At 41.6% G+C, this 144,179-nt stretch overlaps 2 protein-coding genes across 40 annotated transcripts; one reads left to right on the forward strand and one right to left on the reverse strand.

Moving 5' to 3' along the window:
- The first annotated feature begins 15,585 nt into the window (after positions 1 to 15,585).
- LOC109677863 (uncharacterized) lies at positions 15,586 to 110,158 on the forward strand. 39 transcript variants are annotated; one of them, XR_012445362.1, is made up of 7 exons: positions 15,591 to 18,319; positions 18,493 to 18,532; positions 54,409 to 54,528; positions 55,580 to 55,979; positions 59,385 to 59,546; positions 60,304 to 60,382; positions 61,636 to 63,290. XR_012445362.1 is itself a non-coding variant. In XM_074065558.1 (4 exons), the coding sequence occupies exon 4, from the start codon at positions 32,901 to 32,903 to the stop codon at positions 33,849 to 33,851; it is 951 nt and encodes a 316-aa protein (XP_073921659.1). In that variant the 5' UTR covers positions 15,588 to 17,547; positions 18,241 to 18,319; positions 18,409 to 18,532; positions 32,329 to 32,900; the 3' UTR covers positions 33,852 to 35,902. The 39 variants fall into 39 exon arrangements, 9 of the variants coding, with proteins under 9 accessions (XP_073921659.1, XP_073921660.1, XP_073921662.1 ...); XR_012445363.1 differs by lacking the exons at positions 54,409 to 54,528; positions 55,580 to 55,979 and adding an exon at positions 39,945 to 43,608 and having other exon boundaries at positions 15,588 to 18,319; XR_012445346.1 differs by having other exon boundaries at positions 15,591 to 18,532.
- A 5,237-nt stretch (positions 110,159 to 115,395) lies between these two features.
- LOC141418174 (uncharacterized) lies at positions 115,396 to 118,960 on the reverse strand. The gene is made up of 2 exons (XM_074058609.1): positions 117,491 to 118,960; positions 115,396 to 116,741 (listed from the first exon to the last, which is right to left on the reverse strand). The coding sequence occupies exons 1-2, from the start codon at positions 118,506 to 118,508 to the stop codon at positions 115,396 to 115,398; spliced, it is 2,364 nt and encodes a 787-aa protein (XP_073914710.1). The 5' UTR covers positions 118,509 to 118,960.
- Between the last annotated feature and the right edge of the window lie 25,219 nt (positions 118,961 to 144,179).

Here is a 144,179-nt window from a genome sequence, read left to right on the forward strand (position 1 = left end):
TTAGTAATTTTAGAATTTTTTTGTTCATATTTAACAGTTTTTCTGAGTTAGAAGTCCTGACTGGCAATGGTTGTGTTTTTAGTGACAGCATCCAGAGTCACTACTGCATATCTGACAAAATGTGTGTCTTTTTGGACAAAGCTGTTGCCATCTGTGAATCACTCAATGTCTGGATGACTAATGGGCTGGTTGGCAAAGCCTAGCTGGCTGGAGAATACTTCATCCATAATTTCTACACAGTCATGCTTCAGTGAACCTGAATTAATGTGTAATAGGGTGACTGGGTTTAGAGTCTTAACAACCTCTAGCTGGACAAGCAGGTTTTTACATTACATGCTTCGATATTTGACCACTCAGGAATTTGTTAAATAATAATTTTCTTTATATTTCATGAGAGTCAATACAGAATAGAGAACACACACTGTGAGTTTTTGTCTCAAAGTAAGTTTGTCTGCTTTAGCTTCCAAGATGGCAGTAGCTGCCAGGGTGCATAGACAGGGTAGTGACCTGGGGAAATTTCATCAAGTTGCTTTTATAAATAGGCCACCAGGAAGTGCCAGAAACCTAGCAGCTGGGTCAAGACTTCTACAGCTCCCAGACTCTCATATACATATAAGAAGATGAGCTTTATTATTCCTGGCAGGCCCAGAACAGGGGCATTTGTGAGTGACCTCTTAATTCTTTAAAGGCCTTTTTTTTTTTTTTTGCTTTTCTCCCCATACCATGGGTTTTCATCCTCCCTTCTTTGTGGCTTCATAAAGGATTTTTGCCAAGAGAGAGCAATTGGGGACCTAGATCCAGCAGAAAACTGCAGCTCCTAGAAATTCTCTAATCTGTACAGTGCCACATAAGGGATGTGGGGACTCCTTGGTGTCCCCCACTAATATGAGTTTTTCTGGATTTTTACATTTTTCCCTGTACTTGGAAGCTGCTACCCCACTGGCTACCATAAACTTACATGCTTTCTCTAGATGGGGCTTTAGCCATATGGGCTGACTGAGGACTGCATCCTGCCAGCAGTCAATATAAGGAACCATGTGGGTATGTTAGGCTCCCCTACAACCATTTAAAAAAAACTCTGTTGACTAAGACCTTATTTAATGACTCCTCCAAAGGCCATCCTACACCAAATGCAGGCAAGTTTATTCCACAGAATGTCCTAAGCTTGTCAGGAGTCAGTTTGACCCCATAATCTCCATTAAATCCCCTCTTAAAGTTCTAGGAGGTGTTCTCACTCTGACCTCCTCCCATTCCTCTCTGTTTGTCAGACATATAGACAGAGAAAAAGACAGAAGGGATGAGGACTGTGGAGAGGAGATAAGGGGTCCTCAACAAAAACACCAGTTGCTTTGTCCATCTCCAGCCACAACCCTTGCAAGGATTTAGTCATCTCTTGGTCATAGTGAGTCTGTATAATTTCCAGGCCAGAGGCCCTGTCAGGGCTCACCCTAGACCATATGAGTTCACCATGGACCTGGATTGTGAGTATCTAGTTTACTAGGCACTCCACACTCACTTTGTAACCAGACTATGTCTCAGGCTCACATTTTCACAGACTCTCACACAGCAAAGTACTTCCACACCACTCCCTGAACCTGAAAAACATGGTTTAACCCCCCAAAAGATTACTTGGGTGCCTTTTGAGAGTTGATCAGACTCCCCTTCTGCCTCCTTTGGTAGGCCTGAATTTGAACCTGGGTTCTTACCAGTTTGATGAGTAGGGCTCCCAGGTTGGTACCTGAGCCTTTCCAGGTTCCTTTGTGAAACTGGAACTCTCCTCCTCAGCTCTCCAGAAGAGAGGCTCCCTCCCCCAGATCAATATGGTCCAATGGTGCCTGGCAGGGGCAGCCCTCCTGCTGGGCCAGGAAAGTTGAGCTGGTGACAGGGAGGTGAAAACACTACCTTCCAGATCCCTGATGAGGCCCCTAGAAATGTTGCAGGAGGGCTGAGACAGAGACTGAGAGGGCACCAAAGCTTTCAGGAAACAAATTTATTAAGCCAGCCAGAAGAAACTCAGTGCACTCATATCCAAAAGCTGAGCACCAAGAACAAAGGGGGATTTCCTTGTATACCATTTAGAGGTTACAGAAATGGGGGGTGTACAACTTGTCCCATACATAATTACATGTTATTTCATTGGCTGTTTTAACCTCCGGGGTGAGGTGACCCTCCTCTGGTCTCCAGATAACATTCTCCAATTACAGTTTTCCTTTGTTTTATGTAGCACTAATTAATCTCTCTTTCGCCTCCTTGCCTTCCTGCCACAAGATGATTTAGGTCAAATGAGGTCACAGTACAGGGGTGTAGGCCCATAACACTGCTGTCTTTATAAAAGAAAGAGACACCAGAGATTTCTGTCTCATCAGTAGAACAGTGGAAAGGCCACATGAAGGCACAGGAAAAAGAAAGGTGGCTGCCTGGGTGAAAGACTTCTCATGAAATAAACCTGTCAGTCTGTGGATCTTTCACTTTTGGCAGATGAACTATGAGAACACAGACATCATTTGGGTTGAGGGGATGTAGTTAATGTTAAAACCCTTGCCTGGCACATAGGATGCCCTGGGGTTGATCTATACCTACATTTTAAATTGTCCAGGTTGTGCGCTACTGGGTTCTCAATTGCTCATCACACACACACTGTCAGAAGACTGGATAAACTATAAAGAAGAGATTTATCTTGGCCCAAACTTGGGTTTGTGCAAGATGGAGGTATACATGTGGCAGTGGCCTTCTTGCCATCAGTCTGAGGCAAGGGAACGTGTGACAAGTGACAGGGAGCCTGGATGTTTATTTGTATCTCCTCTGGTATTTCTCCTCACTATAAATCCATGGGGATTCAGTCATGGTGCCTCTTCATCAATCACTTTGTCTAATCCCCAGTCACTTTCTGAAGGTCCCACTTTTAAGAACCATAGTTGGGCTAAGTTTCTATTTTCTTAGTAACTCACAATGATGATTAAATTTCAGCACAGAAAATCTTGGGTGACCATAGAACTGTGATATTTTGTTACTGAAGTCTGAGCAGAAAATCAAAATGGATGAGGAGTAAATTGGACCCTAAAATGTAGTATAAGGAAGTAAGATTGGAAGTAAAGCTAGGTACTCACCTCACACCAAATCTTGACAAGTAACAACAGACAGAGGAATCAGTGGACATTCAATTTCAACAATATCTACTTGAAGCAGTTTAACACTTGATATCTATGTTCCAAGAAAAATGTTCTCTGAATATAAAATATATCAATATGCAAATTCATTTAGGGTTGGAGTCTGGCTCAGGTGGTACAGCACCTGCCTGGCAAGCATGAGGTTCTGAGGTTTAACCTCAGTACCTACAATAACAAAAAGAATCAGTATACAAATAGTATGCAAACACATTTCTTTCAAACAATGGAATAACAATCTGGTGCTTGATGTGATCCTGTATAAAATAATAGCCATCCTTGTACATATTATGAAAAGTAGCATTTCTGCTCTAAAAGTGCACTCTGAATATTTCCAAAGTGAATAAAAGTTATAAAATTAACCTGACATGAAAATTTTAAGAAATGGAAACCCACAACTTCACTATTCTAAAGACAAGGAACAATTCTCCACATGCACTAATGTGAAATCTAATGAGTCACACCCTTGAATAAATGCTCTGTTCCAGAGTGTGGAAGAGACCAGATATATGGCTCTCACAAACAATATGGGAAAGATGCAGCAGTGTGACTCACACAATTACATTTAAGGTGCTCCGACTAGAAAATGTACTGGCTTACACAGAAATTATCATTAGAGTTCACAATTTTGAGGGTCAGAGAACCAGACAGGGCAGTATGGCTTGTGTTGCGTATGTCATGGTGCTTCATTGTGCCTCTGGTCTGCTTCAGGGCAGTGTGGTCAGCTACACAATGTCTCTTGTCCCAGCTGGAAGGTCAGTAGTAACACAGTTTGCATCTGTCCACATATGTCTCACATTTTGCCAAAGTTCAAAATATACATGACCTCTCTCAGTTCCTCCACAGGCCTTCTCCTCTTTTGACACTGGTGAGAAACTCAATTAAATGAGGTCCTGGTTGTTTTCAGGAGTCTGGGGATCACATCAGGCAATTGTCTGAGGTCACAAATAATTGACCTGAGAGACAAGGAGCTCCTGGCAAAATTTATTGAAAGTGGAAAGTGAAAGTGACACAACCAAGGGAGAAACCAGGGATACAACCATGCAGCTCAAAAGTAAAGGTGCTTGGGGTCGCTTTGGCTTTATGTGGTTTGAGCCAGGGTGGTGGGAAAAACCTGCATGTTTCTGCAGGTGGGGTTAATGTGATTAGCAGATTTGATTGGCATCTAGATGATCACTGAGTTCTGATTGTGCATATTTCTTCCCATAATTCATTCAGTTACAACTATATGCATGAGATGCCAGCAACATTCATGAAGTCTTACATAGGAAAAAACATCTAAAAGATTACTATAGGTGTCAGGTAGGCTATACTGCACATACTTTCAAAACTGGTTGGAACTCGTTATTGCTCCTCCCCACTTTGCAAGATGCAGGAGACCACAAGAACTGAAGTACTAAGCTTGAAATGGATATATTGATAGGTCAGAGAGAGGTTGTGGATTTTGTCTCTCCTGCCAGTCTTCACATTAACCCTGTAGGCCCAGAACCCCTATACCAACTCCCCACTGAGAGACAAGATTCCCCAAATCTTTTGGGGATTGGTAAGGGAAAAAGGTCTCTTTTTTTTTTTTGGCACTTATCCCTGTTTATCAGGAGCACTCAACCCTTCCTAAAGGGGATCCTTGTCCTGAATCTATCTAAACTTGGGACCAGGACATACAAATAGCAGAAACATTCTCCAGTCATGTCAAGTTCTTTGGGTCCCAGAGCCTGGGGTAGCATCTCACCAGCTTGCCACCTGGGTGAGATGATCCTTGAAAGGCAGTTCACAAGATAAGGGCTGATGAGAAAAATCAGTGTATTACAAGCAAGAGTCCATGAAGAGAGGAAAATCAAGTTCCTTCCCAAGAGAGCCATCCTTTTGCAGGTCTTTCCCTTAGATACTGGTCTTTTCCAGTATCTGTTTTATGTTGTTTTGTATCTCACCCAAATTTGTTAGCATAAAAACATTCTTCTCCTAACATGACACTAGACATACACTGGGAGGCAATGATTATATGTAAGGCATGTCTATTCTGCAGTACCATGGCAGCTAGGCAATCAACCTGTATTTTGGGGTCTAAGAGAATGGGGGCTATCTTATTTAGGCTTTCAGGTATTTCCCCAAATAGGTTTTTGTATAATCAAGTTGCAGGGGCAATCCCCCCAATACCTGCTGAGATTCCTGATGTGACCTGCCTAGTCCCAGCAGCAAAAGGACCAGTAGTATGGCCCATGTTCACAATCTCATCTGGACCTTGGCTTGGGGTTGAAGAGCCTCTCTGGAAACCTGAAGAAGAGCAGAATAAGCCAAGGTGCATCCCTGTCCAATTGGTAGGCAGGTATAGATATGCCTGTCTCCCACATAGGAATTTCACCCCTCCTGAGTATGTCACTGAGTTAGAAGGGATAGAAGTTGGAATGTGCCAAGCCTCCACTGCTTCCCTGGCTCCTGTTGGTGCACAGTGCTCTATTGTACAGTGAACAGTCAGGGCCATGGCAGTCAGGTGACCCAGGCATGGTGAGTAGCACACTGAGTCTTATTTTCTCAAAAGATTGAATGTCTTTTGAGGTCAGTAATTCTCTGGGCCTTGGGTCCCAGTTTCTTTGTACCCCAGAGTCAAGTTATTTATTTATTTATTTGCAGTATGGGGATCACATCAGGTAATTGTCTTAGGTCACAATCAAATAATTGATCTGAGAGACAAGAAGCTCCTGGCAAAGCTTTTTGAAAGTGGAAAGTGAAAGTGACACCATCAAGGGAGAAACGAGGGCTAAAGCAATGCAGCTCAAGAGTACAGTTACTAGGGGTCTCTCTGGTTTTACATGGATTGAGCCAGGCTTGTGGGAAAAACCTGGGTGTTTCTGCAGGTAGGGTTAGGGAAATTAGCAGATTTGATTGACAGCTAGATGATAACTGATTTGTGATTGTGCATGTTTCTTCTAATAATTCACTCATTTATAGCTGTATGCATGAGTTGCCAGCAATATTCATGAAGCCTTACAAAGGAAAACAGCATAAAAGGTTACTACAGGTGACAGGTGGACTAAACTGCACATACCATCAGAACTGGTTGGAACTGCTCATTGCTCCTCCATACTTTGCAGGATGCAGACCACAGAACTGAAGTACTAAGTCTCACAGGGGTATATCTGTAGGTCAGGGGGAAGTGTGGATTTAATCTCTCCTGCTAGTCTTCACATTAACCCTGCAGACCCAGGATCCCTACATCAACTCCCCACTGACAGACAAGAGTCCCCAAATCTTTTGGGGATTCATGAGGGAAAGAAGGTCTCACTCTCTCTTTTCTTGTATCTTCTTCCATGTTAATGAGGAGCAGAAAACCCTACCCTTAGGGGATCCTTGACCTAAATCTGTCTGAACTTAGAACTGGTTATATGGGTAGTGGAATCATTCTCCATTCATGTCAAGTTCACTGGGCCTCAGAGCCTGGGATAGCATCTGAAAGCACACAGCTTGCCACCTGCATGAGATGAACCTGGAAAGGCAGTTCACAAGATAAGGGCTGATGAGCAAAATCAGAATATTACAAGCAAGGGTCCAGAGAAGGGAGACAACCAAGTTTTTTCCCAAGAGACCATCCTTTTGCAGCTCTTTCCCTTAGGTCTTTGGTCTTTTCCATATCTGTTTTATGTTGTTTTGTATTTTAGCCAAATTTGTTAACATAAAAGCAACATTCTTTCCCTAACATGGCACAAGTCCCACCCTGGGAGGCAGTGATCATATCCAAGGCAGTTCTGTTCTGCAGTACCATGGCTGCTGGACAATCAACCTGTATTTTGAGGTCTAAGAGAGTGGTGGCTATCTTATATAGGCTTTCAGGTATTTCCCAGAATAGGTTTTTGTATAGCCAAGTTGTAGGGGCAATCTCTACAATACCTGCTGAGATTCCTGATGTGACCTGCCCAGTCCCAGCAGCAAAGGGACCAGTGGTATGGCCCATGTTCACAATTTCATCAGGACTTTGGCCTGGAGTTTGAATAGAAGGGAACAGGTAAGCCAAGATTCATCCCTGTCCAAATGGTAGGTAGGTATAGACATGCCCGTCTCCTACATAGGAAGTACATAATGTGGAGGATGTCACTGAGTTAAAAGGACACAAGTCAGAATGTGGTCCTCTGCTGCCATGGCCCCTCTTGGTGCACAGTATTGTATTGTATAGTGGCCAGTCAGTGCCATGTCAGTTATGGGGCCCAGGCATGGTGAATAACACCCTGAGTCTTATTTTCTCAAAAGATTGAATGTCTTTTGAGGTCAATACATCTCTGAGCCTTGAGTCCCAGCTTACTGGCACCCTGGAGTCAACTTTTGATTTATTTATTTATTTGCAGTATGGGGTGCTTGAACTCTGGCCCTGAACCTTGTGCCACTTCACCATCCCTTTTTTTGTGAAGGGGTTTTTCTAGATAGGTTTTTGTGACAGGCAGGGGTGGCTCTGAACCTCAGTCCTCCTGATCTCTGCCCCCTGAGTAGCTAGGATAACAGGCATGAGTCACCAGCACCCAGCATGAGAGTTGACTTATTAGTCATAGGGATCAATGGGGTTTAAACCAGTGACTCCCTGGCCATTTCTTCTTTGGGTATTGAGAACAAAATTGAGCTTCCATGGTGTCTACAGTCTTGTCAGGGAAAGTAGTGTTTGGCATTTTAGTGCTCTTGGCTCCCATACAGTACTTGTAATTTTCTCTCCCCTTCTCCCTGTATTCATCCCTTGATGAAGGTTCCTAAACTTGTCTGTAACTGAATGGTCATATGGCATTTCTTGGTGTCTCATCACCTTTTGCCCACTTGACCACACAAATAGAAGCCAGACCCTGGATATATACATTTTCAAAGATTTGCCCATTGACAGGAGGACCTTTCTTTTTGTAATGTTCAAGACCAACAGGAATGGAGTTGCCCATGGATCTCAAAGTTTGGCCTCATTTGTCACCCATTCCTTAAACCTAATTGGATAAACTGTTCCCATTTCACTTGTGGAGGAGTCCACACATACCCAAATGTGTCTTGTAGGTGGAATTGTTTTTTTTTTTCTTTAGAAGGCCAAGGTTGAATGCAATCAACTTTCTGTAAGGATGTCATATGGGGACTATCGGCTATGATTATGGGGCCAACATAGGAGGACACAGGGTAGTGCTCTGAGGAGACATTTGAACACTATACAGTATAATTCCACCCTTGTGGCAAAACACAGTTCCTACCACAACAGTATAAAATCACAAGAGCCATGCTCTGAGAAGTGCCCAGAAAAGGTGGTGTTTTAAAGCCAAGGAGTCAGAGGAGTTTAGCATTACTTATCTGTTTGCTGAAGCTCTGGCCTTTTTCTTTTGAAGAGGAATCTCAGATCATCCAGGGGCTCACAGGAATAGTCAGGCTCAGATTCCTGTGCATCAGGGAAGCTTTCCTCTGGTTTGCACTTCATGTAGAGAGGTGAGTACAGTTATCTATTCCTTGGACCTTTACAGCTCTAACAATGGCCAAGATCACTGGACATGGCCCCATCCACTCAGGCAGCAATTGATCTTGGGGTGCTCTCTCTTGCCAGGTGCTAATAAGTACCTGATCCCCAGGCCTCATGTGAAGTGCTCCCCCTGGTTGAGGACCAGATATGATCTTTTTCCCTAGTTCCATTATGGCCTCCTGGAATTGTCCTGAATGGGTTACATACCTTGTCAATTCCCTGACCTCTAAATCCACTAGCAGATATTGGAAAGAAAATGGCCTTCCATACAAGATTTCATATGACTTAAATGATCTTAGGTTTGGGGGTATTTTTAGTTTAATGAGGGCTATTGGTAGAAGGGCAAGCAAGTTCTCTAGGGTTTCCTAATAGAGTCTGGCCAGAGTCTATTTTAGAGACTGATTAGCCCTTTCCACCTTTCCTGAGGCCTGAGGCCTCCAAGAGGTGAATAAATGGTAAGTGATACCTAGGGCTCTGGTTATTGCCTGAGTTATCTGGGAGATGAATGCAGGTCCATCATCACTTTGAAGAGACCTTGGAAGTCCAATCCCAGGAATGATCTCCTTGTGGAAATACTTAAGTTACTTTCAGAGATCTTTCCTTTCAGGATGGAAAGACCTGAGCCCTCTTGTTGAAGGTATACACTAGGACCAACAAAAGTTTGTAGCCCCTTCAAGGAGGAATAGGAACAAAGTCTATCTGCCATTCTTCCCTGAGGTAAGTTCCAATCTTTAGGATGGGTTCCACCAGCAAGGGGAGTATAGGTGCAGGATTATGGTAAAAACATAAGTACAAACCTACAGTGCAGTGTTGTTTATTCCTGTTTCAATAAGAGTTGGATGATTACTCCTAGAGTACCATCCCTTCCAAAGTAGAATGAATCTTGCAGAGATTTTATTATCTTTTACTGCATCACTGTGGGAGGTACAATTTGTTTCCTGCCTTTCAAGGATCATCTTGCTTTGTTACTCCTCTTTGTGCTGCATCCTTTTCTTCCTCAGAGCTTTAGTTAACTGGTAAAGATGGAGGAGATGTGAACAGTGGCAGTACTGAAGGATAGGGCCTAAGGGCATCCTGCTTTTTTTCCTTATCAGCCAGGCCAATTTGGTGCCCATAAGTGAATTACTGCTACTTTCTTGGGCAGCTCTATGACCTCTAGGAGTTGGAGACTTTCTTTCTGATGTGTGATGGGGTCTTTTTCCCAGTTAGAAGCACTCTCTCTGTCCAGATGGTTGCATGTGCATAAAGCTGAGGAAGACATACTTTGAGTCTGTTTAGATATTAAGTCCTTTGTCCTTTCCCAACAACAAGACTCAGGACAAAGACACTTCCTGTGCTTTTTGGGCTGAGGTTGAGGGAGGATAAAGGGTGGGGAAGGAAAAAGCATGGGGGAGTGATCAATACTGATCACTGTATACCCTGCTCTCCATCACCCATTCAGCCCATACTACTTCTGTCAGCAAACCACTCATGGTCCACCTTCAGCAGGGGATATCAAGTTGGTCCAGTCTGCTAGAGGCTGTGTAGGAAATTGTCTCCTCTCTGAAATGATTATCTCCCAGAAGTTCAGTGGGTAGCAATGAACCTGGGTTTAGGGTGCTATAGGTGTCCACAGTCACCTCAATGCTTTCTAACTGTTTAGCCTTGTAACTGGTCAGTCTTTCCCAGGTCTTCCATACATGACATTTTAATTCTAAAACTGACTTTATGTGGTGTGGGGTCAAAACCATTATAGGCTGACCCAAAGTGATCTCGAAGTCTTCCTTGGTGTAAAGGTTGGTTAGAGCTAGGGCGGGTAGGCAGACATTGTGTACTTTCTAGTCTTTTAAACCTGTTCAGGTGTTTATTATCGCTGAGAAGGTGGCCTTTGTTGGTGACTGTCCATGTCACTTGGGAAGAATGTGCAATATGTTGCTGGAAGCAGTGATCTATTGATGACAATTACATGCACTGGAACCCAACTGATGTTGAGTTGAGCTGTGTCATTACTGATTATATGCCTTGTGGGTCTGTCCACTTTGGAGAATGGATTGTTGAAGTCTCTAGCTGTGCTTGTGGGTTCATCTTTATTTTGCATTTCTAATAATGTTGCTTTCACATAGTTCCAGAATCTGTTGTTAGATGCACATATGTTCAGAGTTGTCACATGTTGCAGAACTGTGTAATTACCTAATGCCCCCTCTCTTGGTCACTTTCCAGGCTCTTGCTCTATGACTCAGCTATGTTTCTAGCCCCTGATTTCCTTTGATTGGTGATAGATGACATATTTTCTCCATTAAATTTTTTAATTAAAATTTTATTCTTGTGTATTTATTGCACTAAAGTGTTTCATTCTGGTATTTCTACACATATATGTGCCTATAATGTCCTTTGATCATATTTACCCCTTCTGTATCCATTTACTTTTAATTCATAAGTGTATTTATGTATTTTTGTATTTTTTGGTTCTACTGAGGTTTGAATTCAGGGCTTCAACATTGTTAGGCAGGTGCTCTGCTACTTAAGCCACTCTGCCAGCCTAGTTTTTTGTTTAGTATTTTCAAGATAGGGTCTTCAGAACTATTTTCCTCAGCTGGCCTTCAAGCTTGATCCTCCTGATATTTGCCTCCTGAGTTGCTAGGATTACAGGAGTGAGCCCAGCATATGTGTTTGTGCTTAAATGAACTTCTTGTAGCCAGTATACAGTTGGAGTTCACTTTTCCCACCTGTCCTGGCATGCTGTCTATAGTCTATCCATTATCTTCCTTAGTGCCTTAAACAGAGTTTTAAAAAAAGTTTGCTTTGCAATAGTGCCATGTCTGGTTCTGATATATTCTCTGCCACTTCAAATTGTGTTTTTCCTTTTTTATATTCCTTGAAATGTTTTCTTTATACCATAACATATCAGGTCAAGTGAAAGGAACTGCTGGAAATAAAACATTTAGTATGATGGTAAGGTATAGGGAAAGGGAACTGTTTTATTCTATTAAGGCTACTTTCAGGCTGTAGTGTTCTCTGACTCCTCCACTCCCTTTTGGATGCAGGAAGAGTTGTTGTATTTTGAGTTTCTTCAACTCTGTGTTTGATTTTGGGATGGAGTGATAGTTTACTTTATCAGCTTTCTATCATTATGACAAAATATCTGAGAAAATCAGCTTAAAAGGATGAAAGATTTATATTGTCTATTGTCTTTGGAGTTTTCAGTGTGTCATCACTTGGCCCCATTACTTTTGGGTCTGTGAAAGGCCCAAAAGTACATCATGGCAAGAGCTTGTAGCAGAGGAAGCTGCTACCCCATAGCCAGGAAGGGAAAGAGAGACAAGAATTGGTTAGGTCTCAATATCTTCTCCAGGGCACACCTTCCATGACTTCTTAAAGGTTTCACCATCTGCCTGTCACAACATGGGCTGGGTCCTAGTCATTCACACTTGGTCCTGTAGGGCATTTCATATACCAACTAAAGCAGAACTGATACAGAGATGGTACTTACATTTTCATTTATGTATTTGTTTTCAAGACAAGATCCCTCTTTACCTCATACTGGCCTTATGTGCTCTATGTACCTCAGACTGTACTCAAACTCTTGACCCTCCAGCCCTCACAGTTTGGATTACAGGTGTATTCCACCATGCCTTGTCCAGAGTCAAATTTTAAAAGGAACCATCTCAATGTCTATGTGAACCATTGAGAGATTTTGTCTCCGTAGAATTTGAATATACTTAATTATATTAGTGGTTCTTCTTCTTCCTTTTTCTTTCTGAGCAGGTTGTCACTATGTAACCCAAGTTGGCCTTGAACTCATGATCCTCCTGCCTCAGCCTCCTGAGTCTTGGGATTACAGGCATGAGCTTTTCTTTATTTTGGGACAAACTCAGAAAATTCTTTCCTTGGCTTTGTAGTATGTTTCTTTTCCTCTATCAGGAAATACTAGTTTCCTTATATTATTTTCTTGCTACTTTCCTTCTTTGAAGACCATCCATTTCATTGGCTGTGATAAATTTAGGCAGCTCTAAAATTTTGTTACTTTCAAAAAATTTTTTTCTTCAGCTTATTCTCTCTCCTGAACTCAGGAGTCATGTATGTAGTTGGTAGTTGGCCATCCCATCAATGTGGTCTTAGATGGTCCAAATGCCATATGTTCAAGTCTGTATCACTTCTGCTATTGGATTTTTTTTTTTTTTGCTGTGCTAGGGTTTGAACTCAGGGAGTTGTGCTTACTAGGAGGTGCTCTATCAATGAGCCATTCCACCAGCTCTTCTTTTAAATGTTGGTGTTATCTTTATTTTTCTTTCTTAAATTTTTGTTGTTTCTTGTGCATGTGTGTGTGTGTGTGTGTGCGTGTTTATGCTCAGCAATTTCGAGATAGGGTCTCATGAAGTATTTGCCCAGCCTGGCTTTGAACCAGGATCATCCTGATTTCTGCCTGCAGAGTAACTAGGATTACAGCTGAGAGTTGAAGGTATCCAGCCTGCTGTTGTATTGTTCTTCAATTTTCCACATTTCACATCACAGTACCAGTACCTAAGTAGCAGCAGTTATGCAGATCATCTGGAAGAAAAATATCTTTTTATCTTCATTTGGCAAGTTCTTAATCAAATTCTGTCCCTGTACTTCTCTTGTTTTTTTCTACTTTTTAAGGTTATTTCCCTGTTCTGCAGTCTTACTTCTTCTCTGTGATCTGATGCCTCACACTGGTTTCTTACCCTTTATAACTCTCCCATTAGCCTTTCCAATTCTCCTCCTAGGGATGATTGTTGGAACATAGATCTGCTTAGTTTGTTCACCTGTTCTCCTCTGACCTCATGTTTAACCTGTGCTGTTTGGGAAATGACAGAGATGCCTGGAGTGAACACAAGCAATCTTTTGGATCTAAGAAGGAAATATTGTGATGCCTATGTGCATACTTTTAGTTTATAAGTCATTAGAAAACAACAAACACATAAAATTTCTTGTTAGGGATTGTTTATACATCTAAAATGCATAATCAGTGCCTTCAGTATTGTCTTTATCTCTCATCATGGTCCATTTTCATTCATCTCAACAAGGTAGTATGTGCAGTTCCATTAATGTGGCAGATGTTGTTTGGACTTCTGTTGTTGCCTTGTCACTATGAGAACATGTTTTTAGCAAATGGAAGGTTAAACATCCTAGACTTCTCAGTGAAATGCAGTCTCATAGTGCAAAATAGAAGTATATGTTCTCCCTCCTTGCTTCATTTATACTGAAGCTATAAATCAATTCCTCTAACAGATTGTGGCTTTTTGTTTATATTAGATGAATTCTCCATATCAGATCATATATTCCTTCAAAGAACAAATGTTATTCATAGTTATTTTTTCTTAAATAGAGTGGGACTTGCTATTTATCCCAGGTTTACCAGTACTCCTGTCTCATCTTCTCTAGTACTTGGATTACTGCCATGTACCACCAGGGTTATTTTCACTCCTACTTCAATCCTTAGCAAGAATTTTTTTTGTGGTACTGGGGTTTGAACTCAGGACATGCACCTTGAACCACACCACTACCCCTTTCTTCTGAAGGGTTTTTTTTTTCCCAAGGTGTGGTCTTGTGAACTATGTTGTACAGGCTGGCTTCTCAAAATGATCTTCTTATCTCTGCCTTCTGAGTAGCTAGGATTACAGCAGTGAGCCACTGGTGCCTGGCTAACAAGAATGTTTTTAGATGTACAAGGTAAACATTGTTATAGTATTTTAAACTCAATAAATTATTACAATCACAGTACATTTCCTGTGACTTTCCTTTACCTTATACAGTACAAAACAGCTGCAATTTTAAAAAATGCATATGAGAATCCACTGCAACTCCCACCCACACATACAGAAACCAGAACTTCCATATTTCAAGGGCTGGAGAGTTGAGAAGAAGTATGGCATTCCAGGAGGTAGTGTCATTTGGGGACATGGTTGTGGATTTTACCTGGGAGGAATGGCGGGACCTGGATGATGTTCAGAGGACCCTGTAAGAGAGGTTATGCTGGAGACCTACATCAGCCTGGTGTCCCTGGGTGAGTGAAACTGCCCTGCAGCCCTCAGGAGAAAGTGCTGACTTCTTAGTAAATATGTGAAAACTATGTAGGTGCACAGTTATAGCCCATAAAGAACTCAGTTGTTCACCCTGTCTCATGAAAAAGTCACATGTGCCCCTTCATTGCACAGCTCCAATGGTGGGATTTGTTTCCTTCAAAAAAACTGATTTATAATGCAGGGGAAGAACTAATTCAGGATATAAATAATACATAGATAGATATATACATGTATGTATATGGAAATGCCACAATGAATTTCCCTATATAACCATCATAAACAAAAAAATAGTTTTATAAAAACATTAGGACAGGAGGGTAAAACAAGTCCAGGAGTTGGTATGGTAAGGAAAGGGTGAAGGAGGATGAAATGGTGGAAGTACTATGGATTTATGTATGAAAATAGAAAAATTAGAACTATTAAAATTGTTCTAAGAATAGGGGAGAGGGAGGATAAAGGACAATGATGGAGGGGGCGAATCTACCTAAAACGGACTTAATCATTTGACAAAATCCTGTGTTGTTTTGCAGGAATAGGGCAATGCATCACCAAACCTGAACTGACTTTCAAGCTGGAGCAAGCTGCAAAGCCATGGATGGGAGAACCCCCAAACCAGAGACTAACAGGTCAGTCAATGCACACTGGGCAGGGAGGCCATGAGAGAGGAGCCCAGCAGATGTTGGCCATGTAACACTGATTTCACCAGGTTATGTTCCAGACTGCAGCCCTGAGGACAGTGGGCTTGCACACATCAAACCTGTGCATTACAGTGTCCAGGGATTCTAAGGTAGGTGCTATGGTCTAAAGTAACATTTAAAGTGTTCCAACTAGAAATCTTACTGGCTTACATAGAACTTCTCATTACCTGTCAAAATTTTGAAGGTCAGGGAACTAGACACATCAGTTTGGTTTGTGTTGTATAAGTCATGGTGTTTCATTCTACTTCTGGTCTGCTTCAGGGCAGTGTGGTCAGCTACAACATGTCTCTGATCCTAGCTGGAAGGTCAGTAGTGGCATGAAGTTTGCCATCTGGCCACAAATGACTTACATTTTTCTAAAGTTCAAAACATATTTGGCCTCTCTCAGTTCCTCCAGAGATCTTTTCCTTCCTGTTTTGTCACTGGTATGAAGGTCAATTAAGTCAGGTTCTGGTTGTTATCTGGGGCCCAGCAACTGCATCAGTCTCTTGTCTGGGGTTAAAATCAAAGAATTGATCTGAGAGACAAGGAGTGTGTAGCAGAGCTTATTGAAAGTGGAAAGTGAAAGAAACGCAATCAAGGGATAAACCAGGGCTGCAGCCTTGCAGCTCAAGAGAGTACAGTTGCCTGGTGTCTCTCTGGTTTTATGTGGATTGAGCCATGCAGGTAGGAAGAACCTGGGTTTTTCTGCAAGTGGCCTTATGTAAATTTGAAGACAACCAGATGTTATATAACTGATTTCTGATTGTGCACGTTCCTTCCCATAATTCACTCTGTTAAAGTTGTATGCATTACATGCACGTAATATTCAGGAATCCTTAAGGAGGCAAAAACACCTAAAGGGTTACTACAGGTGACAGGTGAGCTAATTGCACATGCCTTCAGAAGTGGTTGGCATTGGTTCTCACCCCACTTTGCAGGATGCGGGGCCCATTAGCACTCCAGTGTTAACTGTGAAAGGGCCCTTTTGGGGACCAGGGAGGTTTGGATCTCATCTCCCCTGCAGGTCTTCATATTAACCCTGTATGCCCTGGACCCCTACATCAAGGTGGCTTGTTATCTCCCTGTCCACACACACCCAGCACACAGTGAGGCGAGAGACATGAACATGGGGGCCTTGGAGATGTGGGAGGCACTTGGCACACACTAATCTGAGTGTTTGGTCCCATCAAGCACCTGTGCCAATTTTTTTATTGCAGCCTAGTCCTCCCTGGGAAAGAACTCATGCCTCTTCACTCTAATCTGTTCTCTTGTTGTTCTCTGAGTTGATGTTATTTTTCTTAAGTAATGCCTCAGTTTACAGTGGATGAGCTTTCTCCACCTATGGCTTCATTTCATAAGCTGAGTATCCAATGATCCCCTTTTTATTTGATGTGTGTGTGTGTGTGTGTGTGTGTGTGTGTGTTGATCTCATACACACATCCTTATCTCACTCTTTGGAGTAGGTAGGATTATAGGGTTGAGCCAGCAAGCTGGCACAATGCATTTAAGCTGAAAGTTTTAAACTTATTTATCCCAGAATGCGCTAGATAAATGATAGCAGGATTTAATAAAAAAGCCGGCTTACTCATGCCTATCACTTGGGTATGGCCCATTCTTAAAGCATGTCTTCCTGGTCTATTTGCATTCAGACCACCTGCAAATGAAGTTTACCTTGTTTTGTCAGAGTTGCGCAGAGACTTGCGGGAAATGTAGTCTCACTCAGTCCACTCCTCAGCATCAGAGTGCAGCCCTTCTGGGTTTCTTCTGCGCAGGCGTTGCCCCGCCCCTCCCTTTCCGCCCGGAAGTTGTTGGAACTACATGGTTCTGTGAAAGCTGTAGCACCTACTTTGAATTCCTTCACTGAATCCCTGAAGGACCATGCGAGAGTGAGAGAGAAAGCTGCCACAGGGACCCTGCGGTGCAGGAGCAGATGGTCGTCCGGTGGTCCGTGAAACAGGTGGGGGGCCGATCCGAGCTTGGCTGGGAGGGAAAGTCGCAGCGGCCATGTGGTGTGACGGTTAGGCTGAGTGTCTGAAGAATGACTGCGGCCAGGAAGGCGCTCCTTGGAGCAAATCCTTTCCTCACTTGGTCGTGTCACATCTAGTGTCATCCTCGTGGCCAGAGCACATCAGTGGCACAGCGCGGATCATTGTCTTGCGGGTACTGTGGAGGCGCCTCCTTGGAACCATCATGGGGGCAGTCTCCCCAAGTTCCAGGTACATGTGTTATGCAGGAGCATAAGCAAAAATGCTGAGTTGCAGCATGCATGTCTTCATGAAAAGAGGAATTACAGCGGGAATCGCTTCTGGAATACCCTGGGGAAGTAATTAGTTCGTCCTATAGCCCAAGTGATTTTCTTTTTCTTTTTTTTGGCAGTACTGGGGTTTGAACACAGGGCCTCGCAAGCACTGCACCCTTAAGCTTCATCCCCAACCCTTTTTTCATTTAGCTGATTTTTCAGATTGGGTCTTTTTACCATAACCTTTTGTTTAGTCTTAGTGGGATTTGAATCAAGGGCCTGGAAGCAAGAAGCTTTACCAATTCAGCCACGCCCAAGCCCTCAAATAGTGCTTACTTTTGCTTGGGGAGAGCATCAGACCCTGATCTTCCTCCCACCTCATCTTTCTGTGTGGCTGGGATTGAAGACATGTGTCACCATATCCAGCCCCCAGTGGTATTTCTTTCTTTTTCTTTTTTTTTGAATAGTACGCTTTTTTTTTTTTTTGGTGGTACTGGAGTTTGAACTCAGGGCCTTGCACTTGCCAGGCAGGCACAACGCTTTTTAAATTTTTATTTTTTTATTGTTGTGCTGGGAGCCCCAGGTGCATTTTTACCGAAGACATGATGTTTCTTTAAAGTATTTTTTCTCTCTTTTTTTTTTTTTAATGGGACTGGAATTTGAACTCAAGGCTCCATACTTGTAGAAAATCATCTTCAAGAAGAAGGGGATCCATATCTTACCTGGCTTCCTTTTGTTCACAATAACAGGTACATCTTCATTGGGGTCTTTATTGCCTTTTCTTGTATGAGGGACTAATCGCCTATAGAGAGGTTTTCTTTTTGGTCATTATTTGTAGTTAATGTGTAGAGTTTTGAGCAGAATCTGGACCAAGAATGCCTGTTGACTCATGAGTCTGCTCTTCTCCCCATGACACCTCCAGAATGTGCTTCTGAGAGAAATAAAAAATGAACCAATTTCTGGTAAGTTGTTTGTTTACTTTGTTTTACATAGTATTTTGTGAGCTTCATGTAGTCTGTAAATACAAATGGAATTGTAGAAATGAGTAAAAACAGCTTCAGGGTAATGCACATAAATAAGATAGAGTTGACATGTAGACATAGGCAGGTTTTTCTTTTTTTTTTTTTTTTTTGGAGTACTGGGGTTTGAACTCAGGGCAGCATACTCTACCACTTGCTAGGCAGACAGTTGAGCCACTTCATCCAGCCATACACAGGTGTTAAAATGCTAAAAACATCTGTTGAGTAAAATTTTCTCTGGACTATGTTTGGTAGTGTGTATAGTGTTGCTGCTTGAACACCTTGTGCTTATTAGACAGACATGCCCTTTGCCACTTTAGTCATGCCTCCAGCCCTTTTTCCTTTAGTGTGTTTTCAGGAAAAGGGTCATGTGTTTTTGCCTGAGGCACCATAACCCTCCTACCTCCATCTCCTTTGCTGCTGGGATTATAGATATACTGTACCACACCCAGCTTGGTTTTTGAGATGAGGTCTTGCTAACTTTTTGCTCCTGCTTGCCTTGAACCATAATCTTCTTGTCTCTGACTCCAGAGTATCTAGGGTTACAAGTGTGTGCCTTCATGCCTGGCCTGATCGCTGGTCTTTCTGATGCCCTCACAAGGGGAAGTCACAATTGTTACATGATTTGATTGTTACCTGAGAAGAGAGCATGCTAACTTCTCACGACTCGTAGAAACTTAACTAACGGCTGAAACATTACCTGCTTTCACAGATGCTGTAACTTTTTCACAACCAACCTGGAAATAGAACTTCTACTGTTCTGCAGTGGAAATGGTTATATGGTGCTAATGCAATACTCTTTTAATAAATTTTTCTGTAGTTCCTAAAATAGTGTGGTTCCAGGCAGCATTTGGAAGGCCATAATTGATTCATGGATAAATCCTGGAATATCTGGAGATTAAAGTTGACCACAGGTTGTTCAGTGACTCTGTACCTATCTATCAGCCCACATGTACATGTGCAGACTGTTCAGAGTTAAATTTCCTACTAGATCTTCTCACTGCTCATTTGTCCTTTAACCCACTCAGCATTGCCTTAGTTCAGCTCTTCAGAAGCCCATTAAGAACTTAAATGTATCCCATTTACCATATTTGAGGCTACTTCTTGTGACGTGCTCGACATTCTTCTTTGTTAGTCCCTGTCACAGCCTTTCTCACAATGTCTTCTCTGTTGCCCTAAATTCTGCTTTTTCTGCTCCTTAACATAACTCAACCAAGTACTCCAACCTTGGCCCCATTCTTCTCACTTATTGGATCTCATGCATGGATCCAGCTGTCTGTGGTTGACACTTCCTTACATACAGTACCATACCCATCCAACCCATGATCCAACCCTCAAAAATGGAATTTTTTCCTGGACTGCTCCCTCTTTGTCAGGTCTAATCTCATCTGGTGTCCACATGTACAACTTTTATTTATTCTTTCCTATTGTTTGCACACAGTGCATGTAGGGAGAGGATCTGATCATGTTCATGAATAAATATGGTAACTGGAGATGTCATTCCTGGAAAAACCTCAAGAGTATGTTTGCACAGAACAGTGCCTCTGAACAGAATATGTGGTGACATCCTCAGGAGTGACCTAGAAGATAGCATTCAGGAGTTAGTAGGACACATCTGAGAAATGGTCAGTGAAAAAATATGCAAAGAATAAAAATCAGAAGCAGAAATTATCACTATTTCTAACTTGTTTATATAAACTTGTCAGTAACTGTATTGTACTATTTATTAAGAAACAATTGTATGTAATTCTAAAGACTGTCATGTCTACAAACTCCTTTAAAAACTGCATTTAGTTTCTCTGTTACTTTATCTAACTGTTTACGAATAAATTAAAAAAATGGATGTTTGCGCCAGCTATGGTTATGTTTTTGGACTATAACTGTAGTTTATAGTTGGTTAAGTATAAAAAGTGATAACTTCATAAGCTGAATGTTTTAAATTCACAACTGTATTTTGAAACAGAACATAATTGTGAAATGTGCTTTACCATTCACTTATTTTGAGCATAACTTAAAGCTAAGCCTCTGAACTGTATGTTTCAATCTATGGTACTTGCTGTGGTCTCTAGTGACATGTGAAGTGTTCCAACTACAAATCTTACTGACTTAAATAGAACTCATTACCCATCACAATTTTGAGGGTCAGAGAACTAGACACAGCAGTATGGTTTGTGTTGTGTATGTCATGGTGTTTCATTCTACCTCTGGTCTGCTTCAGGGCAGTGTGGTCAGCTACAACATGTCTCTGATCCCAGCTGGAAGGTCAGTAGTGGCATGAAGTTTGCCATCTGGCCACAAATGACTTACATTTTTCCAAAGTTCAAAACATATTTGGCCTCTCTCAGTTCCTCCAGAGATCTTTTCCTTCCTGTTTTGTCACTGGTATGAAGGTCAATTAAGTCAGGTTCTGGTTGTTATCTGGGGCCCAGCAACTGCATCAGTCTCTTGTCTGGGGTTAAAATCAAAGAATTGATCTGAGAGACAAGGAGTGTGTAGCAGAGCTTATTGAAAGTGGAAAGTGAAAGAAACGCAATCAAGGGATAAACCAGGGCTGCAGCCTTGCAGCTCAAGAGAGTACAGTTGCCTGGTGTCTCTCTGGTTTTATGTGGATTGAGCCATGCAGGTAGGAAGAACCTGGGTTTTTCTGCAAGTGGCCTTATGTAAATTTGAAGACAACCAGATGTTATATAACTGATTTCTGATTGTGCACGTTCCTTCCCATAATTCACTCTGTTAAAGTTGTATGCATTACATGCACGTAATATTCAGGAATCCTTAAGGAGGCAAAAACACCTAAAGGGTTACTACAGGTGACAGGTGAGCTAATTGCACATGCCTTCAGAAGTGGTTGGCATTGGTTCTCACCCCACTTTGCAGGATGCTGGGCCCATTAGCACTCCAGTGTTAACTGTGAAAGGGCCCTTTTGGGGACCAGGGAGGTTTGGATCTCATCTCCCCTGCAGGTCTTCATATTAACCCTGTATGCCCTGGACCCCTACATCAAGGTTGCCTGTTATCTCCCTGTCCACACACACCTAGCACACAGTGAGGAGAGTGGCATGAACATGGTGGGCTTCGGGATGTGGGAGTCACCCTGCATACACTGATCTGAGTGTTTGGTCCCATCAAGCACCTGCGCCATTTTTTTTATTGCAGCCTAGTCCTCCCTGGGAAAGAACTCATGCCTCTTCACTGTACTCTGTTCTCTTGTTCTCTGAGTTGATGTTATTTTTCTTAAGTAATGCCTCAGTTTGCAGTGGATGAGCTTTCTCCACCTATGGCTTCATTACATAAGCTGAGTATCCAATGATCCCCTTTTTATTTGATGTGTGTGTGTGTGTATGTATCTCAGGGCCTCATGAATGCTAAGCATACACTCTACCACTGAGGAGCTATACTCCTAGTTGTCTGTACTTTTCATTTTTTCTGTCTTTCTTTTTCTTGGACACAGGCAATGACATAGTGGAATCACTTTTTTTTTAGGGGTATGCTTCCTGTGTATCAAAATCTGTTAAACAGGTGCTATCCTCTCTCCTCCCATACACAATCTTTGTGTGAGGGAGACAGAAGAGGCCTGGTAGTCCTTTTGACCTTCTTCCCAGAAGTTTCCTTAGGTAGACCCAGAGATGGTGAGCCTGCCTCTCAGATTTCCATGCTGTGAGAGTTAGTAGTCTTGCTGACTATTCTCCAGTCTGTGATCCACAAGATGTTCTCCAGGTATTTGCAACACATTTATCCTCACCAAGAGTCCTGAGTCACTTCTAGCCTGCATTACGAGTGCTGTAGGCTGCACCTCTGCTTTTTTTCCCAGTAGGGCTGCACATTGCAGTGTTTTATTCCCACAGCACTCCTGGTTTGCAGATTTTAGTTATCCCATCTGTGTAAAACCTCTGCTCAGCTGGATGCCCGTGCAAACTGCCTGTAATCCTGGCTACTCAGGAGGCAAAGATCAGGAGGATCAAGATTCAAAATCAGTCCCTGGCAAATTGTTCCTGAGACCCTTCCTTGGAAACAATCAATTAGCAAAAAAACACAGGTGGAGTTGCTCAAGGTGATAGTAAGAGTGTCTGCCTAGCAAGCGTTCAAACCCTAGTGCCGCCAATAATAATAATAAGAAGAAAAAGAATTGAGGGGGGGGAAGAGGGAGGGGGCGGAGTGGGTGGTAAGGGAGGGGGTGGGGGCAGTGGGGAGAAATGAACCAATCCTTGTATGCACATGTGAATAATAAAAGAAAAATGAAAAAAAAATAATAAGAAAAGAATCAGCTCAAATTGTGGTGACTATGTATTCACTCCATGATTTAGGGAGACTCTGGTTCCTAGGTCATCTTAGGCACAGATGAAGTGAATTGAGAACTGGGAGGATCATCCAAAAACCCAATGGGTGCTGGTGTTTCAGGAGACTCAAGCTGTCTGGCATTGGCACTCTTGGGGCTTGTTGGGGCTGTCTACAAGTACACCTACTTCCATGTGGTTTTGCACCAAGGAGGTCACAGGGTAATTGGAGACTGACTTACCCCGAAATTAATGTTCCAAGAGACAGGAGTATAGCTGCATGACTTCTTGCAGCTTTACCTCTGATGTCCCCAAATGCCACCTTTGCCATGTTCCATTGGCAAACTAAGCCACTGAGACTGGGCAAGGTTCAAGGCTCACATTTCCAACACAGAAGAATTGGAGAGGACTTGTGGTCCATATAATCTCACAGAAAGCCATTGGTAACAGTGTGTACATTTGTCACAAATACATTGTCATTTCCCTGTGAATACTTCTTTGAATCACATTATTTCAAAGTATAGTATTTGATTTGCAAATATTGAGGCTTTCTGGATATTGTTTTTTCGGCAGCTCTTGCATTGGAGATCAAGGCCTCATGCTTGCCAGGGACGTGCTCTACCACTTGATCTACTCCACCAGCTTTGTTTGGTTTTGGTGTTAGGGTAATGTTGTCATTAGGAAATAAATTAGGAAGTACTGATTATTCTTCTGTTCTTTAGAAGAGATTTTAGGGAATTGAGAGAATTTGTTCAATAATGCATAGTTGAATTTATCATTGAACTGTGGACCTCATACTTTCTGTTCTTGAAAGATTATTCATTGTTTTTTGAATACCTTTTTTTTTTTTGTGTGCTGGTAGAGTTTGATCTCAGAGCCTTGTTCTTGCCAGGCAGCCGTTCTACACCTTGAGCCACCTCCTTCCCCTCAATTCCTTTAATAGAAATGTGTTCACATTCTGTGTTTTTAACTTGTGAATTTGGATAAATTGTGTGGTTTATGAAATTGTTCCATTTTACATTGAATGTGTGGACATAGAGTTCTTCACAGTATTCCCATGTTATTCTTTCACTGTTCATGGAATATGTAATGACATCCCTTTTTCCTTTCTGTTATTAGTACTTTGTGCCCTTTTTTATTTTCTCATAACCTGACTATATGCTTAAGGATTTTATTGATTTTTTTTGGTGGTATTTCTGTTTGATCTCTGAGTCTCCTTTGTGAACAGCAGGTTCTTAGCCACTTGAACCATACCCCAAAGCCATTTTTGCTCTAGTATTTTTCAGATGGGATCTCATGGTTCTTGCTGGGCTGGCCTGAGACTGCGATCCTCCTTCCTATAGCCTTGCAAGTAGCTGGGATCATGCCACAACCCCCAGCTTGACTTCAAACTTTGGTTCTGTCTATCTGTATCTCCTGAGTAGCTGGATATGAGGAACAATAACTTGGAATTTTATTGATGGTTTTCTTTTTTCAGGGAGTAGGTTTTTCTTCTTTTTTTAATTGTTGTTCTGGGTGGGGGTACATTGTGGTATTTACAAAATTTTGTACAATATTCAAATATATCATACTTGAATTCACTAGCCTTCACTATTCTTCCTTTACCGCTCTTCCCCCATTCCCCGAACAGCTTCAACAGGTCTCATTTTTCCATTTACATACATATGTACTCAGAATTTGCACTATATTCACCCTCACACGTCCTTTCCACATCTCCTTCCCTCCCACTGGTACCAATACCCTCAGGGAGGACCTGTTCTGTCCTCTAGTTCTCTGACTTTGTAAATGGAAAAAAAAAAGTGATTTTGTTTTAGATATGTATACGGGGAGTATCATTGTGACATTTCCATGTATATATTTATTATAACCCAAATTGATCCATGTTCTTTATTTTCTTCCTTAGTTCCTTTGTTCCTTCATTCCTTCCTTCCTTCCTTCCTTTTGCGATACTGGTACTTGAACTCAGGGCCTTCACCTTGAGCCACTCCAGCAGCCCTATTTTTGTGAAGGGTTTTTCAATATAAGGTCTTGGGAGCTATTTGCCTTGATTGGCTTTAAACTGCAATCCACCTGATATCTGCCTCCTAAGTAGCTAGGATTACAGGAGTGAGCCACTGGTGCCTAGCCTTTATTTTTTTATTAATGTTTTTAAGGAACCCTTGTTTTCCATTGCTGATTTTCTTTGAGTTTCTATTAAAATATCACTGATTCCAGTTGCAGTTCTTCTTACTGTTTTTCCTCTTTTGCTGGTTTTAATTTTTACTTTCCCCTCATACTTTCCTAAGGTAGGGATTTGGATTATAGATTCTAAATGCTTATTTTTGTCTATTATACACATTGCTGCCACCAGTTGTCCTCTAAGCACTGTTTTTGCTGCGTCCTACAGATTTTCATAAAATGTGCTTTCATGTTCATTTAGTTCAAAAAATTTAAAATTTCTCTTGAGAGTTCGTTTTTTTTACTATTTGTAACTATGTTGTTTAATCTCCATATATTTGGAGTTTTTCAGTTTTCTTTTTGTTATTTGTTCCACTCTGGTCTGAAAAGACATTGTGTGCTTTCTAGTCTGTTGAATCTCTTCAGGTGTGTTTTATGGCTGAGAAAGTGGTCCGTGCTGGTGGTTGTCTATGTGCACTTGGGAAGAATGTGTAATCTGTTGCTGGAAGCAGTGATCTATTGATGCCAATTACATGCACTGGAACAAACCTGTTGCTGAGTTGAGCTGTGTCATTACTGATCATATGATGGTGGTTCTGTCCATTTTTAAGAGTTAATTGTTGAAGTCTCCAGTTGTGCTTTTGGGTTCATCTTTCTCTTGCCCTTCTAATAATTTTGTATTCCTATAGGTTCAGAATGTGTTGTTAAATGTATACAAGTTCAGAATTGTTACATGTTGCAGAACTGATCACTGTGTTATTACCTAATGCCCTTTTCTTGATAACTTTACAGGCTCCTGCTCTAGAACTCAGCTACATTGCTAACCCCTGATTTCTTTTGATTGCTGTTAGCATGATATATTTTCTCTATTTATTTTTCAAATTAACTTTAATTAGTGTATATTAATCTCACAAAGTTGTTTCATTGTGACATTTCCATACACATATGTGCATGTAGTGTACCCTGTTCACTTTCACCCTGTCTCCATCCATTTACATTTAATTCATATGTGTTTATATTTATTTATCTATTTTTTGGTGTACTGTGGTTTGAACTCAGGGCCTCATGCTTGCTAAGCAGGTGCTCTACCACTTGAGCCACTCTGCCAGCCTTGTTTTTTGTTGAGTATTTTTAAGACAGTGTCTGTAGAACTATTTGGTCATTTGGCCTTGAAACTTGATCCTGCTGATCTCTGCCTTGAGTTGCTAGTATTACAAGTGTGAGGCAGGTTTCTGGGTTTGTATTTATATGAAGTTCTTATACCCAATACACAGTTGGAGTTGGTTTTGCCCACTTATCCTGCCATGCTGTCTATAGTCTATCCATTAACTTCCTTAGTGCTTTAATCTGAGTTTTAAAGGAGGTTTGCTTTGTGATAATACCATGTCTGGTTCCGATGCATCCTTTGCCACTTCACATTGTGTTCTTTTGTTTTTTAGTATGCCTTGAAATATTTTCTTCATAGCCTAACATGACACAGCAAGTAAAAGGAACTGTTAGAAATAACACATTTAGTAATATGGTAAGGTATAGGGGAGGTCCAGCTGTTTTATTCTATTAAGGCTACTGCAATAGAATGACATAGAATGGCTGCAGTGTGCTCTGTCTCCTGCGCTTCTTTTTGAATTCAGGAAGAGTTGTTGTGTTTTCAGTTCCTTCAGCTCTGTATTTGATTTGGAATGGAGTGAAAATTTCCTTTCTATCATTATGACAAAATATGTGAAAAAATCAACTTAAAAAGAGGAAAGATTTATATTGTCTGTTGACTTTGGAGATTTCAGTGCAAAATTACTTGGCTGCATTGCCGATGGGCCTGTGCGAGGCCCAAAAGTACACATAGAAGGAGCTCATGGCAGAAGAAGCTGCTTACTCCATAGCCAGGAAGTGAAAGAGTGACAAGAATTGGCCAGGTCTCAAATATCTGCTCCAGGGCACACCTTCCATGATCTCTTAAAGATTGTACCACCTGCCTGTTGTACAATGGGCTGGGGCCTAGCCTTTCATACCTCTTCCTGTAGGGCATTACATACCCTAACTAAAGCTCAACAGATACCAGGATGGTACTTGTATTTTCATTTATTTGTGTGTGTTTTTAGCAAGATCCCTCTTTACCTCATACTGGCCTTATGTGCTCTGGGTAGCTCAGACTGGCCTCAAACTCTTGATCCTCCGGCCTTCACTCCCTCAGTGCTTGGATTACTGGTGTATAACACAATGCCTTGTCTAGGGTCAAATTTTAAAAGGAACTTTCTCAGTGTCTATGTGAATCATTGAAAGAGTTTGTATCCATAGACTATGAATATTCTTAATTGTTAGTGTAGCTCCTTTTTCCTTTTTTGTTTCTGAGACATGCTCTCACATATAGCCCAGACTGACCTTGAACTTATGATCCTCCTGTCTCAGCCCCCTGAGTCTTGGGATTACAGGAACGTACCACCATGAAAGCCTCAGAGTTCTTAACATTGAGCTTTTCTTTATTTTGGTGACAAACTCAGAAAATTCTTTCTTGGTCTTTGTAATCTATTTCTTGTCATATACCAGGAAATATTAGTTTCCTTATATTTGTTTCTTGATACTTTCCTTCTCTGAAGACAGTCTATTTCATTCACTGTGATAACTTTAAACAGCACTAAAATTCTGTTACTTTCCATAATTTTTCATCTTCAGCTTTACGTCTCTCTCCTGAACTCTGGAATCATGTATGTAATTGGTGGTTTGCTGTCCTTAAATGTGGTATCAGATATTCCAAATGGGATATGTTCAAGTCTGTGTCACTTTGTTGGATCCTTGGATCCTTTTTTTTTTTTTTTTTTTTTTTTTTTGTGGTGGTGGTGCTGGGATTTGAGCTCAGGGCCTAGTGCTTCCTAGGTGGGAGCACTACCATTTTGGTACTCAGCCAGTCCTTTTTTTATATTGAGAACTTTTGTTGTTGTTCTCCTTTTCTTGTGTGTCTGTTGGGTATTTTTGAGATAGTGTTTTCTGATCTCTTTGCCTGGGATGTCATCAAACCCCAGAGTAATTAGTACTCTGCTTGCAGAATAACTAGGATTACAGGCATGCGTCAGCAGCACCAGGCCTGCTATAATATTTTTCTTCCATTTTCCACATTTCACGTCATGGCACCAGCATTTAATTTTGGCAATCATGCAGATCATCTGGAAGTAAAATATCTTTTATGTTCGTGCAACAAATCTGTACCAAATTTTTTCCTGCCCTTTTCTTTTTTTTTCTTTTTGAGGTTATTTTTCTGTCTACAGTCATACTTGTCTTTGATCTGATGTTTTACTCTGGTTTCTTACCCTTTAACTCTCCCTTATGCCTTTCCAATTCTCCTCCCAGGGATGACTGTTGGAATGTAGATCTGCTGAGTTTGCTCACCTGACATCTTGTACACTTGTAGATTGGGAAGTGGCAGAGATGCCTGGAGTAAATTCCAGCAATCTTTTGAGTGTAGGAAGGAAATATTGTGATGCCTGTGTGCATAATTTTAGTTTATTAGTTATTTGAAAGGAATCCTAGGCTTTTCAGTGAAGTGCAGACTAATCATGCCAAATAGAAATACATGTTCTCCTTCGTTGCTTCATTTACATTGAAGCTGTAAATCAATTCCTCTAATAGATTGTGGGTTTTGATTCATACTTAATGACTTTTTCATGCCAGATCTTAAGCTCCTTGAAGGAGAAAATTTTATTTTATTTTGTACATAGAATAGAACTTGTAGCCCAGGTTGGCCTTGAACTAACAATACTACTATATCATCCTCTTCCATGCTGGAATTACAGCCATTTACCACCAGGCCTTTTTTTACTCATACATTATTCCCTTGGTATAAATATGTTTCTAGGTTTGTGAGGTAAACTTCATTACAGTATTTTTAATACTATGTAGTACCTAATAAGCTATTACAATGGTGGTACATTTCTGTGACTTTCCTTCACCTTATACAGTACAAAACAGCTGCATTTTAAAAAAATGCGTATGAGAATCCACTGCCACTCCCACCCACACATGCAGAAACCAGAACTTCCATATTCCAAGGGCTGGGGAGTTAAGAAGAAATATGGCATTCCAGGAAGTGGTGTCATTTGGGGATGTGGCTGGGGACTTTACCTGGGAGGAATGGCAGGACCTGGATGATGCTCAGAGGACCCTGTACAGGGAGGTGATGCTGGAGACCTACAGCAGCCTGGTGTCATTGGCTGAGTGAAACTGCCCTGTAGCCCTCAGGAATAAGCACTGTCTTCTTAGTAAATATATGAAAACTATTTAGGTGCACAGTTCTAGCCCATGAAGGACTCAGTTGTTCACCCTCTCTCATGAAAAGTTCATGTGTCCCCTTGTATTGCATAGTTCCAAAGCTATAGTTTTTCTTGCTTCAAAGAACCTGATTTAAAATGGAGGTGATAAACCAATTCAGGGTATGATACATATATGTATATAAGGAAATGTCACAGTGAAACTCCCTATATAACTATCATATGCAGAAAAGAATGAAGGAAAGAAAGGTAAAAGAAGTCCAGGGTTTGGTATGGCATAAGAAAGGGTGAAAGGGAGTGAATATTGTGGAAGTATTATGTATTCATGTAAGAAAATGGGACAGTGAGACCTATTGAAACTGTTCTAAAAATGGGAGGAGGGAGAGTTTGTTATAACTACTTTATAAATGTTACAATATACCCCTGGTACAAGTATAATATGCAAATACATCAATAAAAGAAAAAAGAAAGAAATCAAAATTTAAATGTAGCTCCTCAATGAGACTCGTCCTATTTCAAGTGTTTGAAAATGGTTGCTGTGTCTATTAGCTCCCTTGCTGGTTATGTCCATCATCGCAGAAATGGATAGTGGGGGAAAATACCCGACTTAATTTTTTGACAAAATCCTACCTTGTTTGGCATGAACAGGGCAATGCATCACCAAACCTGAGCTGATCTTCATGCTGGAGCAAGGAGCAGAGCCATGGATGAGAAAAGAACCCCTAAGCCAGAACCCACCAGGTGCATCAGTGCATCCTGATTGAGGAGGGCATTAGAGGGGAGTCCAGCAGATGTGGGGCATATTGCACTGATGTCACCAGGTTATCTTCCAGATTACAGACCCTAGTATGTTGTGCTTGCACACATCAAACCTGTGAATTACCTTCCCCAAGGAGTGTTCTTTGACATATATTTTTCACCTTTATGCCAAATCTAAACCCTGTTCTTAGATATTTTTCTTTAGTATTTACTTTCTCAGTCCTCTGAGTTGGCTCACCCTCCATTTTCATAGATTTTTTCCAATCGATTTCATTTTTATTAATAAATTTTGTAGGACTGTGGTTGAATTCAGGGTTTTGAGCTTCCAAAGAAGGCAGGCCCTTGCAAACCAAGTGCTCTATCACTTGAGCCACAACTCCAGTCCATTTGGCTGTGGTTATTTTTGAGGTGGGGTACTGTGAACTACTTGCCTGGGGCTTGCTTTTAACCAAGATTTCTGATCTCAGCCTCCTGATGATCTAGGATTAGAGTTGTGAGCCTTTGGCACCTGGTTTAAAAATTTTTTTGAGACAGACTCCTGATACAGAACCTGGCTTTTTTGTAGTCAGATTTTCCTGCTTCTGCCTCCTTAGGGATTGGATTACAGGAGCCTGCCCTCATGCCTGGTGTCTCATGGACTAATGTTGTCTGACAATTATTCATAAGTTATTTATGCTTCATCACATTGTACTGATGCTGGTTTTAACACTGGCAGTTTTATAGTTTTAATGATGTAAGAAATTATGAAAATAATGCCTTTCCTCAAATTTATAGTGTGCTGAAAAACAAAAAGGTAATTTATTTTAAGTAGTCAAATAAGAACCATGAGCAATATTTCATCAATGTAAGAAAAGAAATCTTGATATGTCACAATTTAAAAAGGATAGTCAAAGAGAACAGTCTTAGGAGGAGTTTGTTTGTTTGAATTTGCTGTGTTGGGGATTAACCCAGGGCCTCGAGGTTGCTGGTCAAGTATTGTACTAGTAGGCTACATTTGTAGTGGGATTATGAAGTGTTCATCTTGACATAACTTGAGATTTAGTTTTTGTTTTCAAAATTTTACATAATAGGTAAATATGAAGACCTACTTTTGAGAGTCTGTATCACTCTTGGAACCACAAATTTGGAAACTGGTAGTTTGAAGCTGTTATTTAAACTTACAGAGCAGTGTACATAAGGAGTGGATAAGAAAATGAGAAAAGTTCAGACTTACCCTTGTGAACCATGATGTCAGACACCATGAAATGGAAGGTCCAGCATATGGGTCTGCATTTGTGGAAAAGCCAGGACATTCTTGGTCCTGAGCTCAAGTGAACCAAGGATTTCATGTTGAGCTCACATCTCTGTTTGGGAGTGCAGTTTGTCATTAGAATTTCCATCTTTTCTTAGTGGATATCAGTATAAACAAGAAAGAGGAGGAGAAATGCTGAGAAGACTCCATTTTATATGAGAATAGGAGAAAGCTTACAGTCCAGTGCACAAGATAACATCATTCAGGAGAAGTTGATTATCAAGCATGTGTGTCTGTACCAGGAATAGGGGGAGATACTGTGACTTTTGGTCTTAGAAACTGCCTGAGAAGCACTGTATAAAGATGATGGGCTTCATAGGTGGGTGTACAGGGCACTGGGATGAAGAAAAAACTTACAATTCTGAGAAACAGAGTTAGTGAGGTTAAATTAGAATTTTGTGTAGGAAGCTCTTTTCATCTAGAATGGGAAAGAAGATATTTTGTGTTTGAAAAACTCCCTAGATACATATAGTTATTCCCCATGTAAGAATGAAAGCTAAATAAATACAGATGCAAATGCTGTACCAATGTCATGTTCCTGTTCTGGTGGCATTCAGTCAGACTTCACTTGTATCATGCAAGTTGCTGGTCCTAAAAATTCTTGTGCCCATCAGAGTATAATAATGAGAAGAACAGCTGGAGACTGCAGCATGTCAAAACAATAGAGAAAAACAATGGGGGACAGAAATGGCAAGGCAGAAACATTCCATGGAAAATGATGCCTAGGTTGTAGGTGAATATTTTAATCAATACTACCATGTGCAAATTAGATGAAAGAAGCAAGGAAAAACAGTTCAACAATATAAAATCTATCGCTGTCATTTATTACTTGAAGTCAGTAGGAAGACAATTATTTACTTACAAGCCAATACCTTTTGAGGTTTTTATGAAATCTTATGCCAGTAGGACAGGAAGAACCTCCTTCATATACACATACAATTTCCATAGAAATGCTTAGATGTGTTTCATGTATATGGTTATTTTCCTTTTTTCTCACTTCAGATGTCCAGCAAGTGAATGTCATAATTGAGAACAGTGAGGAAAGACAAGACAGACATTTGTGGTAAGCTGGAATCACTATGAACAACACACCACCTAAGGAGAGAGTTATATTAGGCCATGCCATTCATTTGAGTTCCAGCCATATTTCAAATCCGATTGTAAATTCTGAAGGCTCTTTAGGAGTGAAGGCCAAGGAGTTGAATGTATGTCAAAACAGACATTGCCCTAGTAAGCCTGGTGGGATGTATGCTGATGAGAATCCCTATAAGTGTAATCAGTATGGAAAATACTATGTAAAGAAGTCACACCTCACCCAGCATCAGATAATTCACACTGTGAAGAAGCCCTATCAGTGTAATCAGTGTGGAATAGCCTTTCACAATGAGTCACATCTCACGAAGCATGAGATACTTCACACTGGGGAGAAGCCCTACAAATGTAGTCAGTGTGGTAAAACATTGCCAGGAAGTCATACCTTACCACGCATGAGATGATTCACACTGAGGAGAAGCTGTGTAAGTGTAGTCAGTGTCATAAAACCTTTGGCTATAAGTCAACTCACTAGGCATGAGATGAGTCACACTGGGGAGAAGCCCTACCAGTGTTGTCAGTGCGGGAAAGTCTTTCACTTGAAGTATGTCCTCGATGTACGTGAGATAATTCACACTGGGGAAAGGCCCTATCAATGTAATGAGTGTGGAAAAACCTTTGGCCGGAAATCACACCTCACCAAGCATGAGATAATTCACACTGGGGAGAAGCCCTATCAGTGTAGTCAGTGTGGAAAGTCCTTTCACTGGAAGTCAATCCTCACTAATCATGAGATAATTCATACTGGGGAGAAGCCCTATCAGTGTAGTCAGTGTGGAAAGTCCTTTCACCAGAAGTCAGATCTCATTGGACATAAGATGATTCACATTGGGGAAAGGCTCTATCAATGTAATGAGTGTGGAAAAACCTTTGGCTGGAAATCAAACCTCACTAAGCATGAGATAATTCACACTGGTGAGAAGCCCTATCAGTGTAATCAATGTGGAAAAACCTTTTGCCAAAAGTCAAGACTCACCAGTCATGAGATGAGTCACAGTGGGGAGAACCCATACAAGTGCACTCAGTGTGGTAAAACCTTTTCAGGGAAGTCAGGCCTCACCATGCATGAGAGAATTCACATTGGGGAGAAGCCCTATGACTGTAGTCAGTGTCATAAAATCTTTGTCTCAAAGTTAAAACTCACTAGCCATAAGATGGTTCACAATGGGGAGAAGCCCTATCAGCGTAGTCATTGTGGAAAATCCTTTCACCTGAAGTCAATCCTCATTGGGCATGAGATAATTCACACTGGGGAGAAGCCCTATCAATGTCATGAGTGTGGAAAAACCTTTTGCCAGAAATCAAACCTCACTGTGCACAAGAGAATTCACACTGGGGAGAAGCCCTATCAGTGCAATCAGTGTGGAAAAACCTTTAGCCAGAAGCCACACCTCAGCAAGCATCAGACCACTCACAAGAGAAGAGACTTTTGAAGGTGGAAGAGCTTTCTCAGAAATAGAGAATTCTCACAGTGGGACAATCTTGAATCGCAGAGACTAGATATGTATCCTCCAAAAGCTATTTTCTTTTTTCTACGGTAGCACAAGCTCTTCTCTGCTTCCTCTTTCTGTGGCCAACAGTCCACAGCTCTCTGTGGAGATAAAGACAGAAATGATGAACCTTCCTTCCAGGCCTAAATTTAACAGTGACCTTCCAGTCCTACCAGACTTGCGGTTGAGCACTACATGTCTTCAGTCATTGTGATTTCAGACAGAAATGTAGAGAACATTGGACTTTCCATCACTGGCCCAGCACCCTCCATCTGTTACATGAGAGAAATAAACCCTACAGTGCTCAGCTGTTTTATGTGTGGTCTGTGCATTTCAGCATCCAAAGCACTGTTGCTTACTCACTTTAAAAATATGGGAGGTGTTCCTGAGAGACTCACCCAGTTCATGTTTATCAGCAAATTCATACAGACTGGAAACCTGTATTGTCCTCTTTCATCTCCAAGTCAGATTTTTGGAGAATGAAAGAAATGGGAACAGTGCCTCATGACTCTAATCCCAGTTATTTGGGAGGTGGAGGATGGAGGATTGTGGTTCAAGGCTATCCTGGGCAGAGAATGAGCAAGACCCTATCTCAACTAATAAGCCAGGTGAGTAGTTAAGAGTCACCAGTGCCCAGCCTCTAACAAGTATTTTAGAAATAAAATAAAGGATTAGGGGATATATTTGTGGGTTTCAACCATTATAATTTCCAGAATGTTTGGCAGCCAGGGAGCAGTTTTTCAACACCCCAAAGAAACACCACTGACTGTTTCATCACCCAAATAGAAACTCTGCATGAAATTCTAACTCTCCATTTCCCTTTCCATCAGCTCCTAGTAACAGCTACTATGTGTCTATGGATTCTGTTTCTTATAAGTAGGATCATAATCCACAAGGCTTGTCCAAATTCTCACTCCTACCAGTGCCCACTCCTGCTTATGGTTGAATAGTACTCAGTTGTGTGGTGCTGGCATGCAGTGATGTATAGTACTCAATCCTTTTTATTCTGCAACATTGACAGTATTGTTCCAACTTCAGTTTCAAATTTACCTGACTCCTTTACTTTTCTTCTTTGCTAGTCTAGCTAAAGGTTTGTCAAGTTTGTTAGTTTTTGTCAAAGAACCAATCTTTGGTGTTACTGATTTTTCTTTTGCTTTTCTCTTCTACTTGATTTATCTCTGCCATAATCTTTATTGTTTCCATCCTTGTGCTAGTTTTTGGTTTAGATCTCATTTTTGGTGAGAGGAGAACTTTTTGCTTTTCTCACACAGGTGTGGAGAGGTATAAATTTTCCTCTGTGTAGTGTATTTGACTTCACTGTGTGAGTAAATTTTGATTTATTGTGTTTTTGTTTTCATTGTCCTTAGGTATCTTCTTTCATTTGTGACCTTTTTTGACCCTCTGGTTGTTTAAGAGTTTATTATTTATTTGCACATGTTATTATTATAATTAATAATTGTATTATTATTTATTTGCACATGTATATAAATTTTCAGTTTTCCTTCTGCTATTGATTTCTGGTTTTATTCCACTAGAGTGGACAAAATACCCTATGATTACAGTCTTTTTACATGTATTAAGACTTGTTGCCTAACAAATGATCTGTCCTGGAGACTGTTCCATGAGCACTGGAAAAAAATGTGTATTTTGCTGGGGTTGATTTCAGGGTTCTGTATAACCTGCTAGGCCTGACTAGTTTTTAGTGTTGGTGAAGTTCTCTCTTTCACCGTGGATCTATGATGTGATGTGTTAAAGTCTTTTTTACATCTAGTTTTGTTACCTACATTTTGGGAGTATTCATGTATTTGGGGATATTATGATAAAGTTGTTGTATCTTGGTGAATTGCAACTTCTATCAATATATACTGACCTTTTTGATGTAAAGTGTACATTGCTTGATAATATTCTCATTACTGAAATACACTCATTTAAAGCAGGTGCTCTGCTGATAGAGCCACACCTATAGTCCTGAAATATACTGATTTAAAGAACAACATTTTTCTGTCTTTCTATCTTTTTGTATCTTGGTAGTCAAAGTGAAACTCTCTGAATGTAGCTTATATAGCTCAAGGTTTTCACATCCACTCTGCTAGTCTCTGCCTTTTAACTGGACAGTTTATCCCATTTATATTTATAGAAATTCCTGAGAGGGAAAGTCTAGCTCCTGCCATTTAACTATTCACCATATGTCTTTTTTTTTTTCTTCTGAGAATGGGCTTTGAACTCAGGGCTCTGTGTTTGCAAAGCAGGCACTGTACCTCTTAAGCCTCCTCTCCCCACTCCCCCATTTGGCTCTGGTAATTTTGGAGTATTTGGAATATTTGAAGTATTTGCCTTGTCTGGCCCCAAACTAGAATCCTCCCTATCTCAGCCTCCTAATTGCTAGGATGACAGGTAGGAGCCAGCAGTGTCTGGCTTCTGTTTGTCTTATATGCTTGTTTCTTTCCATTCCTGAAGCACCATTTTCAGGGACTCTGCCACTGAGCTACATCACAGCCCTTTCAGTTGAGTTTTTGTACTGTGCCATTTTGATTCCCTTTTTCTTCCTTTCTGTATTCCTTTTAGTTTTTTTTTTTTTTTTACTGGTTGTGTTTGTAATTACGATGAATATCTTAAACTCATAGAAATTTAGTTGGAATAATATCCATTTAGTTTCAGTGGTATGAAAATACTCTGCTCTTAAACAACTCAATTCCTTCCCTTTATATTGTCATTATCACATATTATTAAGGGGGATGGACCAGAGCCCAGTGCTCCTGGTAGCAGGTGAATCACTGGAGGTCAAGGGAGGAACAGGTGTGGAGCACCAAGCTGGACCATGCCAAGGCCTGGACCAGGGGATGGAGACCACGCTGAAAATTTAGTTAGATGCCTCTTCCCTAAACTTTAACTCCCTCCCCTCTCCTTTCCTTTGCTTATAATAGTCTCACTGTGGGAGATCATACAACAAGGTCTCTAACCCACCATGGCCTGGTGAATTAGAAATGCAATGGGCATTTGGGCAGGGATTCTCTGCCACACCCCCTTCTTTCTCTTCCCCTCATCCCACCAGCAGTTTTAGAGAATAAATGGGAAGCACAAAGGCTTTTTATTTAACAAAATAAATGAAAAAACTGCTCTGGACAGACTGATGACTTCTGCCTGCCCTGGGAAAACAGGAGCCTCCTCATGGCTGCTTGGGAAAGTGGGGAAGGAAACAGCACAAACAGGAAGCAAATGCATAGCTACCTGCAGGTTTGGGGAATTGCTTGCCATGACACTGGCCCCTGGGGGCGGGGGCAGAGATCCTCCTGAAAATTAACTTTACTATGAAATGCATTATGTCCCCTTCCATACTTCCAAGTAGAGAAAATCTTCTGTGGTCGAATCAGGCTAAGGTGGGCTACTTGGACCTAGAGTTGTCTTGTGTTCACTGCAGTGTCATCTTGATCTCATTATACTCTGAAATTTTCTCCCCTGTAGGTTTCTCATAGCCATGTGTCAAGTGATTCTTGAGACATGTCCTAATTGTTTCTCAACTTTCATGTTAATCACTTCTGTGAGCTGGGTCCTGCAGAGGGTCTTGACACCCCAGGCCTCTTAAATTTCAATAAAAACCTGCTCAGGAGCCAAGTTCCAGGGCTTACCCCTGCAATCCCAGATTTTGGGAGGCTGAGATTGGATCTTGGTTCTAGACAAGCTTAAGCAAATAGTCCACATGACTCCATCTCCAAATTAACCAGAGGAAAATAGAAAATGGCCTGGAGGTGTGGCTCTTGCAGTAGAGTGCCTGCTTTGCAAGCACAAAGTCCTGAGTTCAAACACCAGCCCACAAAAAAAAAAGAAAAGGACAGTGCATAAAGTGGGGTTTTTGCCTCAAGCCACTTCCCACTTAGGCACAAGGAGCCTCCCAGCATCTCCAAACTGACCTAGAACTTTCCAACCATCACTTCTTCCATTTCAGTAGCAACATTCCCATGATCCAAATACCCTTTACCTTCCCTTTGTTTACACCATGCCTTGTTACAAAAAGGGTTTCAGCTGAATACTTGATGTGGAATGGGGGTCAGATGAATGTGTTTGCATGAGTGAAATACTCAAAATGATAGTTTTTATACATTAGTAGGAACTGTTACATTGATTTAAGCCATTGAAGGGAACTTTTTTTTTTTTGCTACTGTGGTTCAATTCAGGGCTTACACATTGAGCCACTACAAAAACCCTTTTCTGTAATGGTTTTTAAAAAATTTTTTTGAGATACGATCTCATGAATTATGCCAGGGCTGGCTGTGAACTGTGGTGCTCCTGATCTCTGCCTCCTGGGTACATAGGATTATAGGCATAAGCCACAGGTGCCTGGCACCAATGGGAATTTTTAATGTGTGTATATTTTTTCCCTATAGCTTCTGCTTCTTGGTGTTTTGATGCATTCTGCTTCTCCACTTGTCTTGCTAAGGAGACGGTATTCCCAGAGTTTACAGATAGACGATGGATGGCTCCAGACTCTGTTTGGTTATAGAACTAGCAACAGGCAGCAGGCCTTCTTGTTGCAGAGGAAGGATTTTTACTATAACTGGGATTCTGCTGCACCACTTTGTGTTGGGGGTTTTGAACCATGTTAGGGTAGGGGAACAGCCTAGGCTCTGTGGCTTGGTGCCGACTCCCAACTAGCTCTCAGCAACTGCATGAGTATGGAACAGCCACACCCAGCAGTGAGTGACTGGACACAAATGGCCCATTGCACCCCTACCAGGCCCTGTGCAGAACTGGGCACAGCTGACCCCCATGATCTCCAAATGAATAACAGAAGCCAGAAGTTTCTTTGTGCTCCCAGAGCAGGATTCTAGACGCTGTCAGAGCCCAAGGGCCCCACCTCTGTGGTGAGGAGTCAGGCACCCATGTTATAAGAATTCCCCCCTTAGTTGGTTCCAGTTTGCAGCACAGTTGAGAACTAGTGTCTTGGAGGCATGGCTCAAATGGTAGCATGCCTGCCTAGCAAGCTCAAAGTCCTGAGTTCAAACCTTTGTACCTCCAACAACAAAAACCAGGAAACTAGTGTCTTAAATTCAATTTATTTGTGGGGCTCCAAAATCCATATCTGCAGAGACCCCTTTGCATAAGAATGTAGCTGTAGCCCAGGTCCACTATTCTTGGACCACCAGGCCAAGGAGGGGATTGGTGGTGGTCATGACACAGAGATGGTCTGATCCAGTGCAGCCATCACAGTCTCACCAGAGCTCACAGGCTGGGGAAGCAATTACTGTGGCTTTTTGTATGTGTGTGTGGCTGTGATTATTGTGTGGGGAGTAGTGGTTTTTGTTTTTGTTTTTGTGGGGGTTTTTGGCAGTACTAGGGTTTGACTTCAGGGTCTAGTGCTTTCTAAGCAAGTGCTTAATCACTTGAGCCACAGCAACAGCCTTGAAGAGTGACTCTATTTGAGGGACCCTCAGCTGGGCTCAGTGGCTCAAGCATGTAATCCTGGATACTCAGGATGTAGAGATCTGGAGGATAACAGCTAAAGACCAGCTTGGGCAAACAGTTCCCAATATGTCATCCTAACCAATAAAAGCTGGGTTTGGTGATGCACACCTGTCATCCAAGAACCAAGAGAATTGTAAATAGGAGGATTGTAGTCCAGACTGGCCTGGACATAAAGTGAGATGCTGTCTCAAAAATAACTAGCAAAAAGTGTGGGGGCATGGCTCAATACATAGAGAATCTTTCCAAAAAGTGTGAGGCCCTAGATCTGGAGGGAAAAAAAACTGGTGGCTAAGGTAGGGAATCAGATCACCTAAGATCCATGACTTCAGAAACATTCTTGAGATGCTGGAGCCCACTTGGGTAATTCTGTTTGGTCCTAGCCAAAATAACAACCATCACCACATTAGACGCAGCTAAAATTCAAAGGCTGAGCCTTAAATCAACCTCTAATTGCACCTAACAGCTGTGAAAATCCTGCCTGGCACAGCCAGCATGTTGTTTTTTCCCTGGGAAAAAAGCCCCTGGCCTCTTCTCTTTTCCTTCTTTTTCTTTTCTTTCCATTCTCCCAACAAACAGATGACAGAGCTTCAACTGGAATCAAAGCCTGGGACATCCTGGATCCCTTGCCAGTGGAAAGCCTCCCTATACTGCCCCAAATAATTCCATTTCTCCCCAACAGCTGACTTGAAATCTGAAACTGCATGAAGATACAGGTGAGCATCATGCATCATGAATGTCTCCTCAACCCACCCCAGCAAAACTGAAAGTCATAAACAGTGAACTGTAATCTAACACTGACATTGCGTGGGGTAGGGTATGTGTGTGTGGAAAGCTAAACCTGTTCTGCAGAACAGGGGTGGGACAAAGAGCCAATCTCTCACTGCTGACTTGTCAGGGGCATGACAAGGAATTGAGCTCTCAGTGCTGAACTCTCAGTGACACGCCATAAAGCAGCACAGGCTGAGAGAGGATTTGGGCTGACAAGCCAGTGGCTTAGAAGAGCTGCCGGCACTTAGTGGAGATTGGGAGGAACAAAAAGGCTAAGAGAGGGAAACTAACCTCCTAAAGCAGGAAAGGAGGTGGATCCCAGAGCTGATATCCAGGACAGAGGGCAACACTCAAAACTGAATTGCCCTACCTTGCTGGGGGAGGAGCTGACCAATCAAATCTGCAGCTAAAGAACACTCAACTGCCATCTGCTGAAAACAGCTCTGACTACCCTGTATGAAGTGTCAATCCTATCTCACCTCACAACTCCAACTAATCTTTGCACAGAAGGTCCAAATACCACTCACAAGCCAGTCATCTGGTGAGACCACATCAGAACTTCCACTTAAACACCAATACCAGGATTGGGACACTTAAGGAATACTCCAGAACTTTTATTAGTAGGTGGCACTGAACCAGTATCCAGAACCTGTTTTTTTGTTTGTTTGTTTTTTATTGTGTATCTTTTTTCTTTTTCTTTTTTATTCCTTTATTATTAGCTTCATCATCACTATTCTCTGTTATCATTCTCATCCTCTTACTCTCCCTCCTTCTCCTGTATTGTTCATTAATCTATTGCTAACTACTCTTTCTGCCCCTTCTAATCCACTCCTTTTCCTGTTTTCACCTTCCCCTTCCATCCTCCCCAAACCTGTCATTACAATACCCTTCCTTCCTACACAATCATCACCTGCTGATTAGCCTACTCTTCCAACTGCATACAACCCCAGTCCCCTGCAATCCCTGACACAAGCACCCTCCACTACAACACCGGAAATACACCCAGACACACACAAGGGCCACAAAACCCAGAATCCCCCATAAATCTAAACCCACCCACCCACTCCTTTTCCCACCCCCCCTTCTTTTTTTTTAGTGCCATCTTTATCAATTCCCCATAATGCATAACTAGCCTAATAACAATTACCCTCTTGTCAACTCTAACTGCTTATAGATACAGTTATCAAGGGATTTTTCTATAGAATATATTAACTGGTCTGGCATTGAACCTGTGAATTTGTTAATGCTAAATTATACCCCCAGACCAGGGTCACATAGAGAACATCAACCTAGCTAACAACTAAGTCAGCCACAACACAAAAATTAAAACAGGGAAAGAAATCAGGCAATCAAATCCACCACTAGCATAACAAAAATATAGTAGCACAGTACCAAGTGGAAGGAGCAATGGGAAGAAGATGAAGGGATGGAAACCACTCTCCTCAAAAAAATAATTCAATACACAATTCACTGGGAAATGAAGAAAATGGATACCCAGTCCCTGACCTTAACAAAACAATGAGAAATGTAACAAAGGATATCAGTGATGCCAACAAAAGCTCCTCAAAGAAGATATCTGGGAAGAAATCGCTGAGAAATTCATGAAGAAGATAACAGACATGGTCAACCAGAATGTACAAGATAGGCTCAAGAAATTTCAAGACACCAAAAAGAAAGAACACATGATGACACAGAAAAAAATAAGAGAACTAAGAGGACCCCAACAAACACCAAAGTGAAACAAAGCACACTATAAAAAGAGACATACATGAATTAAAGAGGACCACACAAAATATAAAAGAGTTGATCACAGATTTGAAAATCCTCAGAAGAAAGAATCAAACAGAAATCCTGGAAATCAACCACCAGATCAATCAAAACAAACAAACAAACATACAAAAAAACCAAGGAACAGTCCTGCTCACCTGGATTTTAGAGTATCATGGTCATACCTGGATCTCTGTTTATCTCCTGGAACTCACCAAATACAGTGGGGATGGTACCAAAGTCAACTCCACTCCTAATGGCTGCCACCCTCCACAATTTTTTTTAAAAACAAGTTTTGGAGTTTTGGGTTTTTTTTTCATTTACTCTTAATAACAAACTTATTCACCAAGAGGAATACCAGAGGCTATCCATTCTGAAAAGTCAACTGTTTGAGTGAACAAAAGGAAGCCATATTAAAACTGGATTCCCTCCCCCTCAAAGGTGACTTATTGAAAACTCTCCACCCAGCCCTAAAGAAAAATAGACATCTACCTTAAGCCATTTACTAGAAACTCATGACCTGGCCTAGAAGGAATGACCCATCCTTAAGCCATTAGCTTGGGAGGGTCAGAGGACCATTGAGGATTATTCAACCCAGTGCCCTTTCTGGGGCTTCTCCAACTACCTCATGAATACTCACAGTCTGCAAGAAGCTGTGGGTTCTAGCTCTCTTGCTAGGTACCTCTTTCTCAGGATCACTTCTCAATGAACCCTGTGCTGGCATTTCAGCCATCTACCCACCTATGCATTCCACAGCTCTTTCATTGGTACTGAAACTCATGATGGTCATGTAATTTTGGCTCTCAGCTCTCCAGTTTTATTACCTGGGAAGCAATGGACAAGTGGTGGCTCTTCCTTGGCTCACTCCCAGATCCTGAGCAGAGGCTAGAAGAGTCCTCCCCCATCCCCTGGAAAGATTTTATCAAAATAATTACTTGTGTTTTCTGGTGATCTTCTCAAGCTTTGAAATAATTAAAATAAACCTTCACTAAATTAGAATTCATTTAAGTATTTGCTCATGTAAAGTTCTTTCAAATTGAAGAGGAAGATAGCCTTGAAACAGGGTTGTAAAACATGGTAAACTGTTAGTTAAAAGCTATAACCCCGGACAGAGCTGTGAGGAATTGCCCATTAGAGCCATGCAAATGTTTGGGACCAAGATGAAAGGCACCATGCAGAGATAAGCACCCATTCCTGCCTTCCTTTGTCTACACTTGTAAATAAACTTTCCAAAGCAGGCCTCCCCTGCTGCTCTTATCTAAACCTTAGGTCTCTAACCCACTACTAGCCCTACTTTATGGGAGAGCACATTCCTTGTAACCTGATACCCTGCACTGCCTTTTAAATATCCTGTGAATCCTTTGTTCGGGGCTCAGACACTGGTACACGTCTGGGCCCGCTAGCGTAAAAATTAAAATCTGAGTTCTCCACTCCTCCAAGTGTTGCTTGGTTTCTCCTCTGACTATATTGCCACAACAAATGGAGGCCCCAGCGAGATTCCAACCGACTGGCCCCTTGTGCCACCAGCCGGCGGCTAGGCTGCATCGGAGTAGGGAGGGACACAGGACAAAATGAGGTGGCGTGCCGCCCGATGGTATTCCGGGTTCTCCTTCACCCTGGTGCCCCAACTCTCTGAGCAGTCTTGACCCGGCTTGGACTCCAAGGAGAAGTGGACCAACTCATCTGGCAGTCTTGTCCGGACTTGGTAAGCACCACCCCCGGGAAATCAGTCCTAAGTCAGGTCCCATCCCACTGGACGGAAGGGGAGCTTGATCCACTCCCAGGAACCTCCAAGAGGAGTTCCACAGGTCTGCAGTCAGGTCCAGTCCTACTGGATGAAAGGGGAGCTTAATCCACTCCCAGGAACCTCCAAGAGGAGTTCCACAGGTCAGGCACTTCTCCCAGAGGGGGGGGAAGGAAGGTGTTATAACTTTGGTGTGAATGTGTGTGTGTGTGTGTGTGAATTTGTTTAAAGCATGGGCAAAATTTAATTTGCTCCTGGAATTCCAGCTCATTTTATGCGCGCTTAAATTGACAGTTTTTCTGGCATGCTTAATTTATAAAACTTTTTGTGTGTGCATGTAAACATCTTAAAAATGGTCCTTAAATTGATACTATAAGTTTAATATGATATTCAAGGAAAAAAACCAGGATATTTGTTTTAAAGATCTTTGTTATAAACTGCTTAGACTTTTACATTTAAATATGTAACACCTTAAAGACGATTCTTATTGTAGAGTAAATGTAAAAGTTATTACTCTGTTCTACTGCTACCTTAAACAACAACAACAACAACAAAAAAAACAAGCTTTCAAACTTATTTCAGTCAGGCCTCACTAGGATGCAGACACTCAGGGGTTAACACTCTGGCTTAGCTAGGAAGGAAAAAAAAAAAGAGGCTACAGTCTGCAACAAAGTCTTGGAATTTAGGTAGTTAAAATAACCCTAGCCTGTTTCATTCTGTCATAAATAAAATCTGGGATTTAATTCTCTCTTATAATATATGGGTCTATTAACAAATGAGTTTTCTATAAATTGCTTTTATACAAAAAAATAATTTCAGAGTTGCTTTCTTTCTTGTTTTTTTTTTTCATGCAAATATAAGGCTCTAAGTTAAAAGATTTTATGAGTTATTTTCAATAAGTAACAAAATATATAAAAGGTATTAAGGATATGTTTTTTTTTCAAAATAAATAAAGGGTTAAAAAATACTTTTAGATAAAAAAGAGGATAAAGACCAGCTCCCCAGAGGATACAAAATAAATTGTCACAAAGATACAGAGTAAATTGTCATAAAATGATACAGCTTATAGATGGTATATAACTAGTTAAAGTTAACTAAAATCCAGTTACATTAAAGGTTTTATAGCTTCAAAATTTAATGTACTGATGTTAAACTAAAATTTAATTCTCTAAGCTCATAACAACAAGGCTACCTTAAAAATATTATATTGGTCTAGATAACATTTACAAAAATTGTCTTATAATTGTTTTGTTTTGTCAAGATAACTCAAAAATTTTTGATACTCCAGGTTAATCCATAAATTTGTCAAGATAACAAGAGTTTATTAAAACACAGAGAGACAAGAGGCAGCTGAACACAGGGAGTACTGCTGCACTGATATGAGGGTTAAGACAGATTTACTTATGTAAAGCCAAAGTGCACCTTCCAGATAGGATAAAAATAAATAAATAAATAAGTAAAAACTCCAAGAGGAGCACTACACTGGAAGTCAAGATCTCCAGTTTTTATTAGACATAACAGAGTGGAGATGTTAGTCCTACTCCTTCCACATGGCAGGTGGAGGAAATTTTTCCCTGAAATGACCAGATTGAGGCTGTTATTTTAGGGGGGGTTCCATTGACTGCAAGTGATGGGATTCTGCTATATGTCAAGAGCCATCTGTTAATGTCAACAATCTGGGATATGATTTCTTATCAACATCTGAGCCATGGTTCTTGGCCACTATGTTTCTTAACTTCACACTTAGTCCCCATAAATATTTACCTGTGTTCTCTGGTGATTTTTGTCAGGGTTTTAACTACTAAGGTAACTGAGTCATGTTCCTTTAAGAGTTGGTTTGTGTTGGGGTTAACAATGAGGACAGCCATGTTAGGACTAGACCCCCCCCCCCCTTGCAGCTGGCTCACCTTTGTCATCCTGGATATATGCCAGGGACAGCTGGGCAGACAGTGACTTTCCTGGTACTTTTCCACTAGCCCCCTATGTCTAGCCCAAGCCTGTATATGGCAATGTGCTCTTGCTGTCTTGCTGGGGTCCCCCTCCACAAGGCTCCTGCCTAAATAATAAACCCTGTACCAGTGTTTCAGCTGTCTCTGTGCCTATTCCATGCCTCTTATTTTCTAACAGTTATGTAAAACTTTCTAGATGACCTCATGGTTAAACAACTGTTGTCTTAGATGATTCTAATACAGTTTGTACCCTATGCTAGTTTGTGACTGGGCTGTTTGGGTTTGCTAAAACTGTTCTTTCCCCCTACAACTGATAAAAATCTAAAGTTTTACTTCAAGAGCAACAACTAAATTAATATGTGTATTAACCTCTATAGAGTTGTGATGCTGTTGCTGGTTCCTGTGTATTAAGTATATTTGTATTTTCAAGTATATCAAGTCTTCTACAATACAAAATTTAGATAAACATGGTAACAAAAAGCTAGTGGTACTGATGTACTGTTCTGTTGGTTGCTAAATTGTCCATCAAAATTTTAACCATGGCTCTTTTAAGTTTTTGTCATTTCAATTCTGATCCTCCTGGGACATTTATAATCAAGTCCATAAAAATGGCTAATGAGTGCCTATGTGTCAACCAAGGTAACTACTTAGACATCTGCTTCTGTTAGATTTTGTTTTGTATTGTCCTTGTCTAAAAGTGCACTGCCTAAGAGCCATTCCTTCTAAGCCTCTTTGTTGCTTAAATTTGGCCAAAAGGGTCTAGTTGGCACTGACTCCCACCTGATCTGCTCATTATTCCCTCCCAACGTGGGACTGAAACCAAACAAACAGAATCCAGGAAAAGGCAGCCAATCAAGAAAGGTCTTCAGTCTGCAGCCATACCACCCTGAATGCACCCGATCTTGTCTGATCTTGGAAGCTAAACAGGGTCAGGCCTGGTTAGTACTTGGATGGAAGACAGATCTTCAGAAGAGACTGTTCGGAGACTAACAATTTGGAGACAAAGGGGGGAATGCCATCAAAGTTCCAATGGAGTCATTGGTGCCAGACCTCTCAAAGATAACCAAGGCCAAGAGGATTAAAGAAATGGTTCTTATGCATGTGTGGCTATCTGACATTAAAGCTTTTCCAGACACAAACTCACATTTTTAGACAGGGTCTTCTACTTACATAGAGACAAAATAACTATTTTTACTGGATCTAAACATGTCCTTTAATACTTAAAGATGGTGTTTTTAACTTTAAAAAGAAAGTTTTCTTGGACATATATACTGACAGTATATTGTTGCCAAGGTAATTCTACTCAGTTGAAAAAAAAAAAGGAGAGATATGATATATAAAAAAATTAAAAAGAAACTACTCCAACCCAGTTGTATGGGTCCCCATCTAGTAATGTTGGCAGCTCTTAGGACTGTTGAAGTTACAGGAGTCACTCCCGGGACTCATCACTCCTGGATAAAAGGACAGCTGCCCCTGCAGAGCCCAACATCTGACAGGCTCTCCATGATTCAACTAATACCCCTCAGATTAAGGTTCTGGAGAACTTCACAACAGCATGCCATCACTGTTGAGATCTCCAGCCCCGCCCCAGCCACATCCCGGAAGCTGGTTGGTCAACACATGGCAGAAGCCTGAGGATTCATTCACCAGGACACAGATGTATCCTCTTTGTTACCCATACCTTATCCTGCTGATTAGCATTGTGCAATCTGCTTACACGAGGACTGGCTGTCACTGCTCCCCAAGATTGAAATGTAAGCCAGAGATTACTGCTGGCCTTCTATTACCTCCTCATAGTAGGAAAACTTACTGCTGTTTGGTGTCGTCTGTAGCCTAGACTCCAGTCTCAGGCATGAGGTCTCTGATGTGTTATTGCCTTCTGACTCTGCTACATTTTGAGGTTGTCCAATTGGGAGGCTGGGATGACTGCTTGGCCTGCATAAGGCTGCCTTCCTTCCAGGGAAAACTGAGGTATGCCTTCACCTTTTATCAGTATCTGTCACCCGTGTGCAGCATATCAATCTCTGAATGCACCAGGAGAGGGATGATTTGCTATAAAGAAAGCTGATAGCCTAACTGGGTTAAAAAAAAAAACAAAGACATTATAGGGCATATGGATTGCTGGGAGAAAGACAGGGACACCTTAAAGTCATAAAACAGTGGAGGAAATAAACCTCCTTGTGCCACCCTACCCTTCTACCCCACTCCCATATCAGTTTACTACTAAAGGGAGAGCCACAGATCTAGAGAGGCCACCCAGAGGTGATTACCTAGGTGGACCTGGGCCAATAAAAGACATTGATCTGCCACCACCATGACCCCCGTTAAGGCTTCCTTCTAGGACAGGAAACCTTAACTTGGAATCTCAACTGTACAGCTACCACCATTCGATGTACAGTTGACAGGCTATGGTGCACCAGCCTGGAATTCTTCCTTGTCTGAGGGACCCTTGCTTACCAGTACTTGCCAGCTGACTGGAAGGGCATTTGCACATTAGCATTCCTCACCCCAGATAAACATAGTGCCTAACAATCTGACACCCCCCACATTTAATGGCTCATGTGCAGTCGAAGAGAGCTACCCAATTCGTACCTTTATTAATTGGACAGGGGATAATGACTGGGAAAGGAACAGGCATAGGAGGGACTGCCTCATCAGCCGCCTACTGTAATCAATTATCTGTGGACCTAACAAATGAAATAGAACAAGTGGCTAGGTCTATAGTAACCATGCAGGACCAGCTAAACTCTCTAGCATCAGTGGTCCTCCAAAATGAGAGCAGGTTGGACTTACTCACTGCCAAGAAGAAGGGCTTTGACTTTTCTTAAACACAAAGTGTTGTTTTATGTAAAGCAGATAGAAAGTCAGAGATACAGCTGACTCCATTGTCTGGCCCTCTCCTTATGCTTCCATTGGCACTTGTGTTTGGTATGTGCCTTCTTAACGCCATAACTAACTTCATTAGCTCGCAATTGGAGGTGATAAAGTTACAGCTCCTGGTAACACAATATAGGTCTTTGGGACAAAAAAAAACCTTATAAGATTTCTAAAGTCTAGTGTTGATGCTTGTCCACAAGTGGAAAAAGCATCAAAAGGGGGGAATGAAGAGGAAGATAGCCTTGAAACAGGGTTGTAAAACATGGTAAACTGTCAATTAAAAGCTATAACCCCAGACAGAGCTGTGAGGAATTGCCCATTAGAGCCATGCAAATGTTTGGGACCAAGATGAAAGGCACCATGCAGAGATAAGCACCCATTCCTGCCTTCCTTTGTCTACACTTGTAAATAAACTTTCCAAAGCAGGCCTCCCCTGCTGCTCTTATCTAAACCTTAGGTCTCTAACCCACTACTAGCCCTACTTTATGGGAGAGCACATTCCTTGTAACCTGATACCCTGCACTGCCTTTTAAATATCCTGTGAATCCTTTGTTCGGGGCTCAGACACTGGTACACGTCTGGGCCCGCTAGCGTAAAAATTAAAATCTGAGTTCTCCACTCCTCCAAGTGTTGCTTGGTTTCTCCTCTGACTATATTGCCACAACAAAATGACCACCTTATAACTGTGTTCTGTGTCTAGACTTTATCTAAATAGTTTACAAACACTTGCAGAGTTACAAGTGTCAGATTAATATATGTAAAATGACCAGCTAAAGCTCTCTTTTACCCAAAGGCATTACATTGTAATCTCTTGCCTATAAAAGGGCTAATGAAACTATTATGTGCTCGTGTCGAAGTGTTGCAGTCCAGTGTCAAGGGTCCTTGTCTTCACAGTCCAGTGAACTGGCTCATGAGGCAGCTGAATGATGACCGTATATAAGGTAGGATTTATTAGAGAGAAAGGAAAGGCTACAGCTAGAGAAGTGTAGCGGGGCTGAGAAGCTGGTAACTCACTGCACAGGTGAAGGCTGGGGCTTTTTATGGACGCTTTAAGTATGGGTTAGGGTATCAGTTATGAGAATGTTTTTTATTGGCCATGTATTTGCACGTGGGCTCTCTTAGATGAGCTGGTCTGTTTGCCTCTTATTGCGGGGACGGGGACAACCTTGAGGGCATTTTGTTTATCAGCCCTGTGGCAGATTTATGAGACCCTGTAGCTCCTCCTCAGGGTGTAGGAATACAGATTTATAACTCCTTCTCAGGGTGCAGGGCTCATGGTGTGCTCTCCATGGTGAATGGGCTACTCACTTATCTGCTTTAGATATCCAGACCCAACAAGGCCCACCTCTGAGACAAGTACCCAACTGCTGTTGGGGAGAGTGGTGGTGACTCATCTAGCTGCTTCATACTGACAATAGGATGACAGGGGATAGGGGAGAGGGTACTTGTCTCATGGATTGACCTGTGTAGTCTCCAGTGGCCCCCAAAAGAATGGGATGGAGGGTTCATGCCTAGGCAGAGGTGAGTATTTCTTGACTAAAAGCTGGACTTTGATCCATTGGACTTGTTGAGATGTAAATCTGGAGACAACATTTATTATGTAAGACCCAAATAAGAATATTAGAAAGAGCATAAAAAGTAGTCTGGCAAAGGCTGCATATCTAGGGATCCAGATTCTGCAAAATCCTGTAACTCCCAGGGGAGTTTGTGGTATAGGGGAGTAGGAAACAGAGGATTGGGTCAATTTGCTCATGACTCAGGGAGTGAGCCTGTCTCTTTAAGACTACACCTAGGTAGGTGACCTGTGGAAGGCATAATTAAGCCTTTTCCTTAGAGACTTTGTATCCCTGGGAGGCCAGAAAATTTAAAAAGGACCCAGTCACCCTATAGAGGAGGGGCTCTGTGGCTCTGCCCAGAAGTACATCATCAACATGTTGAAGAAGGATGGCCTCTGCATAGTGCCAACCTAATAAGTCTTTGGTTAGGGCCTGTCCAAAAAGATTAGGGCTGTCTCTAAACCCTTGTGGTAAAACTGTCCAAGTTAGTTGCTATGAAGAGTTTGTGGGATCTTCAAAGGCAAACAGGGGCTGACTGTCAGGATTTAGGTTAAATGTAACACTTTTGGGTAAAAGAGACCTTTAGCTCATCATTTTACATAAATTGACACTTTTAACTTTGTAAATGTTTGTACCATATTTAGATAAAGTATAGACACAACAGTTATAAGGTGGTCATTTAAGACACATGAGCAAATATGTAAATGAACTCTGATTTAGTATTACTGAAAGCTTGACAAGATCAACAGAAAACACAAGTAATTTCTTTGATAAAATCTTTCCCTATAACAGTTTTCTGTAGATGTTACTCAGAGTTTGAACTGACCCTAAAAAATCTTTTAGGCAACTCTTAGATTATAGTCAACTTTAACTTTATCACACACTGAAGCTTTTATTATACATTTTTTTAAAGATTTACTCAGAATCTTTATATAATATTTTGAATCCTGTGATGGTTTGTCCTTATCCCTCCTCTCCATATTTGAAACAATCCTTAGGACACTTTCTCACCTAAAAGCATTTTTTATTTCCTTTAACCTTCCCCCCAAAAATATACTCAACACCTATTTATATCCTTTTTATTTGTTTACTTTGTAACTTGTATTTTAAAACAACTTTCATAAGAATTTTTAATTAATACCAATTGTTAATAGATCTAATTATAAAAGAATTGAATGTAAATTATTACTTATGATGAAATGAAACAGACTAAGGTTAGTGTCCATAAAATAATGCCTATAATTTATTTAGAACTTATTGAAAAACAAGTTTTACTTAAAAGTAGCAGCAGAAGAGGTGGGGGACAGAAGGGAACAGAAGCTTTGAATTTGTTGCATTAATTCCATAGTAAGAATTATCCTAAAGATGTTTAAATATATGTATATGTAAAAAAAGTTTTTAATTAAGCATGTTATAAGTGTCAGTTTAAGCACACATAGATTCAATAGCTCAGGAACATGTAAAAATTAATTAATTAGCCACAAGTACATTGATTTGTTGTTTTTTTTTTTTAACTTTTAGGAGCAGATTGAGAAGCATCCCTAAAAACACTTTTAGGACTTATTTTGGGTGGCTTGATAGCTGAAGTAAGAGTCAATTTTAGGAATAGTTTTTTGAGTCAGTCTTAGTTTTTAGTAAGACTGTTATCATAGCTATTACATTTTTGTCTCTAATAAATTAATCATATCATAAATGTACACAAAACTTACACTATGAAGCACAAAACAATTACATTACTTTTGAGTGCACTCTTGGACATTGAAAACTTTAGATTTATGAATGCAAAAGAAATTGTCCTTTAAATCTAGTACAGAGTAATATTGGGCTTTTGAGGATAATTGAGCCAATAGAGTATAGGGATTGGCAACAATTGGGTGGAGGGGAATGACTGTTTCATTAATGAGCTGGAGTTCTTGAATCAATCTCCATTTGGCCCCTTGCAGAGAGCAAGAATAGGAGTATTATAGGGGCTGGAGCAACTAATTAGTAGCCCTTTTTTGTTGTTGTTGTTAAGGAATTTATAATAGGTATAAGGACTCATCTTCCCTCAGGCTTTAGGGGATATTGGTTTTGGGTGTGGAGACTGAGGGATCTTTAAGTTTTATTTGAATAGGGAGAGCCACCTTGGATTGCCCTACAGTCATCCCATTAGTCCACTCTGTGGGATCTATTTGTTACTGAAGGAAGGGGCAGCAGAGATAGCCACCTGGGGAGGGGGGAGGAGAATTTGAGCTTTTAGTTGAGATAGTAAATCCCATCCCAACAGGGGCTCTGGAGTTTCAGGAACTATGAGGAAAGAATAACAGAAGGGGAGGTCTCCCCAACAACAGGCCAGAGGCCAGGTAAAGTATTGCTCTAGGGGCTGGCCAAATATGCCACTACTGATAACTTTGTCATTTGACCAGAGACCAGGAGAGAAAGGTAAGACAGAGAAACAGGCTCAATGTCTAGCAGGAAAATGACAGCTTCTCTACCATATAGCTTCTCCAAGGCTCCTTAACACTGATGTTAAGAAGTGGAGCCTGGACAGGGGGCCAGGACCCATCATTCCATAGAAGGTGGCACCCCACCTTCCATCTGGAGGTGGGGCAATTAGACCTCCAGTGGTTACCTTTGCAGAGAGGGCAGGGTCCCAGTTGGGGGTGGGGCTCTCTCCTGGGCTGTCCCCCTTCTGAGCATTCTCTGCAGAAGTGCCCCTCCTGTCCACCATGGTACCAAGTTTGGGATGCAGGCCCCAGTCGAGTGGGGCCCTCTCTGAGAGCAGCAATGAGGTCATGATGTCTCTTATCTTTTTCTCTCCTGTTAGTAAGTTCCTGTTATAGTATACAGACGAGGCTCTAGGTGTATTAGTTGGTCTAACTATTTTTTTCTCCTCCAGCCACAGACTTTTGGAGTTTTCTATGAATATCTGGGGCTGACTGTGTTAGAAATTTATCTTTGAGGAGAACCTCTCCCACCTGTGACTCTGGGTCCACTGTGGTATGCTTTCTGATAGTGTCCTTAAGATGCTGCAGAAAGGTAAGGGTGTTTTCTTTAGGGCCATGCTGTACTAGTCACCTGGTAATAGTTTAGAGGTTTGACTTGGGCACTGTTTAGCCCTTCCACTATAAGATGGATGAAGTGGCATCAACACCATTTATTTTCCTTACCATTTTTTTTTGATTTAGCGATGCTGGGGAATTGAACCCATGGCCTTGCATATGCTGGGCAGACACTCTCTCACTGAGCTACATCCTCAGCCCAAAATATATTTTTTCCTTGGGCTATAGTGGGACATGAACTCAAGGCTTTTTGCCTACAAAGCAGGCACTCTACTGCTTGAGCCACATCACCAGCCCCCTCACCATTTTGATTTCAGTGTGGATCTGCCAAGGGGACTGTCTGTGCCCCTGTGGGTATAGGCACATTTATACCCTCATTTTTAGGTGTCACAAGTATTGGAGCTCTTTGTAAATGGTAATCATTTTCAACCTGAGTGACCTGGGCCAGAACCCATTGCTTTTCTAATGAGGAAAGAGTTTGGTCTAGTAGAAGCATATCCTTCCATGTCAATTTAAAGGTTTGGATGACAGAGATAAAGGCTTGAATGTATTGGTCTGGGGCATCAGTATAGATGCCCAAATCTTTTTTAATTTCCCTTAGATCTGATAACTGTAAGGGGATATCAACTTGCCCTCTTCCTACCATTGTCTATTGAAGGGGGAAGCACCCATTAGCAGTAAGCTGAGGATGAAAAATTTTAGAAAGTAACAACATTTTAGTCCTGACAAAAGTAATCACAGTGAATTAAATGGATAATCTTAAGAGAAGGAAAGCAACAAGAAAAGAATATGAAGAAGCTACTATTTTCTGATAGATAACAATAGACTACAAAGATCAAGAAAGAATTTTCTGGGTTTGTCTCAAAATTTAAAAAAACTCAATGTTAAGAACTCTGATGCTTTCATGGTGGCACATGCCTCTAATCCTAAGACTCAGGGTGCTGAGGCAAGAGGATCATGAGTTCGAAGCCAGCCTGGGCTACAGAGTGAGACCCTGTCTCAGAAATAAAAATTGGAAAAAGGAGCTCCACTAACATAATTAAGCGTATTCATATCCTATGGAGACAAATTCTTTCAATGGTTCACATAGACATTGAGAAGTTTCTCCTTCCTGGGAAGGAGAAGTGTCTCCTTTGTTAATTATCACCTTTTGGGACCTCCTGCAGTTATGCTTTTGTTAGGATATAGAATACGCTAAAAGACCAGAAGTGAAAGACTAGGACCGAGCACATGGTGCTACAAGCAGGAAGTGGAATCTTTAAGAGGTCATCGAAGGTGTGCCCTGGAGAAGATATGGAGACCTAGCCAATACTTGTTTCTCTTTTGATCTCTGGCTAGGCATAAGCAACTTCCTCTGCCATATGTTCCTGCCATGATGATAGGCCCAAAGGCAATGGAGCTGAGTGATGATGCATTAAAAACTCCAAAGCCAACAGACAATATAAATCATTCCTCCTTGTAAGTTGATTTTCTCAGGTATTTTGTCATAATGATAGAAAGCTGATAAACACAGGAAACAATGACTCCATCCAAAAGTCAAATACAAAGTTGAAGGAACTGAAAATAGAACTCTTCCTATATCCAAAAGGGTGTTGAGGAGACAGAGCACAGTGCAACCAGTCTATGTCATTCCATTATAGTAGACTTAATAGAATAACACAACTTACCCTCCCCTATACCTTACCATACTACTAAGTGTATTATTTCCAACAGTTCCTTTTTTTTTGGCATGACGTCAGGCTATGAAGAAAGTATTTCAAGACATATTAAAAAGCAAAAAACACAATTTGAAGTGGCAGATGGTACACCAGAACCAGACATGGCATTATCACAAAAGAAACTTTTTAAAAAACTCTGATTAAGGCACTAAGGAAGCTAATGATAAACTATAAGCAAAATGAAAGACAGGTGGGCAAAATAAACTCCAACTGTGTATGGCTACAAGAACTTCATTTAAATACAAACACATATGCAAGACTCACACCTGTAATCCTAGCTACTCAGGAGGCAGAGATAAGGAGGATCAAGATTCAAGACCAGCCCTGGCAAATAGTTCTGGAGACCCTATCTAGAAAATACTAACACAAAACAAGACTGGCAGAGAGTCTCAAATGGTAGAGTGCCTGACTAGCAATCATGAGAACCTGAGTTCAACCCCAATACTAAGAAAAACATAAATGAATAAATAAGTACAAACACATATCAATTGAAAGTACATAGATAGAATGGGAGTAAATGTAAACAAAGTATATTACATGCACATACATGTATGGAAATAGCACAATGAAACACTTAGGACAATTAATACACACAAATAAAATTTTAATTCAAAAAGTAAATGAGGAAAATATATCATGCTGACACTAATCAAAAGAAATCAGGGATCATGGACCTAGCTGAGTTGTAAAGCACATGCATGAAAGTGACCAGGAAAAGGGGCATTAAGTGATAATGCAGTGATCAAACTGCAAAGTGTAACAATTCTGAACATGTATGTATCTAACAACAGATTCTGAAACTATGTGAGAGGAAACTTGTTATAAGTTCAAGAAAAAGATGAACCCACAAGCACAACTGGAGACTTCAAAAATCCACTCTCAAAGATGGACAGATCTGCCAGATGTATGATCAGTAATGACACAGTTCAACTCAACAACAGGATCATTCTAGTGCATGTAATTGGCCATCAATAGATCATTACTTCCAGCAACAGATTACACTTTCTTCCCAAGTGCAGGTGGACAATCGCCAACACAGGCCACCTTCTCACTGTGAATAAACAACAGTACTGATTTAAAAGACTAGAAAGGACACAAAGTCGTCTGCCTATGGGACATAACTGCTAACAACCTTTTCACCAAGGAAGCTACCCAGGTCACTCAGTTAGAGTGATTTTGACCCCACACCAGGTAAAGGGGAATTTTAGAATTAAAATGTCATATGTGGATGACCAGAGAAAGACTGAGCAGATACTAGACTATTCTGCTAAAAAGCCCTGGGGTCCTTTGGACACATATAGTACCATAAACCCAGCTTCGTTGCTATCTAGAAAGAGGCTGGGACAATCACTACAGTGAGTAGACAATCTCCTAAACAGTCTCTAACAGACTGGATCTGCTTGATATCCCCTACTAAAGGTGGACCATGAATGATTTACTGACAGGAGTAGTTAGGGGTGATGGAGAGCAGGGTATACAGTGGTGAGTGTTGAGAGATCAGTGAATCAGGGCCACTCCCTTCCCCACCCTTTTTCCTCCCCCAACCTCAGCCCAAAAAGCACAGGAAGTGTCTTTGTCCAGAGTCTTCATGTTGGGAAAGGACAAAAGACTTAATATCTAAACATAAAAGTATGCCTTGCTGGTGCTTCATGCACATGCAACCATCTGGACAGATAGGGTTCCTGATTGGGAAAAAGACCCCATCACACATCAGAAAGAAAGTCTCCAACTCCTAGAGGTCATAGAGCTGCCCAAGAAACTGGTAGTAACTCACTTATGGGCACCAAATTGGCCTGGCTGATAAGGAAAAAAAGCAGGATGCCCTTAGGCCCTATCCTTCAACACTGGCACTGTTCACCTCTCCTCCATCTTTATCAGTTAACTAAAGCCCTCAGGAAGAAGAGGATGCAGCACAAAGAGGAGGGACAATGCAAGGTGATTCTTGAAAGGCAGGAAACAAACTACCTCCCACAGCCATGCAGTAAAAGATAATAAAAGCTCTGCAAGATTCCTTCTACTTGGGAAGGGATGGTACTCTAGGAGTAATCATCTGACTCTTGTTGAAACAGGAATAAACAATACTGCACTGTAGGTTTGTCAGGCCTACTAGTTGTGTTTTTACCATAATCCTGGACCTATACTCCCCTTGCTGGTGGAACCCATCCCAAGGATTGGAACTTACCTCAGGGAAGAATGGCAGATAGACTTTATTCCTATGCCTCCTTGTAGGGGCTACAAAATTTTGGTGGTCCTTGTGTATACCTTCACCAAGAGGGTTCAGGCCTTTCCATCCCAAAAGGAAAGGTCTCTGAAAGTACCTAAGGTATCTCCACAAGGAGATCATTCCCAGGATTGGACTTCCAAGTTCTCTCCAATGTGGTAATGGATGAGCATTCACCTCCCAGAACAATCAGGCAATAACCAGAGCCCTAGGCAACACTTATAATTTATTCACCTCTTGGAGGCCTCAGGACTCAGGAAGGGTGGAAAGGGCTAATCAGTCTCTAAAGTAGACTATGGCCAGGCTCTGCTAGGAAAACTCAGAGGAATGGCTCACCCTTCTACCCATAGCCCTCATGAAGCTACAAAAAAATCCAAAATCCTAAGATCCTTTAAGCCCATATGAAATCCTATATGGAAGGCCATTTCCCTTCTAATACCTGCTAGTGGATTTAGAGGTCAGGGAATTGACAAGGTATGTAAACCATTTAGGAAAATTTCAGGACATCATAAAGGAACTAAGGGAAAAGTTTATGTCTGGTCCTCAACCAGAGGGAACACTTCAGGTAAAGGCCTGGGGATAGGGTTCTCATTTGCACCTGGAAGGAGAGAGCACCCAAGGATCAGTTGCCACCTTAGTGTAAAGGGCCATGTCCAGTGATCTTGGCCACTGTTATAGCTGTAGATGTTCAGGGAATTAGATAACTGCACTCACCTCTCTAGGTGAAGTGCAAGCCAAAGGAAAGCTTCTCTGTTGCACAGGAATTTGAGTCTGGCTATTCCTGTGAGCCCCTGGAAGATTTGAAATTCCTCTTCAAAAGAAAAAGACCAGAGCTTCAGCAACCAGATAAGCAATGCTAAACTCCTCTGAATCTTCTGCTTTAGAACATCTGCTATTCTGGGCACTTCTCAGAGCATGCCTCTTGCTTGTTATTTTGACTGCTGTGGTAGGAACTGTGTTTAGCCCCAAGGGTGGAATTAAGCTGAATATTGCCCAAATTCCTCCTCATAGCACTCCCCTGGGTCCTCTTATGTTGCCCTCCCAACCACAGTCATAGTCCCTACCTGGCATCCTCACAGAAAGGTGGTTGCCTCCATCTTCAGCCTACTAAAAATATGTCAGTCGCACCTATAAGACATACTTGGATAAGTATGGACTCTTCCCCAGGTGGGATGTGAACAGCCTATCCAAATAACTTTCAGAAATGGGTGACAACTGAGGCCAAACTTTGATATCGATGGTCAACTCCACTCCTGTTGGTCTCAAGCATTACAAAATACAGGGCATCTTGTCAATGGGCCAGTCTTTGCAAACATGGATCTCCAGGGCCAGGCTCCCATTTGTGTATAGGCAAGAGGTTAAAGTGTGCTGAGACACCAAGAGCCCTTTAAATGCCATCTGACCATTACAGTTACAGACAAGTGTTGGAATCTTCATCCAAGGATGAATGCAGGGAAAAAGAGGATCCTACAGGTACTGGAAAGGGACCAAGAGCACTAAAACTCCAAACACTACTTTCCCTGACAAGACTGTAGATACCATGGAGTCTCAACTTGGTGCCCAATACCAAGGAAGAAATTACCAGGGGGTCACTGGCTCAAATCCCTGAGATGTAATAAATTGACTCTGGGTACCAGTTGGGATCCAAGGCCAGGAGACTTATTAACCTCAAAAGATATTCAATGCTTTCAGAAAATAAGACTCAGGGTGCTATTCACTATGCCTGGACCCCCTAACTGCCATGGCCCTGACTGGCCACTATACAAGAGAGTGCACCAGGAGGGGTTGGGGCAACTGGAGGTTTTTGCACTTATGCCTCTTCTAACTCAGTGACATTCTCCACAGTGATGTAATTCCTATGTGGAAGACACACATATCAATACCTATCTACAAATTCGACAGGGATGCACCTTAGCTTACCTGTTCCCTGCTATTCATCTGCTCCCAGAGAGACTCTCAAACCCTAAGCCAAATTCCAGACGAGATTGTGAACATAGGTTATACTAATGCACATATGTTCATCTGTCACTCCGATGGAGTCTGTCCTCCAGGAGAGGCTCCCCCACCTCCAGAACCTTGCTCCATGTGTCAGGGAAATCAATGGAAGGTACACTGTCCTCACTTCCCAGGAAAACCAAGGCTAGGGCCTCCCACCCCATGAAGGGTTATGGAGGCTTCCCATCTAGGCTCCTGTAACCACTATAAAAGCATAGGAGCCTTGGGCAATACTTTTGAAAAGCACAAGTTCAGCATATGTATTGCCCTCAGATAATACAAAAAAAGGCTATAAAAACCCAATTTCCAACCTGACCCATGGGACCACTGGTTTCCGTGTCCTCCTATATTCCTCTATGCAACCTATCTCTTCTCTACAGATAAAACTTTTCTGACTTCTGCTGCTGGAATTGCCTGTGCTTTCATTCTCAGAGTGGACCGAAGAACCCTGAACACCTGAAAATTTCTACATGTCATATGTGCATCAATACTGCTGGTCCCTTTGCTCCTGGGACTTGGGTTTACATCAGGAATCTCAGCAGGTATTGGGGGTCTTGCCACTGCAACTTGGTTATACAAAAATTCTATTCCAGGAATTATCTGAATACATATAAGATAGGCACCACTCTCCTAGACCTCAAAATTCTGGTTGATTATCTAGCAGCCATTGTACTGAGAACAGACTGCCTTGGATATGATCATTTCCTCCCAAGGTGGGACTAGTTCCAGGTTAGGAAAAGAATGGTGCTTTTATGTTAAAAAATCTGGGAAAATACAAAACAACATAAAAGCGATATGGAAAAGACCAGAGATCTAAGGGAAAGACCTGCAAAAAGGTGGCTCTCTTGGGAAGGGACTTGGTTGTCTCCCTTCCTTGGTCCCTTGCTTGTAATCCACTGATTTTGCTCATCAGCCCTTATCTTGTGAACTGCATTTCCAGGTTCATCTCACCCAGGCCACAAGCTGTATGCTTTCAGATGCTAGCCCAGGATCTTGAGCCCAATGAACTTGACATGACTGGAGAATGCTTCTGCTACTCATATACCATGGTCCCAAGTTAAGACATATTTAGGTCAAGGATCCCCTGTAGGTAGTGTTGACTCCTCCTGATAAACATGGAAGTTACAGAAAAGAAAAGAGAGACTTTCTCTCCCTCAACAACCCCCAAATGATTTCAGGGAATCTTGTCCATCAGCAGTGAGTTGGTGTAGGGGTTCAGGGCCTACAAGGTTAATGTGAAGACAGGCAGAGGAGATAAAATACAATCTACCCCCTGATCTAACGATATACACCTTTCAGCTTAATACTTCTGTTCTTGCGGTATCCTGAATCCTGCAAAATGTGAAGGAATGATAACTGATTCCAAACAGTTCTGAAGGTATGTGCAGTGTTGCCCAACTGTCATGTGTAGTAACCTTTTGGGTGTTTTTCCCTACTTAAGGTTTCATGAATATTACTTGAATTTCATGCATACAAGTATAACAGAATGAATTATGGAAGCAACATTTACTATCAGAAATCAGTAATCATGTAGCTGTCAATAAAATCTGCTAATTAATCATCCTAATCCCACCTGCAGAAACACCCATGTTTCTCCCATGAGGTTGGGTCAAACCACATAAAAGCCATGGAGACAGCAAACTAAAATGCTCTTGAGCTGCATGGCTCTAGCCCTCAGTTTCTGCCTTGGTAGAGACACCTTTACTTTCCATGTTCAATAAGCTTGGCCATGCACTCCTTGCCCATCAGATCAATCTTTGACCACAACCCCAGATAATGGCTTGATGTGACCAGCAGACCCCTGATAACAACCAGGATCTGATTTAATCAAGCTTCCCACCAGTGTCAAAACAGGAAAGAACTCTGGAGGAACTGAGAGAGGCCAAGTGTATTTTGAAGTTTGGTGAAATGTGAGTTATTTGTGGCCAGATTGCAAACTTTGTGCCACTAACGTCCTTCCAGGTGGGATAAGAGACATCATGTAGCTGGCCACACTGCTCTGAAGCAGTCCAGACACACAGTGAAACACCAGTACATACACAACACAAGCCATCCTGCTTTGTCTAGCTCCCTGACCCACAAAATTGTGACATGTAATAAAAATTTCAATTTAAGCCACTAAATTTTCTAATTGGACACCTTAAATGTCACTGGAGACCATAGGAAGTCCCTTAGATTGAAACATGAAATGTGGAGGATTAGATTTAACTTTAGGCTCAAATATGTGAATAGTAAACCACATTTCACAATTATGTTCTGTCTCAAAATCAATTGTGAATTTAAAATGTTCAGCCAATGAAATTATCAGTTTTTATACTTAACCAACTATAAACTACAATTACAATCCATAAACATAGCTATAGCTCATGAAAACATATTTTTTTCAGTCTTAAATTTTTAGCTAAAATAGAGAAAGTAAATGCAGTCTTTAAATGATTTGAAAACATGACAGGTCCTTTAGAATTACATACAACTGTATATTGATAAAAAGTGCAAATACAGCCACTGACAAATTTTTATAAACAAGTTAAAGATTATAAAAATTTGTGCTGCTTGTTTTTTTACTTTGCAAATTGTTTCATTGACCTTTTCTCAAATGTGTTCCCCTAACTTCTGAATGCTTTCTTCTAGGGGACTCCTGAGGATGTCACCATGTGTTCTGTTTAGAGGCACTGTTCTATGCAAACACAATCTTCAGGTTTTTTCCAGGAATAACATCTGCAGTTACCATGTTTATTCATGAGCATGATCAGATCCTCTCCCTACATACTCTGTTTGCAAAGAATAGGACTAAGTAAAAAGAGTTTTAAAAAGTTGCACATGTTGACACAGGATGAGCTTCAAACTGACGGAGGGAGAAGTCCAGAAAAAAATTCCATTTTTGCAGGTTGGATTGTGGGTGGGATGGCTCTGGTGCTTTATGTAAGGAAGTGTAAAGCACAGACAGCTGGATCCATGCAGAACCACAGAGTGGCCCAGGATGGAGCACTTTGGTGAATTATGTTAAGAAGCAAAAAATGTAGAATAATTCAGGGCAATAAAGAAGACAATGAGAGAAAAGCTGTGATGGGGACTAACAAAGAAAAATGTCAAGGAGCACATTACATACAGTAGCTTCAAATATGGCAAATGGTGGTAGATGTGGACTACAACTTATGTTATTAATGGCCTTCTGAAAAGCTGGAAAAAGGCAATGGTTGGTGGGCTAAAGGATGAGTGAGCAGTGAGAAGATCTGCCAGGAATTTTCACTTTGACCAGTGTGCACATGTACATGTGGGCTGACAGACAAGTACAGAGTCTCTGAACAACCTGTGGTCAACTCAATCCTACAGACATTCCAGGTTTATCCATGAATCAAATATGGCCTTCCAAATGCTGCCAGGGATCACAATATTTTAGCAACTACAGAAAAATTTATTAAGAGAGTATTGCATTAGCACCATATAACCATTTCTATTGCAGAACTGTAGAAGTGCTATTTCCGGGTTGGTTGTAAAAAAACTCACTACACCATTTATGAAACCACATAATGTTTTAGCCTTTTTTTTTTCATTTATTCATCTGTGCATACAATGTTTGCATCATTTCTCTCCCGTAGCCCCCTCCCCTGCTCCCTACCTCTTGCCCCCACCTCATCCCTCTCCCCTCCACTCCCTCACTTCCAGGCAGAAACTCTTCTGCCCTTATCTCTGATTTTGTTCAAGAGAGGGTATAAACAATAATAAGGACAAAGCATTTTTGCTAGTTGAGATAAAGATAGCTATACAAGGAGATTCCTAGCATTGCTTCCATGTACATATGTGTTACATTCTAAGTTGATTCTTCTTGAACTGACCTTTTCTCTAGTTCCTGATCCCCTTCTCCTATTGGCCTCTGTCATTTTAAAGTTTCTGCATTATTTCCTTTGCATTGAGGATATCAAATACTATCATGTATTTTGGGTTTCTTACCTATCCTCATACCTCCCTTGTGTGTGCTCCCCTTATCATGTGACCAAAGTCCAATCACCTTGCTATATTTGCCCTTGATCTACAATCCACATATGAGGGAAAACATATGATTATTGGTCTTCTGAGCCTGACTAATTTCACTCAGAATGATGTTCTCCAGTTCCATCCATTTACTGGTAAATGATAAGATTTCATTCTTCTTCATAGCTGAGTAAAATTCCATTGTGTATAAATATCACATTTTCTTAATCCATTTATCAGTAGTGGGGCATCTTGGCTGTTTCCATAACTTGGCTATTGTGAATAATGCTGCAATAAACATGGGTATGCAAGTGCCTCTGGAGTAATCTATGTCACATTCCTTTGGTATATCCCCAGGAGTGGGGTTGCTGGATCATATGGCAGATCTATGTTTAGATTTTTAAGAAACCTCCAAATTTTTTTCCAGAGTGGTTGCACTAGTTTGCATTCCCACCAGCAGTGTACGATTCTTTTTTCCCCACATCCTCACCAACACGTGTTGGTGTATCTAATGATCGCTATTCCAATAGGATTGAGGTGGAATCTTAGAGTGGTTTTGATTTGCATTTCCTTTATGACTAGAGATGTGAGCATTTTTTCTTGTGTTTTTTGGCCATTTGAATTTCTTCTTGTGAGAAAATTGTTTAGTTCATTTTCTCATTTCTTTATTATGTCTTTTCTAAAAATGCACCCAAGGCTCCCAGCACAATAAATAAATAAATAAGCACACTATTAAAAAATAAATGCATGTGGGCCTGGATATGGTGGCACATATCTTCAATCCCAGCTACACAGGAAGGTGAGGTAGAAGGAAGATCATGGTTTGAGGCTTTCCCCAGGCAAAAGCAAGGCCTATTTCAGGGCTGGGGCATGGCTCAAGTACTAAAGCTGCTTGCTTCAGTGCCCTGAGTTCAAATCACACTACCGCTAAACAAACAAAAGTTTACAGTAAAAAGATCCTATCTGAAAAATTAGATAAAAGAGAAAAGGGCTGGGGGTGCAGCTCAAGTGTGCAGTGCTTGAGACATCCTGTGCCCAAACACCAGTATTGCCAAAGAAAAGAGAAAAAATAAAGTTACTTGGACTACAGGACAAATTAATTACTTCCCTACAGGGCTCCAGAAGCCATTCCCACTGTAATTCCTCCTCTTTTCATAGAGACATGAATGCTGCAACTCAGCATCTTTGCTGATGCTTCTGCATAAGAAATGTGCCTGGAATTTGGGGACACTGTCCCCATGATGGTTCCAAGGAGACACCACCACATACCCACAAGAAAATAATCCATACTGTGCCACTGACATGCCCTGGCCACAAGGACACCACTAGATGTGACACGACCAAGTGAGGAAAGGCTTTGCTCCAAGGTGCGCCTTCCCGGCCTCAGTTACACTGCAGACCCTTGGCCTGCAGTTACACACATGGCTGTGCGACTTTCCCTCCCAGCCTGGCTAAGCTCTGCCCACCACATGTGTCATGGCCCTATAGGACAACCACTTGTGGTTCCACCAACACCTCCTCAGGGTTGCTGGTTGTGAACACCAGGGGCCCAAGACCGCTTTCTCACCCTCGAGGGGACCTTCAGGGATTTGGAGGAGGAATTCAAACTCCTTGCTACAGAGTCCAGAGGCACAATTCCATGAACTTCCGGGAGGAAACTGGCAGAGGCAGAGAAGCCCCTAGGCAGAAGAATCTGAAAGCATGGCACTACTTTTGCTGCTGCTGACTGGACTGGGTGAGACTACATTTCCCACAAGCCTCTGCATCAGGCCTGCAAGGGCAATGGACACCTCATATCCCTGGTGGTCTTATTGCAAATAGTCTAGGATGACATGTTTTAGAATTGGTCCCTACCCACGTGATGGCCATGTGGACTCCTACTTCCTTATTAAATCCTGCGCTCACAATCCAGCACATTGTGGGACAAATAGGTCAAAACTTTCAGGTTCAATTGCACCAGTGTGGGGGCCCGAGTTTGTACTCCTACCTACCCCAGAAAGTGAGGTTGGAGGCCAGCCCTGGCAAAAACTCCTACAGTCCCCATGTTGACCAGTGGCCGGGAATTCTGTCACCCCAGCAACAGAGGGAAGCATAAATAGAATCACAATTCAGGCCACAGGCCCTGTGACACTGTCTCTAAAATAACCAGAGCATAAAGGGCTGGCAACCTGGATCAAGTGTGTGCTATAGCAAGTGGGAGGCCCTGAGTTCACCTCCCAATACCACCAAAGTAACAGAAAACAAGAAAAATTTAAAAAAACATAGAAAACTAGAAGCTCACGCATGTTCAAATGGGTCACTCAGTTATGAGCCTAATCTTCAGTGCATATTATTCACACAACAGTGATAAGTTTTCTCAATGATAACTTTTATTGTGTTTTGCCTTGATGAAAAGCAAAAGTCATTCATGTTAAAATGTACACTAAACGATCCAAGGAAAATTTTTAATCCTGAGTTATGATTGGAATATCTTGTACACAGAGATTTATTTCTTTTGCAGATCACTCAAGTTGGCATTTAATTTACAAGTAGGCAGGATACCTGTTCCAGAAAACTGTTTAAAATACCTTCATGTCAAATTCTCTCCCTCTCTCTCTCTCTCTTTTATTTCACTGTTACATTAAAATTCTAACCAAGTAAAGAATTCTTGAAGAATTTTCCATCAGAGGGATAAAGTTGGGAAGTGTGCCTTTTGTTTTTTTTAATGGTAATAGAAATTAAAATCACACTACCATTTGATACAGGTTTAAAATGTCATCTATGTGTCATTCACTATGCATCACACTTAAACTTGTGGAAGTTTTCTTCTTTTACTTCAGATCAAACTGAATATTGTATGAAACAGCATCTGTGAAATACTTTAAGAAAGCATTTGTATTTACACAACAGCGTCAACTGACAACATTATGTATATAGATTACCTTGAAATATTATGTCACATTGAAAAGAAGAAAAACATTTAGATAACTATGAATGCAATGAAGAGGAGGTTAATTCTAGTTTTGTACTAAAAATCAATTGGATAAGCTAAATCCACAACAGGAAAGGGTAGCAGCAGTCCTAAATCTTATTTTTCCTGTTTTGATATTTGAGTGCTGCTGCACATGACTGGCTCTATCCTGAGATTTTTGGCTAAGCTTTATTTCTTAGAACAAACAGCTAACTTTCAAAATTCCTTTTTATTTGCAAAATGGAAGTACTGTTTTTTCCTTTTGGATGAATATCCACATTTGTACTAAGTTGTATTTCAAGGTTTGAGTAAGTGAAGAAAATAATTTGTTGGCTCCACAGGAAAATGCTGAGAAATGAACTGTGTACATACTTCAGGAAGATTAATCTTTTCTTCTGTTAAGCACCATCAGCATAGTGCAACTCCTGGTTCTGTTAGAAATAAAGTCAGTAGTGGGTGGGGCAGACATTAGAACTTCAGAGGGATGGACTTCAAACCTTGGGGGCAGGGTTTTAAATCTGGACCAGGCATTGGATATCAGCAGGCTGAGGCTTTGAATATTGGGGGCTTTCTAAGTCAGGGTTTACTTTTTAAAAACATGTCTGCAAATTTTAAGTCTTATGTTTGTATTTTGAACATTATAATACAAATATGAAACACAAAACTTCCAATGTTAACAATGATCTGTGAAGGCTGACTCAGATTAAGGTACCAAATAGTTTGTATCTCCTAAAAAGATCTTTTGAAGTTCTATTAATGCTTATAGTATGTACTATTATTCCTTACCAAAATCTTCATGTAATTTAAAAGGTAGGTACTAAAAGTATGTCATTTTGCCTTTAAAGAAAAACTAAAACCAATACTCTTCAAAAATTTCCAGGAAATAGAAAAGGAAGGAACACTACCAAACTCATTCTATGAAGCCAGCATTATACTCATCCCAAAATCCAAAAAAGACACAACCAGAAAAGAGAATTCTAGACCAATATTTTTAAAGAATATATATGCAGAGATTCTCACACTGGCAAGCAGATCATACACCATGACCATGTTGGGTTCATTCCAGAGATGCAAGAATGGTTCAATATATGTAAACCCATAAACATAATAGAGCATACAAACAGAAGCAAAGAGAAAAACTACATGATACTCTCAATAGATGCAGAAAAGCCTTTGACAAAACCCAACACCCTTTCATGATAAAAGCTCTGAAGAGACTAGGAATAGAAGGAATGTTCTTCAACATAATAAAGGCTGTATATGACAAACTGAGAACCAACATCATCCTAAATGGAGAACCACTGAAGCCATTTGTGTTAAAGTTACAAATGACACAGGACTGTCCACTTTCTCCACTCCTATTCAATGTAGTTTTGGAATTCTTAACAAGAGCAATAAGAAAAGAGTAAGAAATAAAAGGGATTGACATAGGGAAGGAAGAAGTCAAACTCTCCCTATTTGCAGATGACATGATCCTAAACCTAAGAGGCCCTTAAAACTCTATCAAATCATAAACTTTTTCAGCAAAGTAGCAGGTTACAAAATTAACATATAGATATCAGTAATCTTCCTATATGCCAGAGAGAAATCAGGAAATAATCCCATTTACAACAGTCTCAAAAACAAAATACCTTGGGAATAAATTTAACTCAAAAAACAAAAACCTTTTTAATGAAAACTATAAACCACTGAAGATAGAAATTGAAGAAGACATCAGAAGATAGAAAGATCTCCCATGTTCATGGATTGGTAGAATCAGCATTATGAAAATGACCATATTACCAAAAGCAATATACTGTGTTCAACACAATTCCTATCAAAATTCCAATGACATTCTGCACAGAAACAGGAAAATCAATCTGGTAATACATATGGAAACACAAAAGACCACAAATAGTCAAAGCAATTCTGAGCAAAACATCCAATGATGGAGGCATCACAATACCCACTTTCAAACTATACTTACAGAGACATGACAATAAAAACAGCACAAAACATACAGGATGACCAAAGGATCAGCATAGAAGATCCATACATAAACCCATGCCTCCACAGCCACCTGATTTCAACAAAGGGGCCCAAACACATGATGGACAAAAAGCACCCACTACAACAGATGTTGCTGGGAAAAGTGCATATCCACATGTAGAAGACTGAAACTAGAACCCTGTCTTTCACCCTGTACCAAAATCAACTCAAAGTGGATCAAAGACCTTAATATAAGCCTTGAAACTTTGAAACAACTCAGGAAGCAGTAGGAAATACACTAGAACAGAAACATACTTCCAGTGAATACTGAATAGGGAACAAAATACTAAGTAGAACTTAAAAGGCTCAGATCTGAGAAAGAATGAACAAATGGAACTGCATCAAACTAATTTATCACTCTTCTCATTAAGTAGGACTTTAAAGTTAAATTTGTCAAGTGAGTGACAAATCCATGTTAAGAGGAACACAATACATATGGATGCAATCTGTGATGTAGAATATATAAAGGGAAGGAATGGAACTGTATAAGAGCAGAGTATTTTCATACCACTGAAACTAAGTTAATATTATTCCAACTAGATTGCTATGTATTTAAGATGTTTATTTTAATCCCAAAGGTAAGCAATGAAAAAAATAACTGGAAGGAAAACAGAAGAAGAAAGAAATGGGATCAAAATGGTACAGTTCAAAAACTCAACTGAAAGGACTGTGGTATAGTTCAGTGGTAGAGTCTTTGCTTAGCTTGCATGAGGTCCTAGGGTTAAATCCCCAGCACTGAAAAAATCAACTACATCCATAAAAAAATAAATTGGTGATGCAGGAATTGAAAGAAACAAGCATATAAGACATACAGAGGCTGAAAGCTACTGGCTCAAATGTCATCCTAGATCCTTGGGAGGCTGACATAAGGAGGATTGGAGTTTGATGCCAGCCAACACAAATAAATCACAAGACCCCATCTCCAAAACAACCAGAGGAAAATGGATTGCAGATGAGTCTCAAGCAGTAGAGTGTATGATTTACAAGTGCAAAACCCTGAGTTTGATCTCCAGTAAGAGAAGAAGAAGAAAAAAGACATAGAGAGAGCAAATAGCTAAATGGCAGGAATTACACAATCCTTCTCAGGAATTCCTATAAACACAAATGGGTTAAACTATCCAGTTAAAATGCAGAGACTGGCAGAATGGATTTGAAAACCATGATTTATATAGGCTGAATTCAGAAAGAATCACTTTGGGTACAAAGAAAAGAAAGATGGACCACTTTTTCCTTTAAAACAGGGTATTTCAATAATGAGTGTATTATCATGCAAAATAGATTGTTCACCAAAAATGTAGTAAGAAACATCAGTATACATTGATAAAAGCCTTAATTCATCAAGATACAACTTTAATTATAATATCCCCAAATATATGAATACCCCTGAAATATATGAACCAAAACTTTATGTAATAAAGAGTTTAACACATCATATCCAATATCCATGAGGAAACAGAGAACTTGACCAACACTAAAAAGCCAATCAGTCCTAGCATACATATACAGAACACTGAAACCAACCTAAGCAGAATACATATTCTTTTCAAGTGCCCATAGAACACTCTCCAGGGCAGATTATGCATTAGGCAACAAGTCTTAATACATGTAAAATAACTGAAATCATACAGGGTATTTTTTCAATTGTTCCTGGAGCCACGTAGCCTGTTGGAAAAGGTAGTTTGTACATTTCTATACAATACCTGAAATACTTGTATGTGTAAGAGGAAGTACTGAAAATTGTGCATACTCCTCTCTGTTCAGCCAAAAGAAAATCTAAGGCTAGGTGGTGGTCCATGAGTCCAAGAAAGACCCTTTGTTTAAGTCCAAAACTAAAAACACCACGTTTAAGTACCATAGGACATGTCTGGAGACAGTAGAAATAGTCACTTTGTCTCTATTAAACTAGAAGGCCCTGGCCAAAAAATATGAGTTTGTGCCTAGAAGGGCTTTAATGCCAGATAGCCACACATGCATAAGAACCACTCCCTTAAACTTCTTGGTCTTGATTAATTTTTTGAAAGGTCTGGCAGGAGTGATTCCATTTGAACTTCAAGGACATTCCCCCCTTGTCTTCAAACAGTTTGTCTCTGAGCAGCCTCCTGTGAAGATTTTTCTGATTGGTCATTTTGATCCTTTTTTGTGAGGATTAGCTTTTTTGTTGTTTAAGTGTCCCATGTCAGGGGAGTGGAGCAGGAGATCAACAAGCAGGTCAGGTGGTCATCAGTGCCAGCTAGACACTTTTTGCCAAATTTAACCAACAAAGTGTCTTAGAAGGAGTTGCTCTTAGGCAGTAGTCTTCTAAATAATGACAATATGAAGCAAAATCTAAAGCTAACTTGGTTGACAGACAGGTAGTTGTTAGAACCATTTTTTTATGGACTTGATTGTAAATGTACCAGAAGGATCAGAACTGTAATGACAAAAACTTAAAAGAGCCATGGTTAAAATTCTGGCAGACAATTTAGCAACTAACAGAACAGTATATCAGTACCATTAACATTTTGTTACAATGTTTATCTGAAATTTGTATTTTAGAAGGCCTGATATACTTGGACAATGCAAATATATTTAATATATAGGAGCCAGCAACAGCATCACAGCTCTCTAGAGGTTGTACATACATATTAGTTGTTACACTTGGAGTAAAATTTTTGATTTCCCATCAGTTGAGGAGGCAGTGTCAGTGACCCATCATAGCCTAATCACAGGCACATATAGGGTAATAACTGCATTGGAACCACACAAGAAAATATGTGGTCATTTAAAAGATTTGACATAAACCAACTCTTAAATAAACCTTTATTTAGTTATGACTCAGTTATCTCAGAAATCAAAACTCTGAAAAATACATCAGAGAACACAAGTTCATGAGGACTAAGTGTTGAGTTAGGAAACCTGGTGGCTGACATTAACAGATGGCTTATGACATACAGCAGGATTCTGCTGACTTGTAGCCAATGGAGTACTCCAAAATTGGCAGGCTCAATCTGAGCATCCCAGACCAAGAATTTTCTCCACCTGTCACGTGGAAGGAGTTGATAATGCATAGCCCAGTGTTTGAGAGTTAATGATACACAACCCAGTTTTTTGTTGTTGTTGATTTTTATGAACTAAGTACTCTATTTTGTTGACTCTGATAAAGACTTGAGGTCTCAAGACCTCAAGTGTAGTGCTCTTTTTTAAGTCCTTTTTTATGCTATTTGGAGGGTGTACTTTTTACTTTGTTTTACATAAGTAGATTTGTCCCAATCTACATGTCAGTGCAGCAACACTCCCTGTGTTTAGCTGCCTGTTGCCTCTCTGTGTCATAATAATATTTTGTTTTACTCCTTAATTGTCTTGGAGCACCAAAAGATCCCTGACAGTTATCTTGATAGAAAAAGAAACTTCTTTAAGACAGTTTTTTTGTAAATGCTATAAAGAACAGAACAATATTTTTAAGACACCCTTGTTGTTATGAGCTTAGACAATTTTTTAGTTTAACATCAATACATTAAAATTTGATCTTATGAAACCTTTCATATCAATCTTAGATTTTACTCAATTTAATCACTTACATAAGCATTTATAAGCATCATCTATTTTTATTTATTTTATCATTTTTGCATTTACTTACATGTGTATACATTTTTGTGCTACCTCCCCCCTTATAAGCTCCATGTTTTTAATGACAACTTACTCTGTACCTTTATGATTACTTACTCTGTACCCCTGGGGGAGCTTGTTCTTATCTTTTTTTCCTATTTTGAGGAAAAAAGTTTTGTCCATAATCCTTTTTTTAATCTAAAAGTATTTTTAACTTGTTATTTTTAAAAATCATATCATTAACATCTTTTATATTTCTTTGTTACTTGTTGAAAATACCTCAGAAGACCTTTTAACTTAGAACCTATATTTGTATGAAATAAACAGAAAGAAAGCAATCTTAAATTTTTTTTCTATAAAGACAATGTATAGAAAGCCCAGTTTTTGGTAGATCCATGTATTATAAAGGAGAGGATTAAATCCCACTAGATTTTTTTGCAACAGAATGAAACAGGCTAAGGTCATTTCTTAACTATTCAGATTTTAAGATTCTGCTGGTGATTTGTGGCTAGGATTTACAATGCCACATTTTGCTTTTTGATTGTTCTGACCTGGAGTGTTAATTAACCTCTGAATGCCTGCATCTTAGTGAGACCTGATTGAACTAAATTTGAAAACTGGGTAGCAGTAGAAAAAAGTAGAAGTAACACTTTTTTTTACATTAACTCTAGAAAACTTTAAATGACCCTAAATACTTAGAGAAGCCTTTAAACAAAGAATTTAAACAAAAAATCCAGATGCTTATTATTCTGTTTTACCAGTTGATGATTAAAAAAAACAGCTAATTGTTTGGCCGGTGGGCAGCCACCCCATGGCGATCAGGGACTCTCTGCTCACTTTCCACTCCATCCCCTCCTTCCCTTCATGGTTACCACGCAACTCCTGCTGGCAGGCAATGGGTCCTGACCTATCCTACAGATCCATACTACCCCAAGCTCCTCCCCACCAAACCTCAACCTATCCTGACACCCCATAATACCTTAAGCTCTTGACTTCACCCAGGCTATAAAAGCTGGGCTACCATTTCTCAGGCGCGACTTCTCAGGCCCTGCTCTTTGGGGACGGTGAACCTTGCCTGAGAGCGCGCTCTCAATAAAGCCTTCTTAAAGCCTGCTTGCTTTGTTATTTGGCTCCAATTTGGCCTTCCCATCAGCATCGACCTAACATTTGGTGCCGAAACCTGGGAGGAAGCGAGCCTCACCTGACTCTAGGCAGTCAGGGCCCTGAGACAGGCCCTGGCTTGAGGCCCTTCCTCCTCTCTGATTGATGCTCCGGCTCTGGCTTGAGTGAGTCTCCTCCCCCGTTTTGTTCCTCCTCACACCCCTGTCCTAGTCACGGCCATGCCAGGATCAGCCCCTCCCCTTCTCTTCGCACCTGGGCATTCGGAGAGACATCTCCCTTGTCCAGGATGCCTCCTCTGAACCGGGTCTCCTCTTTTAGTGAGGGACACTTCTCTAAAGGTTGAGACCTCCGACAACTCGGGGGTGGGGTCCTCCCAATCCAAGCCAGACTCAGGGACTCCCTTGTCCTGTCTCCTCTCAAACTTCAAAATTTGGGACTCTCTCCAGACCTCTGCTGCAAGCAGCTCATTTTCTACTGCACCATGGCATGGCCACAATACACCTTAAGCAACAACTCAAAATGGCCTCCACAGGGCACTTTTGATTTTAATATCCTCACTGATCTTGACAATTTTTTGCCGTCAAACCCATAGATGGTCTGAGGTCCCATATGTACAGGCCTTCTGGGAACTGTGCTCTCACCCCTCTCTGTGCTTCCAATGTTCCCCTTCCCAGATCCTTCTAACACCCAATTCTTCTGGGTCCCCTCCCCCATACCCCAACCCTTCTCATTTATCTGAATCTACTGAATTCCTCACCCCTGCCCCCACCAACCACAGCCACCCTCATCGTCACATCCAGCTCCCCCTTCCCCTCCCCCTCTCCCACCCAAGTAGCCATCTCCTTTGGCCTTGCCTTCCACACCCTCTGCTCCACCTACTCCCTGCCCTCCTACATCCCCAATAGCCTCCTACACTCGCTCACACCACCCTTCCCCACCCCCTCTCCTTTGTCCTCTCCAAGAGGTGAGGATACACGCAGGAAGGGCCACTCTCTGAGGCTTCCTCAGAACCCAGCACTCAGGGAGGAAGCATGTATAAGGGGAACCCTCTGCCCCATGCAGCCCTGGCTTGTCAGCCCAGGCAGGGACACTGACATAGAGATGTGCCAAAGACCTACACAGTGGATGCCTCATAGCCTCCTGACCCTTTTTCTTAACCGCCTCCAGGAGGCCCTAACCCAATATACCCGATTAGACCCTACCTCCCCTGCTGGGGCACCAATCCTGGTTGGACATTTTATATCTCAGTCCACACCAGATATTAGAGTTAAACTAAAAAAGGCCAAAGATGGCCCTCAAACCCCTATACAGAATCTGATGAAAATGGAATTTAAAGTTTTAATGCTTGAAAAGAGGCAGCAGAATCAACCCACCAAAAAACACCTCCAACAAAATGTGGCCCTCCAAACCCAATCCTTGGTGGCAGCCCTGTGGACAGCTGGATTACAACCCTGAGTCAAAGGAGGAACCTGAAACCTCCCAACAGCCCCTCTGGGGGCCTGCTTCAAATGTGGCAAGGAAGGCCACTGGGCTCGCCAGTGCCCCAACCCAAGATCTCCAACTAAACCCTGCCCAAAATGCAAACAGGTGGGTGACTGGGATCAGATTGTCCTGGACAGGGCTTACCCGCTACGGCTCCTCATGGAGGGTCAGCCCCACCAGCTATCCAGATCCCTGACTTTCTTGGACTGGCAGAAGATTGACAATGCCTTGACTTGGGGACCCCAATCACCCTCACTGAGTCCAAGGTCATGCTCCAGGTAATGGGTAAGTCCGTCTCCTTCCTCTTGGACATATTACCTATTGGTATATTGGACATATACCTATTCTCTGCTGCCTGCCCACTCGGGTTTAACAGTTCCTTCATCAGTCTCTGTTATGGGAATTGACAGCTTTCCCTTCCTGCCCATATAAAATTCTGTGCCTTCCTTGCTCTGCTAGAGGTATAATATTTCCACACTCTTTCCTTGTCATCCCATCCTGCCCTGCCCCACTTCTAGGTCGAGATATTGTAACAAAGCTTGGGGTCCCCATGACCATCCCTCCCCACCTACCAGAATCTCTAGCTTCCCACTCACTCCTTCTGGCCTCTGCCAGCCACCTAACCCCTTCACCTCCTGGACCTGCTCCAACCACCTTTCCGCTTCCAGTCAGCCCCATTGTCTGGGACATCTCAGTCCCGGTTGTGGCTACACACCACTCGCCCATCCACATTTCTCTTAAGGACCCTAACCAATATCCCTGTAGACCCCAATTTCCTATTTCAGAAATCCAGTACACTTCTACAATAATGTTGATGACCTCCTTCTGTGCTCCCTCTTCCAGCAGGACTCTGAAACAGGAACAGCCAACCTCCTTACCTTTCTAGCCTCTAAGGGATACTGGGTCTCCCCAGCCAAGGCCCAACTCTGCTTACAAGCTGTTACTTTTCTGGGCTTCTGTCTCAACCCCATCTCAAAGGCACTTATCATGGACCAGGTCCAAACCTTAAAGGACCTCCCTCCTCCTAATCATGCCCCCAAAATTTTATCCTTCTTGGGCTTCATTGGGTTTTTTAGACACTGGATTCCTAATTTTGCCTCGTTGGCCTGCCCACTGTACCAGGCTGCCAAGGAGACTCCCAATGGTCCCCTCACCTCTGTCCATGGTCCATCGCTGTTTTTCCTCTCTCAGGGACACCCTCTTTCAGGCTCCAGCCTTGACCCTCCCAAACCCTTCCAAACCATACCACCTATTTACAGATGTTACTTCTGGAATAGCCAAAGGGGTCCTTACCCAACTATCAGGCCCTATTCACCGACCAATTGCTTACCTCTCCAGACAGCTGGATCTCACTATCAGGGGCTGGCAGCTGTGCCTCTGAGCTGTTGCAACAGCAGCCACCCTCACCAGGGAGGCTCTTAAGCTATCCCAACTACAACCAATAACTGTATATTCTCCACACAGACTCGCTAACCTCCTCACCCATTCCTTTCTCTCTCTCATTGGAGCTTCCCGCCTACAGACATTTCACCTCCTATTCATCAACAATCCTGATATAATTCTCCCTACGTGCTCCCCACTCAACCCCACTACAGTGCTTCCCACCCCCCCCAGTCAATTCCCCCACCTATCCTTTTCCTCTCTTCTAGCTTCACTCCAAACTATTAGCCAAAAGAACAAACTGCTCTCCCCAAAGAAGGGGAAATTATGTCTCCCAATGGGTGGATCTTCAAAGACAACCATCTGATCCTCCCCTTGGGCCAGACAACAGAGGTCATCACTGCCATCCACAACTCACTACACATAGGCCCCAAGGCCCTTCTCTCCTTCCTGGAACCCTTGTTTCACCTCAGAGGCCTCCAATCCACCATCCATTGGGTCCAGGAGGCCTGCTCCATTTGCTGTCAAGCAAACCCCCACGGCGGACTCCATCTCCACCAATCCCTCCACCAACTCTGCGGTAGCCAGCCCGGTAAAGATTGGCAGATTGATTTCACTCATATGCCAATTAACTCTGGTAATGTTCAACCAGATGATGCTCCAGGATTCATGACTACCAGCTCCTCCCCATGGGGTCCTGCTGTACCAGTCAAGTGGCCCAAGACATCCCTAGCCCCTAACTTCACCCCTTTTCAGCAGGAAGTAGCCAGAACCAATTCTGCACCCCTATACCAAAGAGTCTGGGATGTTTGGCCGGTGGGCAGCCACCCCATGGCAATCAGGGACTCTCTGCTCACTTTCCACTCCATCCCCTCCTTCCCTTCATGGCTACCATGGCAACTCCGGCACACAGTGATTACGGCACACAGTGATTAGAGGCTTCATGGACCACGGCAACTCCGGCACACAGCAATTACAGTGCACAGCAATTAGAGGCTTCATGATTACCATGGCAACTCCTGCTGACAGGTGATGGGTCCTGACCTATCCTACAGATCCATACTACCCCAAGCTCCTCCCCACCAAACCTCGACCTATCCCGATGCCCCATAATACTTTAAGCTCTTGACTTCATCCAGGCTATAAAAACTGGACTGCCACTTCTCTGGTGTGACTTCTCTGGCCTTTCTCTTTGGTGACGGTGAACCTCGCCCGAGAGTGCGCTCTAAATAAAGCCTGCTTAAAGCCCACTTGCTTTGTTATTTGGCTCCAATTTGGCTTTCCCATCAGTGTTGACCTAACACTAATGTTGGCTGGAGTGAAAAGACAAAAAAGGAGCTCCGGAACAAAAGCAATCCCAGTACATGCAGGGAGCTGATTTTATCTTCTTTCTCCATCCAGTATCAACCACAGTTGCAAGGGACCAGTGCCTAAAGGACACATGTTATCCCAAACTAAAGCTGGAATTTGGGGACCAAGGCCCAAACTTCTGAGATTTTACATGCCAGTTCTTGTCATTTACCTTGACATCACACATAAAAAGTTTTAGGCCTGCCTAAGCCAAAGTGCAAATAAAAACGTGTAGAGAACATAAAGCCTCACTTAACAAGCTGCAAAGTTTGTCTGAACTTGGGAGAAGTGCAGTTTAGAATCAGTGAGCTACCAGACCTCTGGACTGTAGATAAACAGCTCTTGCCAATACCAGGACACCAACTCCATGGAGACGACTGATAAGGCATGCAACCAATATGGTGTGTAATATGGCTACACTTATGCTAAGATGTGATGACATCTAGTCTAGAGCAGCACATCAGGGGCCCCACTTTTGGGTGTAACCAATCAGCAGAGGAGTAAATGATATCAGAGGGGAACACCCTGCAGGAGAAAATCACATAAAGAGGACACCTACTGAGGGCACAGCAAATGTCCTCCAGCACTCATGAGCAACATATGCTAGCATCAAGGGACTCTCTTCTGCATGAGCCTCTACTTGCCAGAGTGACTCACTTTCCTGAGTAAGAGAGGCCTTGTGACAGCTCTACTTCCTGAGCAGATTGAGCTCCAGGCAATCTCAGCCCAAAGGAGCTGATTTCTGACAGCTGGGAGGGGCTCCCCTGTGGGGCACTGGCTCTGCCTGCCAACACTCTCAGCCTGAAGGAACAGATTGCTTGGTGGGGCTCCATCTGAGGAGTGCAAGCCTTGCCTGCAGCAGTGTCCTGTGAGGTGACTGACCATGTGTGGTGAATCCCTCTTGGACCTTGTAAGTGTGTATGGGAAGTATGAATAAATGTTGTTTCATTGACCCAAGTATCTGAGTGGTCTTTGAGGGATATTGCCATGGTTTTGTTGCCTCTACACTAAGTCTGACTTGGGTTCTATCCCAATCCCACCATAGGGATATTGGCCTGGGTTCAGGACATTCTAACTCCCCCTAGAGGGGAGAAAGATGGAGTCCTGTTTAAGACAAAATGAAAAACAAAAACCTGATAATGGGCCTCAGTAATTGTTGGTTTTCCAGAATTCCATATGAAGGGCAGACTTTTGGATGTCCACATGTTCCCAAATGGTGGCAATAATCCAAAGGGAAAAATGCCTCTTCCCCTTCCCAAGAAACATCTGTTCATGGCAGAGAGGAATCTCTCCTTCAACATCCATCCACACCAAAATCTCCACCCTCAGGCAATAAAAAAGTTTCAAAACCCAATTTCCAACATGACCCATGGGGCTACTTGTTTCCAGGTCCTGCTGCATGACCCCATGTAACCTTTCCTTTCTCTTCTCTGCAAATAAAACTTTCTGACATTTGCTGCTCAAGTCTGCCTTTGATTTCTTTCTTTTTTTTTTTTTGTATCTGATTTCTTTCCTTTATTTTATTTTTTTTTCTTTTATTATTCATATGTGCATACAAGGCTTGGTTTATTTCTCCCCCCTGCCCCCACCCCCTCCCTTACCACCCACTCCACCCCCTCCCGCTCCCCCCCTCAATACCCAGCAGAAACTATTTTGCCCTTATCTCTAATTTTGTTGTAGAGAGAGTATAAGCAATAATAGGAAGGAACAAGGGGATTTGCTGGTTGAGATAAGGATAGCTATACAGGGCATTGACTCACATTGATTTCCTGTGCGTGGGTGTTACCTTCTAGGTTAATTCTTTTTAATCTAACCTTTTCTCTAGTTCCTGGTCTCCTTTTCCTATTGGCCTCAGTTGCTTTAAGGTATCTGCTTTAGTTTCTCTGCATTAAGGGCAACAAATGCTAGCTAGTTTTTTAGGTGTCTTACCTTTCCTCACCCCTCCCTTGTGTGCTCTCGCTTTTATCATGTGCTCATAGTCCAATCCCCTTGTTGTGTTTGCCCTTGATCTAATGTCCACATATGAGGGAGAACATATGATTTTTGGTCTTTTGAGCCAGGCTAACCTCACTCAGAATGATGTTCTCCAATTCCATCCATTTACCAGCGAATGATAACATTTCGTTCTTCTTCATGGCTGCATAAAATTCCATTGTGTATAGATACCACATTTTCTTAATCCATTCGTCAGTGCTGGGGCATCTTGGCTGTTTCCATAACTTGGCTATTGTGAATAGTGCCACAATAAACATGGATGTGCAGGTGCCTCTGGAGTAACAGTCTTTTGGGTATATCCCCAAGAGTGGTATTGCTGGATCAAATGGTAGATCGATGTCCAGCTTTTTAAGTAGCCTCCAAATTTTTTTCCAGAGTGGTTGTACTAGTCTACATTCCCACCAACAGTGTAAGAGGGTTCCTTTTTTCCCGCATCCTCGCCAACACCTGTTGTTGGTGGTGTTGCTGATGATGGCTATTCTAACAGGGGTGAGGTGGAATCTTAGTGTGGTTTTAATTTGCATTTCCTTTATTGCTAGAGATGGTGAGCATTTTTTCATGTGTTTTCTGGCCATTTGAATTTCTTCTTTTGAGAAAGTTCTGTTTAGTTCACATGCCCATTTCTTTATTGGTTCATTAGTTTTGGGAGAATTTAGTTTTTTAAGTTCCCTGTATATTCTCGTTATCAGTCCTTTGTCTGATGTATAGTTGGCAAATATTTTCTCCCACTCTGTGGGTGTTCTCTTCAGTTTAGAGACCATTTCTTTTGATGAACTGAAGCTTTTTAGTTTTATGAGGTCCCATTTATCTATGCTATCTCTTAGTTGCTGTGCTGCTGGGGTTTCATTGAGAAAGTTCTTACCTATACCTACTAACTCCAGAGTATTTCCTACTCTTTCTTGTATCAACTTAAGAGTTTGGGGTCTGATATTAAAATCCTTGATCCATTTTGAGTTAATCTTGGTATAGGGTGATATACATGGATCTAGTTTCAGTTTTTTGCAGACTGCTAACCAGTTTTCCCAGCAGTTTTTGTTGAAGAGGCTGCTATTTCTCCATCGTATATTTTTAGCTCCTTTGTCAAAGATAAGTTGCTTATAGCTGTGTGGCTTCATATCTGGATCCTCTATTCTGTTCCACTGGTCTTCATGTCTGTTTTTGTGCCAGTACCATGCTGTTTTTATTATTATTGCTTTGTAATATAGTTTGAAGTCAGGTATTGTGATACCTCCTGCATTGTTCTTTTGACTGAGTATTGCCTTGGCTATTCGTGGCCTCTTGTGTTTCCATATAAATTTAACAGTAGATTTTTCAATCTCTTTAATGAATGTCATTGTAATTTTGATGAGAATTGCATTAAACATGTAGATTACTTTGGGGAGTATCAACATTTTTACTATGTTGATTCTTCCAATCCATGAGCATGGGAGATCTCTCCACTTTCTATAGTCTTCCTCAATCTCTTTCTTCAGAAGTGTATAGTTTTCCTTGTAGAGGTCTTTCACATCTTTTGTTAGGTTTACAGCTAGGTATTTGATTTTGTTTGAGGCTGTTGTAAATGGAATTGTTTTCATACATTCTTTTTCAGTTTGCTCATTGTTAGTGTATAGAAATGCTAATGATTTTTCTATGTTGATTTTATATCCTGCTACCTTGCTAAAGCTATTGATGATGTCTAGAAGCTTCTGAGTAGAGTTTCTTGGTTCTTTAAGGTATAGGATCATGTCATCTGCAAATAGGGATATTTTGACAGTTTCTTTACCTATTTGTATTCCTTTTATTACTTCTTCTTGCCTAATTGCTCTGGCTAGGAATTCCAGTACTATGTTGAATAGGAGTGGAGATAGTGGGCATCCTTGTCTGGTTCCTGATTTTAGAGGGAATGGTTTTAGTTTTTCTCCGTTAAGTATAATGCTGGCTGTAGGTTTGTCATATATAGCTTTTATAATGTTGAGGTACTTTCCTTCTATTCCTAGTTTTCTTAGAGCTTTTATCATGAAATGATGTTGGATCTTATCAAAGGCTTTTTCTGCATCTATTGAGATGATCAAGTGGTTTTTGTCTTTGCTTCTGTTAATGTGGTTTATTACTTTTATTGATTTTCGTATGTTGAACCACCCCTGCATACCTGGGATGAAGCCTACTTGGTCATGGTGAATAATCTTTTTGATGTGTTGCTGAATTTGGTTTGCCATTATTTTGTTGAGGATTTTTGTATCAATGTTCATTGAGGAGATTGGCCTATAGTTCTCCTTTTTGGAGGTGTCTTTGCCTGGTTTTGGGATAAGTGTAATAGTGGCTTCATAAAATGTGTTTGGCAGTTTTCCTTCCCTTTCTATTTGGTGGAACAGTTTAAGGAGGGTTGGTATCAGTTCTTCTTTAAAGGTCTCATAGAATTCAGCAGAGAATCCATCAGGTCCTGGACTTTTCTTTTTCGGGAGACTCTTCATTGCTGCTTCAATTTCATTTTGTGTTATAGGTCTATTCAGGTGATTAATTTCCTCTTGGTTCAGTTTTGGATGATCATATGTATCTAGAAATCTGTCCATTTCTTTTAGATTTTCAAATTTATTTGAATATAGGTTCTCAAAGTAGTCTCTGATGATTTCCTGGACTTCCATGGTGTTTGTTGTTATCTCCCCTTTTGCATTCCTAATTCTACTAATTTGGGTATTTTCTCTCCTCATTTTAGTCAGGTTTGCCAGGGATCTATCGATCTTGTTTATTTTTTCAAAGAACCAACTTTTTGAGAAAACTTTTTTTAAACTCTGACTAAGGCACTAAGGAAGGTAGAGGATAAACTAAACAGCATGCAAGATGTGGTGGGCAAAACAAACTCCAAGTTTGTATGGGATAGAAGAATTTCATTTAAATACAAACACTTATGCTGGGCCCACACCTGTAATCCTAGCAACTCAGGAGGCAGAGATCAGTAGGATCAAGTTTCATGGCCAAACTGCCCAAATAATTCTGGAGACACTGTCTTGAAAATATTCAACACAAAACAAGCTTGGCATAGTGGCTCAAGTGGTAGAGCACCTACTTAAGAAGCATGAGGCCCTGAGTTCAAATCACAGTATCACTAAAAATAAATAAATAAATAAATAAATAAAAACACATGAATTAAAATTAAACGGATGGAGATGGGGTGAATGTGTGTATTGAAATATCACAATTAATCACCTTTGTGAAATTAATATACACTAACTAAATGTTACTTTAAAAAGCAAATGGAGAAAATATATCATGCTAACACTAATCAAACAAAATCATGAGCTATGAACAGAACTGAGCTGTAGGGCAGGAGCCTAGAAATGTACCAAGAAAAGAGGCATTAGGTAGTAACACTGTGATTAGTTCTGCAACATGTGACAATTCTGAACATGTGTGCATCCAACAACAGATTCTGAACTATGTGAGAGCAACATTATTAGAAGTGTAAGCAAAAGATAAACCCAGAAGCACAACTGGGGACTTCAACAATACACTCATAAATGGACAGACTGACCTGGCATATAATCAGTGATAACACAGCTCAACTGAACATCAGTTGGGTCCCAGTGCATGTAATTGGCATCAATAGATCACTGCTTCCAGCAACATATTGCACATTCTTCCCAAGTGCACATGGACAGTCACCAACACAGGCCACCTTCTCAGTGATAAAACACACTTGAAGAGATTCAACAGACTAGAAAGCACACAATGTCTGCTTTCAGACCAGAGTGTAAGAAATAACAAAAAGATAACAGAAAAACTCCAAATATATGGACATTAAACAACCCACTTACAGAGAGTAAAAAAAAAAAAAAAAGAACTCTCAACAGCAATTTTTATTTTGAACTAAATGAAAATGAAATGATATTTTATGAAAATCTGTTGGAAGCAGCAAAAACAGTGCTTATAGGACAATTGATTGCAGGAGTGTGTAGAATAGACAAAAACAAGGATTTAGACTCAATAATCCAAATTCCTACCTTAGGAAAGTATGAAGGGAAAGTAAAACCAGCAAAAGTAGAAAAACAATATGGGGAATTACAAGTGAAATTTAAGCAGAAATTCAACAAAGAAAATCAGCAATGGAAAGCAAAGTTTCCTTGAAAACATCAATAAAGAAAAATGAAGATGAAATAATTTGTATTAAAATATATAGACATCTGACAAGGATACTCTTCATGTAGCTCTTGTAAACACATATGACCTTTTTTTTTTTCATTTACAAACTCAGAGAACAGGAGGGAAGAACAGGTTCTGCCTGAGGGTGGTTTGGTACCAGTGGGGGGAGTGTGGGAGGTGGGGAAAGGACCTAGGAGGTGAATATAGTGCAAATACTGAGTACACATTATGCAAATGGAAAAATGATACCTGTTGAAACTATTCCAGGAATGGGGATAAAGGAGAATGGTAGAAGGGATGAATTGAAGTATGATATATGTGACATATCGTAAGACCTTTGTAAATGCCACAATGTATTGCACTCAGCACAACAATAAAGAAGAAAAAATATTCATTGAAAAATGAGAAAACCATCAATAAAATTGCCAGTTATTGTGCCTCATGAGTGTAATCCCAGCTACCCAGGAGACAGAGATGGACACCACAGCTTGAGGTCAAGCTGGGAGTGGTGACATGATCCCAGCAACTTGCAAGTCTGTAGGTAGGAGGATCCCAGTCTGAGGCCAGCCGAGCAAGAACCAGGAGATGCTTTCTGAAAAATTCCTAGAGCAAAAACAGCTTGGGGGAATAGTTCAAGTTGCATAGCACTTGCTGAGCACAAGTGAGACTCTGAATTCAAACACAAGTACCACCAAAAATAAATAAGTAAATAAATAAATAAAATCCTTTAGTCCCTTTACCTGAACTTTCCCATTTGTAATTAGCCAACCACATAGACTGTGAACCTGAAACCTGGCCATCTGGCAAGGGGCAGCATTGCATTAGAGATAAAACCACAGTGGACTTCCTGCCTAGTTTGTGTTTGCTTCCCAGAAATTTTGCAGGGTGCACAGCCTTATGCAGAAATAAATTTTGCCTTGCCTATTGACTTTTGAGTTGTGTCATATCTCTTATGACACCCCAATGTCTTAGAGCTATTTCTAACAGTCTGAGGCCTTTCTTGGCAAAAGCAAGCCTTGTTAGAGGGCTGGGGCTTGGCTTAAGTGATAAAGCTGTTGCTTCAAGGTCCTGAGTTCAAATCCCACTACTGCTAAACAAAAAAAAAAGGTTATGATTAAAAGACCCAATCTGAAAAATTAACTACAAGCAAAAATGCGTGGGGGTGCTGCTCAAGGGTGCAGTGCTTGCAAGGCCCTGAGTCCAAACCCCAGTACTTTCAAACAAAGAAAAAATAAAGTTACTTGGTGTCAGGAAAAAGCTGCACATCGCACACAAAGGAGGCTCACAAGAGGTATCTCATGTTCAAAGTTTAATAAGCAGGCTGGCTGGCCAAGAAGAAAAAATGGTGCAGCAGCTTTTCTCAGCGGGTCTGGCCTTAAGTAGCACTTGGGAGAAAGCAAGGACTAGGGATGGACAAAGAGAGGTGGCAGGAGATAAGGGACAGTGGGACTTTGTTCTGCAAGGGATGAGACCAGCTGCTGAAGCAACATCTAGGGACAGGCAAAGGAAGGTGGCAGGAGATAAGGGACAATGGGGCTTTATTCTGCAAGAGATGAAACCAGCTGCTGAAGCAAGGTCTAGGCATGGGCAAAGAGAGGTGGCAGGAGATAAGGGACAGTGGGGCTTTGTTCTGCAAGGGATGAAACCAGCTGTTGCTCAGGCTGTAGAATGGTGGCAAGGGGCAGTTCTTATCATTCCCCCATTTTTTGTTTAATAATGATGAGGGTAGGGGATGAGGATCAGGAATTGGAGCAAAGCATCAGTCTCTTTAGCTGCTTCTTGCTGGCAGGGGGCATTGTATGGGGCAGGATCCTCAGGCTCTTGTGGCATCCTGGATGGGGCCTTCACAGTAGTTTTTCCAAGCCATTTTGGAGCGATTGATATCCCTGGAGGTACAACTGTTTAAAATTTTGATTAGCAGTAGCAGACATGTAGTATGATACAAGGGAGGAAGCTTAAGAATAGGAGAGCAAGAAATATAGGTATTAGGATGGGCATTAGCCAGGAGAACCACTGTGAAGTGTTGTTCTCTAGAGGATTTTAAGTGTCCATTCCTTAAGAGGTGATGCCACTGGGGGATCCCATTGAGCTTGACAGCAGTGGGTGTCATGAGAATGACCAGATGAGGGCTTGTCCACCAAAGTCCCAATGGAGAGGATAGAAGATCTTTAGGAAAAAAAGATCCCCTGGTTTAACAGAAATTGTTATAAGGTGGGGCAGGATCTGGTCTGTATGCTCTTTGAGAAGTTCCCTGAGAAGGTTAAGATAAGGCAGGTAGTCAGCCAGAGGAGCAGGGTCTGTTGGAGGCAAGTTTTCTCAGAGAAATGGGTGGCCATATATTATTTAAGACCAAAATAGGGATATTATGAGGAACATAAAGAGGTGTCTGCTAAGGGACTGCATACCTAGGGATCTAAATTTTGTAAAATCCTATAACTCCCAAGCTTGCTGTAAGCTACCTTATGGTATGGGGGGAGAGAAGTGGAAGATTGGGTTGATTTACTCATGACTCAGGGAGTGAGTCTGTCCCTTTAAGAACACACCTAGGTAGGTGACCTGAGGGAGACATAATTGAGCCTTCTCCTTAGAGACTTTGTATTCCCAGAGGCCAGCAAGTTTAAAAAGGGACTCAGCTGCCCTGCAGATAAGGGGTTCTGCGGCTCTGCATTGAAGAAGGGTGGCCTCTGGATAGTGCCCATCTAATAAGTCTCTGATTAGGGCCTGTCCACAAAGATGAGGGCTGTCTTTAAATTCTTGTGGCAAGACTGACCAGGTTAGTTGTTATGAAGCATTTGTGGGACCTTTAAAGGCAAATAGAGTCTGACTGCCAGGATGCAGGTTAAATGTAACAGTTTTGTATAAAAGAGAGATTTAGCTCATCATTTTACATAAACTGACATTTTTAACTCTGTAAATGTTTGTACCATATTTAGATAAAGTCTAGACACTGAACACAGTTATAAGGTGGTCATTTAAGAGACCATTGCATGAGCAAATATATAAATGAACTCTGATTTAGTAGTACTTAAAGTTTGACAAGATCAACAGAAAACACAAATAATTTTTTTGATAAAATCTTTTTCTGTAACGTTTTTGGTAGATGTTACTCAAAGCAGAACAATATTAAGATAAATTTGTTGTTTTATAGACATAGAGAATTTGATTTTAGTTTGACATGACCCTAAAAATCTTTTAGGCCACTCTTAGATTATACTTAACTTTAACTTTATTATACATTGAAGTTTTTATTATACATTTTTAAAACTTACTCAGACCTTTACATAACATATTAAACCCTTTGATGGCTTGTCTTTATCCCTCCTATTTGAAACAATTTTTAGGACAAACCCTTGTTTACAAAATCCTTTTTAATCTAAAAACATCTTTTTACTTTAAGTTCTTAAAAAATACATTTATTATCTATGTCTCTTTTAGTTGTTTACTTTGTAACTTGTATTTTAAAATTAACTTTTATAAGAGTTTTAAATTTATTATAGGGGCTGAAGTAACTAATTAGTAGTTCTTGCTGCTCTAAGGAATTTATCCCCTCAGGCTTGAGGGGATATTGTTTTGGGTGTGGAAACTGTGAGGGATTTTTGAGTTTTATTTGAATAGGGCGGGCTGTCAAGGCTCACCCTACAGTCATCCTATCAGTCCACATTGTGGGATCTATTTGTTTCTGAAGGAGGGGGCAGCAGAGATAGATGTCTGGGGGAGGAGAATTTGAATTTTTAGTTGAGATAGTAAATCCCATTCCAGCAGGGACATTGGAGTTTTAGGTACTATGAGGAAAGAGCGACAGAAGAGGAGGTCTCCCCAAGAGCAGGCCAGAGGCTGGGTAAACTAGCGCTCTAGGAGCTGGCCAGATTTGCCTTGAATGATAAGGACTGGGGACCAGGAGAGAAAGATAAGACAGAGAAATGAGCTCCACTGTCTAGCCAGAAAATGACCTTTTGTTTTTTTGCATAATGGCTACCATGAGGCTCCTCAACATTGATGCCAAGAAGTGGGGTGTGGACAGGAGGCCGGAACCCATCAATCCATAGGAGGTGACACCTCGTCTTCCATCTGGAGATGGGGGGGCACTTAGACTTCCAGTGACTACCTTTTCAGAAAGGATAGGGTCCTGGTTGGGGGTGGGGCTGTCTCCTGGGCTATCCCTCTTAAGCATTCTCTGCAGAAGTTCCCCTCTTGTCCATCATGGTAGCAAACTCGAGATGTAGGCCCCAGTTGGGTGGGGGCAGCAATGAGGTCATGTCTCTTATCTTTCTCTCTGTTAGTAATGTCCCGGTTATAATATATAGATATGGCTAGTTGTATTAGTTGATCCAAGGACTTTTCTCCTTCAGCCACAGATTGAGTTTTTTACAAATATTAGGGACTGACTGTTAGAAATTTATCTTTGAGGAGAACCTCTCACACCTGTGAGTCTGGGTCCATCGTGGTATGTTTTCTGATAGTGTCCTTAAGATGTTGTAGAAAGGTAAGGGGATTTTCTTTTAGGGCATTGCTGTAAGGAAAAGTTGTTGTTTTACATTGGCACCTGACACTCGGGAGAGCAGGTCTCTGAACTGTTCTGGGTCTCAGTTTCCTCACCTGAGGGATGAGGGATCTGGTCTAGGTTAAACTACTTTTTTCACTATGAGATGGCTGAAGTGACATTAATGTCAGTTATCTTTCTTACTATTTTTTGATTTAGCAATGTTGGGGAATTAAATGTATGGCTTTGTACATGTTGGGCAGACATTTTCCCATGAAGCTATTTCCTCAACCCCAAATATCTTTTTTTTTGTCTTTGGCTGTACTGGATTTGAACTCAGGGCTTTATGCCTGCAAAGTGGCACTCTACTGCTTGAGTTATATCATTAGTCCCTTTTTGTGTGGATCAGTTAAGGGGACTGTCTGTGTCTGTAGGTAGGTGTATTTATTTCCTTCTAGGTGTCACTAGTATTGGGGCTTATTGTAAATAGTAATCATTTTTAACCTGAGTGGCCTGGGCCAGAACCCATTGCATTTTTAATGAGGCAAGAGTCTGGTCTAGTAGAAGCATAATATCCTTTTATGTTAATTTTTTTTCATTTTTCTTTTATTATTCATATGTGCATACAAGGCTTGGTTCATTTCTTCCCCTTGCCCCTACCCCCTCCCTTACCACCCACTCCCCCCTCCCTCTCCCCTCCCAATACCCAGCAGAAACTATTTTGCCCTTATTTCTAATTTTGTTGTAGAGAGAGTATAAGCAATAATAGGAAGGAACAAGGGTTTTTGCTGGTTGAGATAAGGATAGCTATACAGGGCATTGACTCACATTGATTTCCTGTGCGTGGGTGTTACCTTCTAGGTTAATTCTTTTTGATCTAACCTTTTCTCTAGTACTTGTTCCCCTTTTCCTATTGGCCTCAGTTGCTTTAAGGTATCTGCTTTAGTTTCTCTGCATTAAGGGCAACAAATGCTAGCTAGTTTTTTAGGTGTCTTACCTATCCTCACCCCTTCCTTGTGTGCTCTCGCTTTTATCATGTGCTCATAGTCCAATCCCCTTGTTGTATTTGCCCTTGATCTAATGTCCACATATGAGGGAGAACATACGATTTTTGGTCTTTTGGGCCAGGCAAACCTCACTCAGAATGATGTTCTCCATTTCCATCCATTTACCAGCGAATGATAACATTTCGTTCTTCTTCATGGCTGCATAAAATTCCATTGTGTATAGTCCTTTTATGTTAATTGAAAGGTTTGGACCACAGAGATAAAGGCTTGAATGTATTTGTCTGGACATCAGTATAGCTGTCCAGATTTTTCTAAATTTTCCTTAGATCTGATAGCTGGAAGGGGACATAGATTGTCCCTCTTCCTACTGTTATCTGTTGAAGGGGGAAGCACCCATTAGGATGTTTTGGATAATGGGGTGGCTTAGAAAGTAGGGCAGAGGGTGGAGCAGTAGGGGTGGGCCTTGCAATTGATAAGGGGCTTTTTTGGTCCTCCTCTCCATGTTTATTCTGTGGTTTACAAAGAATGGCCAGCGTTTGAGTATCTAAATAGTAATTGTGGAGCCAATCTGAGATGAAAGAAAATTTGTATGGGGACCTTAGTTTACTTTTTTTCTTTTATAGAAAAGGTCTAATTGGAGTATGTTATTGTAATTTAAAGAACCCTGTGAAGGCCAGTTCTCTTGGTCACCCAAGGCATATAGAGGCCACTCCTCAGGACAAAGCTTTTAATATCTACAAGCCAAAAGACTGGAAGGTGCAGATCCCATCTAGAAAGAACAAAACATTAGGATCCTTTTAGTTAATAGCAGGCAGACTTTTTAATAAAGGCTACTTTTATCAAAGTTAGAGAAGGGCATTCAGAAGACATCCCAGGCCAGTAACAGTACCATGTGGGACAACTAGTATTAATATTTGGAGGGAAAAATTTATGTTGAGGCTGAAAGTATAGAAAATTTTAAATGAGAAGTTTAGAGACCACAGTAGTGTGTTATTTTGGGGACTATAACCTTGAGTTAACAATTGACTTACAAGGGCTGGGTCTGGTCCCAGGTGTGAGGTGGGACTAGGAGCAGGGCTTGTGCAAGGCGCCACTCCCTCCGGGACAAGCAAGTCTGTCTGCCTAGGCCTGATCCTGTGGCCTGTCACATTTTCCCCCTTCCTGTGTACTCTGTGTGCACTTATTCTAGGGGAAGTGGCAACGAGTTGCAGCCATTGCCACATGTGGCTGACTGCCCAGGATGTGCTCAGTCCTCTCTATAGATTTTCTTAGCTATGGCAGGGGTTTTCACCATGTCTAGGAGCTGGCATCCCTGTGCACGAGTGTGCCTGTTTGTTTTTCCTCCTCCCCTTGTGGGGGCAGAGTTAGGATGTGAGCATGGCAGCTGCAGTTTTGTAAGCGCTTTTGTAAAGCAGCTGATTTAAAGTTATTTTAGATTGAGAAGTCTGGCAAACTAGCTGGAATAACATAAGTCATAAGGTACCATGTTACAAGTTTTTTATGGGAGGCAGGGTCCCAGTAAGCCCAGAGAGGGGAAGGCAAACAAAGACAAAGGACATGTGGTGAGACTATGGAGGAAGCAGAAAAGGTGCCTTGACATCTTAGGTAAGGGAGGGGAAGGCAGAGCCTGGAGGCATGATACATGCTTAAGGGATTAGCCATCACCTGTGTCTCTAGGTTGCTCCCATTGACTGGTACTGGAGCACTTTCAGCAACATGAAACGTCCATTTTCCTGTTGCTGTCTCAGGAAAAAAGGACATTAGATGGGGTGGGGAGAGAAGCAGTTGTCAGATGACATAATCAAACAGGACTCTGCTAATGTAGCATGAGGCATACCTGAATAAACTTGGAGCTTGGTCTCAGCCCACAGGGAAGGACCATGACCTCTCCCAGAGCTGGAATTGCCTTGAGGCCAGAGTTGGCAAGGAGTGGCTTGTTTAACTCTATGATGGGAAAGTTTCTCAGGAAGATAGGAAGAGACAAGCAGCGTGAGCAGCACAAGAAGTCTGTTTACATAGGGAAGGAGGAAGTTTGGGAGAGGATTTGGTTTGTTGCCAGGGTCAAAGGAAGGGAAGGTTTCAGAGTCAGGGATGTTAATTGGGGTTTTTATGGCCAGGAGGACTTGGGCAGGGGACCAAGAGGTGCAGAGAGAAGGCTTAGAGCAGAGATAAAAGAAGGCTCGGACATAGAGAATCTTCTTCCATTTTCCAATGTGTTTGCAGAAGTTATGGAGATCCCTGAGAATGTTAGGGTCAAGTGTGCCATCTAGTGACCATTTTGAGTTATGGTCCTATTGGTATTGTGGCCAAACCTGATTGGAAAGAAAAATGAGGTTTTTTTTCCTTTAGATCAGGAGAGAGCCATAAGGGCTCAAAGTTGGTCAAGAGACAGCTCAAAGTGTTGTCTGAGGGAATTTTGGAAGGTCCAACCCCCATGATGAGACCCTGTCTGAGGAAGAATATGGCAGGCATCCCTGAGATATTCCTTTCCTGGATGAAACAGAGAAGTGGAGGGACCTCAAGGGAATGGCTTCACCAAGGATTGCCCACACCTCAGGAACTCAGTTCCTGAGCCAAGTGAGTTGGCTCTCAGTTTCCCAACTGAGAGAGAGAGAGAGAGAGAGAGAGAGACCCATGACTCATGACCCGAGGGAACTCACCAAGGGAGGACCAAAATCAGCCAGTGGTGGGTGAGTTACAGGAAGCACACTGGCCTTGAGGAGGTTCCCTGTGAGCAAAAGTGGCAATGGTGGCACTAGTCTGGGATCAGGGTCAAAGTAAAGCAGCTCAGATCCCAGTAAGTTCATCCAGGCTTAAGGAAGGGAGCTCCCACCTATGAGGGCCACAATTTACTGACTGGGAGAGCAAGGTAGATGCCGGAAGCTCACCTGATCCGAGTCACAGCACCAAAATGTTAGGAAAGTGCCGCACACCGCACACAAAGGAGGCTCAGGAGAGGTATCTCATGTCCAAAGTTTAATAAGCAGGCTGGCTGGCCAAGAGAAAATGGTGCAGAAGCTTTTCTCAGTGGGTCTGGCCTTAAGTAGCACTTGGGAGAAAGCAAGGGCTAGGGACAGACAAAGAGAGGTGTCAGGAGATAAGGGACAGTGGGGCTTTGTTCTGCAAGGGATGAGACCAGCTGCTGAAGCAAGGTCTAGGGGTGGGCAAAGGAAGGTGGTGGGAGATAAGGAAGACTGGGCTTTGTTCTGCAAAGGATTAAACTAGCTGTGGCTCAGGCTGTAGAATGGTGGCAAGGGGCAGTTCTTATCACTTGGGTTATAGAAGTAATTAATTACTTCCCCAAGGACTCCAGAAGCCATTCCCACTGTAATTCCTCCTCTTTTCATGGAGACATGCATACCACAACTCAGAATTTTTTCTTTTTTTTTTTTTTAGTATTAAATCTTTCATTCTTTAAGTTGTTTTCTCAGTTATTTGTTTTTTTTTTTTTCATTTTTCTTTTATTATTCATATGTGCATACAAGGCTTGGTTTATTTCTCCCCCCTGACCCCACCCCCTCCCTTACCACCCACTCCACCCCCTCCCGCTCCCCCCTCAATACCCAGCAGAAACTATTTTGCCCTTATCTCTAATTTTGTTGTAGAGAGAGTATAAGCAATAATAGGAAGGAACAAGGGGTTTTGCTGGTTGAGATAAGGATAGCTATACAGGGCATTGACTCACATTGATTTCCTGTGCGTGGGTGTTACCTTCTAGGTTAATTCTTTTTAATCTAACCTTTTCTCCTACATAACAAATGTACCTGGAACTAGATGTGACATGACCAAATGAGCAAAGGCTTTGCTCCAAGGAGCACCTTCCTGGCCATGGTCACTCTGCAGACACTCAGACGAACAGTCACACACATGGCTACTGCGACTTTCCCTCCCAGCCCGGCTCAGCTCAGACTGCCACCTGTGTTACAGACCTGCCAGACAACCACTTGTGGTTCTGCCAACACACCAGGGTCCCCAAGGCTGCTTTCTCTTTCACCCTCCAGAACCTCCAGGGATTCAGTGGAGGAATTCAAAGTCCCCACTACAGCTTCCTCAGAGCCACAGGACTGGAACTTTGGGTGGGAACTGGCAGGGGCAGAGCAGCTACTGTGCAAAGAATCTGAAAGATCTTCACTCCTGATGATGTTGGTGACTGGACTGGGTGAGACTACATTTCCCACAAGCCTCTGTGCAGCTTCCACACCAGCAAGGGACACTTCATTTCCCAGGAGGTCTTAATGCAAATAGACCAGGATGAGATGGCTTCTGAGTGGTCCATACCCACATGATACCCACATGAACTCCTGCTTTTTTATTAAATCCTGCTCTGAAAATCCAGTGCATCGTGGGATACATAGTTTCAAAGTCTTAGCTTAAATGCATTGTTCTGACATGGTACTGAAGCTTATAATCCTACTTACTCCAGAGAGTGAGATAATGATCATAGTTGGAGGCCACCTGGGCAAAAAGTTCTAGAGACCCCATCTTGACCAATGGCTGGGCATAATGGTTCATGCCTGTCATCCCAGCAAAACAGGGAAGCATAAACAGTAGGATTATGTTCCAGGCTAGGGGCAAAAACAGAGACCCTATCTCCAAAATAACCAGAGTAAAAAGGCCTGGAAGCCTGGTCCAAGTGTGTCCTAGCAAGTGTGAGGCCCTGAGTTCACCTACCATTCCACCAAAGACAAAAGAAAAAGAGTTCCATAGAAAACTAGAAGCTTACCCAAATTCAACTGTGTCACTCAGTTATTAACCTAAACTCCAGTGCATATAATTCACACAACAGTATTGTTTTCTCAATGATAACTTTTATTTTATTTTGACTAGATGAAAACCAAAATTAATTTGTCTTAAAATATTTGCTAAATGATCCAAGGAAAGTGTTTAATCCTGCCTTATAAATGGAATACCTTGTACATAGATTTATTTCTTTTGCAGAGCATTTGTATTGAGGGAGGTTTCTAGCTGAGATACAGGACTCAGAGGCAATTAGCAGGAAGCAATGCTTTATTGTGGAGCACAGACTCAGAGACTTATGTCCAAAGGCTGAGCCCTGAGAACAAAGAGGTCTCACCTTATATACCCTTGCAATCAGGTTACAGAAGGAAAAAGCAAGGTTTAATCCATATATGGTTATATTTAAGTTTATTGGCTACTTTATCCTAGTGCTGCTGACTTTCCCTTCTCTAGTGCTATGTGACCTTCCTTATCTTCAGATTTCTCAGGTTTTATCTCTTTGCTGTGCCATCCCTACCTCCCTGCTACTTTCTCAGTTCTCAGGCCTAGTTTGTTTTCTTCTGATCCTCCTCCCTGCTACATTATTCCTCCTTTGATGCTCAGACCCATCTAGGGTCAAAGAGCATCATCTTAATTTAGGGGTTTATATTTTTATAGCATCAGTACATGTATAGCCTTATTTTTAACAGCCTTTATAATAGTCTTGATAAACCACAACACCAGGGGAACTAGAACAGCAATGTTAAGCATGCTCTTAGGATTAGGTCCATTGCCCCTATCAGGGTTTTGAATCCACCTAAAGCAGAAAATCATCTTCCAAACAGACCATTAGGATCATTTCTTCTCCAAGTTTGGATGGGGACATGGACAAGTTTTCTCATTTTGTCTGAGATCTCTTTTACAACCTTTTAAAAAAATCATTAATCTGTAAGCAGCAGTTGTTTAGGTTTTTGCAAATTTCTTCAGAGGCAAGCAAATAGTCTAAAGTCAAGCAGTTCTGATAGATGACATTGTGTATCTTAGTGTTTTGTCTTGCCAGCAAACTGAGGGCTCTTATAGTTTCATTACTTATAATTGTAAAAATAGCATGCAGCCTGATGATGTGGTTGAGCATATATATAGAGGTGCAATAGCTCCAGAACCATCTTTTGTCCAGGTGGCAGGACCAAAATACTGCATGATTTACTCAGGAAGCCATATGTCATCTTCTTAATTGCCCATTTGTAAGGCACCCTGCTTTGGTCTATTTAATCTTATATATATATATATATATATATATATAGAGAGAGAGAGAGAGAGAGAGAGAGAGAGAGACTCTCATGTTGGTCCCCCCACAAACAGAGCATGAAGTGACATTTAGTGTCTTGGCTATAGACTCAGCCAGTGAGAGGAACAAGTTTTTAGCTTTGGCAGACATGGATAATTTACTTTTCATCTCCTTATAAAAGGAATGAAAAACTTGGTATGAGGAACTGTAATGGGTAACAGTTAGTAATTTGAGATGCATCAGACTCTCAGGGTCAAGACCCTTTTTATCTATTTTTATACTATTTTTCCCTATGTTCAATCAGATGACTTAAGTACAGTGAAATTTACAGGGTTACAGGTGCCACGGGTGTAGTTATGGGCAGCTTTCCCCTTGTGAAGGAGGGCTGCATATTTTGTCCTTTATTAAACCAGATCAGTAACCATAAATAATAATTATGCATCCTGCTCAAAAGAGATAAAAGAGAGCTAATAAAAACCTTTCACCATGAGGTCAACCAGCAGGGACAGTTTCTGCCAAGCCTATGGTGAAGACTAGGGTGAGAACTGCAGCAACAAATACAGACAAGGGGTAAAAATGCATTATAGTGAGATAACTGGTGCGAAAAAATAGCCCATTAGTCCCGTTGGAGAGTCAACTCCTCAAGCTTCTGCCATGCACAGACTAGTCAGCTTCTGGAGAGGAGGTGACTAGTCCTGCTCATTCCTTTATTCTTGGTCCCCTGTTATTTCCTGGGAAGCAGAGTCCTGCTGAGGGAGGGCACATAAGATCCTGTGAAATGAAGATGGATCGGGGATGCACTACCACTTGAGAGAAGCTGGCTTGACTCAAATGTTGTGGATCCATGGAGCAATCACTGCTCTTTTAATAGTAGTGGGAATAGTAAACAAGATAACAACAAAAGGGCCCATCCAATGGGGTTTTAATGGTTGGATATTTTAGTTTTTTTTTTTAGCTGAGTAAAATTACCATGTCAACAATATATTGTCAGTATATATGTCCGAGAAAACACTATGTTTTTTAAAAAAGATTTAAAACCACCATCTTTAAGTATCAAAAGACATGTTTAGGGTCAGTAAAAATAGTTATTTTGTCTCTATTGAAGTAGAACACCCTTTCTAAGAATATGAGTTTGTGTCTGGAAGGGCCTTAATGCCAGATAGCCACACATGTATAAGAACAATTTCTTTATTCCTCTTGGCTTTGGTTAGTTTTGAGAGGTCTGGCACCAATGACTCTACTTGAACTTTGATGGATTTCCCTCTCTTATCTCCAAACTTCTTGTCTCTGAGGAGTCTCTTCTGAAAATCAGTCTCTCATCCAAGTACTAACCAGGCCGAACCTTGTTTAGCTTCAGAGATCAAACAAGATTGGGCACTTTCAGGGTGGTATGGCTGTAGACAGATTGGTTGCTCTTTTATGAATTTTGTCTGTTTGGTTTGTTTTGGTCTCACATGGTGGGGAGGGGTGAATAATGAACAGATCACATGCAAGTCAGTTCCAAATAGACCCTTTTGGCCAAATTTAAGCAACAAAGAGGCTTAGAAGGAGTGACTCTTAGGCAGTGGGCTTCTAGACAAGGACAATACAAAACAAAATCTAACAAAAGCAGATGTCTAAAAAGCTAACCTTGTTGACACATAAGTAGTTATTAGAGTCATTTTTATAGACTTGATTCTAAATTTCCCAGAAGGATCAGAACCGTTACGATGAAAACTTAAGAGTCATGGTTAAAATTCTGATGGAGAATTTAGCAACTAACAGAACAGTATATCAGTACCACTAATTTTTGTTATTGTGTTTATCTAAATTTTGTATTTTACAAGGTTGCTATACTTGAAAAACATAAATATATTTAATATATAAGAACAGCATCACAACTCCATAGAGGTTATATATACATATTAGTTTAGTTGTTTATGAATTAAAACCTTAGATTTTTATCAGTTTTAAGGGGAAAAAACAGTTTTAGTAAACTCAAATAGCCCAGTCATAGACACCGACAGGGTACTGACTATATTAGAATCACCCAACACAACAGTTGTTTAACAATGCAGTGATCTAGAAAGTTTTATATAAACTGTTAGAAAATAAGAGGTATGGAAGAGGCAGAAAGATGGCTCAAACACCAGTACAAGGTTTATTGTTTAGGCAGGATCCTTGTGCAGGGAGACCCCAGCAAGTGAGCTAGAGCCCATTACCATACACAGGCTTGGGCTACATGTAGGGGTCTAGTGGAAAAGTACCAGGAAGGTAATGAAGGGATATTGTTACTGGGAAACCAAGAAAAATAACTTGTAGTTAGGACACTGTCTACCCAACTGTCCTTGGCATCTATCCAGGGAGATAAAGGTAAGCCATCTTCAAGGGGAAGGAGTCTAGCCCTAACATGGCTGTCCTTATTGTTAACCCCAACATAAACCAACTCTTAAATGAACATGACTTTGTTACCTTAGTAGTCAAAACCCCAATAAAAATCACCAGAGAACACAGGTAAATATTTATGGGGACTAAGTTAGGAAACATAGTGGCCAAGAATCATTGTTCAGATATTGATAAGGGATCACATCCCAGATGGTTGACATTAACCCATGGCTCATGACATACAGCAGGATCTCACAAGCCTGTAGTCAATGGAGCCCTACCTAAAATAACAGACCAATATGGCCATCCCAGGGCAAAAATTCCCTCCATCCAATATGTGGAAGTAGTAGGACTAACACCTCCATTGAGTCCAATAGAAACTGGAGGTCTTGACTTCCAGTGTAGTGCTCTTTTTTGAGTTTTTGAAACATCTTATTTGGAGGGTGTACTTTGGTTTTGTTTTACATGAATAAATCTGTTTTAACCCTCATATCAGTGCAGCATCACTTCCTGTGCTCAGCTGCCTTTTGTTTCTCTGTTTTTTAATAAACTTTTGTTGTCTTGACAAATTTATGGATTAACCTGTTGCACCAAAAATTCCTCATAGTTATCTTGACAAAACAAAAACCATTCTTAAGACAATATTTTGGTAAATGTTATCAAGAACAATACAGTATTTAAAAAAATAGCCTTGTTGTTATGAGCTTAGAGAATTAAGTTTTAGTTTAACATCAGTACATTAAATTTTGACCTTTAATGTAACTCTTAGAGTTTAGTCAACTTAATCAGTTACATAAACATCTATAAGCTCCATCTTTTTATGACAACTTACTTTGTATCATTGTGACAACTTAATATGTACCCTCTGAGGGAGCTTGTCTTTATCCTTTCTTTTTTTTTTATTTTGAGCCAATTTTGAGGACAACCATTTTTTTTATAATATCCTTTTGTACTAAAAGTATTTTCTAACCTTTTATTTTTAAAAACCATATCCTTAATACTTTTTTATGTGATTTTGTTACTTGTTGAAAATAACTCATAAAATCTTTTAATTTAGAGCCTCACATTTGCATGAAAACACAAGAAAGAAAGCAACCTTGAAATTATTTTTGTATAAAAGCAATTTACAGACAGCCCATTTGTTAATAGACCCATGTATTGTAAGACAGAATTAAATTCCAGATTGTATTTTTACAGAATGAAACATGTGAAGGACATTTCTTTAACTACACAAATTCCAAGATTCCTGCTGCAGACTGTGCCCGCCTTTTTTCTCCCCTCCAGTCTGATCTGGAGTGTTAACCCTAAATGCCTGCATCTTAGTGAGACCTGATTGAAATAAGTTTGAAAACTGGTTTTCTTAAATCTAGCAGTAGAACAGAGTATTAATTTTTTACATTGACTCTATAATAAAAACTGTTTTCAAGTTGTTTACATATTTTTCTTTAAAAAGCCTAAGCAGTTTATAATAGAGATCATGAAAACAAATACTCTGTTTTTTTTTACCTTGAGTATCATATTACCCTTATAGCAGCAGTTTAGGAACCATTTTTGAAGATGCTTACACATACAAACACAGTGTAAGCACACCATTATATGGATGCATAATCTGACCAGCCATTAGCAAGGGAAACTTAAGCATTTCATGACTGTCTCAATAACAGACCAAGCTTACTGCACCAACCTTTTGGAATAGATTTTTACCAGCAACAGTCAAAGTTGCTCCTTTCCTTTTTTACCCTTTTAGGTAGGTTCTCCCCATTTATACTCCCTAGAAGTAAAGGTGCCTGCAAGTTTAGTATTTCTGGCATATTTTAACAATCCTAAATGTTTTCTATTGACTTTTTATTTTTAAGACATAAAAACCCAACTGAAGGAGTGTATTAAACCTTTTATCATTTTCGGTTTCTAAACATTTCATGACATTTTACTTTTTCTCTCTTTTTCTTTTTTTTAATCCCCTTTCTCTCTCTCTCTCTCTCTCTCTCTCTCTCTCTCTCTCTCTCTCTCTCTCCTCACTTCATCCATGAAGACCTCATCCTAATTTTGTTTTCATTCCTCCACTTTCCTCTCTCTACACTCACAACCCTTCTGCAACATTCCTTTTCTTTCAAGTCAGACCAGATCTTATGTATCAGTATAAGTCCATCCTTCATATGCTAATTTTTATAAGGTTCAGTTAGTGCTGAGCCTCATTCCTCCTTCAAGATGCCCATTTTGGGTGAAGATGTGCAAACTGGGGCACCAAAGCTAACCATTAAGACTGGAAGACACCGATTTCTCCTCAGTCTGCCCAATAAATTGCTACCTGAATTTAAAGAAACAACAGAGTCTGGTTTTTGAAGAGCAGTTTTAGCCTCTTGGCTTTTCCCATTCTCCTGGGTATAGGATTTTTTTTTTTTACAATTACTCTGTGAACTTCATTAATCACAGTTTTATCTAGTTACCCTTCTGAGAACCATTCTACACCAAAAGCAGGCCAATTTACTTCACAAAAGACCTTTTACTTGTTAGGAGTTAACTTAACTCCATAGTCTCCATTAAATCCCTTTTTAAAGTTATTAATCATATACTCCATGTGAGTGTTCTTATTCTGGTTTCTGCCCATCTCCTCCTGTTCCCAGATTGCCAGACAGACACAGAGAAGGAGGGGACTGCTCATTCACTTCGCAGCTGGGCTGCATTTCAGCTCACATTTTTACATACTCTCACAAAGCACAGTATTTCCACCCTAATCCATGAACCTGAGAGACAGGGTTTCAACACAAAAAGTGGTTAGTAGTGTTCTCTGGGAAGTGATCAGTCTCCCTTTCTGCCTCCTGGGGCAGGCCTGAATTTGAACCTGGGTTCTTACCATTCTTATCAGTGGTGCTCTCCTCCCCTTGCTAGTTCCTGCCCATCAACAGGTTCTGTTGTGCAACTGAGGCCCTCACCCCGACTCACCAGGAGGATGAATCCCCATCTGGATCAAGCTGTTCATTGGTGTCTGGTGGGATATCCTCCTAGTGGTCTGGGGTGACACACCCTTTGGACAAGTGAGGTGATACCGCACCATCTTCTCAAACCCGGATAATTGGCTCCCAACAAATGTTGCAAGAGGTTGCTAGCTGAGATACAGGACTCTGAGGCAATTAGCAGGAAGCAATGTTTTATTGTACAGCACAGACTCAGAGACTCATGTCCAAAGCCTGAGCCCTGAGAACAAAGGGGTTTCACCTTATATACCCTTGCAAGCAGGTTAAAGAAGGAAAAAGCAAGGACTAATCCATGTATGGTTATATTTAAGTTTATTGGCTACTTTATTCTAGTGCTATGTGACTTTCCCCTCCCTAATGCTGTGTGACCTTCCTCATGTTCAAATTTCTCAGGTTCTATCCCTCTGCTATGCCATTCCTACCTCCCTGCTACCTTCTCAGGACTCAGGCCTATTCTGTTGTTTTCTGATCCTCCTCCCTGCTACACTTGAATAGACTCCTAATTTACAATAGGCAAGTACCTGTTTCAGCAAACTGTTTAAAGTACCTTTGAGTCAAATTGTCTATTTTCTTTTTTAACTGTTACATTAAAATTCTAACCAAGTAGGGGATTCTTTAAGAATATTGCTTTAGAGAGGTAAAGTTGAGAAGGGTACCTTTTGGGGTTTTTTATGATTTAAAGTTTCAGAGGTGATAGAAATTAAAATCACACTGCCATTTGATGCAGGTTTTAAATGTCATCTATGTGTCATTCACTTCATGCATCACACTTAAGCTTGTGGTAACTTTCTTTATTTGTTCCAGATCAAACTGAATAATGTATGAAACAGTGTCTGTGAAATACTTTAAGAAAGCATTTGTATTTACATAACAGCTTCAACTGACAACATTGTGAATATAGGTTACCTTGAACTATTATGTCACATCGAAAAGAAGAAAAACATACAGATAATTATGAATGTTATGAAGAAGAGGTTATTTCTAGGTATGTACTAAAAATCAATTGGATGAACTAAATCCACAATAGCAGAGGGTAGCAACAGTTCTAAGCCTTATTTTTCCTGTTTTGATATTTGAGTGCTGCTGCACCCTGACCAGATCCATCTTGAGATTTTTGGCTAAACTTCATTTCCTGAAACAGACTGTTAACTTTCAAAATTCTTTTTATTGGTGAAATGGAAGTACTAGTTTTCCTTATGGATTAATACTCATATTTGTAAGTGTTGAGTTTGTATTTCAGATTTGAGCAAGCTCTGAATAACAAGAAAATAACTTGCTGGCTCAACAGGAAAATGCTGTAAAATGAACTGTGTACATACTTCAGGATAATTAATAATTTCGTCTGTTAAGCACCATCAGCATAGTGCAACTCCTGGTTAGAAATAAAGTCAGTGGTGGTCCATTTTTAATGCAAGGAATTTAAACCTGAGTGGACAATTACTGACTATGTGCTTGCTTATCACCAAAACAACAACAATAACAAAACATCCCTGGCTTAAAACAACTTAACAATTCTTACTAACAGCTTAAAACTATCATTGTGAGTTATTTGACTCATGCAAAAACATCCATCTTTCCCTCTTTCCATGTCAAGTATCAGCTGAAACCCTTTTTGTAACAAAGTATGGTGTAAACAAAGGAAAGTTAATGGAAGGAATTGGAGAACATCATTCTGAGTGATGTTAGCCTGGCCCAAAAGACCAAAATTTGTATGTTCTCCCTCATATGTAGACATTAGATCAAGGGCAAACACAACAAGGGGATTGGACTTTGAGCACATGATAAAAGCGAGAGCACACAAGGGAGGGGTGAGGATAGGTAAGACACCTAAAAAATTAGCTAGCATTTGTTGCCCTTAATGCAGAGAAACTAAAGCAGATACCTTAAAAGCAACTGAGGCCAATAGGAAAAGGGGACCAGGACTTAGAGAAAAGGTTAGATCAAAAAGAATTAACCTAGAAGGTAACACACATGCACAGGAAATCAATGTGAATCAACTCCCTGTATAGCTATCCTTATCTCAACCAGCAAAAACCCTTGTTCCTTCCTATTATTGCTTATACTCTCTCTACAACAAAATTAGAGATAAGGGCAAAACAGTTTCTGCTGGGTATTGAGGGGGTGGGGGAAAAGGGAGGGGGCAGAGTGGGTGGTAAGGAAGGGGGTGGGGGCAGGGGGGAGAAATGACCCAAGCCTTGTATGCACATATGAATAATAAAACAAACAAAAAAATTTAAAAATTAAAAAAAAACTAAGGGTCTACAACAAAATTAGAAATAAGGGCAAAATAGTTTCTGCTGGGTATTGAGAGGGGGGAGAGGGAGGGGGAGGAGTGGGTAGTAAGGGAGGGGGTGGGGGCAGGGAGGAGAAATGAACCAAGCCTTGTATGCACATATGAATAATAAAACAAACAAAAAAATTTAAAAATTAAAAAAAAACTAAGGGTCTACAACAAAATTAGAAATAAGGGCAAAATAGTTTCTGCTGGGTATTGAGAGGGGGGAGAGGGAGGGGGAGGAGTGGGTAGTAAGGGAGGGGGTGGGGGCAGGGAGGAGAAATGAACCAAGCCTTGTATGCACATATGAATAATAAAAGAAAATTAAAAAAAAAAAACTAAGGGAAGTTAAAGGGCATTTGGAGCATGAGTATGTTGCTTCTGTAATGGAAGAATGATGCCTTTGAAGGTTCTAGATCACTTCAGAGTTCCTGGGAGGCATCTCAGGTTTAAGAGGAAACTGCAAATGGCTTCCCAGCACCCATAAAGCAAGTTGATATTTCAGAGATGAGGATTTCACTGCTACATGGAAATTACAGTTAAATTTGCAGGTGTTTTATATATACATAAATATAAACCTCACAAGTTTGGCATATTCATTAAATTATCTTTAATATTTCTTCTACAAAACAGGTGATGTTTGTATACATGATAAAATTTTTACATAAGATCTACTGCCTCTGTTCCCATGAGAGAATTACTATCTATTGTATTAGTAACAAAATAAATTACCACTCTAAAAACTTGTTTTACCCCACTAACAATACATTCAAGCCAGATAAAACACTCCAGAAGTTTTTATTACACACTGTTTTAATAAAGTTACCATTGCTTCTAATACAGAATTTTGTTTTAAAAGGAAGAGACTACATTTTCACAAATGCCCCTTTTGTGTGTTAAAAAATAAGCATCTTCATAATTATGAGATTGCTGAAGACGTGTTCAACATTTTCTGTCTCAGCCAGTGAGTGTAAGGAAATGGACAGTGTTAAAGTGTGACAGTTTCTCAGCATTGTGTGCAGCTGGAGTCCATCCAGAATGACTGTGACCAATTCTGATATGTTACAGATAAATGAACTCTGAAAAATAAACCAAAGACCCACAGTACATTTTATCCTTTACTTTTGTAAACCATGTTTTATGGATATCTTTAAGTTTCCCCAAAAGGCTGACATATTTCAGTATCTTGAAAATAACAGTATTAATTTTAAGTTGGCACAAGTAACTCATCAATTCCCATTATGTTTTGTACTAAGGGAGATACCTTTCAATAAAATTATTGAAATGAAAAAAAAAAGAGGAAACTGGCTTGAATAGAGAAAAAACACAATTTTGTGTTGTTGTTCACTACTAAACTTACAGCAGGTATGTTTCTTTTTTATGTTTTTGGTGGAACTGGGGTTTGAACGCAGGGCTTTGGGTTGCCAAAACAAGTGTCCTAGCACAAGTGATGGGAGAACAATGAAAAACCATAGAGAAAAAAATGAGCCAGTCACCAGTACTCCTGATTCCTTAGAAACTGAGATTGGGAGAGGATTAAGGGTCAAGGCCCAATAGCTCTTGAGACCCCATCTCCAAAATAACCAGAACAAAACAAACTGGAGGTGTGGCTCAAGTGGTAGACTACCTGCTTACCAAGTGCAGAGCCCTGAGTTCAAATCCATCTCAACTAACAAAAAAAGATAAAAACTTTATACCTTATATTGAAAATGCACTGAAAAATTCCACAAACTTAAAATGCAGAACTGTAACAATGCTAGGAAACCATAAAAAGTTCAATGTGACATAACGTCTGGGTGATGAGTTTTAGATTCAATAGTAAATGCAATTCACAAAAGGAAAACATTGCTAACTTTATTAATATCTGCTCTGTAAAAGATGTCTTTTCCCCTCTGGCAGTAGTAAGGTTTGAACTCAGGGTCTCATTCTTGTTAGGCTGGCACTCTAATGCTTGAACCACTTTTCAAGCTGAAGACACTCTGAAGAGAACAAAAAGCCTGGTCACAGGCAGTCAGAAATCTTTTGGGAAAATTACTCGTATCCAAAACATAGTAAGAAACTCAGGTGGGCATGGTGGTGCACATCTGTAATCCCAGGACTAGGGAGGTTAAGACTAAGGGAAGAATTGCCAAGTCTGAGGCCAGCCTGCATTATAAGTGCTACTTTAAGTGTCTCAAAAGAAAAAAGGAAAAGAAACTAAAAGTAAAATGGAAGCAAACAGGTTAGATCTCAATAGACATCTCATTCAAGATACACATGGGCCAGGCCCAGTGGCTCACCTCTGTAATCCTAGCCACTCAGAAGGCAGAGAATGGAAGGATAGATTTCAATTTGATGCCAGCCTGGACAAAAAGTTAGCAGGAATCCATTTCAACAAATAAGCCAGGCATGGGGGCACATACCTGCTCTTCCCGAACTACATGGGCAGCCATAGGTAGGTAGATTGCCAGTCTGATGTCAGCCCAAGACAAAAATGTGAGAACCTACCTAAAAAGTAACTAAGGCAAAAAAGGGCTGGAGGAGTGACTCAAGTGGTACAGCACTTGCCTAGCAAGCATGAGGCTGGAGTTCAAACTACAGAACCACCAATAAATAAACATATACAAAGGGCACATAAGCATACAAATTATGCTTAACACTTCATGAGAGAAAAGCAAGTTAAGTCATGACTTTCACTGCATATCCTAAAATGGCTGAAATATTTGTTTTCTTTTTTGACAGTGCTGTGTATTAAACCCAGGCCTCAAGCATCACACTTGCACAGAGCTACAGCCGAAGTCCTGAAATCTTTTTCTAAAAGAGCAGTATTCAGTGGTGTCACACACTTGGGATGTCAAGAGTCTGTATGCCAACCTGCAGCTGTGTACACCACTTCTCACCACAACAGCCAATATGTTAACAGGTGACTGAGTAACCAAACTGGGATACACTCCTGCAGTGGAATGACAGTCATCTAGAGGGGTGCATGGCCACCGCAGCAAACAGCGCTTACAGGAGATAAGAGGCAGTATTTCTGAGTGCAAGGAGACAATCTGAGGAGGCTGCAGACTCTGTGACCCCATTAAATGAGATCCTGGAAATGGGAAACTATCAAGAGCAAACAGATCTGTGATTGAAAGTAATGTATAGAGGGCACAGAGTGAGCTGAACAGGAACACAGTGATGCAAGATGTGCAAATGGACCACTTACCAATGGTTTTTTAATTAAAAAAAATTGCCATCAATTGTACCAGTCCTGGTGGCATATGCCTGTGATCTCAGCTTCTAGGGAGGTGGAGATGGGTCTCAGTTCAAGGTCAGCCTAGACAAAAAAAGCAAAAATGTCAGAAAAACCCCATCTCAAAAAACCAGACAGTGGCAGTGGAATGGCTCAAGTGGTAGAGCATCTGCCTAGCAAGTGTGTTGCTTAATACAAACCCCAGAGACAGACACATGCAAAAAAACCCAAAGATTTAAACAGGCAAGATAGTACTTGTCTGACTGTATCCCCAGTGATGAGGGAAGCAGAGATAGAAGGATCACAGTCCAATGCCAGCTCTGGGCAAAAACACAAGACCTGATATGAAAAATAAAACTAAAGTCACAGGCATAGGGCATAGCAATATGTACTGAAAGCTGTTGAATAATGGGGGGCAGGAGGGAAGGGTAAGGGGAGACAAACAGAGGGAGTTGAACTGACTAAAGTAAAGGATACTCACATCTCTGATACATCAAGCAACCCCTTTGAACATTGAGTTTGGAATTAAAAATGAAGGATAGGACTGTAAAATAGCACAGTGTGTGTGTGTGTGTGTGTGTGTGGGTGCTTTTGGGAGAGGGAGGGGGAATGGAAGAGATGAAGGTAGGGGAATATGGTTGATGCACTTCATATACATATATGAAATAGAATGATGAAACCTCTTGTAATTGCTTTAAGTGGGGTGGGGAAGGGATGGGGACGATATGGTTGAGGTGACCTAACCAATGTACAATAAAGTGTATATGGACTTATCACATTGAATCATCCTGTACAGTGAATATATGCTAAAAAACTAAAACAAAGAAACTAAAGAACAAAAGGGCTAGGAACATGACTCAGGAAGACAATCTGCTAGGCAAGAGTGAAGCCCTCAGTATTGACAAAAGAAGATGTCAGTTAATTTATTATCACCAGAAATGGACCTTATCATTTTGAGAGAAAGCAAGGCACTTTAGATAAAGTGCCTGGTAGTGGCTGCTATTGATAAACTTCAGACAATTCATGGTCTCCCTGACAACCTGGAAACCCCAGAAGAAAGTTTACTCACTAGAGGGTAAAGACAGATAGGCAAAGTGGCATGAGGGCCTTTATTCAACAGCAGCTCAGAACTGATGGCTCCTTCCTAAGGCAGCTCATGGATCCTGGTTCTGTGTCACCCCATTCCTCTGTGACAGAAAGTGTCCTGTGCAGGCTCTGCTCATGGGAGGAGAGCCTCCTCCTAGATGTACTTATCACAACCTTTATGGGCACTGTCTGGAGGTGGTTCCACACAGGACACTTGTAAAAGTGGGACAGCAGAGTCTCACCACATCCCGTGAGGAAGTGGAACTTGTGTGTAGGTTGGTGACACAGGACCACTGCACAGATGTCCACTTTGTTGGCTTGGAACTGCAGGACAAGCTGGTTGGCCAAGCAGCCTGGGAAGGAGCTTTGCATGAACTTCCAAAGGAAGACGTCCTCCAACATCCACTCTGCAGCATGCAGAACACAAGGCACCACCTAAGATCAGCCCTGTGGCCTAGGGCCTCATTAAGACTCCAGTGCTACCATCTGGGATGACTGGGCACTCAACCATCCCTCTTCTTCTACTAATAGAATGAATTCCCAAACCAATGCTTCAAAGTAAGTACCATCATTATCCTCACTTTACAAAACTTTATAAAAATTTATGTCTAAACCAAGACACAAAACCCAGGAGACACCTCCTTATCTAGTCCTGTTCTTCCCCAGTCTTTCTTAACTGTCTTACAGAATTGGGAGCCTTCCCATGGGCCAGATGAGGCCACCACCTCCCCTGAAATTAAGGACACAAACTTCTCATGGACCAGGGCCATGACTTCCACCGTGGATCTTAATTGGGGCCCTGGACACCTTCAGCCTTTACAGTGTGTTTCAAGAGTCTCCACACCCACACCCAGACCTTAGAGCAAGAACATAAAGGCTTGGGAGACCAGAAGTTTATTTTACTTTATTATACTTTTATTTGTGGGACTGGGGATAGAATCCAAGAACTAAGATCCCTAAGTACATCCAAAAATTCCAAGTTAAGAACTTGCATTCTGAATAAAATATTGTTTGCTGCTAATTAGTTCACAGCGGTCATCTTCTGTAATGACCCACAAACACTGAACTAGCCAGCTGTGAAACTCTGCTCTGAGGGTCATAGGGGATTAGGTTTGTGCAGCCACCAGTCACCATGTTTCATCAATCCATCAATATGCAATCTACTTTCATGTGCCCTTTTCTCTCAACACTGTTTATTATGTATGACTGATTTATTGATATTAAACTTTCAGCCAACGGCACTGTATCTCAGGTCTGAACTGAGCTTGACAAACCTATTTTGTCCTAAGACCCATTGCAGCCTCTCATGTTCACAATCATTAACCAGCACTTCAGGGTCATTTTACACAGCCAAATCCCCCACAGGAGGCATGGTCATTATAAAATGGTGTCTCTAGGCTAAAACATGGTAGTTTTTAAAGTATGAGAACTTGTTGTATCTCAGTTGAGAACCGGTATTAGGACACTGACCTCATGTCCCTGAATGACCTTGAAAGTGCTGGCATATGCTAGAGTATTGAATTGGATGTTGCAAATAAATTTTAGTCAGTTTAAGAACATGCAAGAGCTGAAGATTCAATACCCAGGCATGCAAAAAAAAAGATGGGAAGGAGGGAGGCAGGTGTAGTAAGGATGACTTTAATCCCAGAACTGAAGGTTAAGGCAGGAGGAGTGGGAATCTGAGGACAGCCCAGGCTATACAGCAAGACCTTTTCTCAAAAAATAAGGACTGGAGGTTTGGCTCAAGTGGTAAATTGCTTGTTTGCTTCACAAGTATGAAGCCCTGAGGTCAAACCCCATCCCACCAAAAAACAATAAACAAAGAAAATAAAATGAAAACTTGCAAATATGACCTCCATGATTAATGAGAACTAACTATAGATACTTATAGAGAAAAATCTGGTTTGCTGGAATATTGCCAGGCCACAGGATTCTAAGAGGGCTCCACTCCCTTCCTTACTGCTGAGCCATCTGACATCTTTGTAAATTAGATGACTGATAACAATGCAAAATCTACTCTCTATATATGCAAATAATCTCTGTTCATAAGAGGCTCAATCAAAAGAGCCTTGAGCCCCACAGGGGGAACTCAGTTTTGCACTCATGTTCAAACTCCATTTATGCCTTTTTGTCCTTGTTTTTTTTTGTTTTTGGTGGGACTGGGGTATGAACTCAGGGCATCACACTTGCAATGCCAATGCTCTATCATTTGAGACACACAGTCAGTCCATTTTGCTGTGGTTATTTTGGAGATGGGGTTGCACAAGCTATTTTCCGAGGCTGGCCTCGATCCACAATCCTCCTGATCTCAGCCTTCCACATAGCTGTCATTACAGCAGGAAGCACCATGCCCAGCTATAACCTTGCTTTTTCATGTCCTCCTTGAACAGGGAGGAGGACCAGAAAAGAAGCAAGCAAGTCTGCTTTCTGATAATGTAACAGGGAAGAGGGTATGGCATAGCAGGGAGATAAAACTTAGAAGGTCACTTAGCACTGAGAAAAAAAAAACTGGCCAATGAAATAGTATGTAACCATATATGGGAGCCTCAGTGTCCCATTTCCCTGCTCTTGAGTAGCCCATAACATTTCTGCGGGCTCATCTGGGATTCAGAGATGGTATTTTCACTTCCTTGTCATGAGAACTCAGCATCCCCAGCTTGTCTTGAGAGCATCCCACCAGGTGCCAGCAAGCCTGTTGATACAATGGAGGGACTCACCTCTCCTAGAATGCAGGTGAGCAAGTCTCAGTTACACAAAGGAACCCAGAAAAGGCTCAGGAACCTATTGGGAGCCCCATCATCAGACTGGTAAAAATCCAGATTCAAATAATAAACCTGCCTTTGGGAGACAGAAAGGGAGTCTGAGCACCCCCCAGAGACTCTCAAATAACCCTGTCTGGGTTGAACCTGGATCTCTCAGGTTTATGGAGTGGGACAAAAATGTGTGAGACCTTTCTGGAAATTAAGGAGATTGAGCACCTATTGGGTTTTCTCACCAATCAGATAGACCAGGATGAGGAACAACACAAGTAAAAAAAAAGGCATTTTGTGTAAAATGCAAGAAACATCCAGTACTGGGGATGTGTTAGCTTTTCCTGAGAAAATAGCCAAAACCAAGGTTAAGGGATGCGTACCAAAAATTCGGTTCCAAAGAGGGAGACTCACAACAGAACAGATACATCATCCACCATTCCACTGGATAGCCCTCTGGGTATGGTTTTAAAAGGTTTTTTTTTTTTTTGACAGTGCACTCTAATTTTGTGTGTGTCAATTTGTTTACAGCATTAGGCAAAATGTAATTTGCTCATGGAATTCCAGCACATCTTATGCATGCTTAAGCTGACAGTTTTCTCTGGCATGCTTAATTTATAAAACTTGTGTGTGTGTATATGTATAAGCATCTTCAAAATGGTTCTTAAACTGCTGTTATAAGGTTAATGTGATATTCAAGGTAACAAAAAACCAGGGAGTTTGTGTTAAAGATCTTTGTTATAAACTGTTTAAGTTTTTACATATGAATATTTAAACATCTTGAGGATGGATCTTATTAAAGAGTCAATGTAAAAAAATGTTACTTTTACTGTGTTCTACTGCTACTTTTAAGAAAACAAGTTTTCAAACTTATTTTAATCAGGTCTCACTAAGATGTAGGCATTCAATCGTTAACACTATGGCTCCAACAGAGGAGAAAAAAGAAAAGGGGGCTACAGCCTGCAGCAGGAATCTTAAAATTTGGGTAGTTAAATAAAAAGATGTTGCCTGTTTTATTCTGTTGTAAATAATGTCTGAGATTTAATTCTGCCTTATAATACATGGGGGCAGGGCCCATCTAGAAGAACAACAACAAAAACTGGGTCAGTCCCCCTGTTGTCAGTGTCCAGACTAGGGATTGACCTAAGGAGATCAGGCATCCTTGTCTCATGATTTCCTTCCACTGTCCATGGCCAGGACCGAAGGAAATGCAGTGACTGGTCGGGTTGGGCCATCCTTACCAATGAGATGTGAAAAACTCTAAGATTCTCCCTTTTAGCCTTATATTACCAAAAAGCATGCAGCCTCCTTAACAAAGGCTACCTCTTTAACAAAGGGATGCATCACCTGGAGAAGTGCCTGTAAAGTTAGAGAGAAGGGTACTCAGAGGGAGTCCCAGGGCAATCACTAATTTTGATTAGTGTCGAAATTGGAGGAAATTTTTTATGCTAAGGCCAAAAGTGTGGAAAGTTTTAAATGAGAAGTCTAGAGACCATAGCAATGCCCTCCCTCAACTTTATTTCTTTTTGGCTGTTTCAGGAAGGTTACATTAGTGCTTCTTGGGAACCATAACTTTGAGATAAGAATTGAATGGAAGGGCTGGGTCAGTCAGGCTTTGGTGTGAGGTGGGGCTGGAAGCAGGCCTGTGCACGGCACTGCTGCCCTCACCCATGCCCGGGAGAGGTGGCCCTGTCTGCCTGGGCTCACCAGTGTGGCCTGTTGCCCCTTCTATTGTGTATGCATGCTTGTGCATGTTTTTTTTCCCCCTCATCCCTTTTTGGGAGAGTGGCAGTGGGTCACAGTCACCACTGTGTATGACTGGCAGCTTTGGATGAGTGCCACAGTCACCATTGTGTATGGCTGGCAGCTTTGGATGAGTACTGGGCCATTTTTATGGATTGTCTTAGCTGTGGCAGTCATCATTGTTGCACCCAGGAAGTCCTGCAGGATGGAGTGGTGTTCCTGTGCACATGCATGCCAGTTTGTTTTCCCTCCTCCCCTGTGGGGGTGGAATTAGGGCATGTGCATGGCATGGTGGGAGGCCCATGTCAGTCCTCACCTCTGCCTAGTCTGCTCCCTGGGCCACAGTTTTGTGAGGTGCCTAGCAGTCAATTTAAAGCTGGTGTGGACCAATGGATATGACAAACCAGGTGTGGGAGTAACTCAAGAAAGTCATAACGTACCATAGTATGAGTTTTCCATGGGAGGCCAGAATCCCATGGGAGGGGAAGGCAGAAAGAGGTACACAAGGTGGCAGGACTGAGGAAGGAGGTGTGTGAGTAAAAGTATGTCTGCTGCTTCTGTCAGGGACAGAAGAGGTGAACTGACATCTTAGGTAAGAGAGGGGGGAACAGAGCTGGGAGACAGGACACACACCTGAGGGATTAACAATTAGGTGTGCTTTCAGGTCATTCCCACTAAGTGGTACTAGAACACTGTCAGCCAGACAATATTTCCACTCTTGGGTCATTGCCTCCAGCAGAAGGGGTATTGACAGGTGGGAGAAGATGAAGATCATCAGGTGTCAAAACCAAACACTTTTCCCCAGTGTAGCATAAGGCATACCTAAATAAACTCCAGGCTTAGTCTCAGCCCACAGGAAGAGAGCAGAAAGCACCCCCAGAGCCAGAATCAATGTGAGGCCAAAGTTGGCTAGGAGCTGTTGGTTTGATATCATGATGGGAAAGTCCCTCAGGAAGATAGGAACAGACAGAGACAGGGGGAGCAGCACAGGGAAGTCTATGTGAAGCTAGTCCTCCACAGGGCTTTTTCCCCAGAGGGAATATCCAGCAGGATGCTGAAAGCTCATGGCCACACCTTAGGCAAGCTCTTGCTGGTTTGGTGCTCAAGTCATCCTGACCTTGGTCCAGGAGAGATCTCTTCATGCAGTTGCCAGAAATGTTATGTGACAACGTGAAATGTTGTGGGACAGTGTCAAGAGTCCTTGCCTTCACAGGCTGGAGAACAGACTCATGAAGCAGCTGATTGACTTGTAAACCAAGGCTGGTACACGAAGTAGGATTTATTAGAAAGAAAGGAAAGGCTAAGTGCAATGGAGCACTGCTCAGGTGAAGGCTGGGGCTTTTTATGCATGCTTTAACTATGGGTTAGGGTATTGGTTAGGTGGGTTTTTTCTGTTGGCCATGGATTTGCATGCATGTGCTCTCTTAGATGAGCTGGTCTGTTTGCTCCTTATGGGGGGTGGGGCAACCTTGAGAGCATTTTGTTTATCAGCCCCGTGACAGATTTATGAGAGCCTCAGGGTGTAGGAATGCAGATTTATAACTACTTCTCAGGGTGCAGGGCTCACAGTGCTCTCCATGTGGGATGAGATACTCACTCACCTGTTCTTTAGGTTCCCAGACCCTCAGCACTTTAGGCAATGTGCTGAGGCAGAGCCTGGCATCTGGGAAAGGAAAATTTTACATAGCAAGAAATTTCATGAGGATATCTCAGGGTCTGTAATATCTGGTACTGCCAGAGCAGTGAAAATGTAGTTGGTATCCAGTAATTATGAATGTCAAAGGGAAAACTAGCAACACTGGGTATCTTATTTTAGGACAGAAAGACAACATGTGGGCTCTGGAGTCAGACTCTTGTCTTACAGTCTTTGTACAGATGAGCCTCAGGGCCCAGATGGAAAAAAAATGGGCTTTAATTGTAGTAACTACTGTTAAAATGAAAGAGGAACAGAAGAGGCAGAGAGATGGCTCAAACACCAGCACAGGGTTTATTGTTCAGGATGGAGCCCTGTGGAGGAGTGGGCAGCCAAAGCCAGAAACCCACTGCCACTTACAGACTTGGAGTAAATATAGAGAGGGGTCTGGATGGAAATTCTGCTGGGTGGAAGATTTTCCCAGAATGGAGTTAAGAATTGCTAGGACAAGCTAGAGGAGTAAGTGGTAATTAGGTAGATAAGTTGGTCAGGGAAGCTAGAGGAGATAAGTGGTAAGTAGGTAGATGGTGAGCTCCAGACACTCTGGCAGGAGACAGTTTGTCATTTCCTTGATGCTAGGTGTTTCCAGTAAGCTGCCTGCAAGGAAGCAGGTCCGGTTGTGACACGGCTTCTTTTTGTTCACTCCTTAGAGCTGCTAGGATCAATACAGTATTTAATAAATGATAGCTGCTATTGGTTTTGTTAGATTGAATTTGGTGAAGTTGCCAATATTTGGCATTGGCCAATATTTGGGAACTGCATTTTTCACCTAATGGTACTGGGGCAGGCTAATATAGGAAGAGACCAGGAGTCTTCTGACTTAATATTATGTTTCAGGTTGACCATTTTTCCCTCTCTCTGAGCCTTCCTTTCCATAGCAAAGATGTGCAGATTATTCAGGTCTTAGCTCAAACAACCACCCTAGCTGAGGGAGCACCTAAAGCCTTCCCCACTCATTGATTATGGCTGATCAAGATTGCCCAGGATTTTCTTCACACATAGTTTAACACAGGTTTGAAATCATCTAGAAACTGGAAGAGCTCTCTGTGCTTCTGCCTTTTACCTGGCTGATCATGGTCTCTTCTAACTTATTCCATAACCTTTCATAAACCTTTATAATCACCCTCACTAAGTCCACATATCCTTCCTGGATGCATCCACATGGAAAATAAGAATCTGAATTCTGTTTATCAAACTTTACAGACATGCAGTCACCCATGTTTTTTGAATTACCCTTAGATGGTTCCAATTTGCATCTGGGTTGAGAACTAGTGTCTTGGGGCATGGCTCAGGTGGTATTACACCTGCCTAGCCAGCACAAAGTCCTGAGTTTGAGCCCTATTGACTCTAACAACAAAAAACAAGGAACTAGTGTCTTAAACTCTAATTATTTGAGGAGCTTCAAAAACTACACCTGAAGAGATCCTTTTGGGGAAGGCTGTGACAGTTCTCTGAGGGGACTAGCTATAACCAAAGCCTACCAGTTTGGGGCCACCTGGCAGAGGAGGGGCCTGGTGGTGGTCAGGATGTAGAGATGGTCTGTCCAGCTTGATCCAGTGCAGCCATCACAGTCTCACTGTTAGGACCCAGAATCCTATTCCCCCGAGAGACAGAGAACCAGGCGTGAATGCAATCAACAAAGCAGAGTTTATTGGGCTGGCTAGCCAGGGTCGAGCTCCCACACGGACACGCAGGACCGGTTAGGAAAACACGACCCTGAGCCTCTTTAGGGGAAATCTTATATAGACCGTGGTGGCATGCATATTTTCGTTATCAACATTGGGCAAGCAGGCAGAGTACATCTTGCGCGTACCTCACATCTTGCACGTACTTCACATCTTGCATGTACCCCCCGCTCACATTCCCCACATTCTATATGCCCTAACTGAGCCCTGCCGCATTGCTTATCTTATCTACATGGGATGTTTGGTACTGGTTTCTCCAACAAGGGGGTTGGGGCCCGCTGAGACCTCCTATTCCTTTCATTCCCCCCTTTTCTTACGGCCTAAATTGAGGAATCATTCTCAAGGGGATGAAGAGCCTGATATTGTTGGCGGAGGACCAGAAGTTGGATAGTATTAATTCGACTTTTGACAAAAGTCATGTCGGTTTAGAATCCAGGGTCCTATGGTAACAAGTAATAGGATGATTATTATTGGCCCTGCCAATGCAGATAAAAGGGTAGCCAACCATGGGGACTGGTTAAACCAAGACTCGAACCAGCTTTCCCCGGCCTCTCTTTCTCGTTTTCTTTGTTCCAGGCTCTTTCGAAGTTTAGACATGGAGTCACGAACAACTCCGGTATGGTCAGCGTAAAAACAACATTCTTCCCCTAGAGCAACACATAGTCCCCCCTTTTGGAGGAACAACAAGTCCAGACCTCGTCGGTTTTGAAGTACTACCTCAGACAGGGAAGTGAGGGATTTTTCTAGGTGGCTAATGGAGGTTTCTATTCTCTCTATATCTTCGTCTATGGCTGCACGCAGCGAAGACATCCCTTTCTGCTGGGTGGCCAAAGAAGCTATGCCGGTTCCTGCTCCCGCTAACCCTAGGCTGAGTAGGGTAGCAATAGTTACTGTGGAAATAGGTTCTCTCTTTTTCCTTTTTTCAACCATTTTTGTATTCCAGTATGAATATAGACTCTCTTCCGAATGATAGAGGATGCGGGGCAGCACAGTCACTATAACACAGAATTCTTTAGAGCTGTTAAACACCTTAGTTGATAGGCACGGGGTGAGTCCAGACCGCGAGCATAGCCACCACCCATTGTCCTTTGGAATTACCCATTTAATAGCATTTTCCCAGGTAGAACTGGCGTTAATAACAGTACAATAAGTCCCATCTGTTCTTTGGCACTTTTCCTAAGCAGGTTCCTTGGCCGCTTACCTGCTGTATGGTCAGACCTCTCTTACGGTCTCCCCAGGAACATTGAGTAGGGTTTTCCTCAGATGAGGTATCGTGAGTGGTGTTTAGCCCTATTGCCTCATAGAATGGGGGCCTCACATCATAACATAACCAACAGGAGTTAGTCATGTTAGGGTTGGTGTGGTTTAACGTCAGGAAGGCAGCACCCACTAGCTCCCAGAGGGGGTCTTTAGATCCGGTCATGAGACTGGGCCTCACCAGGGGAGGGCTGGTTTCTGATGGTCTTGGAGTTGTAACATTAGCCCGGGCTATGGTTGAGGGAAGGTGATGAGCTGTGGAAGGTCGGGGAGGTGGCTTTACATAGGGTGGTCTAAGTACCTTATTAGGGCCTATTGTTAGAGTAGAGACTGGTTGTTGCACACGCCGCAAAGTAAAAAGGGCTCCTGGATGATTTGTTTTGTAGAGTCTGACTCCCCAGGATTTACCCAATTCCCAATTCGTTGCCTTTTTTCCTAAATCAGTGAAATTTATCATAATGGGATTACAATTGGGGGGAGTTGGGCATCCCTTATTTATAGGTCTAGGTTGGTGGTATGTAATGCCAGATTGAGAGACTCTACTTAATTGAATAAGATCCCCCTGTTTGGGGGGTGGCCACCATATATCCCCTGAGCTCTCACAACCCCATGACTTACAATAATAGTCTGCGATTCCTCCACATTTTTTTCTGTGGTTGGGTTGGGGAGCAGGGCAGACATAGAAGTAACTTTGGCGCAAATCCCATTGTCCCCTGCCAGTGAATAAGGCCCTTAAGTCAAAGTATAATTCTGGGAACCAGGTGCTGGGAGGGGTCACCTTGGAGGTCTGGTTAAGAATGTCTCCTGTGGATACATCTACAATCATCCAGGTCAGGTTAAAAGGTTGATGTGGATTTGTATGCCCCCAGCAAGTGGTGGACAGGGTTAGAAAAAGGAATAAAGTTACCGAGGTCCAGTATGAAGTTTGAGTTTGAAAAAATTTTCCTTGTGGTGGGACACCCTTCTTGTTGGCAGGAAGCCTTTCTTCATAGCTACTGGATCTGCCGGTCTGATGTGGGTGTAGTGGACCCAGGTGATAATCCCATTCTAGGAGGGCTGCGGAGCATCTGGAGTGTTCTCGTTTTTTGGAGCATCCCGTATCAGCCGGAGCTTGAGTGGGTTTGTTGGATGCTTCCGTGTGGACCAATTTTCCTGTTTTTTCTCCGGAGGGTGAGCCCGTCTTACATGGGAATGGTGTACCCATGCTGCAATCCCGTCGACCTTGAGGGCGGTAGGTGTAGTAAACAGTACAACATAAGGTCCTTTCCATCTAGGCTCTAGGGTTTTGGACTGATGCCTTTTAACCCATACCATGTCACCCGGGACTATGCCATGTTCCGGAGCCAGGTCCTGAAAAACAGCGTGGTATGCTTGAATTAAGGGCCAAATCCGTTGTTGCACTTTAGCTAAAGCCTGCAACATGGTCAGGTAATTTGGGGCCAGATCACCTAGTTCTGGGCTTAAGGTCCTCTGAATGATGGGGGGTGGAGCCCCATACAGGATCTCAAAGGGAGTTAGCCCATGGACATAGGGGGAGTTCCGGACTCGGAAGATGGCCAAGGGAAGGAGCGTCACCCAATCACCGCCAGTCTCCAGGGCCAATTTGGCTAAAGTCTCCTTTAGTGTCCTATTCATCCTTTCTACTTGCCCTGAGCTCTGGGGGTTATATTCACAATGTAGCTTCCAATTGGCCCCCATAGTCTGGGCTAGTCCCTGCAGGACTTTACTAACAAAAGCCGGACCGTTATCTGACCCAATTGCCTCGGGCACCCCATATCTGGGTATGATTTCCTCCAGCAAAGCCTTTGCCACTACCTGACTCGTCTCCTTCTTTGTAGGAAAAGCCTCCACCCAGCCTGAAAAGGTATCTATGAATACCAGCAAATATTTGTACCCAAACTTTCCCGGTTTTACCTCAGTAAAATCCACTTCCCAACTTCTTCCCGGAGCCCTCCCCCGTTCCTGAGTACCTGTGTGGTGCCCCTCCCTTCGTCCTGGTTTCATGATTGTGCAGCTGGCACAATCTTCCACAATTTGGCGGACTGCTATGGTCTGGTTCGGAAATCGGAGCTGCGCAGATGTCAACAAGTCTAGTAATTTTCTCCGCCCCAAATGAGTGGACTTATGTAAGTTAGCCAACAGGAATCGTCCGAGTTTTTCAGGCAGAATTAACTTGCCTTCCAAGTCGCTTTTCCATCCGTCTTCCCCTTCTCTAAAGGGGGAGTGGGCTCTCATCCAAGTGAAATCCTCTGTGGAGTATTCTGGTTGGGGGGGTAGCGGAGGGAGCTCTGGGACCGGCACGTCTATCGCCGCAACCGTGGAAGGTTGCCCTGTCTCCATGGGAGGACTCACCATTGCTACTCTCTTTGCTTCTTGATCTGCTCTGTTGTTACCGACAGCTTCCGGCGTCTTGGCAGACTGGTGGCCTGGGACATACATCACTGCCACTGCCTTCGGTTTTTCCACTGCCATTAATAGACGCTGGACTTCGGCTAGGTTCTTTAGATGTTTTCCTTCTGCTGTGCGGAATCCTCTTTCACGATAGATGGCCCCGTGGACATGGATGGTACTGAAAGCATAGCAGCTATCGGTGTAGATATTGACTCGCTTTCCTTTTGCCCTCTCCAGGGCCTCTGCCAAGGCAATTAATTCCGCTTTTTGGGCTGATGTTCCGGGTGGGAGGGCGCTGCTCCATACCGTATTTCCTTCTTGGTCGACTACAGCTGCCCCTGCCCTTCGGGCTCCATCTTGGAAAAAACTGCTTCCATCCGTGTACCAGTTTAATTTGCAGCCGGACAGGGGGGTATCCTTTAGGTCAGCCCGTACCTGTGTAACTTTGGAGAGGAATTCTTTGCAGTTATGGACAGGTGTCTGCAGTTCCGGGTTAGGCAACAAGGTGGCAGGGTTCAGGATTACGGGATCTGTGAATGTGATCTGAGGGGAATCCAACAAGAGCCCCTGGTCGTGGGTGAGCCTGGCATTCGTCATCCATTTCCCAGGGGGTTGTTTAAGGATTCCCTCCACCGGGTGAGGGGCCGTTACCCAGAGGGCCTGTCCAAAGGTTAGTTTATCGGCTTCTCTCACCAGCACAGCAATGGCCGCTATGATGCGGAGGCAGGGGGGCCATCCTGCCGCTACTGCGTCTAATTTCTTGGAAAAGTATGCCACTGGTCTCTTCCAGGGACCTAGCTGTTGGGTCAAGACTCCTTTGACTACCCCCTTTTTCTCATCTACAAACAGAGTGAATGGTCTTGTAGGATCTGGCAAGGCTAAGGCAGGGGCCTGCAAAAGAGCATCTTTTAGCTGATCAAAGGCCTGTTGTTCTCTCTCTCCCCAACTCCAATCTGGAGCTTCTTTGGTGGCCTCATATAGGGGTCTGGCTAATTTCCACAAATCCTGGAATCCAGAGTCTACAGAACCCCGTGGAGCCCAGGAATTCTCTCACCCCCCTAGTGGATGTCAGGGATGGGATAGCCAGAATAGTCTGTTTCATGGCATCAGTCAGCCATCTTGCCCCATCTGCAATCCGATAACCCAAATATGTCACTGACCTTTTACAGATGTGAGTTTTCTTGGCACTTGCCCGATACCCCAGCTCACCTAATTCCGTTAGCAGGTGTTCAGTAGCCTTGATGCACTCCTCTCGGGTTTCTGCTGCTAACAGTAAGTCATCAACATACTGTAATAGAGTGACTCGTGGGTGGCTCCGATGAAAAGGTTCCAGGTCCTGGCTCAGGGCCTCATTAAACAGGGTGGGAGAGTTTTTAAATCCTTGCGGCAGTCTGGTCCAAGTGAGCTGTCCGGATTGGCCCCCATCTTCTTGCCATTCGAAAGCAAATAGCGGCTGACTAATTTCTGACAATGGAATGCTGAAGAAAGCATCTTTCAAATCAAGGGTTGTATACCATACTTGCGAGGGGGGTAGGTGGCTGAGCAAGGTATAGGGATTCGGAACGGTGGGATGAATGTCCTCCGTCCGCTCGTTTACCTTTCGTAGGTCTTGCACAGGCCTATAGTCCCCGCTTCCCGGCTTTCGGACGGGGAGCAGAGGAGTATTGCAGGCAGACTGACAAGGCCGCAGTACTCCTTCCTTTATTAGCCTGTGGATATGAGGGGCTATGCCTCTTCGGGCCTCCTCAGGCATAGGATACTGTTTCACCCGAATGGGGAGAGCAGAAGCCTTCAATTGTATAACTACGGGCGGGAGGTGTTTGGCGAGGCCGGTTCCTGCAGTCTCTGCCCAGGCCGTGGGAAATCTTTTTACCCAATGAGTCATGTCCCCTCCTGGTTCCTGTTGACTCTCAAACAGACGATGCTCGTCAGCCAATGATAGGGACAAGACATGAATCGGGCTCCCTTCTCGATCAGTCACAATTATTCCAACTGGTTCAAAATGGATATGGGCCCCTATTTTGGTGAGTAGGTCCCGTCCGAGCAGGGGAGCGGGGCTCTCAGGGACGACCAAGAAGGAATGTGTGACCTGGTGTTTTCCTAAGTTCACCTTTCTTTTGGTAGTCCATGTACATAACTGTGTACCGGTGGCCCCCTGAACAACACTTGTTTGTGCCTTGTTCAAAGGTCCATGTGCCTTGTTTAAAACCGAATACTGGGCGCCGGTATCCACCATGAACCCCATCGGCTTCCCCTCCACATGCATTGTTACCCAGGACTCAGGGAGGGGGTCTGAGCCCCGTCTCCTTCAGTCCTCTTCTCCGGCTAGGAGGACTCTGGCCTGCTCTACTGCTTGTTCCCTTTCCCTGTTTTCCCCCGGTCTCCTTCCAAACCCTCTTCTTCCCTTTAACTTAGGACATTCTCTCTTCCAATGCCCCGTTTCCTTACAGTAAAAACAGTGTTCCTTATCCGGGGTCCTGGCATGGCCCCCTCCCCTGGGTTGGTCCCGGACACCCGCTAGGAAAATACGAGCCATTTCTCTCTGTTGCTTTCGGTTTTCCTTAGCCTGGAACTCCCGGTCCTCCTTTCTCAATTTCTCCTGGGCCTCCCTGTCTTCCTTTCTCTGCCTTTCCTCCCTTTCTTCTGGAGTTTCCCTAGCGGTAAAGACCTTTTCTGCTACCTGCAGCATTTCCCTTATAGTCATCTCCCCTAAGTTTTCCTGTTTATTGAGTTTTCTCCTAATGTCTAGAGCTGCCTGATTAATGAATGAGAGTACCACAGCAGACCGGTGGAGGTCTGCCTCAGGGTCAATAGGGGTGTACTGACGGTATGCCTCATAGAGGCGCTCTAAGAAACCGGCTGGGCTTTCGTTTTCCCTTTGAACGACTGCTTTCACTTTTGCAAAATTGGTGGGCCTTCTGGCGGCTGCTCGGAGACCGGCCATAAGAGTCTGGTGGTAGATCCGAAGACGCTCCCTACCTTCTGCGGTCCCGAAATCCCAATCAGGGCGGCGTAGGGGAAAAGCCTCGTCTATGGCCGGTTGGAGAGTTGTGGGTCTCCAATTATCCCCCAAGACGTTCTTCCTTGCTTCGTTGAGGATGCGCTCTCGTTCCTCCGTCGTAAAAAGAGTATTGAGCAGCTGATGACAGTCATCCCAAGTGGGACGGTGTGTATGCATGATGGACTCCAAGAGATCTATGAGACACTTGGGGTCTTCAGAAAAGGGTGGGTTCTGCGTCCTCAAGTTATATAGATCACTGGAGGAGAAGGGCCAGTACTGAAACTGTTGCCCTCCTCCCGGTCCCCCTTGACCCACCATCCGGACTGGAAGTGTAGGGACAGTTTCCTCCCCCTGTGTTGATGAGGGGGGCCCGTCTTCCCCCTCCCTTTCCCAGATCCCTCGGGGGCAAAGTCTTCGACCCATTCCTCCTCCTGCTGCCAGACCTGTTGAGGAGGATGAGGAAATTTCCTCCTCCGGGGCACTGGCTTGGCCAGGGGGAGTCACGTATGGAGGCGGCCGATCTTCCTCTGCCCCTGCGAGGGATGGGTAAAGGGGGGAACTCTCTGGTAAGACCGGAGATGGTGAAGGAGATGCCCTAATTTGAGGACCGGTCAAGGTGGGAAGAGGAAGTTTTTCCTCCTCCTTTATGACCAAGTAGGGCGTGACTGGGGTTTTAGCCCCAGGGGCCGAACTGGAGGGGTGGGTCAGAAAAACTGTTAACCAAGGGGGAGGGTTCCTCACCAGATCCTCCCAAACCAAAATGTAAGGAACTTGGTCTGGATGGCCTCGATTGTCTGGCTGAAAAATGACTGCTTTAACCTTAGTGATCAGGTCTAGGGAGAGGGAACCTTGAATGGGCCACCCGACTCCAAAGGTGGGCCACTCTGCAGAACAAAAGGTGTCAAACTTACCTTTCTTGATGACCAGACCCGCATTTAAGGCCCTTTCTTTAACTTCTGGAAAGTGAGAAAGGATCAGAGACTTTGGGGTTGTTTGTCCCTGTCCCATTGTGGAAGGAGACTCAAACACCAAGAGAGATAGAACAAAAAGGGTAAAGGCAACAATAATTCCACACACACACAACACTCTCCAGCACTCGCTCGGACCGGTCCTTCTCTCACACTGGTGCGCACCCCATTCAACCTCCTCACCGTCCAACTGGGATATCAGGCCGAAAGGCGTCCACTTGACGGGTGGTCGGTCGACTAGCTCAATTAGTTCTTCACCTGGCGCCAGGGTTCCTAAAATGCTCGAGCCCAAATGAGAGGAAAGCCTCTCCCAATAGGACCCTGTGGTCCTCCTTGCGAGATTCCCAGAATGAATCTCCCTGGGGATTGGCCGAATCCCCGCCGCGGCCCAAATGGAACACTCAAGTTCCTCCAAATGAGGGTCTGGGATCCCCTCCCAACGCCTAGGACTTGGGATCGCCCCTGCTTTCTCGCAGGCAGGTTCTGTCTCTCGAGAAAATGAAATCTCGGTGGGACCTCCAAATGTTAGGACCCGGAATCCTATTCCCCCGAGAGACAGAGAGCCAGGCATGAATGCAATCAACAAAGCAGAGTTTATTGGGCTGGCTAGCCAGGGTCGAGCTCCCACATGGACACGCAGGACCAGTTAGGAAAACACGACCCTGAGCCTCTTTAGGGGAAATCTTATATAGACCGCGGTGGCATGCATATTTTCGTTATCAACATTGGGAAAGCAGGCAGAGTACATCTTGCGCGTACCTCACATCTTGCACATACTTCACATCTTGCATGTACCCCCCGCTCACATTCCCCACATTCTATATGCCCTAACTGAGCCCTGCTGCATTGCTTATCTTATCTACATGGGATGATTGGTACTGGTTTCTCCAACAAGGGGGTTGGGGACCGCTGAGACCTCCTATTCCTTTCATCACCAGTGCTCAGAGGCTGACCCTAGAATTGACTAGGGGAGTTTTCTTATTATTGTTGTTTGTGGGTGTGGCTTTTTTGGGGCAGTACTGGGGCTGAAGTCAGGGTTCTTTGCTTGCTAGGCAAGTGCTTAACCACTTGAACCACAACACCAGCCCTCAGGAGTGGCTCTGTAGAAGAGAGACCCTCTCAGCTGGGCATGGTGGCTCAATATTGTGATACCAGTTACTCAGGGGATGGAGATTTGGAAGATCACAGATCAAGACAAGCCTGGGCACAAAAGTTCCCCAGAACTAATTTCAATCAATAAAAGCTGGATGTGGTTGTGCACACCTGTCATTCCTAGCAACCACAGAAGTATAAATAAGACTGTGATCCAGGTTAGCCTGGGCATAAAGTGATACCCTATCTCAAAATAACTAAAGGGAAAAGTGCTGGGAGCATGGCTTAACTGGTAGAGAACCTTTTCTGAGGCCCTGAATTCCACCTCCAGATCCACCCCAACCCCCAGAAAAGAGGAACCATTTCTGCTCATCTGGGTTTCAGGGTAACATGGTCCAGCCTGGAACTCTGTCTTCTGGCATTAGAGTCAAGATATCCCAGTCTTATTGGTTTAAGATGGTTGAAAGACATCCCAGTCTTCAGACAGCAGAGTCAAGGCTGTTAGAAAGATGCAGTGCCCCATCATTCCCCTGTGCTAAATATCAGAACCTGAGGGAACCAAATGTGGGCTAAAGAGTTGAACCTGGAGGATTCCAAGATGGTGGCGAGAGGGAGGAAGCAGAAAGCGAGCCTCCTATAGTGAAATCTTGGAGAGATGCCGGAGACACACTTTGCAGGTATAATCACTGAGAAAAGGCATAACTTTGACCCCTCCACATCTCCAGCCTGAGCAGAGAATCTCCACTTCACATTAAACGGAGAAACAAGGAGGGTCCCTGGGCCGCCAGTCACCAGTGCCCAGACGGCTTGGGAAGACGCAGACCAGGTGAGCTTTGCAGTACCGCAGTACTTCCACAGACAAGCCTAGGCCAGAGCAGCATAGCCCCCTGGACAGACTGACCTCCACCCGGGGAAAAAGGAGAAACTGAGTAATAAGCAATAAGAGCAATAAAGACACATTGGAAAGAGGGTGGGGCACCCTGAGCACTGAAGATTGGGGAAAGGGAATCCTTCCTGGAACTGTAAATAAACAAGTCAGGTGGGCCGGAAAGGCTCTGGTGGGAGCGGGGAAGGGGCGTGTGTCCAGCAACCAGGAGCGGGGAAGCTTGTGAGAGTGGCAGAGGGAGGAAAACTCCACAGGAGAGGAGGAAACACCCACTTCCCATGTGAACTGTAAACAAACATGGCGGCTGGCAGGAGCAGCAGCACCGCCCAGTAAGCAGGAGCAGGAAAGCTTGTGAAAGTGGCAGTGGGAGGAAAACTTCACAGGAGAGGGGGGGAAGACCCACCTCCCACATGAACTGTAAATAAACACGCAGGCCTGACAACACGGGTGCAGTGTCACCTTTCCCAGTGCTTGGAAAGGGGAAAGCCTGTAGCAGAGGCTCCCGCACAGGAGAACTCTGAACAAACAAAGGCTGCGGGGACAGGTGAGTGCTAAGCTCACCCCAGAGATCTGCATAAACAATGCCTCCAAGAACAGCAGGCTGACAGCAGCAGGCAGGCAAGCCACAGTTGCAGATACCACTCTCAGAACTGCCTCCAGACTCTTTGTTTTCTTTTTCTCCCTACCTTTGATGAGAGAACAACCGAATTACACCTGTAAGTGGAAAAACTTACTGAATCTGTATTGCATTAGAACTTGGGACATTAGGTGGGTTTGTGTGTGTGTGTGTGTGTGTGTGTGTGTGTGTGTGTGTGTAGTTTTGTTCTACTTTATTCATCCCCTTTGATGAGAGAAATACAGAACAACATCTGAGGCACCATCTCCAGCATTGGAGACTGAGACGGACACCCAAATTATTAAGACGGAAACTTCATTGCCTTTGAACTTGGAGGTTTTTTTGTTTTTTATTTTTAATTTTCTATTTTCCATTTTATTTTAATTCATTTTTAATATATAGATATTTCTTTCATTTACTTATTTTTTATTTCTATTCCTATCTTGATTTTTTTTATTTTTAATTTTCACTCTTATCTCTGTCCCTCTAATGTCTGTTCAGCTTACTGTCAATTAGTACACTAACACTCCCTGTTTATACCTTTGAAACTTTCTTGTCTGAAACCTTGTTCTGCTTTCTCCCTCTTGTCTGTGTATTTGTTTTCCCCTTTTCTTTAACTTCTTGCTTTCCATCTCAGCTCACCCTTCCATTCTAAATATTACCATTGTTATTATTACAAGCTAGAAAATACTTAGTTGCACCCAGTACAGGGACAGTGACAACACCAAAGACAATGACAGGAAGACAGAAAACACAGGGAAACCAGTTTCCCCACAGCAAAAAATTAGTACAGGAACCAGAGGGGAATGAAGAAAACAGATTCTCAGATACAGACTCCAACAAAGTGAAGATAAACTAAGCCAAAGGAACCAATGAAGCCCACAAGAATAATTTAAAAGAAGACATTCTACAGGTACTCAATGAGAATTTTATAGAGATGATACTGGATAGGGTCAACCAAAATGTACAGGAGACACTCAAGAAATTCCAAGACAACAAAAATAGAGAATTTGAAAAAGCAAAAGAAGAAATAAAGGAAACCATAGAAGCACTGTATAAACACCAAAGTGAAACACAGAACACAATGAATAAACAGATAAATGAACTCAGGACAAAAATAGACAACATTAAAGAGGACACCAGCAAGGACATGGAAAACCTCAGAAAAAAGTATGAAACAGAACTGCAAAACAAAATGGAAGGCCAATCCAGCAGAATAGAACAAACAGAAGACAGAATCTCAGAACTTGAAGATGAAGTGGTAATTAAAGGAAAAAACCGAAGAACTATTAATTAAACAACTCAAGACCTGTGAAAAGAAAATGCAAGAACTCACTGACTCCATCAAAAGACCAAACTTGAGAATCATGGGCATCGAAGAAGGAGAAGATGTGCAAGCTAAGGGAATGGGTAATCTATTCAACAAAATAATAACTGAAAATTTCCCAAATCTAGAGAAAGATATTCCTATACAGATGCAAGAGGCCTCTAGGACACCAAACAGACCAGATCAAAATAGAACTACCCCACGACATATCATCATTAAAACAACAAGTTCAGAAACTAAGGAAAGAATATTAAAGGCTGTAAGAGAGAAAAAGCAAGTAACATACAAAGGTAAAGCCAACAAAATCACAGCAGACTTCTCAACAGAAACAATAAAAGCAAGAAAAGCGTGGGGTGAGATCTTTCACTGAATGAAAATAACTTCAACCCCAGGAAACTCTACCCAGCAAAACTATCATTCAAAATAGATGGAGCAATAAAGTCTTCCATGATAAGCAGAAACTAAAACAATATGTTATGACAAAGCCACCACTACAAAAGATTCTGCAAGGGATTCTGCACACAGAAAGTGAAACCCAACTTAACCATGAAAAGACAGGCAACACCAAACCACAGGAAAAGAAAAAGCAAGACAGTAGAGAGTAACCTCAACTTAGGTACACACAATCAAACCTTCAAACAACTAAGACAACTAAATGACAGGAATCACCACATACCTATCAGTACTAACAGTTAATGTTAACGGACTTAATTCACCCATCAAAAGGATTAAAAAGGAAGATCCAACAATTTGTTGCTTACAGGAGACCCATCTCACTGATAGAAATAAGCATAGGTTTAGGATGAAAGGCTGGAAGAAGATTTACCAAGCCAATGGCCCCTGAAAACAGGCAGGAGGGGCAATACTTATCTCTGACAAAGTAGACTTCAAACCTACATTGATCAAATGAGATAAAGAAGGACATTCCATACTAATAAAAGGGGAAAATTCCATACTAATAAAAGGGGAAATAGACCAAAAGGAAATAACAATCATCAATCTGTCTGCACCCAGTGTCAATGCACCCAATTTCATTAAACATACCCTGAAAGACCTAAAAACATATAAAAATGCCAACACAGTGGTTGTGGGAGACTTTAACACCCCATTATCATCAATAGATAGGTCATCCAAACAAAAAATCAATAAAGAAATCCAAGATCTAAAATATGCAATAGATCAAATGGACCTAGTAGATGTCTACAGAACATTTCATCCAACCTATACACAATATACATTTTTCTCAGCAGCCCATGAAACCTTCTCCAAAATAGATCATATCCTAGGGCACAAAGCAAGTCTCAGCAAATATAAGAAAATAGAAATTATACCGTGCATACTATCTGATCACAATGCAGTAAAAGTAGAATTCAACAACAAAAGTAAAGACAAAAAACATGCAAACAGCTGGAAACTAAATAACTCATTACTTAATGAAGAATGGATCATCAATGAAATAAAATAGGCAATTAAGAAGTTCCTGGAAGTTAATGAAAATGAAAACACAACCTACCAGAACCTATGGGACACAGCTAAGGCAGTCCTGAGAGGAAAGTTTATAGTCATGAGTGCATATATTAAAAAGATCCCAAATCAATGACTAATGATACATCTCAAACTCCTAGAAAAACAAGAACAAGCAAATCCCAAAACAAATAGGAGAGAAGTAATAACAATAAGAGCTGAAATCAATGAAATAGAAACCAAAAAAACCATACAAAGAATCAATGAAACAAAAAGTTGGTTCTTTGAAAAAATAAACAAGATCGATAGACCCCTGGCAAACCTGACTAAAATGAGGAGAAAGAAAACCCAAATTAGTAGAATCAGGAATGAAAAGGGGAGATAACAACAAACACCATGGAAGTCCAGGAAATCATCATAGACTACTTTGAGAACCTACATTCAAATAAATTTGAAAATTTTAAAGAAATGGACAGATTTCTAGATACATATGATCATCCAAAACTGAACCAAGAGGAAATTAATCACCTGAATAGACCTATAAAACAAAATGAAATTGAAGCAGCAATCAATAGTCTCTGCTGAATTCTATCAGACCTTTAAAGAAGAACTGATACCAACCATCCTTAAACTGTTCCACGAAATAGAAAGGGAAGGAAAACTGCCAAACACATTCTATGAAGCCAGTATTCCACTTATCTCTAAACCAGGCAAAGACACCTCCAAAAAGGAGAATTATAGGCCAATCTCCTTAATGAACACTGACACAAAAATCCTCAACAAAATAATGGCAAACCAAATTCAACAACACATCAAAAAGATTATTCACCATGACCAAGTAGGCTTCATTCCAGGGATGCAGGAATGGTTCAACATACAAAAAATCAATAAATGTAATAAACCACATTAACAGAAGCAAAGACAAAAACCATTTGATCATCTCAATAGATGCAGAAAAAGCCTTTGATAAGATCCAACATCATTTCATGATAAAAGCTCTAAGAAAACTAGGAATAGAAGGAAAGTACCTCAACATTATAAAAGCTATATATGACAAACCTACAGCCAGCATTATACTTAACGGAGAAAAACTGAAACCATTCCCTCTAAAATCCAGAACCAGACAAGGATGCCCACTATCTCCACTCCTATTCAACATAGTACTGGAATTCCTAGCCAGAGCAATTAGGCAAGAAGAAGGAATAAAAGGAATACAAATAGGTAAAGAAACTGTCAAAATATCCCTATTTGCAGATGACATGATCCTATACCTTAAAGACCCAAAATATTCTACTCAGAAGCTTGTAGACATCATCAATAGCTATAGCAAGGTAGCAGGATACAAAATCAACATAGAAAAATCATTAGCATTGCTATACACTAACAATGAGCAAACGGAAAAAAAAAGTATGAAAACAATTCCATTTACAATAGCCTGAAAAAAATCAAATACCTAGCTGTAAACCTAACAAAAGATGTGAAAGATCTCTACAAGGAAAGCTATACACTTCTGAAGAAAGAGATTGAGGAAGACTATAGAAAGTGGAGAGATCTCCCATGCTCATGGATTGGTAGAATCAACATAGTAAAAATGTTGATACTCCCAAAAATAATCTACATGTTTAATGCAATTCCCATCAAAATTCCAATGACATTCATTAAAGAGATTGAAAATCTACTGTTAAATTTATATGGAAACACAAGAGGCCACAAATAGCTAAGGCAATAATCAGTCAAAAGAACAATGCAGGAGGTATCACAATACCTGACTTCAAACTATATTACAAAGCAATAACAATAAAAACAGCATGGTACTGGCACAAAAACAGACATGAAGACCAGTGGAACAGAATAGAGGACCCAGATATGAAGCCACACATGTATAACCAACTTGTCTTTGACAAAGGAGCTAAAAATATATGATGAAGAAATAGCAGCCTCTTCAACAAAAACTGCTGGGAAAACTGGTTAGCAGTCTTCAAAAAACTGAAACTAGATCTGTGTATATCACCCTGTTTCAAGATTAACTCAAAATGGATCAAGGATCTTAATATCAGACCACAAACTCTAAAGTTGATACAGGAAAGAGTAGGAAATACTCTGGAGTTAGTAGGTATAGGTAAGAACTTTCTCAATGAAACCCCAGCAGCACAGCAACTATGAGATAGCATAGAAAAATGGGACCTCATAAAGCTAAAAAGCTTCTGTTCATCAAAAGAAATGGTCTCTAAACTGAAGAGAACACCCACAGAGTGGGAGAAAATATTTGCCAACTATACATCAGACAAAGGACTGATAACCAGAATATATAGGGAACTTAAAAAACTAAATTCTCCCCAAATTAATGAACCAATAAAGAAATGGGCAAGTGACCTAAACAGAACTTTCTCAAAAGAAGAAATTCAAATGGCCAAAAAACACATGAAAAAATGCTCACCATCTCTAGCAATAAAGGAAATGCAAATTAAAACCACACTAAGATTCCACCTCACCCCTGTTAGAATAGCCATCATCAGCAACATCACCACCAACAGGTGTTGGCAAGGATGCAGGGAAAAAGGAACCTTCATACACTGTTGGTGGGAATGTACACTAGTACAACCATTCTGGAAAAAAATTTGGAGGCTACTTAAAAAGCTAGATATTGATCTACCATTTGATCCAGCAATACCACTCTTGCGGATATACCCAAAAGACTGTGACACAGGTTACTCCAGAGGCACCTGCACACCCATGTTTATTGCGGCACTATTCACAATAGCCAAGTTATGGAAACAGCCAAGATGCCCCACCACTGATGAATGGATTAAGAAAATGTGTTTTCTATACACAATGGAATTTTATGCAACCATGAAGAAGAACGAAATGTTATCATTTGCTGGTAAATGGATGGAATTGGAGAACATCTTTCTGAGTGAGGTTAGCCTGGCCCAAAAGTCCAAAAATCGTATGTTCTCCCTCATATGTGGACATTACATCAAGGGCAAACACAACAATGGGATTGGACTTTGAGCACATGATAAAAGCAAGAGCACTCAAGGAAGGGGTGAGGATAGCTAAGACACCTAAAAAACTAGCTAGCATTTGTTGCCCTTAACGCAGAGAAACTAAAGCAGATACCTTAAAAGCAACTGAGGCCAATAGGAGAAGGGGACCAGGAACTAGAGAAAAGGTTAGATCAAAAAGAATTAACCTAGAAGGTAACACCCACGCACAGGAAATCAATGTGAGTCAATGCCCTATATAGCTATCCTTATCTCAACCAGCAAAAACCCTTGTTCCTTCCTATTATTGCTTATACTCTCTCTACAACAACATTAGAAATCAAGGCAAAATAGTTTCTGCCGGGTATTGAGGGGGTGGGGAGGAGTGGGAGGGGGCGGAGTGGTTGGTAAGGGAATGGGTGAGGCAGGGGGAGAAATGACCCAAGCCTTGTATGCACATACGAATAATAATAAAAAAAAAGAGTTGAAGTTGCCTCAGGAAAGACAACAGAGGAATGAGACTCATGTTTGCCTCACATGCACAAGGCCTTAGGCTTGATCCCCAGAACCGCATAATATAAACATAAGTAGATGAATGAAAAGGGAAAGAAAGATGGAAAAACAGGCCTCATGTGCTGGCACTGTAGACCTACATTCCCAATTTTCCGAACTGTGTTAACTCTGGACATAGAAGGAACTTAGATGGAGAGACACTAAAATGTGGTGAGATAAGGACCAGTAGGGGCACTGAAAGTCTCCCAACCCCCCAAGAGGTGTGGAAGAGGGTGGCTGGCTTCAAAGGCTAACAGAAGAGAGAAGGACCTGTCACAAGATACAGCCACCTAGGCATGAGGAGACACTAGTGTACAACAGCATGAAGGAAGCATGGATTCCAGGGTGTGACTTCTGTGGGCTGAGGACTGACGGTCATGAACCAAGGATAGGAGAACATAGATCAAGGTCAGCTTGGCTCCATTCTGTGGCCATCACTCACCAGTGCTCACAAAGCTGCACTCTTATGTAATTTTATTGGTCTTAGAAGAACTCAGATGACTTGATTGCCAAATAATTTTATTATTATTCACACAAAGAGAAATGATTTTTCCTTCACCAGGCTAATTCAACACATCTAAAGAGTTGGAGTTGTTATAGATTGTGTTTACTTTGGTACAAACTGCCCAACACCACTCCTTTGAACACTAGACTTTGGAATTAAAAATGAAGGACAGGAAATAGTTCCTGTTGGGGGAGATAGCTATGGGAGGGAGAAGGGTGACTAGGGTTGATGTGCTTTGTATATCTCTATGAAGCAGAACAACGATACCCATTGTAATTATTTTAAGTGGGGTGGAGAGGGGAACAAAGGGAGATATGGTGGGGGCTAAGCAAAAATGTTCCACATTAAACTTTACAGAATCTTCACATGGAATCCCCCTTGTAAAATTAATGTCTGCTGTAAAAATGAAAAAAACTAAAAGTAGCTTGAAGACAAGTGATAGAGAGAAAGAATTCTCATGGGCATGCTTGATGGTATCCAGGGTTTGGACGGGATTGAGTTTAATGGGAATTTTTAATATGTAACAAGTAATAACTTATAGTGATTTGAAAAATTATGAGAACACATGATCCATATAATCAAAGCTTATTAACTTAGGATTTATTTTGGAAAAATATGTTGACAAATGTGTTGTATTTGTATTTTGAATATTTTACACAAATATGAAACACAAAACATCCAATGTTAACTAACACTGATCTCACAAGTTCAAATTTAAATGCTGAGCATTTTATGTCATATAGAATGAATTTTCAAAGTTCTGTCAATGATTATAGCATATATTATTATTCCTTACCAAAATCTGTAGGTAATTTAAAAGTCCTATATTAAAAGTAGTTAATTTTTTTCTTGAATATTCTAAAATATGTCAGTATGGATTATCCTTCAAAACTTCAGGACATGGGTACAAATAGAGTACACAAGAATATGTTTTAAACTAGTTAGGATCATTTCATTTCCAGGTTTACCAGGAACACCTCTAACTTTAGAAATTTAAAAATAGAATACCCTAATCAAACATAAGAAAAGACTTGAACTAGAAATAGGCAGGGTGATGGTTAGAGACACTGAGGGTGGGAGAATCAGGGAGCTAGAGAAGGAGGAGATGTGGGTGAAAGGGTCAGACAGGAGGCATCACAGAGCAGGGTGACCATTAATCCCATCCTGTGTAGTTCAAAGTTACAAAGAGACATTTTCACATGTCTCATCACATGTTAAGAAGAAAGAGAAACCAGGACTCCATGCATCCTGATGTCATGGTGTGTGGCATAGACAAAGTGTGACAGAAACACCTACAAGAGCAAGCTAGCCAGAAAGTTGATGCTGTTGTGAACACCCAACCCAGAGGACTCAGTGTTGAGCATGAGGTAGGTTTGCAAATGCACATAGACAAGAGGAAATCCTGCTACAGGCTCCCTGGAGATGAGAAGTCCAAGTCTCCACCAAGGTGAAAATCAGACACTATTTCTCTTCATGCATTTGCTGTGTACTTATAAATTTCTGTTGTTCACAAGTTTTACAATTAATTGATATTCCTGACTGAGGATCACAGGTCTTCCACTGTCTTGTACTCTCCTAATGCATGATTCATCATGTAGTAATGAGAATTATTCAAAATCCTAAGGGGAAAGTCATTTCAGAGACATATCTAGGTCACCCCAACAGCAGCTAATATTTCAAAGGGCTTCTGTACAGACAAGGCTCTACAACCATCTAAACCAGAACACTGAGTCCCTGCCCCCAAAGGGTCAGTTCATTTCACAGTGGAAAATGCACTCAGTCCATCTGCAAGAGTTTTCATAGTCTTAACAGTTCCAGAGTTGCCCCAAATTCCAGAGCTTCCTCTGAAACCCAATGTAAACTTTTAGTTATGAAATCCCAGAAAAAAATCCATATTTCAAGGTATAGTGGTTCAAGATTAAACCTTTTCATTACAAAGTTTAGGAACAGCAAAAAAAAAAAGAAATCATACCAGAGTGAGACCAAAAACAGCATGGAAAAAATAAATCCTATAGAATCAGGTAAAGAATAAGGGACACTTGGTGCTGTGATCTGAGCTCCAAAGATCTCAGGTACAATCAACACAGCTGCTCTTCTTTTCTTATTTATTTATTTGGCTTATTTATTCATTTATTCATATGTGCATACATTGTTTGGGCCATATCTCCCCCCTGCTTCCTGCTCCCCACCCCGTCACTATCACCCCAATCTCCCTTGCTTCCAGTCAGAACCTGTTCAGCCCTCTTCTCCAAATTTGTTGAAGAGAAGACATAAGCAATAATAAGAAAGACATAGTGTTTTTGCTAGTTCGAGATAAGGATAGCTATACAGAGGGATTCCTGGCATTGCTTCCATGCACATGTGTATTACAACCCAAAATGATTCATCTCTACCAGACCTCTTCCCATAGTGACCTCTGTCAATTTAAAGTTACTATATTAGCTCTTCTACAGTGGGCACATCAAACACTTTCAAGTTTTGGGTTTCCTACCTTTCCCTATTTCTTCTGTATGTGTTCTCCCCTTAGCATGTGACCCATGTCCAATAATATTTACTGTATCTCTTTTAGGTCTAAAGTCCACATATGAGGGAGAACATACGATTTTTGGCCTTCTGAGCCTGGCTAACTTCACTTAAGATGATGTTTTCCAGTTCCATCCATTTACTTGCAAATGACAAGATTTCATTCTTCTTCATGGCTGAGTAAAATTCCATTGTGTATAAATACCACATTTTCTTAATCCATTCATTGGTAGTGGGACATCTTGGCTGTTTCTGTACCTTGGCTATTGTGAATAGTGGTGCAATTAACATGGGTGTGCAGGTGCCTATGGAATAAGCTGAGTAGCATTACTTTGGATATATACCTAGAAGTGGGATTGCTGGATCATATGGTAGATCTATGTTTAGTTTTTTAAGAAACCTCCATATTGTTTCCAGAGTGGTTGTACTAGCTTTCATTCCCATCAGCAGGGTATGAGGGTTCCTTTTTCCCCACATCCTCTCCAAAATTTGTTGTTGCTGGAGTTTTTTATGATAGCTATTCTAACAGGGGTGAGGTGAAATCTTAGTGTGGTTTTAATTTGAAATTCCTTTATGGCCAGAGATACTAAGCATTTTTTCATGTGTTTTTTGGCCATTTGTATTTATTCGTTTAAAAAGTTCTGTTTAGGTCAGTTGCCCATTTCTTTATTGGTTCACTGATTTGGGGGGAGTTTAGTTTCTTGAGCTCCCTGTATATTGTGGTTATCAGTCCTTTGTCTGATGTATAGCCAGCAAATATTTTCTCCCACTCTGTGGAGAAAATGGTCTCAGTTCAGAGACCATTTCCTTTGTTGTGCAGAAGCTCATTACTTTCACATAGTCCCATTTGTCCATTCTGTCTCTTAGTTGCTGAGCTGCTGGGGTTCTATTGAGGAAGTCCTAGCCTAAACCTGTTGCTTCCAGAATATTCCCTGATTTTTTCTGTACCAGCTTCAGAGTTTCAGGTCTGATATTAAAGTCCTTTATCCATTTTGAGTTGGTACAAGTACAGGGTGATAGACATGGATCTAGTTTCAGTTTCCTGCAGGCAGATAAACACTTTTTCCAGCAACATTTGTTGAAGAGGCTGTCTATTTTCCATGGTATGTTTTTGGCACTTTTGTCAAAAATAAGGTGGGCATAGCTGTATGGATTCATATCTGGGTCCTCCATTCTATTCCACTGGTCTTCATATGTGTTTTTGTGCCAGTACCATGCTGTTTTTATTACTATTGCTTTATAATAGAGTTTGAAGTCAGGTATTGTGATACTTCCAGCATTGCTCTTTTTGCTGAGTATTGCTTTGGCTATTCATGGTCTCTTGTGTTTTGAAATGAACTTTAGGGTATATTTTTCAATCTCTGTAATGAATGTCATTGGGATTTTGATGGGAATTGTGTTGAACATGTAGATTGCTTTTGGTAGTATAGCCATTTTTGCTGTGTTGATTCTACCAATCCATGACCATGGAAGATATTTCCACCTTTTGTGGTCTTCCTCAATGTCTTCCTTCAGCGGTTTGTAGTTCTCCTTGTAAAAGTCATTCACATCTTTCTTAAGTTTACTCATAGGTATTTGAAGTTTTTTTGAGACTATTTTAAATGAATTTGTTTTCCTATATTCTGTCTCAATTTCTTCATTGTTGGCATATAGAAAAGCTAATGATTTTCGTGACTTGATTTTGTATCCCTTTACATTGCTGAAGCTGTTCATGGTGTCTAGGAGTTTTTGGGTAGAGTTTTTTTGGGTCTTTGAGGTATAGGATATACCTCAAATACCAGGGATATTTTGACAGTTTCTTTACCTATTTATGTTAGTTTTATTTATTCTCTGGCCATATTGCTCTGGCTAGAAATTCCAGGACTATATTGAACTGGAGTGGGGAGAGTGGGCACACTTGCCTCATTCCTAATTTTAGGGGAAATGGTTTCAGTTTTTCTTCATTAAATATGATTTTGTCTATAGGTTTGTTGTATATAGCCTATATAATGTTTAAGTATTTTCCTTTTATTCCTTGTTTTCTTAGAGCTTTTATCATGCAGTGGTGTTGAATCTTATCAAAGCCTTTTTCTGCATCCTTTGAGATGATCAAGTAGATTCTGTCTTTGCTTCTATTAATGTGCTCTATTACATTTATAGATTTGCATATGTTGAACCACCCCTGCATCCCTGGGATGAAGCCAACCTAGTGGTGGTGAATGATATTTCTGATATGTTGTTGGATTCATTTGCTGTTATTTTATTGAGGATTTTTGCATCAATGCTCACTAAGGAGATTGGCCTATAGTTCTCCAAGATGTCTTTGTCTAGTTTTGTGATTGTGTAATACTGATTTCATATAATGAGTTAGGCAGTATTCCTTCCCTTTTTATTTCTTGGAAGAGTTTAAGGAGAGTAGGCATTAATTCTTTTTTAAAGGTATGATAGAATTCAGCAGACAATCCAACAGGTCCTGGACTTTTTTTTCAAGGGAGACTCTATTGCTGCTTCAATTTAATATTATGTTATAGATCTATTTAGGTTGTTCATATACTCTTAGTTCAGTTTTGGTTGTTTGTAAGTACCTAGAAATTTGTCCCTTTCTTCAAGATTTTCAAATTCATTGGAATATAAGGACTCAGAGTAGTCTCTGATGATTTCCTGGATTTCTGTGGTGTTTGTTTTTATCTCCCTTTTTGTATCTCTGATTTTATTGATTTGGGTTTTTACCCTCCTCATTTTAGTCAGATTTGCCAAGGGTCTGTCAATCTTGTTTATTTTTTCAAAGAATCAGCTTTCATTTCATTGACTCTTTGTATGGGTTTTTTTTTTTTTTGGTCTCTATTTCATTATTTCAGCGCTTATTTTTATTATTTCTCTCCTACTTTTTTGGCTTTTGCTTGCTCACGTTTTTCTAGGAGTTTCATATGTATCATTAGGTTGTTTATTTGAGATCTTTCTGTCCTTTTAATATATTCACTTGTGGCTATAAACTTTCCTTTTAGGACTGCCTTGGCTGTGTCCTGTAGGTTCTGGTAGGTCGTGTTTTCCTTTTCATTAACTTCCAGAAATCTTTTAATTTCCTCTTGTATTTCGTCAATGACTCACTGGTCATGAGCAATGTGTTGTTCAGCTTCTGATTGTTTGCTTTTTTTTTTGCTGTTGTTTTTGTTGTTGAGTTCTAGTTTTAATACATTGTGATCAGATAGAATGCAGAGGATTATTTCTATTTTTTTATATTTGCTGAGGCTTGCTTTGTGTCCTAAGATATGATCATTTTTGGAGAAGATTCCATGAGCTGCTGAAAAGAATGTATATTGTGAAGATGTTGGATGAAATAGTCTGTAGACATCAGCTAGGTCCATTTGATCTGTGGTGTGATTAGTTGTAGAATTTTTTATTGATTTTTTTGGATGACCTATCTATTGGTGATGGGGGGTAGTAAGGTCTCCCACTGCCAGTGTGTTGGTGTCTATATGTGCTGCTAAGTCCTTTAAAGTATGTTTGATGAAATTGAGTGCACTGAGATTGGGTGCATATACTTTGAAAATTGTGATTTCCTTTTGGTGTATTTCCCCTTTTATTAGTATGAATTGTCCTTCTTTATTTCATTTGATCAATGAAAGTTTGAAGTCTACTTTGAGATAAGTTCTGCTACTCCTGCCTGTTCTTGGGGACCATAGCTTGGTAAATTTTCTTCCAGCTTTTCACCCTAAGCCAGTGTTTGTTTCTGTCAATGAGATGGGGACACTGTAAACAACAGATTGTTGGATCTTTCTTTTTAATCCAGTTTGCTAAATGGTGTGTTTTATGGAGGAGTTGAGTCTGTTGACATTCAGCATTAATATTGATAGGTGTGTGGTGATTCCTGCCATTTAGTTGTTTTTGTTGTTCAAGGGTTTGATTGTATGCAGATGAATCACTGTTACTCTCTGATTCACTGTCTTTTCTTCTCCTGTGGTTTGATGCTACCTGTCCATTTCTAGTTTTATTTGCTTTCATTTTCTGTGTGCAGAATTCCTTGGAGAATCTTTTTTAGTGGTGGCTTGGTGGTTGAATATTGTTTTAGTTTCTGCTTATTGTGGAAGATTTTTATTCCTCCTTCTCTTTTGAATTATAGTTTTGCTGGGTAGAGTATCCTAGGTTTGAAATTATTTTCATTCAGTGCCCAGAATACTTCACTCCATGCCCTTCTTACTTTTAAGGTTTCCATTGAGAAATCTACTGTGATTTTGATGGGTTTACCTTTATATGTTATTTGTTTGTTTCTCTCTTACAGCCTTCAATATTCTGTCTCTATTCTCTGTGTTTGTTGTTTTAATGGTAATATGTCTTGGAGGCTTCCTGTACCTGAATGCTTATAACTTTCTCTATATTTGGGAAATTTTATGTTATTATTTTTTTGAATATATTATGAATCCCTTTTGCTTGGATTTGTCCTTCTTCAATGCCCATGATTCTCAGGATTGTTCTTTTGATGGAGTTGGTGAGTTCTTGCATATTCCTATCATAGGTCTTGTGTTGTTTGACTATCAGTTATTCAGTTTTTCCCTCAATTTCTATATTATGTTTGAGTTCTGAGATTCTGTCTTCTGCTTGTTCTAGTCTGCTGGAGTGGCCTTCCATTGTGTTTTGTGTTTCTGTATAATACTTTTTTTCTGAGGTTTTCCATATTATAGGTCACTTCTTCTTTAATATTTTCATTTTCATCTTTAATCCATTTGTCTCTCTATTTATAGTGTTCTCTGTTTCACTTTGGTGCTTATTTTGGGCTCCTATGAGTTCATTTGTTTCTGTGTCTTCTCATAGTCTTTGTTTTTGGTGTCTTGAAATTTCTTGAGTGCATCTTGTACATTTTGACTAACTGCATCTAGTATCATCTCCATGAACTTCTCAGTGATTGCTTGCAGGATGTCTTCTTTGAGGGTGTTTTTGTGGGCATTGCTGGGTTCCTTGGTGTCATTTATCATTGTTTTGTTGGAATCTGGAACTGGGTATCCATTTTCTTCATTTCCCTTTGAATCCTGTATTAAATTATCTCTTGGGGGAGAGTGGTTTCCATCCCTTTGTCTTCTTCCCATTTCTCTACTTGGTACTGTGCAAGTATGTTCTTGATAGGCTAGTTGGTGGTTTTAGTCACCTGTTTTCTTTCCCTTGATTTAATTTTTGTTTTGTGCCTTGTTGACTTTTTAGCTAGGTTGGTGTGCTATTTCCATCCCTGGTCTCAGTGTAATTTAGTAATAACTAATTCACAGTTTATATGCTATATAGGAGATCCCTATGTGGTAATATCTATAAGCAGTGGGAGTTTGGTGGGGTTAACATTTATAAGGCTTGCTATAGAAATTTGGGGAGTTGGATAAGGTGGCACTAAAGGGGGAGGCAGGAAGTGTGGTTGGTTAGTGGGGGAAGCAGTGTGGGGCTGCTGGTTTTTGTGGGTCTTGTGTGTGTTTGGGTGTATTTCTGTTGTTGTAGTACAGGGTGCTTGTGTCAGGGATTGCAGGGGTTTGGGATTGTGTAAAGTTGGTATAGTAGGTTTGTCAGTAGGTGATGAGTGTGTAGGAGGGAGGTGTTATCTGGTGACAGGTTTGGGGAAAATGGGAGAGGAAGGTGAAGGCAGGCATAGAGACTGCATAAGAAGGGACAGAACAAGTTGTTGGGGAGGATAGCAATGGATTTTAGCACAAGAGAAGGACGGAGAGTGAAGGGTGTCAGAGTAGGGACAAGAAGATGATGATGGTAAGGTTGATAGTATAGAAAGAAAAAAGATACTAAGAATAGAAATAAAAATAACAAAACAAACAAATGAACAAAATTGACAGGAAAATACAAACAAACAAAAAACAAAATAATAAACAAAAAAAGAAAAAAGATAAACACCAGTTTCTGGAACAATAGAATTTCCGTCTTAGTTTAAGTTCTGGAGTTACTCCTCTGGCATTCAGTACTGATATTGCAATATAATCAGAAGCTCTGACATAGTCTCACCAGGTGGTTGGCTTGTGAGTAGTGTTTTGTTCTTCTGTCTATCATTTAAATTGAAATTGTGAGATGAGGAACCTTTGCTAGATCATGCAGAGTGGTCAGAGCTATTGATTTCCTTAGCTGATAGGTGTGTTACTCTTCAGCTGCAACTGATTGGTCAGCTCCTCCCCCAGCAAGATGGGGCAGTTCAACTTTGAATGCTGCCCTCAGGTTCAAGAGATCATCTCTGTAGTCAACTAGTTGCACTATTTTGGAGGTCCCTTTTTGCTGTGCTTGTTTACTGGGATTTCCATGCTGGGGGCTTATTTCTTTTCCCCACCCCCTTTCTCTTGGGCAGGTTCAGTGTTCCATCAGCCCCCTCTGCTGTTAGTGTGTTATGGTAGTTAACTGTTTGTTTCTCAGTTTTGTGGGGCAGTTTGGCTTTGGGTGCTGCTCACTGGCTCAGGAGATGAGTTCTGTGATCTTTTACCTGCCCTGTTTGGGGGGGGTGGCTTATTGCCCACCTGTTCTCTGCCTTCCTGCCTTTCCAGTTTTTGTTTATTGATAGTTCATGCTGAGATTAGCTCCTTGACCCTTTCCCTTTCTCCTGTGCACTTTCAGCATTCCCACTCTCCTGTTGTGATAGATTACAATTCACTCTTATTCAGGTTTTTTGGGGGGGCAGGTCAGTTTACCCAGAGGTTGTGCTGATATATCTTGGGGGTAGCTGGGTGAATTCTGTGTGATGCATGGCACTCACCTGTTTGGTCTGCCAAATGTCTCACAGGCAGGTTTGGAGTCAGCAGCAGCAGCTACAGAGGTGGTAGAAGCCCTCAAATTTTCTCAGTGTGACATGTTTTGGAGAAGCTTTCACTGGTCTAGGGGTTCAAGACACCCTAGGGTGTTGAAGGTTTGATTCTGGTTGGTACTTTATTTCCTCTTGATAGAGAAGGAGAAGAGAAGGAAAGGAAAAAAAAGAGGAAACAAAAAGAAAAAAATGGTTATCATGGGGAAGGTTTCCCTGGGGCTGGATCCACCTTGCTGGCTGTGCAGCAGGTCACAGTTGTTAGGTGCAATTAAAGGCTCATTTGTGGGTCAGTCTTTGAATTTTTTCCTGAACCTAGTGTGATGGTGGTTATTATTTTGGCTGGAGTCAGTCAGTTACCCAGGTGTGGCTTCAACTTCTCAGGGAGGTTTTGGAGTCACAGAGGTTAGGCTTTCTGCTTCCATAACCTAGTTGCCATCTTAACATGGCTGCTCTTAGGCTGGTTGTGCTCACTGCCTGTGGCATTCCCTCTGCATAACATTGGCCTTCTTGGCAACTGACTTCCCAGAGTGTTCATGGCAGGTTCACCCTCACACATTCACATCTTGACCTCTCAATGGCTGCTTGCAGAGACTCTTTCTCTACTCTATACTGCTTGACTGCACAGGTTTTCCTTTAAAATCTTGATGGAAGCCTCTTTGACATCATATTTCTTGCATTCTGAAGACCTAAATTCAAGCATCATATGCAGGAGGGTTTGCTGGGATCTTGAGGGTCCCTGACCTGAATAGACCTAAGGAAGGACTGAAGACATGAGACACATGAAAGGAAGCACTCACTCAGGAAGGGAATGACAAGACACATGACCAGAGGCCCTAACTGGAAAATTTTTATTTTTGCATCAGGCTTTTTAAGCAGTATAAGGCAGGAAGTGATACAATGCAAGAAGAACTTTTCCTGGGAAACAATGTCCTCTATGAAAAACAATGTCCTTGCTCCAATCTCCTAGGTTACACAAGGGAAACTTGGACCCTCCTAGTATCAATGACAATACCCAAACTTCCCTGTTTTCATCTAGCATTGCTTGGTTTCACATAGATAAAATTCAGACCTAGTTGCCAAGGGCATGTGCCCTGTTTCCTAACCTTTCATAAACAAGTACTTCAGGTTAATGTTTCTTTTCTCCAGACAAAGGGAGCCACTCCATGTTCCCTCAAAATCTCAGTGAGAAACATGGTGCACTTGCAGTCCCTGACCTTGTCAGGATACTGCTAAGCCGCAACAACCTTATTAGATTGCAGCTCATGGCTCCCCAAATCTCCCCCTTTCTTGTATTTTAAGTGAACATGGTGGAGCTCTTCTCTGAGCTGAAAGATTTGGGACATTCCAAATCTGCAGAGGATTGGGAATAAACAGAATAAAATGAGCAAAAAATTATGATCCCTGTTAATATCCAGAAGGACTGTTTTGAAATGTTTAAGGGATTAAATCCTTGTAATGCATTTAGCATTCTATTTGCTGTCTCTCCTGGGTGGATAATGGGGAGTTGTTTACTTTGGATATCCAAGATTCCTTTATGCAAAGCCATCAAGTCTATACTTAAAACTATGTGGGACCAAACTCCCTGTAGATGATGTTTGATGCACTCCCAATCCCAATGAGAGTCATTGTAAGGAGGTAATGCATATCATTGGAAAGATGCATGACACCTTAATGATGTCCGGGCCTTTAGGGTCTGTACTACATTGCCAATCATTGTGACTACTGATTCCAGTTCATTAAGTCAGGTTTCTATTTTAGAGTTAATGTTTTCTTGTAAGGTCAAAGAGGTATTTTTGGCTAAATTGTTAACATAATGAGCCATCTGAATGCCTTGTGTTAGCACTACTGTGGAGGCCACAGTAGAAGTGATCAATGTCACCGGAGCCAATACTCCTGCAATAATGAGACCAACTACCCTTTTTTTTCTAATTAATGCCTTTTCAACCACCAACAGTGCTTGCATCCCAGGATTGTCTTACCAAGTGTCATTTACATGTACTGGCAATGTCACAAAAGCAGGCTGCTTTAGTATCAGTACCCTCCATAGGTCTAAAGATTGAGAATTATTAACACAATTTGTCAAAATGCAATGCTCACAGTGAATCTCATAATAAAATTCCCTCCCAGTTTTATGTTTCACAATATCAACATCACCAATCAACAGAAGATAAGGTGGGGAGATACAAGCAGTAATGTTATGGTGAACTTCTTCATGGTTACAAGTTGATAACACTTTGACCAGGCCCATGGCAGAAGCAAGGCACCAAATGTCCCTCTGCATAACACCCACAGAAGTAACCAGTGTAGGTGAAATCCAACCTGTAGGGCTTACCCTATCCCCCTCTATAGAGGAGGTAGGGTGCCTCTGTGACCAATCCCAAAGATAATTATTTGTCTCCAAACCATGTATAAACAGAACTGGGTATGCACAATCCAGCCAAGGAGGAATGGCTCCAAAAAAATTTTCCTCAAAATTGGGACAAAGAGGTAGTGCCCCAGGGGGTCCTCACCGATCAGTGGCCTGGAAAACCCACTTTTACAATAGCATACAAATGTTTTTGATTAGGAGAACTATCCAATGATCCCACAGCACATGAGATCTCTGAAGTCAGTTACACATTTAAGTGGGAAATGCCATCCCTCCTAGACAAGCACAAGGGTGGAGAGCAAGACTAGGCTTAATAATTTAAAAAGGCCCACTGATGGATGATGTGACTGGGGTCTGAACCTCCCAAGAAGGTAATGTTTTTGGTACCTATCTTGATTATGGTATCATTCCAAGACACAGGGTGAACAATAGGGGGGTCAGGAATATGCCCAGTAAGTCTCTCCTGAAGTTCCATGCACCTGACAGGAAAGTATAGCTACCATAGCCAGCAACAAGGCCTCCGGTGTCAAAAATTGCGAGGTATGATGGAGCAAGTCTTCTCCCTCTGCTGCCAGTTGCTTGATTTGACCCCAGGAGGGCAAAGGAGAAATGCGGGTGCTACATGCTCTCTTCTTCACCAGCTGCGCAGGAGGCTCCTGGTCTATTTTCATCCTCTTGACTCCCTGCTCGATCTCTCTCACCAGTCTGGGTTCCCTGTCGGAGTTCATGCTGCCTCACCAGCCTTTCTGGAATCCAAGGAGGAGAGTCAGCATCCCTGGGAAAAATGCAAAGAAAACCTCTTTCCCACATCAAAATAGGATCAGGACCCATCCACTGCTTTGTCAATGGATCCTTCCATATTACCAAGGGATGCTGCTGCTCCAAGAGACCCCAAAACTGTTCTGCAGCAGATTTTCCTTGCTTATCAACATTTTAAAAATTTAGACCAAAAAGAGCATGTTTAAGCCTATTAGTAGGGGCAGTATATTCTATTCACACATTTTGTTTTGACAATTGAGCCTCCTTTAACATTTGGTGTGCCTGTTTAACAATTCCTTGACCCTGAGGGTTATTAGGGATCCCTGTTTTAAGGCTAATGTCAAAGTGTGAACAAAACTGAAAGAAAGCTTTAGAGGTATAGGCTGGAGGGTTATCTGTCTTGATACATGGTAGAATTCCTATAACAGAAAAAGCATGTAAACAATGGGCAATGACATCTTTTATTGCTTTT

This window comes from Castor canadensis, chromosome 2 (assembly GCF_047511655.1).
Source record: "Castor canadensis chromosome 2, mCasCan1.hap1v2, whole genome shotgun sequence".
NCBI classification, from domain to species: domain Eukaryota; kingdom Metazoa; phylum Chordata; class Mammalia; order Rodentia; family Castoridae; genus Castor; species Castor canadensis.

Excerpts from the sequence above, each read along its gene's own strand:
- LOC109677863 (XM_074065558.1), top strand. The coding sequence starts at position 32,901 with ATGAGTCACACTGGGGAGAAGCCCTACCAGTGTTGTCAGTGCGGGAAA.
- LOC141418174 (XM_074058609.1), bottom strand. The coding sequence starts at position 118,508 with ATGACGAATGCCAGGCTCACCCACGACCAGGGGCTCTTGTTGGATTCC. Across the intron at positions 116,742-117,490 it reads AAGGGAGGGGCACCACACAG|GTCGACGGGATTGCAGCATG; the intron begins GTACTCAGGAAC and ends ACCGCCCTCAAG.